Raw genomic sequence first — 144,179 nt, forward strand, 5'->3', positions numbered from 1 at the left:
TAAATGCAAATTGCGGTAAAAACGCACTACATGCTTTTCTGCAGCTTCTCCATTAAAGTCTGTTGAACTAAAAAAAGGACAGTTTTGCATTTAAATACCTGACCCTTTCCAAAAAGCATGAACGCGTCCCATAGGAAACCATGCTAAATTAATTGTACTGCTTTTTCTGCAAAAAGCACCAAAAAACACACAGGTGTGTGAACCAGGACTAAAAGACCGTAGAGGTCTTGCCTGAATGTAATGCAATGCACACCGCACTGCATTACATTTTTTCCCCAGTCTTGATGGCTGGGGAAACGGTCAATGGGGACCTGGAAGTGACATCACACATTGATTTTAAGACATTGGAACTCAACGGATGCCCCTACCGTAAAAAATTGTGGATAACTCAAATGGGGGACACCCTTCGTCTTGAATGGTATATATGGCAACACAGGAGCTGTTAGGGGAAATTTGAAAATTTGATATATTGTGGGCCCTTTGGCTGAATACACCCGGCCTAACCCCGGTTGAATTTGTCTTAAATCGTTTATTGATTGGATAAAATGTAAATTGCCTTTGCTTCTACGTATGCTTGTGTGGGTGGGCAGGGTATTCTTTTTCTTCACCAAAACTCTGACGTGTTAATCTGTGGAGATGGCTTCTGCTGCCTTGCATGTAGTCTGCTGAATTGGCAACATTTATTATCTCTGTATGGTGTACAATCTCTGGAATTTATGCGGTTATATTTCTATGTTCAAACAAGTTTTCTTTCTGAGAAAGAAAAAAAACAAAAATCAGGACAAACGCCCCTGAATTCTGAAGCATCTCAAAAATACATACAGCTGATCCACTCAACACAAATCCATTGCTCTTTGACACAGGCCCTAATAATGGCAGGCTTTGTAAAAGTAGCTGACCACCAGTACTGCGGAAGACCAGTGATGGGGTACCATTCTTACCCCTGACACGGAAGCATTCTCCCAGGGCATTTATCATTCTCTCTGATGTCATGGCATTTTTGAATTTAACGTATACCTGGCCATTTATTAATCCTATATCAATTGCCAGAGGGAGTATATTAATGCCACTAACCACTGCACAGGGATTTATTTTTTTCAATGCCCCCTATACAAGAGCATTTATTACTCCCACTGAACTGCAACACAGGGGCATATATTTACTCCAACTGACCACTGACAAAGCAGGGTCTTTTTTTTTTTTTTTACTCCCAATGACCACTAATATAGGGGTATTTTTAATTTCTACTGACAAACACTCGGATATTAAGGCTCTGGTTCACACCGCATGCCGATTCGGCTCACAGCAGGGGTCCTACACGTCCTGGTTCACCATTTCAGGTCCAAATTTTGGTCTGAATTTGGACCAAAAGATGCACAGGGCTCCTGTGCAAATTCACACAGGAGCCGCATCAGAGATATGTGAGGCAGCTCCATAGAGAGCTGGTCACAATCTCCTGCTATTGCAAATTGGATGTGGGGATCCTGCATCCTATTCGCAATAGTGTGAGCCTGGACTTAAGTAAAGCCAAAGGTCCTTGCAGTTCGTTCTGCTCGCCTATGACCCATTTTCAGCAGTGGGCTATTGGCTGCTATCACAGAGCCAGCCCAAGCTCGGAAGCCCTCTATTTGCTGACATCACAGAGCCGGTCCGGGCTCGGGAAAGACCGTGACCATACGGTCTGGATCTGCCCACATGCCTGGATTGGCACCCGGCTCAGCCTCTCAGTGAGCTGGCCACTCCCACCCCCTCCACAGTCACAGTCCAGAGCTCCGGTGAGCACAAGGGGGCTGAGCAGAGAGCCGGTGACTGACAGACAGAGCGGTAGACAGTGTTTGATCCCTCAGTTCTAAGTGTTCAAGCTGGTGGGGGGCTGATGCTGCATCCAGCTAGATAAGTATGAGTCTGAAAAAAAAACTTAATTCCCATAATTTTCTTTTAAATAATACCATAAACCTCTGACATTGGGGAATATTTTTTAATCCTAGATGCCACAGTTTGCTCCCCAGTATAACAGACTGTAAACTAGCCCTTGACTTAAATAATTGTAGACCCCTGAAAGACACCAATCTAAGTTGTGAAGTCTACCATTTAGACACAGCTTTTTCACAGTCTACTATATGCTCTCTAGTGGAAGAACTCCTTGCTTATGATAAAAAGAGCTATTCCCAAACACATCTACTGCAATCATTGAAAAAACAGGCATTTATAATCTCTGACCAACAAATCAGAATCAAATCTGCTTAGGAAATGTGAATATGATTGGGGATACAGAAAGCTAAAGAGAAAAACAAAGCACAGGTTTCAGGAAGTACACTACCAATGATGTTTCCTGTAATTTGGCTGCAGTTGATCATTCAAAAAACAGATTAAAGCAAACTGACTGAACATTTTGATTTTAGTGCAGTTACAAAGCTGCTGGATAGCCCAATTGGCTCACCAATTGCTTTAGCAGAATCAGTATGCATCTGTTAACTACACAGATGAGAGAATGTCACCAGCACACTAAATATCTCCAAAAATTGATCCAAAGCTTTATTCAGCGATCAAAAGCCTAATGACTAGGTCCTTTGGGACCAACACTGCTTGAATGATGTAATTGCAGAATAAAGCTTTGGACCCATTTTTAGAGATCTGTAGTGTGCTAATGACAACCTTTCGCTCTGATTGTCTTGAGTTCCAGCCGGTGATCATAACAGCACTCCCTTACATACACAGCCATTTTTGCAGGAATTAGTGCATTGGGAATAGATTGTCGTTAAACACACACACAGATATATTACACTACCTGCTAGGCTATTTGTGGCTTCAACATTTTTTGAGCAACCTGACCTGGTACAAGCATGCAAATCACAAACGTCAGTATGCAGTCAGGACTCTGACTTACTCTGCATAATAATTCCAGGTCATCAACTGAGAAAGTATTGGAGGATAGTGAATCAGAATGACAACCAGGGGCCTAATACAGTATATTTAGAAGGAGAGGTCAGCAATGCCAGCCTCCATACATCCGCAAAGCAGGTTTTCTGTAAATAAAATTTGTCACTTTGCCAGTTCATAGCAAAGTGGCAGATCTCTTAAGAGAATACCCTCCTTCGTCACCCACCAATGCTTATCTATCCCACACCTCTTCACTGACATGCTAAATAGTGAAAGCATAGATGGTAAACTGTGTATGCACCTGCTGTTTACAGAGAGAGGAGCAAACAGAAAGGCACAGTGACAGTTGCAGCCAGCAGGCTTGTTTGAAAGCAAACTCCGTGGGATTACTACATGTGGTCACTGATCTCATAACCGAGAACCACACTGAATGGATCCAGCTCACTAGGTAAAAAATGGACAGCAGTCATTGACGGAAGTCGCAGAACTAGCAGTGTGCATGGAACATAGATTGAGGTTGTCTTTGCACATGGCAGTGTACTTTGTTAATCTTCAGACATTGAGGGGGTTTTAAACAAGTTAACTCCAACATTTAAACTATCATTACCAGAAAAAACAAACACAGTGGTCATCACCGCCCTATTATCGAATCTATTTGCTGTGTAAGATAAAGTGCACTTTAAAATGCTAATTTGACCAAAATTCATCTTGAAGGGGGTTTTCTCTCACAAAGTCAAAGGCAAAAGGTAGGGAACGTTTGAAATTCTTTTATTATAGACATATATCATTTGTAACATTAATGATCCTGTCTTATTTTTTACAGTCTTTTGAAGCACTGCTTAAAATCTTGTACAAGAAAAAATAACAATAACCTTTTTCTAACCTACAGAAATTGTAGTTTGTAAACCAAGCACTGGAATGTATAGCAGAATCACTGGAACAAAGTAAAACATTTTAAACTACAAATAAAAAATGCACACACAATATGTTAACAACAGTCCATTAATTACTGGAGTAGGGAAGTTCTGATATTTTTCAGTTCTTTTATTGAGCCCAAACAAATAAATGCATCACAGGAACAGTTGTGTCATTCTTCAAGACTTTCCCAATGTTCTCAAATTAAAACCTTTGAATACGGGACAGGTAAATGGTATATAAGGCCAGTGACAGGAAGGAATTCATGAACATCCTTCAAAAGTGAAATGATGTTCACATGCCAAATTTAAACAAAGAATTAGTTAAAAATCAGTATATAAAGGATATTATGTAAACATCTTCAGCGGCAAACGAGAATGAATGTACCACTACAGTTATTGCCATTTTACTGGCATTTACCTTCTCCTGTTGAGGCAAAGTTCACACAACTGGCGCAAAAGAATAAAAATTAAAACAAGGTCCTGACCACAAAACTAAACTACAGAAATATTGAAAATTAAACTCCAATATAAGAATAAATAAAAGTGGGAAAATTAACAAAGAGCACTTGATATTTGGTGACTACAAACTTTAAAGGCACAACAGAGCTCCTATTGTTTGCAAAATAATTCTTAGTTCAATGGTTAGTCTGTGGTTCAATATACAAACCAGCTAAATGGCATCTGTTGACCAATGAAGTGCACAAGCTCTCCCAGCAGAGCTCAAGCAATCTCATTTCAGCCTCTTCTTTGATGACCCCCCTATAAAATATACATAAACAGTCTGATAATGCAGTGCACATTTTCAAAAAGTGCTTCCAGTGAATTTCATTAAAGTTGAAATCCAAGTACAGTTTGTATTGTATATACAACATATTCCATACCTGCCAGATGCCTGTAGAAGCAGAGAATCACCGTAGTAGCTGTGGTTACAACAGTGATTTTTTGCGGTCTTCTGGTGCCATGCTGCGTGCCTGCCCTGCTGGATGGTGACCAGCATGAGCAACATTCAGGGAACGCACCTTGCATTTTTTTCACAATGAATGCAAAGAGTTCCCTGATTGAATGAGGTGGAGATCATGAAGTCACCACCCCACATCTCCACTTTCTAGAGTTCAGCTTCAACCAACATAATGGCTCAAATTTAGGAGAGATGGGGGTCAGACTGCTGGAAATGAGCAACATATTTTATGTCTCTGGATGAACATGACCAATTGGTGTACCATAGGACCGCATGCATTTTATGACTCGAGCCATTTAAGAGGCTTGTTTACTCATGAATGTTTTCAACAATATAAACTCTTTAGATCTATCACTTCTATTATTAAACAATACCTACCCATAATGTACAACAAAACCCTGAAATATTGGGGGTTGTTTTAAAATGTTTGTAGGACAGCTGGTGTAGTTTATATAGTAAATTAAATGCATAAGATGCAGGAGTAGTGAAGAGCTAGGATATGGACATTGCCATTGACCGAATGGCCATATTAGGTCAATGATGTAACCAGCATCCTCAATTCTTTGTTACATGTGGCTGCAGGGGGTGGGGGAATTACCCAGTTGCAGCTTTTTAGGCCGGCGGTGTTACATGACAGTTTCTCAGGTGCTAAGGAAATGCAAGTAGTGAAAATTAAAAATGTAGGGTACCATTATCAGCCAGTTCAACAATGCTTCAACAAACATTCATGGGATACTGAGGGGCAGAAAGGCACAATAGGGGCAGCAAGACTAAGGGAGTCCTTAGATTATCATTTTTCTTTCTTCATTCAATTAGCGGGTTGAGTAAAAAACTGATTTGCTTCCCCGTTGCACATCTGCTGAGCTATTGTATTCTGACAGGGAGACTTCCCCACCATCGGAATGCACTGTTCAGTGTTGCAGGAAAATCCGACAGGGTGGTTGTACAGAATTTGATCGGTAGATCAACTTCTGTACAACCTCCCTGCCCGTACATGGATTGAAATTCAGCCAGTCCTAGCATGACTGGCAGAATTTCGATCCATCTATGGCCGGCTCAAGTATATCTAAACTACAACATTGTTTGCTTTTTTGTTTTTAAAACTGAATACCAGGCAAAAAGCTAAATAAACAGCAAACATACATATGAGAGCTGTCTATTTGTCATTTAAATGTGTAATTTTGATAAGCCAATTCTGAGATTTACACATCCTTGCAGTCAGCTCAGCAGCCAATCTGATAATGTGACTTTTCCCTACTGTAGTCATGCAGTACAGCTACCTACTCTCATCAGGTAAATGGACAGTGAAGGAACAACAGTGATGAGTTCACCATGTGTCCTCTCCTCCTGTCAGTATGTTCCTTAATAGCAAGTGCTGTTTGCACACCTGATCAGCTCCTAGTGCTTGCCCCTTCGTCTCCCAGTTTGAGTGCTACTGTACAGGAGATTACCAAAGTAAAATTCAGCAATTTAAACATTTAAAATTAAAACTTTTAATGAATACATAACTAGACTAATTGGCTGATTTTTTTTATCGCCCGAAATTCAGCTTTAAAAGCAGCCTTGTTGTTTTATTATACTTTCCTATGCATGTAAACAGAATAACTCAGAAATGTAAACTGCCCTTGTAAAAGCATATGAAGTCAGACCCCAGAGTGGTATTAAATTATGATGAATTTCTGATGACATACTTGGCAGTTCGGGCCATGTTTAGCTGTCCATAGGTACCTTAATGCCATTGCAGATATATGATGTTATTGATTAAAAGTTTTAAAATTTGCGTTTTTTTTACAATTTGCTGAAAAGACAATCACAGGAAAGTAGTTTTTTTTAAATCTTATATAACAGCTCTAACCTAGATAAAATGAACCTAACTTATTTTTTTTATGTTTGAGGCCCTCCAAATAACCATTACACCAGCCACTGAAATACTGTGCTATAAAACACTATGAAGTAAAAGAAAAGTTAACTGAATTCTCATGGGAAACAGAAAGAACTCCATCCATACAATGTCTTAAAAACCCCCAAATGGGGCAATGTTACAAACACAAGAAAGTTTAGCTTTTAGTCATAGCAACCAATTAGGTGTATCTAACATGCACTGGAAATATCATACATGGAATCTGTTATACACCCTCATCTTTGTTCAAACTTTTTAGTATTATTTTTAAATAAATAAGCCACAATGACAAACATACAGTAACTCACATCACTTAGATTGCACATCCATGCCACAATGTAAACACAAATAAAATAGGGTTATACTGTAGTATTAGTCATGGTTAGTGCCGACGCTAGGTGAAAGTATTTTGGGCTTAGAAAATCCCAAGTGGAAAAGAATAGAGTTCAGGTTAATAACAAGAAAGGCATGGTCTGGGTTGGCTGTCCTCTGCATTTCTTGGATCACTTGAGGGATGTTAAAGGTGTCAAAAAACTTTTTATTACTCCTAAAAAAAGAAAGAAATAAAATGTCAGTGGCTTAGTGACTGTGAAACAAAAACATTATCTACTTTCTACAACTGGGGTAGTTTCGTAGTTTCTTTCCTTACATAGAAACTTTATTTCCCCTACTTTTTCTCCCCCCCATCCCATTCCGTTTTACCTTTTATGCTGGGTTGAATTCAAAACAAACTCAGCCCAGTGGACTGTTCAGCTGTGTCCCACATCTTGGTTCTCTTCAGCTGGATGCCTCTTCAATGTTTAGATAGCCCAGGCCCTAAGATGCAGAAGCTCTACCCCTAGTTGCTCTGTGAATGCACTTTCACAGCATCTTGGGATATGTCTTGGGGGCTGCTGGAGCAGGACACATCATTCTGGCCTAGGCCAGAATGGTGCTGGGGTCAAAAGAAAAAAAAAAAAAAAAAAAAACACACAGGAAGGCCCCATAAAAAAAAAAAAAAAAAAAATACCTATTATTGTGGTTTGTGGAGGGTGGAAGGGTTACACATCAATGCTAAGGACCGGCTTCCTGATCGTGACAATGGTAGACCATGCCTGAGCAATGTACTGTATACTAGAAAGGCTGCTGGTAGTCTGTACCAGGTGTGCATGTGATAAAATTACAGCTGTCATCCCATAACAGGAAGTTCCTGGATAAGGACATTTATGGCAGAGCAATAGAAAGTATTTTAATAAGCTTCAGATTTAAAACTATTTTTTAAATTCCATTAATATGCTAAAACGTATATGACATTTAGGTGATTGGGTTTAGGTGTACTATAAATTTATTGTTGTCTTGAGATTGGACTTATGGCTTCCTTCTTGCTGACAGCCAAAAATTACTTCTGCATTTTGCTCTTTATCCTCTAAAAACAGAGGTCTAAGTGCCGGTTCACACATGGGCGACACGACTTGCAGTGTGACTCACAGAGGCTATCTGCACACGACTTCAGTGGCGGCTTGCAAAATGATTTCTGTATAGAAGTCAATGCAAGTCGCCTGAAGTCTCCCCAAAAATAGTACAGGAACCTTTTTCTAAGTCGGAGCGACTTGAGTCGCTCCTATTAGAAGGGTTCCATAGTACAGAATGGAGCGCGACTTGTCAGGCGGCTAAGTCGCCTGACAAGTCGCCCCTGTGTGAACTGGGACTTAGGGGTTTTATTTAAGGACTTGTTCCCTACAAGATATATTGTCATGCACTTGGCTGAACTTTCAAGAGCAGACCAAAATCAGTTATCACAAAGGCTGATTTGCATAAAAACATTTTAGTGTAACGGTAAAAGGACTTTCATATTAAACCTGAATTTTGTCATTCTAGTAAATTAAAATGTAATTAAATTACATTTAAATTTACATTAGATAATGTAATGCATCTGAAAAAAAATCAATGCAGTTTATTACAACAAGCACTAAAGCACTATTCTGGTGTGATTAATCCCAAAGGTAAAATTTTGTGACCTACAACAGTAACGTTTTATGTGGTGTTATCCTTAACTGCTAAAAGGAAAAATCTAATTTATTATAAGCTGCTGAACGCTGATCTACCTGCTTATTAAATAGGCTGAACCATATTGGGTTCATGGTCAAAGATATACTGCACCAAACCATGAAATAACAAAATGTAAATTTGAACAACTAAATTCATTCCAATACATGCCAATCATAGCCAACAATCCTCTATAAAAAGAAAAAATTATCTAGAAAGACAGAGAAGGGTTGTTTATGCCCTGTACTGTACTCCACAAAAAAGATTTTACATATAAATGAAAAATCCTTTATCTCTTGACCATTGAACACACCAAAACAATACAACTAAAGGGAGGGTCCTACAGCAAACAATGCCAACAGGACCAAAACAAGAGAATCAGGTTCCCAACTCAATCAGGGGACTAAAGCACCTTATGGCAGAAGGTAGTGTTACCAGGTGGATGGTCTGGCCTCTGCTAAAACTTTAAAAAAAAAACAGAAGACCAAGTTGCACCATGCATTCCTGAGAAGAAAAAAAAATGTCTGGTGCTGAAAAGTCCCAGAGGCACTGACTGAATAAGGAAAGTGGACCTCAACATGGAAAGATATAGCCCAAGGAGAAGCCTTAGCAATAAGCGGTCTAAACCTAGATATGGTGGAATGAAATGCAGGACAGCACTTGCGAGAACTTGCAGGCAAGGCAAACCGAGGATCCTCTAAACAATGTAAAAATAACTCTTTAGTGTGCTGAGAAGCAGAACAAAGAAGGCAGAACATAAACCCAGATTTGGGTGGATGGAAAAAACCGCCTTCGGGGAAAAAGGCGGCCCAGGGCCACAAACCACCTTCTTTTTATGTGAAGAAAGGAAAGTTCTATACAGGATAAGGGTGCTAGATCTGTGGCACAGCTCGCTAATGTAATAGCCTCAAGTCGCACTGCCTTACAAGTAAAGACAGCCAAGGGATTGTGCCAAACGGGCCAAAAGGAGAGCTTCTGCAGAGACGATAGGACCAATGTAATATCCCAAGGCAAGACGAACAGGGGGAGTGATATGAGCCACTCCTGAATAAAAGGCCTTTACCAGAGAATGAGTGGCCAACCGTTTTTTTTTTTTGCCTTCCTCTGGATCAACTGTGGGTATAGGATACTATATATGGAGGTTTTCTATTCTGTTTTTTTTTCTAGCTAGACTAAGGTCTTTTTTTTTTTTTTAAACCCAACTATGTAACAGTCTCAGAAAAGAATTGCCACTGCTGAGATTTGCCCCTTCACGGTGCTCAAGTAACGCGGATCTCTGAGAACTTGAGTTTCAATAGCCAAGCGGTCAAAGTCAGTGGCCGTGAAGCAGGATGGAAGATAAGTCCTTCAGTAGGGCTGGATGGTCTGGTATTGCCCATGCAGCATCTCCCAGGAGATGGAGAATGTCTGAGTACAAAGTCCATTTGGGCCAGATTGGCGCTACCATGATCAAGGACATGCCCATCTTGAAGGTTGAGAAAGAATCATGATCCTGGCCACAATCCTGTCCAGCTTGTTGTCGAATTGAGATGCAAATATATATACATCAGACATCCCTGAGCAATGACAGTGGTAGTGATGTCCATCAGGGGCGGGCTGGGCCAGGGGGCAGGGATGCAATTGCCCTCCAGGCCTCTCTCATGTCCTGTACAAAGGCCGCTGAGCTGGCCGAGTGAGGCAGCTCGGGTGGCAGGCACGGCTGGATTAAAGCGGTTGTAAACCCGCCAAATTTTTTATCTTTTTACTCACCTGCAAAGGAAAAGGCATAATGAGCTAGTATGCACCTTAGAACAAGGCCCCGACATCTGGAATCAGAATTTCAATCTATCAATGTGCAGACTGCTTATACAAAATCTGATCTATCAACTGACTCCAGTACAACCAGCTTGTCCTTTTTTCTTTTTTTTTTTTTCTTTTTGTCAATCACTGCTGGCTGCTCTAGCTGCCGATGTTCTGCCATATATCGTCCGGCCATCTAGAAGTGTCTGCCTCGTACTGCGCAGGCGCAGCACGGAGCGGAAGGAGATTAGGAAAATCTCCAAAAAAGAACGGCACCTGCGCCGTGAGTCGAGGTGTAAGCCCCACCATCCAAGTGGACATAGAGCGGCACATATTAGAGGGCCCCTCGCGGGCTCACTTCACTCGCCCTGCTTCGGGCACGGCCTCGCTGCGCTCGGCTCTTTTTTACTCTAACTCTGTGTCCACTTGGATGGTGGGGCTAGAACCTGGACTCACGGTGCAGGCGCCGTTCATCTTCGGGTATTTTCGGAATCTGCTTGTCCTGTGTACTACGCATGCGCAGTACACAGCGGACACTATGCGATGGGGCACATTATGTGATAGGAGACCGGCAGTGATCACTGTGTTGTGATGGCTGGGAAACGTTCACCTCAGAGCATGCTAAGGATGGGCTTGGGCGTGTTCCCATAGCCCATGTGCAGAGCCCGCCAGGAAGTTGGGGCAGCGCCTGCGCTAATAGCAGGCAGTGAGACATCTCCTGATGCGCGGCTGCAGAGATCGGAAAACGCCTCACTGCCTGTGATTAGTGCAGCGCAGTGCCGACTTCCTGGCCGGCTCTGCACGTGGGCTGTGCAAACATGCCGCAGCTCATCCTTAGAGCACACATCGACACACGGCTCTTACAGAAGCTTGGTAAATCAAGTGCCAGGCTTCCCTAGCATTACACCCGTGTGGCTGCAATCAAATCTGGGCACAGGCCAGCACAGGCTCCTGGAAACGCAGGAGGGTAGCCAGTAAGAGCAAAGCTGGGATAGGACATTACTTATTTCATATAGCTGCTGCTCCTAAACCTGCTTCACTGCCGCACCAGGCCCACAATGCCCTTAATCTGGTCCTGGGGGCCAGTGCACAGGCCTGTGCCTGCACATGCACAGCACTGCCCACACAGAGAGAGGGACTGCACAACATTGCTTCCAGAGAGAAACTGCAATGTGGAGCGATTTCTCTCTCTGTAGGGGCAATGTGGAACAGTCTCTCTGTCTCTCTGTGTGCAGGCAATGTGGAGCAGCCTCTGTCTCTCTATCACTGTGCGAGCAATGTGGAGCTGCCTCTCGGTCTCTCTCTGTGCGGGCAATGTGTAGCAGTCTCTCTCTCTCTCTGCAGGCATTGTGGAGGAGTCTCTCTCTCTCTCTCTCTATGCAGGCATTGTGGAGGAGTCTCTCTCTCTCTCTCTCTATGCAGGCATTGTGGAGCAGTCTCTCTCTCTCTCTCTATGCAGGCATTGTGGAGCAGTCTCTCTCTCTCTCTCTGCAGGCATTGTGGAGCAGTCTCTCTCTCTCTCTCTGCGTGGGCATTGTGGAGCAGTCTCTCTGTCTCTCTCTGTGTGGGCACTGTGGAGCAGTGTCTCTCTCTGTGTGGGCACTGTGGAGCAGTGTCTCTCTCTGTGTGGGCACTGTGGAGCAGTGTCTCTCTCTGTGTGGGCACTGTGGAGCAGTGTCTCTCTCTGTGTGGGCACTGTGGAGCAGTGTCTCTCTCTGTGTGGGCACTGTGGAGCAGTGTCTCTCTCTGTGTGGGCACTGTGGAGCAGTGTCTCTCTCTGTGTGGGCACTGTGGAGCAGTCTCCCCTCCATCTCTCCCTCTTTGTCTCTCTGTGGGCACTTTGGAGCAGTCTCCCTCTCATTCTCTCTCTGTGGGCACTGTGGAGCAGTCTCCCTCTCTCTCTGTGGGCAATGTGGAGCAGTCTTCCCCCCTCTCTCTGTGGAGCAGTCTCTCTCCATCTGTGGGCACTGTGGAGCAGTCTCCCTCTCTTTCTCTCTCTCTGTGAGCACTCACCCTCTCTCTCTGTGGGCACTGTGGAGCATTTTCCCTCTCTCTCTGTGGGCAATGTGGAGCAGTCTTCCTCTCTCTCACTCTCTCTCTATATATCTGTGGGCAATGTGGAGCAGTCTCCCTCTCTCTCTGGGCAATGTGGAGCAGTCTCTCTCTCTCTCTCTCTGGGCAATGTGGAGCAGTCTCCCTCTCTCTCTGGGCAATGTGGAGCAGTCTCCCTCTCTCTCTGGGCAATGTGGAGCAGTCTCTCTCTCTCTCTCTGGGCAATGTGGAGCAGTCTCTCTCTCTCTCTCTGGGCAATGTGGAGCAGTCTCTCTCTCTCTCTCTCTCTGGGCAATGTGGAGCAGTCTCTCTCTCTCTGGGCAATGTGGAGCAGTCTCTCTCTCTCTGGGCAATGTGGAGCAGTCTCTCTCTCTCTGGGCAATGTGGAGCAGTCTCTCTCTCTCTGTGCGGGCAATGTGGAGCAGTCTCTCTCTCTCTGTGCGGGCAATGTGGAGCAGTCTCTCTCTCTCTCTGTGCTGGCAATGTGGAGCAGTCTCTCTCTCTCTGTGCGGGCAATGTGGAGCAGTCTCTCTCTCTCAGTGCGGGCAACGTGGAGCAGTCTCTCTCTCTCTGTGCGGGCAATGTGGAGCAGTCTGTGTGTGTGTGTCTCGCTCTCTCTCCCCCCCTCTCTCTCTGTGTGGGCAATGTGCAGCAGATGGATGGTATGCCGATTCGGTGGTTCAGTGGGCCACTTGACTAGACTTGCCCCCCAGGCCTAAGGCTGCCAGCCCTCCCCTGACGTCCATGACACATCAGGCCCCATGACTGAAAAGTCTGCCTATTAACTGTCTATTCCGAGAATGAGGACTGCAGACAAGCCTGGAATGTACATGTACCCTTTGACCCAAGCCACTTTGATGGTTTATTCTAGCCAAGACTGACATCTTTAGACAGAAGCCTCATTGGCTGCTCCTAAAACTAGTTGGACCAAAACATACATGGATAGGCAGATAGTCCTTCGTTCAAGAATATTGCTGGGAAATCTGGATTCCCTCGACAAGCATGTCCCTTGGACTTTGCCCAGTACAATAGGCTGGCATATATTAGGAGAACTGTTAAGGTCACCTGGCGACTGAGGCTGCAGGATAATGCAGTGAAGGCTGATTTGGAAACCGGAGTCATAATTTTTGAGCTGAAGCTGCAGTACAGTCTGTATCAGAGCCATGTGCTCAAAATGGCACCCGAAGCTTGAGGAGACCTGAGGTACCTTATACAGAGGGCATTACTGTACCCAGAGAATGGGCTATTTGCATACCCAAATGTGTTGCAGGCCCTGCACCAAAATCTCCATTCAATAAGGAAAGGGGCGTAGAACATCCTTAGGGCTGCATCAAACCATTTAAAGTGGCACATTTTATGCTACAGTTGCAACAAAACTTACGTGTCACAGGAATCCTGAAATACACACTGTTCTTGACCTAAGGAACATCCACTGCCCAGTGTCCAGGGTAGAGGGAACCCCACAGTGGAAGAGGCCAAGCCCTGTACTCACACCAGATTACATGCACAATCCCAGGGAAGAAGAATTATGTATGATTAAGAAAAAAAAAAAAAAAGACTAGAATGTGCAAAAGGTGCCCAAAGAATATATAATTTTATCCATTTATACTCACACAAAAACATAAAATAAGTCAAATACAGTTGATTTAAATAATTAAATATATACAATTTGTAAACTAACCTGACTTTTGAAAGCTTTTGTAGAACAATACTCAGTTTTTCAAGTATTTGCACATCAACTTTAGGATCCTTAAGTAAAACAGCACAGGTCCTAAAAAATGATTCCGTGCTACATGACTCCAGGAATGGCTGCAAAAATCCTGCAACATACACAAAACTACATATCAGTGGTTTATTTATATGCTCAATTACAGTTAATCTATCATGCAGTTATCTCTCTTCTAATTACTCCAGAAAAAGCTAAATGTTCTAAGTAAAGTGCACACATGACACACCAAAGATCAGAATTTGTCAGTCTTTTAAGCACCACAGCCATACAGAAGTAAAAAAAATTGAAAAACTATACTTACTACTGCTATCCTAGTTTAGTAGGTAGTATGCATTCATAAAGTATGCCCACCTTCCATGAAGAGCTGAATTTTTGACAGTTCTAGAAAAGTCACGTTTTGAGAGTTGGTGAAGTTGAGTGCAAACACAAATGGGGTTATTTACTAAAACTGGAATACAAAATCTGGTGCAGCTCTACATAGAAACCAATTAGCTTCCAGGTAATTTTGTCAAAGCTTAATTTAACAAGCTGAAGTTAGAAGGGAAGTTTAACCATTTAAAAACGATTTTTTGCTAGAAAATTACTTGGAATACTTGGAATATATTTTTAGCAGAGACCAGAGAATAAAATGGTGATTGTTGCAATATTTTACGTCACATTGTATTTGCTCAGCGGTCTTTCAAATGCAATTTTTTTGGGGGGAAAAAATACACTTCAACCGTAAAGTAAGCCCAATTTTTTTGTATATTGTGAAAGATGATGTTACGCCACGAGAATCGTGAGAGAATTGTGATCTTTATTCTATGCAAAAAAATAGTGATTCTAACCTTGGTCAGAATCGTGCAGCTCTATTTGGAATCGCACCCCGAAGTCGCCAAAAGTAGTACAGGAACTACTTTTGGGAATCGATGCGGCACCGCAAAGTCGGCATTGCACCCATTTGGGCAGTGCCATTGTGGGCAATAGCCGCCAATTTGGCATGCGATTTGACATGTCAAATCGCCCCAATATGAACGTGGGCTAAATCTGCCCCAAAGATTATACCTGCAGGTGTCAGGTATAGTCAAGAAGCTCAGCTACTCTTCCACTGAAGTGAAAAAGATTTAATGTTGGCAATTAGTGTTATTTTGGATTTTCAATAATGCCCCATTTTAATACAATAGATACATTTTTTACCAGTTTGGAACAGTTTCCATTAAATGGTAAATGTAGCTCCTACAAAGCCACCCATACTGCATATATCCTTTATATAAGGACGAACGTGTGTACAGTCACTAGCAGGTGAACTCTACACAAGTTCTATTATAAAACTATAATTTTCTATACTTCCCCATCCCATATGTTTTCTAAATATAATGTTGAGATTTTACTGGCAGCAGATCACACAGATGACAGGAATACTAAAAGTGTAAAAGAAAAAAACAATTCAGTAAAGTAATGATCTGCAATTACAAAAGTCACGCCGAGTTCATTTTTCACGTAATCTCTAACATACCAGTTTGGAACAGTTTCCATTAAATGGTAAATGTAGCTCCTACAAAGCCACCCATACTGCATATATCCTTTATATAAGGACGAACGTGTGTACAGTCACTAGCAGGTGAACTCTACACAAGTTCTATTATAAAACTATAATTTTCTATACTTCCCCATCCCATATGTTTTCTAAATATAATGTTGAGATTTTACTGGCAGCAGATCACACAGATGACAGGAATACTAAAAGTGTAAAAGAAAAAAACAATTCAGTAAAGTAATGATCTGCAATTACAAAAGTCACGCCGAGTTCATTTTTCACGTAATCTCTAACATAACTATTAATCTCCAGCTGGTGAAAGCTATCAAGGGTAAACTGCAAGATGGCACTGTGCAGGCTTATTGCCCTCCGCACATCAAAAGAGACCAGCTTTATTTCTGAATTTAGGCAAAGACATTCTGCCTTTAGACTAAATTAGAATTTATAAAGCCAAATCTTTATGGCTACATAAACTACATCTACTTTATTAACATTCTGTCAGCCACACAGTGGTGAGGAATTACAATGAAGACAAAGAGATAGAGAACAAAGGCTAAAGAATAAACCCTGGATTTAAAAGGTTCAGTAAACTGTAAAAGTGGATATACTATATTGAACCCGCTAGTAAAAAGAGAGGTTCCTTGTGGGGATATGGGCTTAAGCTCAAAGGTCGGGGACCTGGAAGTTATTTGACAACAGAAAGGCTTATTGTTGAAGTAAAGGTAGAAATTAGTATGTATGCTATATCATTTCTAAGTCTGTACTAATAGTAAACTGGTATAGTAAAATGATAAAGGAATTATATAAAATGTTCTAAAATGTTAAAAGCACTGGATCCGTTTAAAGATATTAGTGACATCAATGCTGCCATCTTGTGTCTGGTTAGAATAAGCAAGCAAATGTTCAAGAGATAAGCCGATACTGTATAACAATGACTAAGAAACGATATTTATATACAGTTGTGCTCATAAGTTTACATACCCTGGCAGAATTTATGATTTTTTTCTGAGAAAATGAATGATAACAAAAACATTTCTTTCACTAATGGTTAGTGTTTGGCTGAAGCCATTTATTATCAATAAACTGTGTTTACTCTTTTTAAATCATAATGACAAGAGAAACAACCCAAATGACCCCGATCAAAAGTTTACATACTCCAGTTCTTAATACCATGTATTGCCCCTTTAACATCAATGACAGCTTTAAGTCCTTTGCTGTGGATGAAGCTCTTTATCTTCTCAGATGGTAAAGCTGCCCATTCCGCTTGTCAAAAAGCCTCCAGCGCCTGTAAATTCTTGGGCTGTCTTACATGAACTGCACATTTGAGATCTTCCCAGAGTGGCTCAATGATATTGAGGTCAGGAGACTGAGATGGCCACTCCAGAACCTTCACTTTATTCTGCTGTAGTCAGTGACAGGTTGACTTGGCCTTGTGTTTTGGATCATTGTCATGTTGGAATGTCCAAGTAAATCCCATGTGCAGCTTCCTGGCTGATGAATGCAAATGTTTCTCCAGTTTTTTTTTATTTTGACCAACCTTTAGTTGATGGACACTGGCACGTCCTAAGACCAGAAGTGCACTCCCTATAACCCCTCCCACTACTTGGAGTACCTCAGTTTTGTAGCCAAGCAATACAAGTGTATACCAAAGAAAATGATTTTGCAGGTAAGCCGTTTTAAAAATCCCTTTCTTTTCATACATCAGGGGACACAGAGCCATAGTAGTTACTATGTGGGATGTTCCATAGCAATGGCATTGGCAACTGAAGGAAGGGAGACAGAAAAAAAAAAAAAGTAGGGCAAAAAGAGGCTAGAGGATTCATACTGCAGCCTACAGTACACTACGCTCAGAGGCAATAGCCTCAGGACCTTTAACATCGATTTGATAGAATCTGGTAAATGTATGAACTGAAGACCAAGTTGTGGCCTTGCAGATCTGAGCCATAGAGGCCTGATGATGCACCGCTCAGGAGGCACTGACCGCCCTGGTAACATGAAAAAGGAGGAATTTTCTTCCTTAGACCATAAGTTTGAACAATCACTTGACAAATTTATTTGTAAATAGTCGATTTTGATGCTGCCTGTCCCCTTTAGACCTTCTGGCAGTACAAACAAAACATCTGTTTTACGAACCTGAGCGGTCGCCTTTAAATAGACTCTGATCGCTCTTACCACATCAAGAGAATGTAGTGCCTTCTCGTCCCTAGATCGAGGCTCTGGAAGAAAGAAGTTAGAATAATATCCTGGTTTAAATTAAAACCTGTGGTAGAATTCAGGATGAGCACGCAAAACAACCTTATCCTTATGAATGATCAAATACAGCTCTTTACAAGACAGAGCCGCCAGTTCCGATGCTCTTCTAGCAGAAGAAATGGCAACCAAAAAGATTATTTTCCTTGTCAAAAGACCCAAGGGAATTTCCCCATAAAGGCTCAAAAGGCTGATTCTGTAAAGCCGATAAGACTAAATTCAAATCCCAAGGATTTAGATGTGCCCTGACAGGGGGATTGATCCGCGTTACCCCCTGAATAAAACAACACACCAAAGAGTGAGAAGCAAGAGGCCATTGAAAAAAACACTGACAGGGCAGAGACCTGGCCCTTGATGGTACTCAAGGCCAGCTTAATTTCTAATCCCATTTGCAGGAATTTAAGGTTTCTACCTATGACATACTTCCTGGGGTGCCAAACCCTTGATCCACACCAGGAAACATAAGCCTTCCAGACTCTGTAGTAAATGATTCTGGAGGCCAGCTTCCTGGCATTAACTAAGTATACACTACTGAAGGGGATAACCCACAGTTCTTTAGACCGTCAAATTTAGCATCTGTAAGGTAGGATGGAAAACCGGACCTTGCGCGAGAAGGTGTGGCCATAATGGCAGAGTCCAAGGGAATCCTACCGCCATCTTTATGATCTCAGCAAACCAAGATCTTCTGGGGCACGCAGGGGCCACCAGAATCACCTCCTTTCGTTTCTGCTTGATCCTGCAGAAAAGACGCGGAAGTAGCAGAACTGGAGGAAACGCATAGATCAGAGAAAACTGATTCCACGTGAAGACTAATGCACCTGTTCCGCATGCTAGCGGATCCCTCGTTCTTGACACAAAGTTGTCAACTTTGTTGTTGAATCTGGACACAAACAGGTCCATGTCCGGAATACTCAATCTCTGAAATATCGCTAGAAAGAGGTCAGGGTGAAGGGACCATTTTCCGAGAAATAACTGTTGGCGACTCAAGTAGTCCGTTTGCCAATTTTCTATTCCTGGAATGAAAATCGGTGATAGGCAAGGAATGTTGTTTTCTGCCCAAGCTAGAACATGCTTCACCTCTTTTTGGGCTGCACAACTTCTTGTGCCCCCTCTGTGATTGATGTAAGCCACAGCCGTGACATTGCTGGATTGAATCCTGACAGGACCATCCCGTAGCCTGAGCGTCCAGGACTCTAGGGCCAGACATTCTGCTTGAATCTCTAGAATGTTGATGGGCAAGGATTTCTCTGACTTGGACCATCTCCCCTGGACAGAAGCTTCTTCCAGGACTGCTCCCCAGCCTCGAAGGCTGGCATCCGTTGTCGCCACTTTCCAGGATACTGGCAGAAAGGATTTCCCCTTTTGGAGGTTGCTGGATATCAATCACCAATTTAAGCTCTGACGTACGTCGGGGGATAAAATCCAAAGCCTGAACCTTCTTGTTTCAGACCGACAGGATGGTGTTTTGTAACAGTCTTGAGTGAAACTGCGCGTAAGGGATGGCCTTTAAGGAGGCCACCATTCTCCCTAACAATCTCATGCACCGCTGAATGGAAGGATTTTTCTTTGCTTTGACAATTTGAATTAGTCCTATAATGGAACTGATTCTTGTCTGGGGTAAGAATACCTTCTTCTGTACGGTATGACCAGCCCCAAGTACTGTAATCTCCTTGATGGTTTTAAGGAGGATTTTTCTAGGTTTAGTATCCAACCCAGAGATTCCAGGTAGTTTACAGCTGTGATTAAACTTTGGTTTAGACCAGAGACTGAATGGTCTATTAAAAGTAGATTGTCTAAATAGGCTAGGACAGTTAGGCCCTGAGCCCTTAATCTGGCTAAAGGAGGTGCCAGAATCTTTGAGAACACCCACTGTGCGGTGGCTAGACCGAATGGCAAGGCTACAAACTGAAAATAATGATTTTCTATCTCGAAGCGAAGAAATTTCTGGTGAGCGGGAAATATCGGCACGCGGAGATATGCATCCTTGATATAGATTGATGCCAAAAAAGCCCCTCCTTGCAGGATGGAAACAACCGATCGGATTGATTCCATGCGAAAGGACCGGATATTTAAGTGCCGGTGTTCTGCCGTATAGTGTCTGGCCATGAAATAGTGTCCGCCCCGTACCGCGCATGCGCAGTAAGGAGCAGACGAAGGTTCGGAAAATTTCCGAAGCTGAACGGCGCCTGCGCCGTGAGTGGAGGTGGTAGCCCCACCATCCAAGCGGACATAGGGTTGGGAGTATTAAAGGGCCCCTCGCAGGCGAGCTTCGCTCACCACGTTTCGGGCTCGGCCTCGCTGCGCTCGGCTCTTTTTTATTCCTACTCTATGTCCACTTGGATAGTGGGGATAGAACCTGGACTCATGGAGCAGGCGCCGTTCATCCTCGGCAATTTTCTGAATCTGTGTTGCTGTGTACTGCGCATGCGCAGTACACAGCGGACACTATCCGATAGAGGACGTTATTAGATAAGACACCGGTTCAGATCTTTGAGATCTAGAATGGGTCTTACTTCCCCGTTTGGTTTTGGAACCGTGAAAAGGTTTGAATAAAAACTTGACCCCTGTTCCTCTAATGCCACATACACACGTAGCGGACTATCCGGCGGACTTAGTCCGGCAGACTTCCCGCCGGACTTTCCGAACGGCTACTTGCCCACACATGGCACTTTTTCAGCGGACTAATACAGCGTACTAAGTCCGCCGGACCATCCGCCGTACTTTTGAAATGAACGGACTCGCCCACACACGCGGAGGAAAGTCCACTCATTTTGAGACTGTCTCCAGGTAGGCAGGGCCCGCGAAGGAGACATTGCTGGCCCCGCCACCTGGTATGGACTTAAAGGGGAACCCCAACGCTGAAAAAAAAAAAAAATCGGTCCCCCCCAGGTCCACATCAGACCCTTGTCTGAGCATGCTACCTAGCTGAGCGAGCGCCCCCCCTCCAAAGCACCTTGTCCCCATGTTGATGAGGACAAGGGCCTCTTCCCGACAACCCTGGCCCTTGGTTGTCGGGGTCTGCGGGCGGGGGGCTTATCGGAATCCGGGAGCCCCCTTTAATAAGGGGGCCCCCGGATACTGGCCCCCCCACCCTATGTGAATGAGTATGGGGTACAAAGTACCCCTACCCATTCACCTGTGGAAAAAAGTAAAAATAAAATACAACACATAAGGGTTAAAATAGTTTATTGCACAGCTCTGGGGGTCTTCCGGCCAGACTCCTTCGCTATCTTCTGCTAGCTCTTTTGCTAGCGGAGGAGCCCGGCTTTCTTCTTCGCCGCCGCCCTCTTCTTCCGACTTCGGGGGTCTTGTCCCCCTCTTCGGTTCTTCTTGCAGGGCCACCACGCCTTCTTCTAGCTCTTTTATAGGCGGTGGCCCGGTCTTCTGTCCCCGCTGTCACCATCTTCTGTTCTTCTCTTCAGATGTTGCCTCGTCGCTCTCTCTGCTCACAATGACGGGGACAAGGTGCGCGGCGACTTATATAGGGACATCACCGGATGATGTCCCCGCCTATTATGATGTCACAGTCCCAGCATCCTCTGGGACTGTGACACCATAATGGGCGGGGACATCATCCGGTGATGTCCCTATATAAGTCGCCGCGCGTCGCGTCCGTGCCATTGTGAGCGGAGGATGCGACAAGGCAACATCTGAAGAGAATAAGAGAAGGACAGAAGACGGCAAAAGAAGACTGGGCCACCGCCTGTAAAAGAGCTAGAAGAAGGCGTGGTGGCCCGGCAAGAAGAACCGAAGAGGGGGACAAGACCCCCGAAGAGGGGGACAAGACCCCCGAAGTCGGAAGAAGAGGGCGGCGGCGAGGAAGAAAGCCAGGCTCCTCCGCTAGCAAAAGAGCTAGAAGATGATAGCTGAGGAGTCCGGCGAGCAGACCCCCGAAGACCTAAGACCCCCGGAGCTGTGCAATAAACTATTTTAACCCTTGTGTGTTGTGTTTTTTTTTTTACAGGTGAATGGGTAGGGGTGCATTGTACCCCATACTCATTCACATAGGGTGGGGGGCCCCCTTATTAAAGGGGGCTCCCGGATTCCGATAAGCCCCCTGCCCGCAGACCCCAACAACCAATGGCCAGGGTTGTGGGGAAGAGGCCCTTGTCCTCATCAACATGGGGACAAGGTGCTTTGGGGTGGGGGGGCGGGCGTGCGGCCCCCCTTCCCCAAGGCACCCCCCCATGTTGAGGGCACGCGGCCTGGTACGGCTCAGGAGGGGGGCGCTCGCTCGTCCCCCCCTTTCCTGGCCGGCCGGGTTGCGTGCTCGGACAAGGGTCTGATGTGGACCTGGGGGGGGACCCCCGTGCCGATTTTTTCAGCGTTGGGGTTCCCCTTTAAGTCCATACCAGGTGACGGGGCCAGCGACGCCTCCTTCGCTGGTTCCCGTCTACCTGGAGACGCGCTCAAAATGAGCGGACTTTTCTCCGTGCGGGAAAAGTCCGCTCATTTCAAAAGTACGGCGGACTGGCATACCAACATACCGGATTGTCCGCCAAAATGCGAGTCCGGCGGGAAGATTGGAGTGCAAAAATACTTTCCAAGTCCGCCATACTTTCGGGTAAAAAAAAAGTCCGCCGGAGGCTACACACGGGGGGACTGTCCGGCGGACCTGAGTTTGCCGGACTTTTCCACCCGATTGTTTGATCGTGTGTACGTGGCATAAGGGAACCTCCGATATCACTAGCTGGGATAAGAAATGATCCAGAGCTAAAAACAGAGACTTCCTTTTCTCTGGATCTCTGGGAATGTTTGATCTTAGAAAACAAGAAGGAAATTCTCAGAACTCTAGTTTGTAACCTAGAGAAACTGAGAAAGCCACCCATCTGTCTTGACATTGTTCCTGCTAGATCTTTGAAAATTGCAGGAGCTTTCCCACCATTCTGTTTTGTGGGCTTTCTGCCCCAAGACCTCTTTTGACCCTGGTGCTGCCCTTGGGGTCTTTCCCTTGAACCTGATGGTGGAGGACGTCGAGACTGATGCTCCTGGCACAGGTGAGGAAGCACGCTTAAAAAGGAGAAATGTTTAAACTTCTTTACTGGTAAGAGAGAGCTTTTCCCATTAGAGATTCTTTTGGTGTATTTATCCACGTCATCCCCAAATAGCTATTCACCATGAAAGGGAAAACTGGCCAAAAGTTTTTTAAACAGTGCTTCGGCAGACCAATTGTTCAGCCACAGAACTCTGCGAGAATGCACTAGTCCTAGCATAAGTCATGAGGCTTGGTGATGGAATCTTTCATAGCATCTACTGTAAAACAGTGCATCTGATACATCAGCCCATTGCTGAGCCTGGTGATCAGGATGAATTTTAAGTATCTCCACAAACTGTTCCTTAATGGACTGAGATACCCCAATTGTCGCAAGGACCGGCTGCGCTACTGAACTTGCTAGAAACATATTGTTTTTAAAAAGAAGTTCCAACTTTTTATCTGTTGGATCCTTTAACATCAGCGCATTATCCACCAGACAAGTGAGATTTTTGTTCACTGAGGCGATTGCAGCATCAATTGCTGGAACCCCCCATTTCTTATAGAAATCCTCCTCCATAGGATATGGTATAGAAAACTTTCTGGGGAGGATAAAACTGTTTATCCAGGTGTTACCATTCAGAATATATAAGCTTTTTTAGTCATGAATGAATAGGAAAGGCATCCGCAGATGTGGAGGTTTTAGTGATCCCAAACCAGAGGTGGGTTCATCAAGAGACTGCGCTGCAGGCAGCAAAAAGGTTGAACGAACCAATTTAGTAAGAGAGTGGACAAGCAAACTGTCTTGTGATACTATTCCCTCTATATTAGGATCCTCAGAAGAGGATATATTAGTATCTTCCAAATATCTTGGAAGATCTTCCTGATCCCCTGCCCTTTGTACCTCAATATGAGGGCCCTGAGCACTGGATGGGGATCTGCTACATTTAGACCCACTATGGAGAGTGATCATAGCATCAATCTTCTTTTCCAAATTAGAAATGGTAGAAGAAAAAACCTCCTGTGTGATATATATAGGGGCTGCAACATCAGTGTCCCCTGATGGCTCAATCTGACCGGCCGTATCACTCTCAGAGGATGACATTCTTTTGAAAATGGATTTAGGTTGTTGTGAAACCATCGAGCCCTAAGAACCCTTTGAGGAGTTCCTGGTCCCTCTTCCACTCATAGCCTGAAGCACAAAGCAGAGGCACTACCAAAAAGAATGTACACTGCTAGGCTATAGTCCAGCACTACAAACTTGCTATTAATGCCTAGCCTGGTAAAGTAATAACGTGTCAAAGGGGAATGATTGTGTCACCAAACCTGAATTAAGCCACATCTGCTCATGTGTCCCATGTGTAGCTGGCATCTGAGGACACCGACGCCGTTAGCCCCGCCCCCTCGCACTGATTACGGGGCCCCCCGTTATTTTAAAAGAAAGAGCTTTCCCACGTGAGCGGCGGACTCTAGGTGCCTAGTAAACAGCTGATATGGCGGCGGGGGGTAAAAAACACTGCTGAGCGCCCGTGCTTTTTTGTTTTTTTCATAAAAAAAAAAAAAAAAAAAAAAAAGTGATTTCGGGCTTACAATTTCCCCCAGGGAATTTCAACATAGGGTGGTCGCAGGAGGAGAGACCAGTCCCCCCTTTTGCTAACCGGAGGATCTGCTGCTTTGGCCGGAGGAGGATGAGGAAGTGATGGCTCCTGACACATCGCTGTTTCCAGCATAAGGCGGTGAGTGCTCAATACAGCCCCCAGTGGTGACTCATAGGCATGAGAACATTATATACTTAAAGGAGATATTCATAAGAAAATCCAAAGATATTTCATACAAAACAACACTTATCTTCCCACCACAGGGTTATCTACGATAAACCCAATCTTTACCCTTCACGGTGGGCTCCGAAATCTTCAGGAGCAGGGGAACCTAGAGGTAACCCCCAATCCTGGACCTGCAACAGCACCCTGCCAGTAAAAAACGTTATGGCCTTACTACCAAAAAGTACTGTATCCCAGGGTCCAGCTCTCTAAAAAGAGAAGCATTTGCAGGCAAAACCTTGTTTCTTCGGACACGAGGTCCAGGTACCATTCCTTAGGCCCATCAAAGGACGCTTTGAACGGATCCAGGCAGCATGGCTAGCCCCAGCAAGGATTGCTCTAGTGGAGCTCAGCCCAGCACATCTTTACTTGTGACCAACACCTTAGACACTGGCGAAAAAACTGAGGTACTCCCAGTAGTGGGAGGGGTTATATAGGGAGTGCACTACTGGTCTTAGGGCGTACCAGTGTTCATCACCTAAAAGTGGCCTATTAACCCACATAGTGACTACTATGGCTCTGTGTCTCCTGATGTATGAAAATAAATAAATATAATTTCTGAACGAAAACATACACTGTCTGAAAAGTTCCTTCGACCTAAAAGTTTTCTATTCTACTCCTTCAAATTTTCTCATCACTGTGGTCTCAAACGAATGTCTATTTGACCACACTAATGATTTGAAAATTAAACAAATGGTTTTTAAAATGAAAATTTTCAAAAGGAAAAAATGGTTTGTGTATGGCCAGCATGAGTGACATCAGGTGCAGGTTGTATCAAGCTACCTGCCTATGACAAGGGAGTCAGTCATGCATAATATTATATTACAGTCCTATCTGAAAATCTGCAGAACAGCGTTTTGTCTTTTTAATTTATTGTATTTTCTTTAAATAAAAATTCTGATGACTTGTACCAGATTCAACCTCAAATAGTGTATATATACACTGTATATCCTGTTATTCTGAGTGGATTGGATATTTTGTTCCCCAACGATATAGCTGGTTATTTCTATTTACCAATGCATAGAGATATTTAAGTATAAAATTCTCTCTTTTTTTTTTTTAGCTAATCATTAGTTGCAGCCCTAATCTATACATATCTATATATCCACTGCTCAAAAAAATGCAAGATACACTTTGAAAACACATAAGATCTCAATGGGGAAAAAGATCATGCTGGATATCTATATGGATAGGGACTGGGTAATGTGTTAGGAACAAAAGGATATGACATTGTTTGATGGAAATGAAAATGATCAACCTGAGGAGGGCACCCCAAAAATTAAAGTGAAAAAATGATGGAGCAGGCTAGTCCATTTTGCTGAAATTTCATTGCAGCAATTCAAAATGGTACTCAGTATTTTGTTTGGCCCCCATGTGCTTGTATGCATGCCTGACAACGTCTGGACATGCTCCTAATATGACGGATGGTGCCCTGGGCTATTTCTTCCCAGATCTGGACCAGGGCATCACTGAGCTCCTGAACAGACTGAGGTGCAATCTAGCAACGTCAGATGGACCAACACATAATGTTCCAGAGGTGTTCTATTGGATTTAGGTCAGGCGAACATGGGGGAAATTCAATGGTATTCAATTCACTGGTATAATTTTCTTCATCCTTCAGGAACTGGCTGCATACTCTCGCCACATGAGGCCAGGCATTGTGCACCAGGAGCAACCCACTGAACCAGCGTATGGTCCGATAATGGAATCAAGGATTTTATCCCGATACCTAATGGCAGTCAGGGTGCCATTGTCTAGCCTGTAGAAGTCTGTGCGTCCCTCCATGGATATGCCTCAAATAATCAAAAATCGCCCAAATAATCCATTATGAAAATAATCATTAATTACAGCCCTATAAAGGATGCTCTGTCTCCTATGCATAAATATATGCACCTATTTGTATACAGAGACTGGTTAACACAAATTTGGTATATCTACTCACACTGGAGCAAGAGAAATAATTCTAAGGTCATTATTTAAAGTCAGCTCTAAACTGATCAGCTGTAAGAGTCCATTCACACCAAGTGTGGTGGGACTACATTGAGCTACTACTTCAGCACAGTCCCACCACACTGACTTGTCTCCTATGTGCCTGGTTCCCACTACCACGTTGCAGTGGTGCACTGAAAAAAAAAAAAAAAAAAAAAAACGGTCATCCATAGTATTTTTTTAGTGCAGTGCAAGGGAACCCACCACCTAGCATTGCATGCGGCCAATAGGGCTTAATGAATGTTACTGTGCATTGTAATGCAGCGCTGGTGTGAATAAATCTATAAAATTTCTAAAGCGTTGCTTGTTTGATTATCATATTTACTCAATACAGTCTTGAGAACCTTTTACACTTTGCAAAATGATGCGGAATATACTGTGCGTGCATTTAAATAAATTTCAGTGTGGTGTATTTTGCATTTTTTTTTTTTTTTTACTGGAAATATCTCTGAAAAACAGTTGTACAAATATCCAGCTACATAAACAATTTCAACTACAATGTTTTTATTCTACATTACATTGAGGGGAAAAGTATTGGATCCCCTGCTGATTGTGTACATTTGCCCGCTGACATAGAAATGATCAGTCTATAAATTTTAATAGTAGGTTTATTTTAACAATGAGAGACAGAACAAAAAAAATCCAGAAAATCCCATTTCAAAAAGTTCTAAATTGATTTGCATTTTAATGTGTAAAATAAGTATTGGACCCCTTCTCAAAACATGACTTAGTACTTGGAGGCAAAACCCTTGTTGGCAATCGCAGAGGTCAGACAACTGTAGTTGGCCACCAGATTTGCACACATCTCAGGAGGGATTTTGTCCCACTCCTTTTTTGCAGATCCTCTCCAAGTCATTAAGGTTTTGAGGCCGAAGTTTAGTAACGTGAACCTTCAGCTCCCGCCACATATTTTCTATGGAATTAAAGGTCTGAAACTGTCAACGCCACTCCAGGACCTTAATGTGCTTCTTCTTAACCCACTCCTTTGTTGCTTTGGTTGTGTGTTTTGGATCATTGTCATGCTGGAATAGCTATCCATGACCCATTTTCAATGCCCTAGCTGAGGGAAGGAGGTTCTCACCCAAGATTTGACGGTACATGGCCCCATCCAACGTTCCCTTGATTTGGTAAAGTTGTCCTGTCCCCTTAGCAGAAAAAAAAAAACCCCAGACCTAATTTTTCCACTTCCATGTTTGATGGTGGAGATGGTGTTCTTGGGGTCATAGGCAGCATTCCTCCTCCTTCAAACACGGCAAGTTGAGTTGATGCCAAAGAGCTTGACTTTGGTTTCATCAGACCACAACACTTTCATCCAGTTCTCCTCTGAATCATTCAGATGTTTAATAGCAAACTTCAGAGAGACCTGTACATGTGCTTTCTTGAGCAGGGGGACCTTGTGGGTGCTGTAGGATTTCAGTCCTTTATGGCATGGTGTGTTCCCAATTGTTTTCTTGGCGACTATAATCCCAGCTTCCTTGAGATCATTGACAAGATTTTTCCATGTAGTTCTGAGCGGATTCCTCACCGTTCTCATGATCATTGAAACTCCACAAGGCCTTCCCCAGACCAGAGGGAGATTGACAGTTATTTTGTGTTTCTTCCATTTGCGAATAATTGCAATCAACTGTTGTCGTCCTCTCACCAAGCAGCTTGGTGATGGTCTTTTAGCCGATTCCAGCCTTGTGTAGGTCTACAATCTTGTCTGACATCCTTGGACAGCTCTTTGGTCTTGGCCATGGTAGAGAGATTAAAATCAGTTTGATTGCTTCTGTGGAGAGGGGTCTTCTATACAGGTAACAAGCTGAGATTAGGAGCAGGGAGCATTTCTGGGAGCCAGAAATCTTGCTGAGCGATAGGGGATCAAATACTTATTTCACTCATTAAAATGCAAATCAATTTAAACTTTTCTTACTTTACACAAATGATTATACACAAGATTAGAGATCAACTGAAAATGGGCATAATTAGGAGAGAAAGTGAATACTAACCTTTCCCCCCCCCCACACCCCCCCCCCCAAAAAAAAACAAAAAAAAAACAAAAATGGTTGGAGTCCTGCATTAACTCAAATTACTTAGTAATTGTAGTACTTACTGGTCTCCATTGAAAGTTGAAGTAAAATATCAAGGACGCTGGAAATAAGTCCTCTATTGGTGAGATGTAGGAGATGTACAACCATTGGCACAGCCTGATACTCCAAGAACAATATTCTTCCCTCATCACATTTCAGGTCCATGCAAAGGGAATCCAAGGCCTGAGCTAGGTAGTCCACTGAAAGTAATAAAATAAGCATTTGACATACCAGACAAAAAATATATATGTCTGCATAGTACAGTATGAAAATATAGATTAAACTATATAGGAGTACTTAAAGTGGTTCTAAAGCCAGAAGGTTTTTTTTTTATCTTAGATAATATGCCAAAATTTTGGCTGAAAATGTTGTTGAAAATGTAACACGGGGTGCGTTGATGCTTTCTTGCTGCTTTCAACGCATTTGAACTGGGAGGCGAGTTTTTTTTAACTGACCAAAAATGAAGCAAGCAGGATTTTTAACATCGCAATGGAAGCCCAACGGACCAGTGTGTAGACATACATAGAATTTAAAGGGATACATTTTTCTTGTGCTAAAAGGAGCCAATAATGTCCGACGATAAAGTCATATTCATTTAAATTGATATTTATTAAAAAAAAGTCGAACATAATACAATTATATATAAAAATATAAATATTTTTTAAAACTGTAATTTTTGGTTTTGGTTTCTGCCCAAGTGCATCCTGTATTTTCGGTACCAAAATTTCCATTCGGTGCACCTCTAATCTTACTGCATTTTATGCATTAAGGTAAAACCTTCTGTGTGCTGCAGCCTCCTTAATACCTGAGCCCCATCTAGATCCAGCGATGCTGCATGTGAGCCAATGTGGATAGAGAGGGGGTGGGGTCGGGGCACAGGTCTGTGTCTGAATGGACACAGGGAACTGTGGCTTGAGTGGCCCTATAGCAAGCTGCTTGCTGTGGGAGCACACAACAGGAAGGAGGGGCCAGGAGCACTGAAGAGGGACACGAGAAGAGGAGGATCTGGGCTGGTTTGTGCAAAACCAATGCACAGAGCAGGTAATTATAAAAAATTTTATTAATTTTTTGTTTAAAAATAACAAACAAGATTTTAGTATCACTTAATGCTGGATATACACTATACGACTTTTGTTGTTTGAGTTCCTTTAGATTTACCCTTAAATATGTAGTACAGAGGCCTACCTGATTGCATACAAAATTGAAAGTGTTTAGGTTTAACCTCATGTGATATGGTTTTGGTAAATCTAAAGGAAAAATTATAAAGGAAATTGTATAGTGTATATCCAGCTTAAGTCTTCTAAACGACAGGATAGATTATGTAGATAAGGTTGTTTGTGTTTGAGGCTGGGTTCACATTGGTGCGATGTCAGACATTGAATGTGATTCGCACCACACTACTGTGCCAATCGCATGTGATGACTGTGCGATGCAAACTCAGCCATACAGTTTGTATGGCTGAATTTGCATTGCATTTGGACCAAAGTCATGCAGGACCCTTTTTTTTGGTCCGCACCAGAATCGGATTGCATCAGATTCCTGTCTGAATTGACAGTTCACACTGTGATATGCAAACCGATCTGGGGGCGTTATTACCTTTGTATTGACACTCCCAGCGGTTTGCATAGGGCAGTGTGAACTGCCTGCGAGTCAGGTGCGATGCGAAAACCCGAAGTGGATTTGCAGGGTTCCCACATCGTACCGAGCCTCGAACCTTACTTTGAGATAAAGATTATACTGCTACAAGCTGTCAGGAAGGATCCATTAGCCATGACTCTTTTTAACCACAAAAAGTCCCACAAAAGTTAGGAGTTTTCTGTAAAAGAGTTATTGTCTCACAATAGAGCTAATTTATGACAGCATTGCCTAATTATTTTGTATGACATTTTTTCTAACCATACTGTCACTTGACAGTATGGTTAAAGGTTACTTGCCTTCAGTCATGAAGGGCATCTGCTCTCTCCTCTTTAAAATCTTTCTTGGCACAATGGGGAAAAGAGGAATCATTAAAATAAATCCTCTTGCTCAAATGGACTGCTGCATATATCTGGCTGTGTAAGGCCCAGCATCACACAGCCTCTTCCATTGCAGCCTACATGTCATTTACATACCAATATTTTGCTTTCTAACACAGAAGGCTGCCATAGTAATACCTTCTTGGCCACCACAACACTGCAGTGCACAGCGTAGCAATGTAATGTATAGTAGGTAAAAAAGAAAAGAATCTAACTAAAATTGTATGCCCTCTTATTTAAAAAACAGATTAATAAGCATGCCTAATGTTTTATATTCTATATTGTAAGTTCAGAATTACACCTTTGTGATGTGGTACAGTAACGCACATGTTACCATAATGTGCGTTAATGCAAGTTACATGTGTTATCGCATTGTGGTGCCATTTATTGTGAATGACGAGGCATCTCTGATGCATAAAACAAAGCACGGTAATGCACTAACATGCCTTTTCATGCATCAGAAAATATTTTTGTCCATTCTTGTGCATTATGTTCATATTAAACAGCTTGTATAATCATGTACAGTCCTTGGCGATAGCCATTTATTACATGCTACAAGGAGAAAGTATATGCAAAAGAGTTGAAACTTGATATTGGATCACCACTTTAATATCAATTTTCAGCTCTTTTGCATATACTTTCTCCTTGTAGTATGTAATAAATGAAAAAGATATTTGTATTATAAGTATACCTTGGTGGGCTGAGTCTAGCCTTTTCTTCTTCAATAGGCTGCTTTAACTCAATGCATGTACATTGCTGGGCATGTTATCCAATAAAGCCCCTGTTACGCCTGAGCATGTCAACGTCCAAAACCTCACATTATACCACTGAGACTGTTCACATATGTGCACTCAGAAACATGTAGGCCAAAGTCTGAAGCTGCAAAAAATACATGGGCCGATTCCGAGGCATATTTTGGGTTTTTTGTTTCCATATACTTCACTGAGAATGCCTGAAAATGCTTAAATCAAGTGTTTTAAATCCTTTTTTTTTTTTTTTTTTTTAGGAGTATTTCAAGCATTTTTAAAACTGTAAGAACTTGTCTCCTCCCCCTAGTGGTTTTTACTGTCTAAAAGAAATATGTCTAAAGCTTGAGAACACCTGTAAAATGCTTGAAATATGCTTGCAGGTGCATGTAAAAACACGCAGATAAAACCACAAGAAAGAGCCTGAAAAAAAACGTAAGACTTAACTAGGGGCATTTTTTTTCCATGCAGTGGGATGTCCCCGCACTGCATGGGTTAACTGCTCGTTGGGATTGGAGAGCTGAGATATACTCACCTAATCCAATGATCCTCCCAGTGCAATACCGGTCCCCTGCAGTGCCTACCCCTCCCGTGGTCTTAGATAGTGGAATGTTCCTGACATCACCACGCCCATAGACAGGCTCTGGATGTGCAGATATCAGGAACAGTCCACCGCTGGGGGAGCGCTGGTTTCCAGAGGATCGAATAATGGGGTGAGAATAGGCTCTGTGTTCAACCCTACAGGAAACGAGCAGTTAACCATTGCAAGTGAGAGCACAGCCACACTGTGTAGCGAGAAAATTTTATTTTTTTACTGGAGTTGGGCTTTAAGCAGAGCCATACACTAAAACTGGCCACATATGTGGCAACTTTCAGGCAACTTCAATCACTTTTTATCCAAAAATGTAACAATCAAAAGTGGTTGCCTGAAAACAAGCCATCTATAACCGCTGATCACCTGTGTTTGAACAAACTAGACTATAAACAACTTCAATAGAGATTATTAGGGAAAAAGTATTCAGATTTTTGTCACAAAGTTCAATCCAGTAAATTTCAGTCACATCTACAGTGGGGCAAAAAAGTATTTAGTCAGCCACCAATTGTGCAAGTTCTCTCACTTAAAAAGATGAGGGGCCTGTAATTGTCATCATAGGTATACACTATGAGAGACAAAATGTGGAAACAAATCCAGACAATCACATTGTCTGATTTTTTAAAGAATTTATTTGCAAATTATGGTGGAAAATTAGTATTTTGTCAATATCAAAAAGAAAGTTAATTTCAATACTTTGTTATATATCCTTTGTTGGCAAGGACAGAGGTCAAACGTTTTCTGTAAGTCTTCACAAGGTTGTCACACACTGTTGCTGGTATATTGACCCATTCCTCCATGCAGATCTCTAGAGCAGTGATTTTTTGGGGTTGTCGCTGGGCAAGACGGACTTTCAACTCCCTCCAAAGGTTTTCTATGGGGTTGAGATCTGAAGACTGGCAAGGCCACTACAGGACCTTGAAATGCTTCTTATGAAGCCACTCCTTTGTTGCCCGGGCGGTGTGTTTGGGATCATTGTCATGTTGAAAGACCCAGCCACATTTCATCTTCAATGCCTTTGCTGATAGGAGGTTTGCACTCAAAATATCACGATACATGGCCCCACTAATTCTTTCATGTACACGGATCAGTCGTCCTGTTCCCTTTGCAGAGAAACAGCCTCAAAGCATGATGTTGCCACACCCATGCTTCACAGTAGGTATGGTGTTCTTTGGTTGCAACTCAGCATTCTCTCTCCTCCAAACACGACGAGTTGTGTTTCTACCAAACAGTTCTACTTTGGGTTCATCTGACCATATGACATTCTCCCAATCCTTTTCTGGATCATCCAAATGCTCTCTAGCAAACCTCAGACGGGCCCAGACATGTATTGGCTTAAGCAGAGGGACACATCTGGCACTGCAGGATCTGAGTCATTGGCGGCGTAGTGTGTTACTGATGGTAGCCTTTTTTTACATTGGTCCCACCGGAGATCTTGCGTGGAGCCCCAGATAGAGAGAGATTATCAGTGGTCTTGCATGTCTTCCATTTTCTAATTTTTGCTCCCACAGTTGATTTCTTCACACCAAGCTGCTTGCCTATTGCAGATTCAGTCTTCCCAGTCTGGTGCAGGTCTACAATTTTGTTTCTGGTGTCCTTCGACAGCTCTTTGGTCTTCACCATAGTGGAGTTTTTTTTTTTTTTTACGTGATGACGTATGACGGGACTAGAAAAGGAAGTTCAATAGCCAGTAGCCAATAGCCGCCCTTGCGTTGTATTTGATCCGTCGGACCAGCATACAGACGAATGGTTTTCCCAATAGAAATTGAGTCCATCGGACAGATTTGAAACATGTTCTATTTCTAGGTCCGTCTGAATTTTTGAAGAAAAAAGTCAGATGAAGCCCACACATGATCATAATATCCGACGGAATGATTCCGTTGGACCTTTTCTGCTGGAAAGTCCAGTCGTGCATACGCGGCATTAGAGTTATTATGAGGAAAAAGGTGTCTCCACTGATGCTTTATCACCAAGGCTTGCTTCCACAACAACCCAACATTTTAAAAATTCAATTGTCATTGGGATAGAAAGTGATGTGAAATCTTCTGAACAGGTGCATAAACAGCAAAACAAACATTACAGGGGTGTTAACCCTTCGATATGCTATCCAAAAAGCTTAAAAATATTTTTTTTTTTGCTGGAGCTACACTTCAAAAATGGACCTGTTCCGACTTGCAAACAGATTTAAATTAAGAGCAAACCTACAGACCATAGCTTATTTGTAACCCAGGGACTTATAAAAAGTCAATGTAATGCAGTTATTAATTTTGCTAATATTAGAGATCTAAGATCAGCATGAAGCTTAATGCAGTGGAATATATCCCGTTTTTTGTATCTATTGAGCTCTAATTCAAAGAAAAGATTTAGTCATTCCCATATTTTATTTCACAAAACACCAAAATGCTTACCTTGTGTTACAGTTTTGAGAACAACCAGTGTTGAAATAAATCGGAGTGGTAAATTATTACTCTTAAAAAAAGCTACAGATTTCGGCTTGCGTTCCATGCCATTATCTTCTGTGGAATTACACAGAACTCCTTTATAAGTTTCATCGCCAATTCGCCTTAGAGTTGAGGTCATGGTGGACTGTGGCCATAAGAAAGGGAAAAACGTAGTGTAAAACAATGAATGGAGATCATAGCATAAGGAGCCAACATATAAAAGAACAGACAGCTACGACGTGGATATAAAATACTGCTGCGTGAGGTCAATCCAGAAAAAGATTTGTATTCTTAAATCTACAGAAACTGCATTACAGAAGTCCAGCTAGAAGTATAATTAGCTTTACCTGTGTCGCAGAATCAAGCTGAACCACAGTCCAATATGTAAACCTCATGAATGATAAATGCATCTTGGCATTGACATATGGCATCCATTCAAACTGCTCCACAATAATAGGCAGGGCCTGAAAAACGAAAAAAAAAAAAATATATATATATATATATTTATTTTAAATGTAGTTCCTTTTTTTTTGCAAAAAAAAGGCCAAATGGCAAAAAGTTATTCCCACCAAAACAAACTTTTTTCTTGAAAGGCATCTTTTGTGCATCCCTAATCCAGCCTTTTATAACCAAGCCTATAAGGGGGAAAAAAGGCTTTTTTTTTTTTTTTTCTTTATATAACAAAACATATTATACATACCTGCTCACGGTAATGGTATTACAAAGAGCAGCCCTGATCCTCCTCTTCTAGGGTCCCCTGCCGGCGCTCCTGGCCCCTCCCTCCTGTCAAGTGCCCAAGCAGGCTCGCTCTTGAGCCGCTGCTCTGTGTGTCCATAGACACACACAGACTGCGGCTCGGCCCTGCTCCTCACTGGCTGCGACTGAAAGCCTGTCTCTGAACCTGAGGTGTAAAAGAGCCGAGAGAGCTGTTGTCCAGGTTACCTCTATATTTTACAATACACCTTCCCCTAAGTTGTGCAGATGAGGAGCGTGGGAGGTGTTATATAGTCCCAATAAACTTCCTGTCTTAGGGCGACAATGTTGTTTCTCAATACATTACAGGTGTCATCCTAGGAGAGGAAATGTATCACTGGCAACAAAAATGAATGCATTCATCACATCTAACGACTTGTAAGCAATACGTTACATTTTTATTGATGGGCTTCGATAGAGCTTAAAGTGATATTAAAAAGGCAGGTTTAAAAAAATAAAAAAAATAGGATTTTTGTTCTCACCGTAAAATCCTTTTCTCTGAAGTTCATTGTCGGACACAGCTCCAGTAATCTTGACTGTAGGGTTATTACGCCACCTTCAGGAGAGGACTAGGCAGAACATGTAATACATGTGAAAACAACAGAACATTACAGTTCCGCCCAGGGGGCGGTCCCTCTGGTAATAACCCCTCAGCCTGTTTCCTGCAGCTCAGTACATCAACAAGCAGTATAACTTAAACCAATAGGAGGGGAGGGTGCTGTGTCCGCCAATGAACTTCAGACGGACACAGCTCTAGTAATCTTGACCGTAGGGACGTCCCCAAGCAGTGTCATAACGAGGGGTGGGAACAGCAACATAAGTTCACGCACAACCAGAGGTGCTCCCCAACGGGGGAGTCACTATCTGAACCAACTGCATCAGAACTTGTGGTCAACATATGCAGCAGAGTGCATTAACATTTAAAAAGGTAACTTTCTCTTAACAGAAGAAAGAGAGTGTAAAATTGCAACATTACATGGCCGCCTGCAAAACTTTGCGGCCAAAGCTTACATCCACTTGGTAGAACTTTGTAAAAGTGTGAATGGACGACCAAGTCGCCGCCTCACACACTTGAGCGACTGACGCTTGATGTGGGAAAGCCCAAGAGGTCCCAACTACCCTGGTGGAATGGGCCGTGGCAGGAAAGGGGGGGCACCTTCCCCTTCAAGGCATAAGCCTGGACCACAATCTGTCTGATCCACCTGGAAATGGTGGCCGACGAGACTGCCATCCCTTTTTCCGGACCAGCTACCAAAATGAACAGAGAGTCTGACTTCCGGAAGGGAGCCGTGGCAGACAGATATACCCTTAGAGCCCAGACCATGTCCAGGGAATGGAGGGGCACCGCCTTAGGATGTGTCGGTTTATGACACAGAGATTGTAACACAATGTCTTCATTGAAGTGAAAAGCCAAAACCACCTTCGGTAGAAAGGGTTTCAGACGCAACACCACCTTATCCTTGTGGATAACCCTCCTGGCCGATGTGATGGCCACTAGGAAGACCACTTTCTGGGAATCAACAGCCGATAGTACCAGGTTCAGATCCCACGGAGGCAAGGGTGGACATACCGGAGGGACTACATTCTGGACCCCTTGTACAAAGGTGCTCACTAGAGTGAGATGCCAGGGTTCATTGGAAAAAGACAGCCAAGGCTGATATCTGTCCCTTGATATAGTGCTTAAAGCCAGTTTCTCGTATACTCCTCGCTGTAGGAACAGCGGGACCCTTGAAACGGAATAGGTGCCACCCCATCTCCTCACACATGGAGATATAAGCCTAATACGTACTGCTCTTGGGAGGAGATCGTCTAGATAACCCAGGATTGCAATCTAGGTAACCCAGGTGCTGAAGCCAAGCCAAAGGGGAGAGCCACAAATTGGTAGTGGTCTTCAAATGGCAGAAACCTCTGATGCCTGAGGCATATGGGTATGTGCAGGTACGCATCTTGGATGTCCAAAGATGCCAGGGAGTCCCCCTGATGGAGTGCAGCGACTACTGAGCAATCTGATTCCATTCTGAACCTCTGTACTTTTACAAAGCAATTAAGGGCTTTCAGGTCAAAGAATGGACGTACCCCTTCCTTTTTGGGGACTACAAACATATTGGAGTAGAACCCCTGAAACCTTTCCATTTCTGGAACAGGCTCTATCAGCCTGTGGCTTAGCGGGTCCCTTACTGTCCCCAACAGAGCTTCCCGGCTAGCCGGGAGTAAGGGTATGCTCGAGGGGAAGAATATGTTTCGTGGCCAAAAGAGGAACTCTATCTTGTAGTCTGATGAAATCAGTTCGCAGACCCATTGGTCGGACAGCCGAGAGGCCCGACGGGCTGCAAACTCCTGAAGGAAACCCCCCACCTGGGTGGGGGAAAACCTTCATGCAGTAGCACTCTTGCTCGCTGGCTTGCTAGGCTTGTGAGCCCAGGGACTCTTCTGTCCCTCAGTAGTGGCCCTGTCGGACTGGGAGCGTTTTGCTGAAGTCCTGGGCGGACGAAAAAGCCTCTTTTGAGCGGAAAAGAGGGCCCTTGCCTGCGGCGTGGCTCCTTACCTTTCCTGGACTGTGGGAGCAAGGTGCTCTTCCCACCTGTGACATTCTTAACAATGTCACCCAACGAGGCTCCAAAAAGCCACTCACCAAGGAAGGGTAAATCCGTCAAGGCTTTTTTAGATGCCTGGTCCGCAGACAAGCAGATCAGCTAAATCAGGTGCCGCAGCACCACTGCTGACACTGATGCCCTGGAGAGCAGGGGAAGCATATCCAGGGCCATGTCACAGACATACTTAAGGCCATGCACCAACTGAACTGCCAGCTCCACTCAGTGACACTAATGCTGTGGCCACTACTGGTCGTATCGTTGACCCCACTACCGTAAACAAGGAACAAGCCACCGCCTTGGCCTTTCTGTCGGCAGGTGTCCCCTCTACCGGAATCGTGGTTATTTTATTTAACCTGGATAATGGGGGGTCCACGACTGGAGGAGCCGACCATTTTTTTTAAGAAGGTTCTCCTCAAAGGGGTAACGCACCACCATTCTTTTTTGAGATCGAGAAGGTCCATTGCAGGCTTCTCCATTCTTTGTATATGAACTTATCAAAATAAGTTAGATACGGAAGTACCTTAGGTGTACGGGCTGGCTTACAGGACTCAAAAGGGACCTCTACTTCAGCAGAGGAACCTGCTGTATCCTGAATTTTTAGGGTATCACGCACAAGTGCTCCAACTAGCACTTGTCTTGCACGGACCTGGACACATCAGAGCAGGGGCCGCCAGTCACTGCGGGGCCCAAGTCTGAGTCAGAACTCAAGGGGGGGGCAGGGGCTGCTTTTTACCACATTTGCGCCCTCACACCGCCTCCACCCTGGCAACGAACGTTTCAAGGACCGCCGACAAAGCGTCCAAAGGCACTGCACTGTTTGCAGACAAGCCGGTTGCAATTGAAGGAGGTTCTGGGGAAGAAACACCAGTTTCTGAAGCCATGCTGACCCACCCTTTCTGCCACCCTTGGGGACTTAGGACAGGTGCTCAATTCCACCCTCCTAGCTGCTGCAGACCGAGGGGCCCCCACCGCAGGACTCACCACCCTGACCGAGTGCTGCGCCATGCTGTTACAGGTGCCTGTGTCCAGTGTCAGCTCCCAGGAGACCAGAACAAAAAACCGCACTGTTCTGAGTTACAGATGCCAGCGCAGAGGATAAAAACTGTGCTGAGGATACAACAAAATGGCTGTTGGCTGCCCTGTATAAGGGACAATCACAGGGAAAATGGCCGTCGAACTTCGGGAAAATGGCCACCGACCATGCTTTCCACAGAGACTCACAGAAAATGGCCGACAAGTAACTATACACAGTGAATGAACAGAGATAATGGCGGCAGACATCGCTATGGCGGCAGCACATGCAGAGCCCACAGACACCAGCAGAGAGACCACAGACAACCCAGGGACACAGACAACCAGTGCAGCCCCCAAACCAGGATCAGAGCCCCCCTGGCTCAGGTACACACACAGCTCACTAGCCCAGTCATGCAGCATCCCCCACAGAGGGGGGGGGGGGATAGGGGCAGGGAGAGAAGAGAGGGAGGAGAGGGACCCCCTAATTGACCTCCCAGGGAATGCCTAGCTGCTCAATCAGGAAGAGCTGTACTTACCATCCAGACGAGCTTGGGACATCCCATCACAGACCCACACCCGAGCAGTATGGGGTGGCTGCTGGCCACGGCACACTGTGACAAAGACATCGGTAGTCCGGTCATATGTGTGCCCTGGAGCGTTGCGCTCACCGGCTGCCCCTGGAGCCTGAGGGGCATGTCGTGCCCGACCCAGAGCGCAACTAGGGTCTGCACACGCTCGATGGTCAGGCTGGGGAGACTACAAGGATCTATATTATCCAGCCTGTCACCCAGCCGGCTGTTGATAGCAGATCACAGGATCTTAAAATCTTGCGCAAAAGACAAAAATCCAGAAAAAAATCCCAGGACCAATGGTCCGGCAGGGAGCCTAGGTCCTTCTCCTTTACTAGGCAGAATAAAACTGAGCTTCAGGAAACAGGCTGAGGGGTTATTACCTGGGCGTAACTGTAAAGTTCTGTTTTTCACATGTATTACATGTTCTGCCTAGTTCTCTCCTGAAGGTGGCGTAAAAAACCTATGGTCAAGATTACTGGAGCTGTGTCTGTCAATGAATGAAAGAGAAAAACAGTTTGGCGTGGTATTATACTTTATATCACTTTTTCATATATTGTATGGATTTATTCCACGGAACTTTAAAAAAGAAAAGAAAAAAAGAAACAAATTACCACATGACTTTGCAACCTTTTCAACCAGGAGGAAACCTTAAAATAACTTTCTGATCTGAAGGAAGCTAATAATTACTACGGTATATCTACAACTCACTGTAAATAGTGCGATGGTCAGTGGGGAGAAGGAATCCCCATGAGGACAGGACTTGCCACTGTCAGAAAACTGATTAGTGGCAGTAGTTGCTGATTGATAAATGTGACAAACATTTTTCAGCATGTCCCTTGATCAATCATCTTCTGTAAAGCGGGGACAGACATTGGCAGTCCCTGCTGAACCGGAAAAAATGTTGATCAGTGTACAGCCAGTTGAGTATATAAAAACTAGAAATTGAATGTATAAATGCAATATATAGTTGCTGTATCCTGTGGAAACTGTAAAAACAAAATGAGAGGCTTATCTCTTCATTCAAAGCAGGTGATCTGACATAATGTCCATCTCAGCTCATTCATTTTTGTCCAATTTTGATATCATAAAACACAAAGTCCATTTCTGCATCAGCAGCTAATTTGTATTGTACTTTTTCAGAGCTCTGTGCAACAAGACATAGACAAAACTTAAAAGAGAAGTGCAGGAAATGAAAATAAACAATCATACTCGCCTAGCTGGATGCAGTATTGATCTGATGCTGCAGCCGTCGACTGCAACCTTTACACAGATAACAATCATAGACCAATTATCATTCAGTTCTTGGCTCTGCTGAGCACAAAGTGGTAATTGTCAGTCACCGGCTCTGTGCTCTGCCCCTCCAGGTCTCATTGGAGCACTGGACTGTGGAGAGAGTGGGAGCAGCTGGCTGAGGCTCTCAGCAGTGCGCTGAGAAGCTAAGCCAGCTGCTAGTCATAAATCTGGGCGGATCCCAATATTATTGTTTGGATTCCTGTAGAGCCTGGATTGACGCTGTGACGTCAGCTGACAGCAGGGTTTGGGTTGGGGTGGTTGCCATCTGCTTGTATAGACAGCGGGCTTTAGCCCGCTGTTGGCCCCCTGACGGCTGATTCTGGGTCACAGGAGTGCAGAAATAAGTGCACTCCTGTGATCTATAGGAGAAATATGGGCAAAAGAGCTTTGGCCATAGTTCTCCTTTAATTAACACGCATTTGTGCTCAAGCACAGTGAACAATTCTGGCAGGATAAGCGACAGTGTTCTGTTGAAACCTGCAACTCCAGAAGAGCACCATAAAATGTTGTAATAAGCTTACCTTGGCACACTTTTCCTGCACACAGTTTACAGGCAATTTGTCTGTGCATAATGGCTTGTCTCCGCTTCTACTTTCTTCTGATGCATACATCCAGTCCATAAGAAAGGTTAAGAGTTTGTATACTTGCATATTGGTAGGAATCTGCAAAATGGCCAACATGTTATCATTTTCATCTGTGTACTGTGCACATTAAAATAATAAATTGAGCCAATTTATGCTGATGATCTGCATTGCTTTTTCACAAAGAGAATAAAGACAGTTTGACCTTGCCTGACTTAACTTGAATTAAGGTGTGAAATGCTGCCAAGATCTGATGGATCTGCCTGTGCATGGTAGGAGACACCATCAGGTGCCGAAACCTCTGTCAAAGAAAAAACTAAAATGTTTGCGAATAGCTTTAAAGAGAACCAGTCACAATATGGCTTATGCAAGGATCAGAATACTCCCCATTAAATAATTATTACCACACAGACTAACTTATGAAAGGCTCGCCCCATATTTAACTGCATCTACTTTGTCATTGTCCAAACTGAGTCAGGGGATTTAAGATCACCAGCGGTCTGGAAACTGATGACCTGTCAAAACCTGACAGCTTCTAGATGTATGAATTATACTTTATAAAAAGGTACCAACTATTTAAATAGCATCGGACTCCCTTATCTGTGCTAACCACTAAGGCAGTAAAAAAACGAAAAACAAAAAAAATCTTAAAAAAAAAAAAAAAAGTATGCACCAAAAATTTAAAGGAGTTGTACAGGCAGAAGTTTTTTTTTATCTTAATGCATTCTATGCATTAAGATTAAAAAACCTTCTGTATGTAGCAGCCTCCCCAGCACCCCCCTCCCCAATTACTTGCCTGAGCCCAATCTCTCTCCAGCGATGTCCTCGAGTGTCTTAGCCATCCAGGACCCCTGATTGGCTGAGACTCAGCAGCGACATCATTGGCTCTCTCCTGTCAAAGTCAGTGAGCCAATTAGAGAAGAGGGGGCGGGGCTCAGTGTGTGAATGGACACACGGAGCTGTGAGTCGGCTCGGGTGCCCCCATAGCAAGCTGCTTGCTGTGGGGGCACTTGACAGAAAGGAGGGGCCAGGAGCAGCGAAGAGGGACCCCGAGAAGAGGAGGATCTGGGATGCTCTGTGCAAAACCAACTGCACAGAGGAGGCAAGTATAACAAGTTTTTTTTTTTTTTTTTTTTTTAAACGAGACTTTACAATCACTTTAAGATGGAAAAGCCAACTGTGCTTGGTTCTTTTTAAATACATTACACTCTAGTTTTAAGAAACATTTTTTGTTTAATGTGAAGAGAAAACAAAATCAGGCCTCATTCACACGGACATACAGGACATTTCTAAAACACACATAAATGGATGTAATGGCTTTTAAATGGTGACACACACACACACACACACACACGATTAGGTGCAGTCAGTTTAATTTCTTTGAGGGAAAATAGAATTAAGTGAGCCAGAATCCAACTAGAAATTCTAAAATGTGGCTAAACCTGCTTTAAAAGAAAAAAAAAAGTGTTCTGTGATGCATAAAAGGTTATGTATACTTCCCAGATCACTTCTGCTTTTATAATAGCTATACATAGGAGTACAAGGACGAAGGAGGTTTTTAAGCGCTTCTCGACCAGCCGCCGCAGGTATGCTGCGGCAGGCTGGACCCCCTGTGCAAGCTGTCGTAGCTAAACGTCGGCTTGTGGGGTCGGGATAGCAGGCGCGTGCGTGCCTGCTGCACGGCGGGGGTGCCAATGCTTTTGGCCAACAGTCTTGACCATCGGCCACGAGCGATCGTGAGCAGGAGAGACAGTAAACACACACTTCCCTGTTCTGTTCTGACAGGAGTGACAGATCATGTGTTCCTATTAGCTAGGAACCACAATCCATCACTTCCTCTAGTCAGCCCCCTCCCCCTTCAGTTATAATCACCTCCCAATGAACACAGTTAACCCCTCGATCGCCCCCTAGTGTTAACTCCTTCACTGCCAGTGCCATTTTTACAGTAATACATGCATTTTTATAGCATTGATCGCTGTATTAATGGCAATGGTCCCAAAAATGTGTCAAAATTGTCCGAAGTGTCCGCCATAATGTTGCAATCACGATAAAAAAAAAAAAAAAACTGCAGAGGCAATCAAATACCACCAAAAGAAGGCTCTATTTGTGAGGAAAAAAGGACATCAATTTTGTTTGGGTACAACATTGCGCAACTGTCAGTTAAATCGAAAGGTGCCGAATCGCAAAAAATGCTCTGGTCAGGAAGCCCCCGGGGCTTTAGTGGTTAATAAAGCTTTCTACCACTGCAGAAAAGGGAGAAGCTTTTTTTAAACACTTGAAGGTTGACCAATATTCCACATTTTGAAAGTTAGCACAGATCTAGTGAGTACTTGTCAGCAGTCTTCTTTTCAGGAAATACCAACAAATAATGGCTACCCCAAAAAAATGTTTGCCAATAAGCCATATTAGAGGATGAGCGCTATAGCGATATGCTGCATAATGCATCACATTACAGTGTTATTTAGCAACACATAAACCTAACCCTCCAACCATTAATATTATTAATGGAATACTGACATATCTGGTAAACACATAGGTTGGACTTGATGGACTTATGTCTTTTTTCAACCTCACCTACTATGTTACTCTTCTTTAGTTACACAGCACTAACATATTTCACAGCTACCTACAGAAAGTCTCATGTTACAAATTATAACACAAAATATATAACTTGAACAAAGTGGCAGTGGAAGTGTGGACGTATAAGAAAATTTCAACTTACCTTAGCTTTTTGGGGAACAGGAGCTTTTTCAGTCTTATAAAATTTTGGCTCACGTATGACCTGAGAAACATCTTTGCATTTTTGCACTGTAAGAAACGCTTGCTTTTTCTGAAAAACATACAGCTTACATCAGCAACATGTCTCAGCTGGCATCAAAAATTCTATCACACAAATTGTTTTAAAATCGTATTTTTTATGGTGAGTGTGTGTGTGTATAATATATTATATATATATATACATACATACATACATACATACATACATACATACACACAGACACACACACACATATATACATCAAATTAGATCATCAAAAAGTTACTTTATTTCAGTAATTCAATTCCAAAAGTGAAAATCGTATTATATAGATTACACACAGAGTGATATATTTCAAGCATTTGAGCAGCTAGTGAAAACCCCAAACTCTCAGAATATTACATAAGGCCAATAAAAAAAAAAAAGGATTTTTAATACAGAAATGTTGGCTTAATGAAAGTATGTCCATGTACAGTATAGTACGCACTCAATACTTGGTTGGGGCTTGTTTTGCATGAACTACTGCATCAATGTGGTGTGGTATGGAGGCGATCAGTCTGCGACACTGTTGAGGTGTTATGGAAGCCCAGGTTTCTTTCATAGTGTCTTTCAGCTCACCTGCATTGTAGGGTAGCACTGCCCTACTTCAAATGGCGACTGCGCGGTCATGCAACACTTTACCCAAAAGAAAGTTGTGTGATTTCACACAAATAGAGAGCTTTCTTTTGGTGGTATTCAATTACCACAGCGTTTTTTATTATTTGCGATATAAAACGGAAAAAGACAAAAAAAGTCTTTAACCACCTTCAGACCGGACCATTTTGCTGGTCAATGACCAGAGGACTTTTTACAATTTGGCACTGCGCTGCTTTAACTGGTAATTGCGCGGTCATGCAATGTTGTACCCAAACAAAATTTGCGTCCTTTTCTTCCCACAAATAGAGCTTTCTTTTGATGGTATTTGATTGCCTCTGCGATTTTTATTTTTTGCGATATAAACGTAAAAAGACCGCAAATTTTGAAAAGAAATGATATTTTCTACTTTTTGTTATTAGAAAAATCCAATAAACTCAATTTTAGTCATACATTTAGGCCAAAATGTATTCAGCCACATGTCTTTGGTAAAAAAAAAGTCAATAATTGTATATTTATTGGTTTGCGCAAAAGTTGTCACATCTACAAACTAAGGTACGTTTTCTGGAATTTACGCAGCTTTTAGTTTACGACTGCCTATCTCATTTCTTGAGGTGCTAAAATGGCAGGGCAGTACAAAACCCCCCCAAATGACCCCATTTTGGAAAGTAGACACCCTAAGGAAATTGATAAGTGGCATGTTGAGCCCATTGAATATTTTATTTTTTTTGCCTCAAGCGATTGAATAATGACAAAAAAAAAATATTTTTTTTTTTTTTTTACACAAAGTTGTCACTAAATGATATATTGCTCACACATGCTATGGGCATATGTGAAATGACACCCCAAAATAAATTCTGCTGCTTCTCCTGAGTATGGGGATACCACATATGTGGGACTTTTTGGGAGCCTAGCCGCGTACGGGGCCCCGAAAACCAAGCACCGCCTTCAGGCTTTCTAAGGGCGTAAATTTTTGATTTCACTTCTCACTACCTATTACAGTTTTGAAGGCCATAAAATGCCAAGATGGCACAAAACCCCCACAAATGACCCCATTTTAGAAAGTAGACACCCCAAGCTATTTGCTGAGAGGCATTTTGAGTCCATGGAATATTTTATATTTTGCCACAAGTTGCGGGAAAATTACAAACTTTAATTTTTTTTTATTTTTTTTTCACAAAGTTGTCACTAAATGATATATTGCTCACACATGCTATGGGCATATGTGAAATGACACCCCAAAATAAATTCTGCTGCTTCTCCTGAGTACGGGGATACCACATATGTGGGACTTTTTGGGAGCCTAGCCACGTACGGGGCCCCGAAAACCAAGAACCGCCTTCAGGTTTTCTAAGGGCGTAAATATTTGACTTCACTCCTCACTACCTATTACAGTTTTGAAGGCCATAAAATGCCAAGATGGCACAAAACCCCCACAAATGACCCCATTTTAGAAAGTAGACACCCCAAGCTATTTGCTGAGAGGCATGTTGAGTCCATGGAATATTTTATATTTTGCCACAAGTTGCGGGAAAATTACAAACTTTTTTTTTTTTTTTTTTCACAAAGTTGTCACTAAATGATATATTGCTCACGCATGCCATGGGCATATGTGAAATGACACCCCAAAATAAATTCTGCTGCTTCTCCTGAGTACGGGGATACCACATATGTGGGACTTTTTGGGAGCCTAGCCGCGTACGGGGCCCCGAAAACCAAGGACCGCCTTCAGGCTTTCTAAGGGCGTTACAGTTTTGAAGGCAATAAAATGCCAAGATGGCACAAACCCCCCCCAAATGACCCCATTTTGGAAAGTAGACACCCCTAAATTTAGGGGTACACTAGTGAGACTAGGTAATAAATGGCGGGTGCCCTGAAACTATAAAAAAAAACTAACCAACCAGCGTCACCTGTAACAGTTATATGGTGATCACTGGTGAAAGGGTTAACTAGGGGGCAATCAGGGGGCTTTATGCGGTAGTATATGGGGGTCCCTGGCGCTATAAAAAGCTGCGGCGAACCTAAATACCTACCTGCCTAACTAGCGTCACCTGTGACACTAATACAGTGATCAGAAAAACGATCGCTTATTAGGCTGGGTTCACACTGGAGCGATGTGGGAACGCCACGAATGCGCGGCGGGTTCCCGCATCACATGCCTCCCGGCGGCAGTTCACACTGCCCTATGCGAACTGCTGGGAGTGTCAGTGAAATGTTAATGACACCCCCAGATCAGTTCGCATATCGCAGTGCGATCTACAAACTCGGATCGCATGGTGTGAACACCCATGCGATCCGATTCTGCTGCGGACCAAAAAAAGGGTCCCGTGCGAGTTTGCGGCGGGTGCGGCGGGTGCGACACGAATTCAGCCATACTATCTGTATGGCTGAACTCGAATCGCACAGAGATCGGATGTCATTTGCACTGCAGTGCGGTGCGAATCACATCCGTTCTCATAAACCGCTGCAATGTGAACCCAGCCTTAGTGACACTGGCGACGGGGGGTGATCACGGGGTTAAACCTTTATTGGGGGGTTAGGGGGGTACCTTAGAACTAAAGGGGGCTAACCCTAACTGCCCTAACAGTTATTACAGTCACAAATGACACCCGCCGGGTGATCAGGGGGTTAAACCTTTATTAGGTAATAAATGGCGGGTGCCCTGAAACTATAAAAAATAACTAACCAACCAGCGTCACCTGTAACAGTTATATGGTGATCACTGGTGAAAGGTTTAACTAGGGGGCAATCAGGGGGCTTTATGCGGTAGTATATGGGGGTCCCTGGCGCTATAAAAAGCTGCGGCGAACCTAAATACCTACCTGCCTAACTAGCGTCACCTGTGACACTAATACAGCGATCAGAAAAATGATCGCTTATTAGGCTGGGTTCACACTGGAGCGATGCCGGAACGCCATGAATCCGCGGCGGGTTCCCGCATCGCATGCCTCCCGGCGGCAGTTCACACTGCCCTATGCGAACTGCTGGGAGTGTCAGTGAAATGTTAATGACACCCCCAGATCAGTTCGCATATCGCAGTGCGATCTGCAAACTCGGATCGCATGGTGTGAACACCCATGCGATCCGATTCTGCTGCGGGCCAAAAAAAGGGTCCCGTGCGAATTTGCGGCGGGTGCGACACGAATTCAGCCATACTATCTGTATGGCTGAACTCGAATCGCACAGAGATCGGATGTGATTTGCACTGCAGTGCGGTGCGAATCACATTCGTTCTCATAAACCGCTGCAATGTGAACCCAGCCTTAGTGACACTGGCGAGGGGGGGTGATCACGGGGTTAAACCTTTATTGGGGGGGTTAGGGGGGCACATTAGAACTAAAGGGGGCTAACCCTAACTGCCCTAACAGTTATTACAGTCACAAATGACACCAATGCAAAAAAAAAAAAAATGCAATTGGTGTCACTGTGACTGGGGGGGGGGGCAGGGGTAATTGGGGGGTGATCGGGGGGTAAAGGGGGGGTGTGAGTGTGCCTGGCATGTTCTACTGTGTAGTGTAGTGCTTGTGCAACTCACCGATGCTCTCTCCTCGGTGCCGGAACGAAAAATACAGACACGGAGGAGAGAATACATCACTTCCTCTCCTGTGTTTACATTACAGAAGAGGAAGTGATGTCATGGGACATTTTCATTCGTCGGGAGCGATCGCGAGGGGGTGGCCATGAATGAATGGCCGTCCCCTCGTCCGGGATCGCTCCCGAACGAATACCGACCGCCGCAGGCACCGGGCGGGGGCCCGATCGGGCCCCCGACCCGCGGGCAGGCAAGGACGTACATGTAAGCCCTTATGCCTGCCCGTGCCATTCTGTCGACGTACATCGTCGTGCGGCGGTCGGCAAGTGGTTAAAAACCCCAGTATTTTTTACTTTATGCTATAAACATATCTAATATATTTTATATATTTTTTTTAAATCAAATTTCTTCATAAATTTTGGCCAAAATGTATTCTGCTACATGTTTTTGATAAAAATAAAATCCCAATAAGTGGTCACTGTACTAACACTGGCTGGGAATGGGTTAACATCTAGGGCAATCAAGGGCTGCTTAACTATGTGTAAAGTGTGCTACTTTTACTAACTGATCTCTAAATTTCAAAGCAGGGATTAGCGTTGGGTTCAGGCGTGTTCAGATCTGTAGTCCCAACCCATGTGAGTAATCCGGGCCAGGAAGCCGACAGCAAAGAGCCAATCATAGGCAGTGAGGCATTTCCCGGTCTGCAGCTTCAAAGATCAGGAAACGCCTCACTGCCTATGAGTGGCGGTGTGCTGTTGGTTTCCTGGCGGGATTGCTCAGGTGGGTTGGGATTACGATCCCGAACACGCTTGAGCCCAACACGGGCAGGGATGAGAAACACAGAGATCATTCCCTGTGTACAGAGCTCTGTGTTGAATGCCAACACAGAGCTGTGGGCTGTGAACGCACACAGCCCTTCAGCGGGTCCCAGGCGTGAATCATTGGTCGGGACATGCTGACATGCGTATGGGTGCCCTAAACCCAGAATTAGGCAGCGACGTAAGGGTACATTGCTTTGTCTACAGTAGCTGCTTGTCCAAGTAAACTGTGGGTGGTCACTAAGTAGCTATTTAGTTCTTATGTGCACCAGTGCTAAGAGACCCAGGGATTGTGGGATATGTAGTTTATTCATAGGAAGTGTCAGTGCTATAATTAGCAGTAATAAAACTTACTTGCAAATTTTCCAGACGCGACTGCACTTTTCTAGCTTGAATTTCCAATTTCTTGTTTTGTTCACTTACTTCATTCAGCTGCAAAGATACAGAGAACACATTACAGAATGCAAGATTTTATTCTGGAGAGGGAAGCAACATGGTGCCTAAAATGCACTCTCTCAATAAACAATACCAAATGGTGCGGGACCTTTCCTACATCTCAACATAACTTACAACAAGAACAAGTTTAGTCACTTAATTGTAAGTACAGTCACACACTACTCTACAGTTTTCTGCAAAGTAGAAAAAGTATGGAAATTCCCTATTAGTCTCCCCCAACAAAAGATTTCCTTTTACCTCCTGTTTTGGCGAGAACCAAAATCCATCAGGTTCAAGTTCTGGTACAATGATTACCAATAGAAATATAGAGGGTGGACCACCCAAGGGGAAATAATCTTTAAAAGGTAGCAGCATTAATCATGGAAATTGAAATGCAATGACAGCTTTTTTTTTTTTTTTAAACTGCACACTGATATTGGAGGTTAAAATGGTGCAGCATTCATACTTTCAAAACGGTGCCTTGCGGCTGCATTTAGTGAAACAAGTGACAAACACCTGAAAAGGAACAGGAAAGAGGGAGGATTAGAGTGTGGACAGAACCCCACACAGATCAACTTCTTGTAAGGGAATGACGACATCACATCCCTCAAATAGTAGCATTCCTTCACCACCTCTCACTAGTGCTGTGGAACAAATTACAGAAGGATTACATATAGATATTATGAAATATGGATAATGCAAAAGAGAACACCATTTTCAACTTTCAATTTCAGAGTGTTTAACCATCTCAATACAGGGCACTTTCACTCCCCTCCTGCCCAATCAATTTTTCAGCTTTCAGCGCTGTCACACCTTGAATGACAATTGCGCAGCCATGCAACGCTAATGTGCAATTTTTACCATTTTCTTCACACAAAAAGATTTCTTTTGGTGATATTTAATCACTGCTGGATTTTTTAGCACCAATATGCCGCACTTACGGTCACCATGTGGGGGCTGCGCTGGGCGTTTGTGGTCTCCCTGCTGGGTGTCTGGAGGTCTGTATGTGCTGATCGCCATAGCGCTGTTCTGCCGCCATTTTATCTGTCCTTTCACTGTGTACAGTTGTTTGTCTGCCATTTTTGATGTGCCTCAGTGGAAAGCATGGCCAGGGGCCATTTTTCTGTAGCACAGCGGGCATTTTCTTTGTGATTATTTCCATTATACAGGGCAGTCGGGGTCATTTTGTTGTAGCCCAGTGCGGTTTTTAGCCTCAGCGCTGGTCCCTGCTGCTCAGAATGGCACGGTTTTGTACTCAGGACACCTGGGAGCTGATACTGGAGGCAGACACCTGTAAACTGAACGGCGCAGTACTCGGTCGGGGAGGCGAGTCCTGCGGTGGGGGTCCCTCAGTCTGCAGCAGCTAGGAGGGTGGAACTGTGCACCTGTCCTAAGTCCCCAAGGGTGGCAGACAGGGTGGGTCAGCATGGCTTCATAAACTGGTGTTTCTTCAGCAGAACTCCCTGTAATTGCAATAGGCTCATCTGCAAACAGTGCAGTGCCTTTGGACACTTTGTTGGCGGTCCTTGAAATGTTCGTTGCCAGGATGGAGGCATTGTGCGGGCACAAAGATGGTAAAAAGTAGCCCCTGTCCCCTGTCCTCCGGAGAGAGCTCTGACGCAGACTCGGGTCCCACTGAGACTGACGGCCCCTGAGCTGTTTCAGACGACGCTGACCAGGACCGATCAGACAGTGAGGATGAGTCCCCGTCCGAGTCCACACAAGGCAAAGCGCTAGTTGGAGCACTTATCACAGCTGTGCGTGATACCCTGAAAATTCAGGATAAAGCAGGTTCCTCTGCTGAAGTAGCGTCCCCTTTTGGGTCCCGTAAGCCAGCCCGTACACCTAAGGTGTTTCCGTATCTGACTTATTTCGATAAGTTCATATACAAGGAATGGGGAAGCCCGCAACGGACCTTCTCGCCCCCTAAAAGAGTGGCGGTACACTACCCCTTTGAGGAGAACTTCCTTAAAAAATGGTCAGCTCCTCCGGTCGTGGTCCCCTCAGTATCCAGGTTAAACAAAGTAACCACGATCCCGGTAGAGGGGACTTCTGACTTTAAGGACCCTACCTACAGGAAGGCCGAGGCAGTGGCCCGTTCCTTGTTTACGGTTGTGAGGTCAGCAATACGACCAGTACTGGCCACAGCACTTGTGTCACAGACACTGAATGGGTCAAACGTTTGCACCACGAATTGGAGAAGCAGCAGGCCTCTCCTTTCTGAGTGGAACTAGCAGACCTGTTAGTGCACGGCCTTAAGTTCGTTTGTGACGCGGCCCTGGATACGCTTCTTTGCTCTCCAGGGCTTCAGTTTCAGCAGTGGTGCTGCGGCGCCTGATTTGGCTAAAATGCTGGTCTGCAGACCAGGCATCTCAAAAAACCTTGACGGATCTACCCGTCAAGGCTTTTTTCATTTTCTGTCTCAGTAAGCATGGCCAGCAAGAGAGGGTGAATACAATTTGTGAAGACAAAGGCAGTAATTAAAACATAACAGGAGTTTTAATCCTTCCCTACTCTATTCAAAACAACAACAAAAAATACAGGTTTGTAAAAATATAGGTAGTTCACATATAACTGCTTTTTAGGCCAGCCATAGACAGTTCGATTCATGTATGGTCAGGCTGAAAGTACCCAAGTTGATTGATCAACTTGGGTACAGCCACCCTGTCAGATTTAACATGAGATTAACCACTGTTCTCCCAGTGGGGATGGCTTCTCCCTCCCCTCCTCGGCGGGAGAACTCAATGTCTCTGCGGGAGGGATTTTCCCACCAAACTGACTGTGTTGGTGGGGGAATCAAGCGATTTTCTTTCCTACATAATGGGACTCATGTCATGAGATAACAATGGGGCTGACACTACTGGATTTGTTTTGAAAAAAAAAAAAAAAAAAAAAAAACCTTATCTTTATATTTGTGTCATTTTAGTTACTCAGAGAGCATTGAAGAAAAAATGCATCAACATGCCAGCCTGTCAACTAGCATTTTCAAAAGTAGACCAGCAACGGCAGCTCTTTAAATGATGAACTTTTTGTTAAACAGCAGAAATAGTTTTTAAACCAGAGGTCATTTGAATGTCTAAATTAGCTATTGTACCTCCTCTGCAATAAACTGGATAGGGCTTTTTATATCCTTGTGCCTGTGTCCAGGCCCTTCAACTACATGACAGCACATCAAGATAAAAGTACGCTCCTATTTCACAATGGGAATCAAGCTCTATAATTTTTCAGACTACTAGTCAATAACATGGTGAGAAGGATAGGCTACACATTGATCTTTTTTTACCAAATAACCCCCCCCCCCCCCCCAAAAAAAACAGCAGTTTCCCTAAAGAAAGGGCATTTTTTCTAGGGTTATAGGATTTACAGAGTTATCCTATGTGCACCAATGACGACAACTAAAGCACAGCATATCCAGAGCGTGAAACACCAACAAAGAGGACCAGGTTTTTAGTTCAGTTTGTAAACCATACTCGGAAAGGTTTCTGATCATCTTATCTTGTTCTGACCTGTAATGTAATAAGTGGGTCAGAGTTAATTCATTGGATAAGTATTACAAAAAGAGGCGGTTTCTTGCCTGTTTTTTTAATGCGTCGTTCATTTCCTTCAAGGTGTCAAAAGAGGATTTTAGCCTTTTGTTTTCTTTAATCTTCTCTTTAAGAGCTTCTGACAGATGCTTTACCTCTGCATCATGCTGCTATAAAGCAAAGAATAACATGTGTGAGAGATGGCTTTAACTGAAAAAAGAAGATTTAATTCAGAATATTTGCAAAGAATTTCAACTTGACTTTTTACACACTTCCTTTTTACAGATCTTTTTATTTGTTCAGTTATGTATCCAATAACATCCTTTTTTTTTTTCTTTTTTTTGTTTTTTTTTACAAGCACGATAAAAAATAAACCAAATCAAAATTTAGAACACAGTTTACAAAGGAATAAATTATATAAAACCCATATCAGTGTTTTGTAATAAAAAGCCTGGAACGTTAAAAAACAAAAAAAAACACCACGCTAACATATAAACGTGGAATGAAAGTTAGAAAATGATAAACTGGGAACAGGCACAGTATTTATTACGGAGATAAATGCAATCTCTTTGTTAATGTACACTGAATTGCACATGAGCAGTTCACACCGACTGTGTGCTAGGATGACTCCACTCCTGCACATGCGTGCTAGTGATGTCATCTTGCGCTGGCCAAGCAAAACGGTCGAAGACTGGCACCTAGAAAAAGCCAGAGAGAAGATGCTGGCGTGGGACTTTGCAGGCGTTGGATTTTTGGAACAGAGGTATTTTTTACCTTTAGATCCGCTTAAAGAGATCTTAAAGAAAAGATCAGTACCATATGTAATCTATCCGCATGATACTTGATAGGATCAAAAAAACGGTATTGTCATGCTAAGCAGAACCATTGTGATACCAGTCTCTAAATCCTAATTCTTGTCATGGGGTCGTCACCCTCATACTTCCCCAGCCACCTGTGAGAGTCTTGGTAAATATCCAGTACATTTAGGTATAAAATGTGACTTTCTTCCCTTCCATTTAGGATATAGTGCTCTTGTTTGAGAGGTTAAAAGAAGATCTTCAGTCCAGCCAAAAAAAAAAAATATATATATATATATATATATATATATATATATATATAAGGGCAAGTTCACACCATACGTGCATGAAAACTGATGGGAAAACCATGCAATTTTCATTTGCAGAATCGTCAGTTTCACATCAATTTTCATGGGCATTTCAGTGAGACCTTATGCATGTTGATGTCAGTTTTCATGCACGTCAGTTATGTGCCCTATTCAAAGCACAGTGTGGATATCACTTCAGTTTTTCAATGCAGAAAACTGCATACACGTTGCAGATTCCTACGCCAAAAAAAATCCACACATGATACCAGTGTGGTGGTTTGAACAGGGCACATAGAGAACATTTTTATTTTATTTTTTCTGTGCCCTTGCAGAATGCATGCAGAGAAACTAACGTGTCTGCACATGGTGTGAACAAGGTCTAATAGCTACAATATTTGTAGCTGCTGACTTTAACCACTTCACCTACAGAATGTTTACCCCCCTTCCTGACCAGGCCATTCCTGCTGCAATTACAGCAGGAGGGGAGCTTGAGGAAGGCATGTATCATGAGGCGTGGGCCTATCAGGAAAACCTGTCACTTTGCCCTGAATGAAAAAAAAAAACAAAGCATTAAAGCATATGAGATGTTATCTAAAGCATCAATATAAACCAACTTATGGCAGATATGACCTAAAACAATCAGTCCACCCCCATGCCACACCATTGGAGCTAAAAAAAATGGTGAATAGTAAATATAATAAATATATACAGTATAAACACACACACTTGAAATGTAATATAACCGTGAATAAAATTGAAGAATAAGAATTCATCTTGCATCATATGGGGAAGAGGGGGGGGGGGTTCTTCCTTCCATAACTATGTGAAACAATATTAATTGGTTTTACATTTAGTACCCAATAAAAGCTGTATGAGTCAATATTAAAGCGGAGGTCCACCCACTGCTACAAAAATTAAAAGCCAGCAGCTACACATACTGCAGCTGCTGGCTTTTAATAGGAAATGCACCTTTCCTGGAGTCCATCAGTTGTCGGCACCACAGCTGATGTTTCCATCAGTTGTCGGGTGCTGCTACTGCCATTGCAGGTAGGGGAACCAGGCAGTGTAGCCTTACAGCTTCACGCTGGGAACCCTACTGCGCATGCGCGAGGCTCCGTTCCTCTCTCCTACTAGCCCGACAAGGGAAGGAGGACTGACCCAAACAGTGACATTAACAGCTGCAGCTGTGGCTCCCACAGAAGTGGGAACATGATATCCGATCCCCCTCCCAAAAGGTACCAAATGTGGAGGGGGGGGGGGGGGGGAATGAGCGGAAGCTACACTTTGCTTTAACATTTTGATCCTTGGGATGACTATGAAATCCATTGCTTTTCTCTATTCATTCAATTGCTTTTTCAGTTATGGAATGTGGCACCCTTTACCATTTTTACAGTATTGAGTTTCTATGATACCACCCAGTAGATTTCAAGCTCACAGAGCATTGATTAAGCACTTGTTTGGATTCATTTATTCACAAGAGGACATTTAATAATGCAATTTTATTTTGGGACTACACAAGGTTTATAAACTTTCACTACGTATTTCATACACATTTTTTTTTTTTAAATTGGTCATTATGAAACGGGACATTCACAGAACATTTTATTTAAATAATTATTTCATATTTATTCAGGACATACAGCTCTGCATTAATGTATAATTTTATTCACGGCTATATTATAAAAATGACCAATGACAATGAACGCCCCACTTTCAGACCGGACCATTTTGCTGGTCAAAGACCAGACCACTTTTTGCGATTCGGCACTGCGTCGCTTTAACTGACAATTGCGCGGTCGTGCGACATGGCTCCCAAACAAAATTGACGTCCTTTTTTTCCCACAAATAGAGCTTTCTTTTGGTGGTATTTGATCACCCCTGCGGTTTTTATTTTTTGCGCTATAAACAAAAATAGAGCGACAATTTTGAAAAAAAAACGCATTATTTTTTACTTTTTGTTATAATAAATATCCCCCAAAAATATATAAAAAAAAAAATTTTCCCTCAGTTTAGGCCGATACATATTCTTCTACATATTTTTGGTAAAAAAAAAAAAAAATCGCAATAAGCGATTATTGATTGGTTTGCGCAAACGTTATAGCGTTTACAAAATAGGGATAGTTTTATAGCATTTTTATTAATAATTTTTTATTTTTTTACTAGTAATGGCGGCGATCAGTGATTTTTATTGTGACTGCGACATTGTGGGGAACCCATCAGACATTTTTGACACATTTTTGGGACCATTGTCATTTATACAGTAATCACTGCTATATAAATGCAGTGATTCCTGTGTAAATGACACTGGCAGTGAAAGGGTTAACCAGTGGGTGGCAGTGTAAGGGTTAAGTGTTCCTAGGGGTGTGTTACTAACTGTGGGGGGGTTGGGCTTTCATTTAGTGAACGCTGATCTCTGCTCCAATCACATGGAGCAGAGATCAGCGTCACTAGTTGCTAGGCAGAATGGAGAAATGCTGTTTACACGGCATTTCCTCCATTCAGCCGTCCCGTGAGACGATCGCGGGGATGATCGAGTCCGCGGGTCCCGCGACCGGACTCACGGGGGTCCCGACCAGCGCGGGAGCGCGCCGCCGGCGGCACGCTCCCGATGGCAGGGCGGCATTGAAGATTGGACGTACATGTACGCCAATATGCCTGCCCGTGCCATTCGGTCAACGTACATCGTCGTGCGCTGGTCGGGAAGTGGTTAAAAAAGAGCTGCTCCATTAAAAAGAAATAATTGAATGAAATCCCAGCTCAAGTTTAACGTGTATGCCAAGTATCAAGCAAGTATAAATAGACACGGCTATTATTCAAAAGGCTATCATGTGCAATCCCTCCCTATGGTCTGGGCATACATGGCTCAATTTCAGCAATTCCTGCTTTTGAGTTAACCATTTCTGTAAACCAAGCACAAGTTCTAATTTTCATCACATCACTTTCATATCCCTGGCAGGAAAAGGCAGTGTGCCGACTTTCAAGCCAAAACCCACCACTGTCTACAGGACGTCATGATTTGCACTACATAAACAGATAATAGAGCACATGTTCTTTGCAAGACATACCAATGTGGAAATATTTAGAGGCGCTGTGCAATTTGATTTATTTCTGGAAGTGTTTCAAGATCTTTGCACTGGAAAATTACATAACTTTTATTTTGGGACATATGGTACAAAACTCTTTTTGATGTGCTTTATTTAAGAATTGTTACCAAGCTGGGAGTCACACCATGGAAACAGGGCCTTGCTCAAAGAAATATTAAGACCCAGTAAGAGATAAAATGCGAAAAATGATTGAATGAACCAAAGTTCAGGTGATGGATAACATAGACGACGTCAAGATTTTTCTTAGGATATCAGCAAGCAGGTCAAAACATAAAACTTAAATAAGCTGACTTTCATATAACCACACCTTATAAATGAACAAAAAAAAAACATTATTATGATTAATAGCTTGGACACAGTCGTGCTGGGTGTTTTTTTTTTTCTCATGTACATGAAAAGAGAAGATCGAATCTGAATGTATATGTGCTGTATTTTATTAAAAACACTGAACACACAAAAATAATACATAACAGCCCTATCAAAAAGTAAACATAAGTATATGAGAGCACGATGAGAGAAACATCTATCTATCTATACACACACACACACACACACACACACAAACATACATATTCACACACATATACATACACAAACACACAGTGTGTAAGCTTACCATACACAAGACTTTGTGCACTGACACTTACTGCCTTAGGGCCAGTACACACCACATGCAGTCCAGTGCATTTTTTCTGCATCAAAAATGCATGGAAAAGTAGGTTATATGGTTTTCAATAGCACAGTTCACAAAAGTGCTTGAAGTTCCAGTGCGTTTCAGTTATGCCGCGTACACACGATCAGACTTTCCGGCAGACTAGGTGCGACAGTCTTTCCGACGGACTTTGCAGCAGAGATCCGCCGGACTTTCAAAAGAATGGACTTGCCCACACACGCCAAAAGTCTGCCGGTTTCGAACGCGGTGGCGTACAACGGGACTAGAAAAAGGAAGTTCAAGCCCCAGTACGCCTTGGGCTCCTTCTGCTAATCTCGTGTTTATATTGTGTTAGTAGAAGTTTGGTTAGAGACGATTTGCGCTTTTCTTCAGCTTATTTCATTTGTTTTCTGCGGTTCAGTTTGTATCTGGTTTTCAGTGCATTGGTCAGTTCGTACCTGTATATCAAGGCGTTCTGGTCCGCTCGTTCCTGTTCTTCAGGTCGCTCTTTACAGGTCTTGCTGTTCTTCAGTGCGTTCGTTTAAGTTTGTTTGTTTGACCAGCCGACCGTTTTGAAGCCATGGTGCGTGGATGTACTCGTTCGAGTTTGTGCTGTGTGGGGGCTTGGTGTTGGGGTTAATACTTTGACCCGAACCCAGTCCATGAACAGGGCGAGGAGTTCATGGAAGAAGAATTGGCTGCGCCAGCGTGACCAATTCTCGCATATGCCTTTGCTTCATGAGATCCGTGAGAATAATCCTGAGGATTTCAGGAATTATCTCAGGATGCCGGCCCCCGTTTTTCCCCATCTGCTGGCTTTGCTGACCCCTTATATCAGCAGGCAGCATACCTGCATGCGGCAATCCATCACTCCGGAGCAGAGGCTAGTTGTCACATTGCGGTACTTGGCGACTGGGAGAATCCTTCAGGACCTCAAGTTCACGACAGGCATCTCCCCCCAGGCTCTGGGGATCATTATCCCAGAGACCTGTTCTGCCATTATTCAGGTCCTGCAGAAGGACTATAGTAAGATAGGTTTCATCCTTTAACCACTTCCCGACCGCCGCACATGGATGTACATAGGCAGAATGTCACAGGCAGGCATATTGGCGTACAGGTACGTCCAATTTTAAATGCCGCCGGCGGCGCGTTCGCGTGCCGGTCAGGACCCCCGTGAGTCCGGTCGCGGGTCCCACAGATATGATCCCCGCGGGCATACCCGCGATCTTCTCGTGGGGCGGCTGAACGAGGAGATGCCGTTGTAAACAGCATCTCCTCGTTCTGCCTAGCAACAAGTGACACTGATCTCTGCTCCATGTGATTTGAGCAAAGATCAGTGTTCACTAAAACAAAGCCCAGCCCCCCACAGTTAGTAACACGCCCCCAGGAACACTTAACCCCTTCACTGCCAGTGTCATTTACACAGGAATCACTGCATTTGTATAGTAGTAATTGCTGTATAAATGACAATGGTCCCAAAAATGTCCGATCTGTCCGCCCTAATGTCGCAGTCACAATAAAAATCATTGATCGCCGCCATTACTAGTAAAAAAAATAAAATAAATAATATTATTAATAAAAATGCCATAAAACTATCCCCTATTTTGTAAAAGCTATAACTTTTGCGCAAACCAATCAATAATCGCTTATTGCGATTTTTTTTTACCAAAAATATGTAGAAGAATATGTATCGGCCTAAATTGAGGGAAAAAAATTGTTTTTTTTATATTTTTTTGGGGGGATATTTATTATAACAAAAAGTAAAAAATGTGTTTTTTTCAAAATTGTCGCTCTATTTTTGTTTATAGCGCAAAAAATAAAAACCGCAGGGGTGATCAAATACCACGAAAAGAAAGCTCTATTTGTGGGGAAAAAAAGGACGTCAATTTTGTTTGGCAGCCACGTCGCACAACCACGCAATTATCAGTTAAAGCGACGCAGTGCCGAATCGCAAAAAGTGGTCTGGTCTTAAGCCAGCAATATGGTCCGGTCTGTAAGTGGTTAACATTACATTATATGTATTTAATGTTTACTAATGTCTTGTATTAATTTCATCATTACCTAATTACTATGATTGGAATATGCTGTGAATGTCCCCTTTATCTTCATGCATGCAGGATTTTATTTTTTAAACTCCTTTTTTGGCCTACATGCATATTTGCCTTCACTAACCTCCCCAGCATGCAATCCTGGGCCCATATACACCTATAGCTTAGTCCCTTTAACAATGCATATGGTCAGCTCCATTGTACTGTTTTCCCCGAAAGACCCGCTCAAGTGTCTCCAAATGTAATATGTGGTCTTAAATTAATTAGAACCCTCCCCCACCCTCTCAAATGTCTCCAAATGTAATGTGCGGTCTTAAATTTAGAACCCCACCCCCATACAATTTTATCAATGGGCTATCAGAGAGGGTGAGGAATCTGATAAGTGGGCCTTATATTTTTTACTTTTTAAAATACTACTTTTAAAAATTTTTATACTGCTGTTATGCAAGAATGTTTAGTGTAGTTTTGATGACAGTGGTGTCGGCACAATATGAATTTATGTACGTGGACCTGGGGAAGAACGTCGGATGGAGGAGTCTTCACCCAGGCGGAGTTCTGTCAGCGTCTCCAGACTGGTGGCCTAGGATTGCCACCTGATACCGAGAACGTTGAGGGACTCCCCTTTGTATTCATCGCAGATGAAGCCTTCGGTCTGGGCAAGCACTTGATGAGGCCGTTTCCCCCAATGGACCCTCACCCCCGAGAGGAGGGTTTTTAACTACCGGCTGGCCAAAGCTAGAAGTGTTGTGGAGAAGACCTTCAGGATAATGGCCAGCTAGTTCCATTTATTTCTCTCAGCAATCAATCATATAATCCTGTGCTGTTGCATACGTCATTTTTTAAGAAGCATTCCCAACATATATCACGTCAGTTGGGCCTGAGGCTGGACTTGCAGAATCTGTACTCACAGGCCTGGATACAGGCAGTACTGGCTTGGCCCCCCCAAACCGGCCATCAAGTGCGGGACAGGTATGTCAGTTATTTTAATGGTAGGGGGGCCATTGCAATGCCAGAACATATTTAACCTTTCAATTAATAAAAAATTTTATATTATAAAAAATGTTCTTGTTTGCTTTTGTTTTTGGCTGTCTCCTAGGTTCTCCTAGTGGCAGGTGGCTTTCCCTTTAGTAAATAAGCCCCTTTGTCACTGTAAACACAAAATGAATTCCAAAGCTGGTATTGAGTATTGAAAGAAGAAGCCACACACATTGTTGTGTTTTTACATTTTTACTGTGTGCACAAACATGTGCGTTTTTCTTAAAAACGTGATTCAACTTTTTTTTTTTTTTTTTTGGCGTTTTATATTTTTTACTCAATATAAAAAAAAAAATATTAGTTTTTTTGACCGATCAGCAGTCTGCCTTGTTTACATAAGCAGACCGCTGCTCCATCTCTTCTCTGAATAGACGGTGGGTCGCGGCGGCCATCACGGCTACCGGACCCACTGATTGGCCCCCCAGCTATGTCCAATCACAGCGGGAGAGGCGAACACACCACCTGCACCGCGTGTATAAAAAAAAAAAAAAAAAATCACGTACAGGTACATGATTTTGGGCAGCTGGGATGCCCTGGCACAGCATATATGCAGTGGGTGGTCCGGAATTGTTAAAGTGTGATAAATATGCAAAAAAAAAAAAATTTAAAAATGTAATCAGAAAGGGGGCAAATACTTTTTCACAGCACTGTACACAGAATGTGGAGGCCAGATTTTTTATTTCTGATAATCCCTTTTTCTGAAGCAGACAGGAAATCTGGTTGTCTGCCTCCTTGTTCTTTTCTTTAATAACAAAAAGTAGCAGACTCCCTCTTGTTCCTCCTCACAAACATCCAGTATTTTACCCTCTACACCTTTTCCATAACCCTAACCTGAACAAAAGGCCTCTGTCTAATTTGCATAGAGACTAGGATTCAAAGCAAAACTAGCTAACCAAAAAGGGACGTATTAAAGCCCAACTCAAGGCAAACCGTTTTCTTTCTTTTTTTTGGGATGGAGTGGAGAAACATTTGAATCTACATGAAGTTTTCACTGTTGCCTTTGAACCCATTGCATAAATCTCCCATTGCTTTCCTTTTTTTTTTTTTTCGTTGTCACCAGGGCAGGAAGAGAGAGGATTCTCTCCAACAGGGCCTCAGTAAAAGCACGTTTGGTTTGATATAATGAGTGTGAAAAGATTACTTTTTGTTTGCACCCCTGTTGGGCAGATATCCCACACTTCCTGTGTGGTCACCACGGCTCGTACACGTGTGTCGATTATGAAGAAATTTTCATCAACGCTGCTCCTATAGCATTTATGTGGGTTTTTTTTTTTGCTTTCTTGGCGCTTTAAAAAAGCTTTGAGAATGCTTGATAAAAGCTTGTGGAAGCGTTGCTTTTCTAGTGTTTAAAGTGGAGGTGATGTGGAGGAAATGATCTACTCTGAGGTGCGCTTAGGTTGTGATGTGATAGCAGAAATTTCTGTGATTTTTCTGTAAGGTGGATTTGTATACTTTGATCTCTCTGACATTTGGCTGGGTGCAGCTCAACTTTGCAGACACAAAGCTTTTGCCGCTGACAATAATGCACAATGCCTCTGCTCCCACAGAAGTGCTTGCTGGTTGATGCTTTTGTCTGAACACACAAGCAAATAGTGTTACCACACAGCTGTGCTGTATAAGTAGGAAGTGGCTGGAGCTGCTCTGTCCTAGTTCTCCATTATTTCCCAGTGCATTCTGGGATAGCAAAGCCTCCACTGTCTCTCTGCCAATGCCCAGCTAACACTTTATAAAATGTTTCACCAACATGTCAAAAATGGTCTTGGTTCTGTTAAGGTGTGGCTACAGAGCCATTACCACTGAAATCAATGGAGGAGGCTGGCAAGCATCGATGCCTCATGAAAGCGTCATGCTGCTTAATTTTTAGCATGACACAACACAATGCTACCGCTGTGTGAACAGCAGTGTGTAGTGCCCATTGTAATATTCATGTGAGGCAATGAAGGGCAGTAATGAGGCTTTAAAATCTCTGAATAGATGTTGCTTAAATGCAGGGTATTGATGCACGTGTTAACAAGCGCTAGAGAGAGCAAGTGAGGGTAAATTAAAAAAAAACAAAAAACTTCTAGCTGAAATTAGGCATTAAACTGCTGGTATTAAGGTCTTTGTAGATCCAGATATTTTAAATACAAGATCCACCAGAGCTTTGTATTTAATAAACAAACATCAATATTATAATCTGAAACCTCACCACAGAAAGAGAGCCAGCTAGATTATTGCCCATTAAACTACTCTATTTAAAGCTTTGCATCTCACATTAATAAAAGCATTAACTAAAAACTCAAAAGAGAATCCAGAACGCGCCAGTAGTCCTATATTTATTACAGTATAAAACTAAAAAAAAAAAATTGTAAAAGTATCCAAATAACTACGGGTCATCCACTCTGTCCATATTGATTCCATTTGGCTGAGCTGCAAATTCCAGAGAACACCGATTGTGGTCAGTGGGTGTTAACCTAAAACATAGTGCAGATGAGTCCGCGAGAGTGGTGGGAGATGATATTAAATCTATCGCATGGCAAGGAAGAAGTGGTGCTCTTTTATCAGCACCTGTAGTTTGTGACTACAATCCACCTTGACTTTCTGGGACTTCAACCACAAACTATTGGCACACAGTATGAATGATTTTTTTGGCTACTTCTGTGAGAAGCTTTTTTTTTTTAAATCAAAAAATGACTACATACTTAACTATGCTAATGCGCTCTTGTGTCTCTTGCTTTGGGGATAAACATCTAAAAAATATCACAACAAAAAGCTAATATCACACGAGTGCCGAAAGATGCTCTGGTATAAGGTAGAAGTCAGCATCTTTTTTTTTTATATAGCAAAGACACTGGGATACATAACGTTATTTAACAGAGGGGATGGCATGATCATAATACTTTACAGTATATAGTAATACTTTAACCACTTTCAGACCGGACCAATTTGCTGGTCAAAGACCAGACCACTTTTTGCGATTCGGCACTGCGTCGCTTTAACTGACAATTGCGCGGTCGTGCGACGTGGCTCCCAAACAAAATTAACGTCCTTTTTTTCCCACAAATAGAGCTTTCTTTTGGTGGTATTTGATCACCCCTGCGGTTTTTATTTTTTGCGCTATAAACAAAAATAGAGCGATAATTTTGAAAAAAAACGCATTATTTTTTACTTTTTGTAATAATAAATATCCCCCAAAAATATATAAAAAAACATTTTTTTCCCTCAGTTTAGGCCGATACGTATTCTTCTACATATTTTTGGTAAAAAAAAAAATCGCAATAAGCGATTATTGATTGGTTTGCGCAAAAGTTATAGCGTTTACAAAATAGGGATAGTTTTATAGCATTTTTATTAATAATTTTTTATTATTTTTTTTTTACTAGTAATGGCGGCGATCTGCGATTTTTATTGTGACTGCGACATTGTGGGGGACCCATCGGACATTTTTGACACATTTTTGGGACCATTGTCATTTATACAGTAATCACTGCTATATAAATGCAGTGATTCCTGTGTAAATGACACTGGCAGTGAAAGGGTTAACCAGTGGGTGGCAGTGTAGGGGTTAAGTGTTCCTAGGGGTGTGTTACTAACTGTGGGGGGGTTGGGCTTTCATTTAGTGTACACTGATCTCTGCTCCAATCACATGGAGCAGAGATCAGCGTCACTAGTTGCTAGGCAGAATGGAAAAATGTTGTTTATACAGCATTTCCTCCATTCGGCCACTCCGTGAGACAATCGCGGGGATGCCCGCGGCGATCGAGTCCGCAGGTCCCGCGACCGGACTCACGGGGGTCCCGACCACCGCGGGAGCGCGCCGCCGGCGGCGCGCTCCCGATGGCACGGCGGCAACGAATATTGGACGTACATGTACGCCAATATGCCTGCCCGTGCCATTCTGTCGACGTACATCGTCGTGCGCTGGTCGGGAAGTGGTTAAGTGGCTTTACAACCACTTTAAGTAAAAATTCAATTGGACTTTGGCCACGGGTCTGTGGCTCAGGACAGTAAATGTTGTACATGGAGAAGACCGAGGCCTCGTTCACACCATGGTGCAAGAGCTAAAGAAATAAAAAAAAAAAAAAAAAAAAACAATGGTTCTTTATGTGCCCTGTTCACACCACAATGTGCAGATTTTTTTCTGAGCAGGAATCTGCAACGTGTATGCAGTTTTTTTTCACATAAAAAAAAAAAAAAAAAAAAAAAAACAGGGCACATAACCGACGTGCATGAAAACTGATGTAAACTGATGTAAACTGATGTGAGACTGATGCAAGTGAAACCTGCGCAGTTTTGCCCTTCGGTCCCCATCAGTATACATGCACCTATGGTGTGAACAAGCCCCGTTAAAGTTGTTTGCCTTGATGGCTTCAAAAATCTAAATTTACAAGGGAGTAAAATATGGTGTTTAAGTTGAACAAACAGAAACTCTAAAATAAATGAATGAATTTGTAACACTTTTTCATATTTACTACAAAGACAATGTGAGGAAATATTTGTAATCATGAGATAGAGACAGAGTATGTGTGTGTCATTTGAGAGTATATATATATATATATATATATACATACATACATACATATACATATACATACATATATACATATACATATATACACACACACACACACACACACACACAAGATTTGTGGTCTCACTATGTGTTCCCTGAAACTGGTTTGATGGTTAACCCCACCTGTTGGACAAAAATGGTAATTTAAAGTAAAACAATTTTTATCCAAACTTGTCCTCTAATCACACCAAGAGTTCATATTTTGCGAAGACCCAAATGTAGCTTACAGCGTTACAGTGGAGCTCCCGGCAAACAGCTACATCAATTACTAACATTTTAGCTGCCAAGTAATTCGCAATTCTGCTCAGATCCAGCACTGCTCCTTCTATAGAACCTCTCTGTCCCCAGCCTGCATACCGAACAATAAAAAAAAAAAACATAAAATAAGCAGGTTTCTGACCGAGGAAGCAGTATAGATATCCAGGAAGTAGCAGAGGTATGTGCATCATAACAATGGCTAAGCAAAATTACAAATCCATGGGCAGGAAAACAACAATACAACAATACAGTACAAAAGTTTTAGCCACTTGTGAAGCAATGATATAAAGTGAGGATGCTTTCAAGAATAATTAATGAATATTTTTTATTTTTTTTTATCAATTAACAACTTAAACAGTTAAACAAACCAAGACGACAAATACCTTAAATGGAATCAATATTTGGGGTGTCTACCCTCTGCCTTTAAAAACCTTGAATTACCTACACTTACAACCCACAGTTAATTGGTAGTTTTAGCAATCTCACTCACTTTGGTCTGTTCGTGTAATTCCAGGCAGCCTCTGTGATGTTGAGATGAGGGCTCTGTAGGGGCCATGCCATCTTTTCTAGGACTCCTAGTTCTTTTCATTGAAGATTGTTCTTTATGAGACATCGGCTGTATGTTTGGGGTCATCGTCCTGCTGCAGAATGAATATGGGTCCGATCAGATGACTCTCTGATGGTACTGGATGATGGAGAAGTATCTGCTCGTAATTTTTTTTAGCGCTGAGTAGTTCATTCATTCTGACCAAATCCCCAACTCCCATTTGCAGAATGCAGGCCCAAAGATGCAAAGGAACCTCCACCATGTTTCACTGTTGCCTGCAGACACTCATCCTTGCACATCTCTCTCCAGGATTTTGGCAAACAAACCTTCTAATACAGCCAAATATTTTACATTTGGATTTATGAGTCCAGAGCACACGTTGCCATTTTTCTTGAATTTTATGAGGTTTCCCACAGTTGATGCACTGAGTTTCCTTGGCTGACTACTTTTTTTTTGGTTCTGAATGTTGCCCGTTTCTTTGTGCATCTCCATGGAAGAGCTTGGACAGCACATCTGGAAACAGCGGTCTCTCTTGTAATATATGCCTGTGAGAAACCTTGTCAGTGCAGGAAGACTAACCTATATCCTGCTGATGTACTCAGCCTTGCCATTGTGTAATTCTTTTTTTTTTTTTTTTTTACATTGAACAGTCTTAAAGTGGAAGTAAACCCACAGATTTAACAGTTTCAAAAAACAGTTACATTCCTGGCACGTGCAGAAAATGTAACGGTCACATTGGTTGTGCTCTCAACCAAACTCTCAAACCATCCAATGGCTGGTGTCTTAACTGATCACATGTGCAGCTTCATGGCAGTTTAAAACATAGGCCAATGTGGCAGCTTCCTTATCTTAAAAAGATTGGAGGGTTTAGCTCCACTTTAAGTAACCTCAGTGTGTTAGTAGAGCAAGGTTTTTTCTCACACAATGGCTTATTTTTTTATTTATTTAAAAACCTATGCTGACCGTCTTTATTTCCACCTTATTTTATAAAGCCAGCAATACACACCGCAATCTCCCATCCTGGTCCCTCACCTCTTCCAGTACTGGAGACTTCTAATAACAGCATTGAGATGGTGCCCCGAGACCACCATTCCACTGCAGGCAGTGAAGTGGATGCCCGAAGAAGGACCTCGAGCATGAAGTGAAAAGAAGAGGCGAAAGCTTGGGGCTGAAGTGTCATGTGACCGTGGCTAAGTAAAAAGGGGCAATTTAAATAGGGTTTTTTTATTTTTCCAATAACACAGCGGTAAGTTAGAGGAAGGTGGTGTGGCATGGGGGTCATCTTTATCAGAGAGGGCCTTTAAATGGATTGTATTTTTTATCTGTTATCTTGTTAATCATTAGCACCTCTTTGGTAAGATGAACTATGAACTGGATCATATACTGTACCTACAAAATGCTTAACTGTGTGCAAGTGTACCTGGGAGAATTGACTTTGTTTTGCAAAGGTTGGCAAAAGGGTGGACACACTATTATGTTTTTGTTCCTTTTTATGCATTTTATACACGGTTAATTGGTAAATAATTTCATTTTTGAAAGCATTCTCATTTACAGTTTTTTTCATAAGTGCCTAAAACTCTTGCACAATACTGTATGTGTACATGTATCTGAACTGGGCATTTTGAAGATTCACCTTAAAGTGGAGGGCCACCCTAAAAAACAAAATTCCATTAAAATGTTAAAAAAAAAAAAAAAAAAAAAGAGAACGAACATTATTTTTTTTTAACTTACCAGAAATGCCTGTTGCTAGGCAGATTGTCCTAATCTGCCTCTCCCTACTCCTCTGTGATCTTCAGTCTTCTCCTCCTCACGTTGTCTTCTGGGGAATGGGGCATGGTGTGTTCTGGGAACTGTGTGTCCCAGAACACAGCGCTCCCCAGTCATAAAGCACTACGCGACTCGTGCATGCGCAGTAGGAAACAGGCAGGGAAGCCGCAAGGCTCCACTGCCTGTTTCCCTTATAAAGAATGACGGCGCCGGGACCCAAGAGCCGAGGGATGGGTCGGCTGACATCGCGGGCACCCTGGACAGGTAAGTGTGCTTATTAAAAGTCATCGTTTGTAGCTGCTGACTTTTTTAAAAACAAAATTTCAGCTGGCCCTCCCCTTTAAAGCTTACTTGATGCAGGAGTTGCCATCACTGACCTCCTGCAACCACTGGCTGCCTTGCTTTTATGATTTGCACCTGCATTTATTTTTTTAAATCATTTAAATCCTCAGAACCAAGCGCTACTTTGTTTGGCTACTAGAACATATCTGAAATTTTGAGTTAATGTGAGCACCTCACACCTGGCGGCCAGGTATAGTGGCAGGGGCAAGGAAAGGCAAGTATGCACTGCTGGGGAGACACAAAGCTAAGATTGTTATCCTGGGCTAGGTTACATATGCTACAAGTCTGATGTCACAACTCCATCCAAATTGCAACAAAATAAGGAGCTGTAAGAATAGGGAATCACATTTTGTCAGGGAAAATTTTAAGACTGTTTACATGGATACAATTGCCCAAATGACTATAGTAATATTTTGCACTGTCTTTCTGTGACCTCACTTTATCATCAAATGCTTCCCAGTATGTCAAAAGAACAGAAATTTTTGAAAGCAAGAAGTTTCCTGTCCGAATCGCATGTAGTTTCTCCAACGCTCCTGCGTGAACCCAGGTTTGTCAGAGATTTCAGCCTGGGTTCACACAGGAGCAGTGCGGGAAACCGCATGTGATTTGGAAAGGAATCGCACCGCAAACGTTCCAATTTCACGTGACTCTTTGCAGTGGGATTTGAGCCCGTCCATTTTGTATTGACGCACTTCATGCCACAAAGTATTGGTTTGGGGTATTGGGAGCATTTTTACAAGTACGAGTACTCGTGAAAATATTCGCTGTCGGCACAAAAATCAGTGCATTCTTAATTAATGTCATATACCAGAACTAAACCTCACCAGTGAATAAAGAAAGGATCAGTCATTGCATCTCATTGCATCTCCTAGTCCTGGTAATGCTCCGAAATGTCAATATGGTCCGTTTCCACTAAAAAATGTGTCACAATCTGGAGTGAATCAAAAGGGCAAAAATAAATAAATGTAAAATTACCTCTTTCATTATCCCAAATTTGTCATGCACAATCTCTTCAACGCTTTTAATTTTGCTGAGAGTAGCTTGATGCTTGAATAACATGTCTTCCCTGTCTCGTAAACTCTGCTCGCGTTTTTTCAACTGAAGTGAATACTCATGCTGCGACATCCTTTCTTTCTATAGAAATACAAGTGCATTGTCATATGGCATTTGCAAAGCAAAGAAAACAGGATTTTTAAAACAGCTTACCTGTAAAATCCTTTTCTTTGATGTACATCAGGGGACACAGAGCCATAATACTTAGTATGCGGGTTATAGGGCCACTGATAGGTGATGGAAACTGGCACACCCTAAGGCAAGAAAGATTCTCTTTCTTGTCAAAAAGAACCAAGGGAATTTCCAATAAAGTCTCAAAAAAGGTCGATTCTGCAAAGCCGATAAGACCAAAATTAAATCCCAAGGATTTAGGAGGTGCCTTGATAGGGGGATTAATCCACGTTACCCCCTGAATAAGGCTACGCACCAGAGAGTGGTAAGCAAGAGGCTGTTGAAAAAACACTGGCAAGGCCGAGATCTGGCCATTGATAGTACTCAGGGCCAGCTTCATTTCAGATCCCATTTGCAGGAAATCAAGAATCCTGCCTAGGACGTACTTCCTGGGGTGCCAACCCCTGGATCCACACCAAGAAACATATGCCTTCCAGACTCTATAGTAAATGACTCTGGAATCTGGCTTCCTGGCATTATTCAAAGTAGACACTACTGAAGGAGATCACCCACAATCCTTTATAAAAGTGGGTTTCAACAGTAAAAACCTGTTAAAATTTTTCGTCCGTAAGGTAGGATGGAATACCGGACCTTATGCGAGAAGGTCTGGCCATAATGGCAGAGTCCGAGGGACTCCTACTGCCATCTTTATGATCTCAGTAAATCAAGATCTGCTGGGGCCACCAGAATCATCTCTCTTCGTTCCTGCTTGATCCTACGGAGAAGGCGTGGAAGTAGCAGAACTGGAGGAAATGCATAGATCAGTAAAAACTGATCACATGGGAAGACTAATGCGTCTGTTCCTCATGCTGGCGGATCCCCTGTTTGACACCAAGTTGTTGATTTTTTTGTTGAAGCTGGATGCAAATAGGTTCATGTCCGGCATACCCCATCTCTAACATATCACTAGGAAGATGTCGGGGTGAAGAGACCATTTTCCCGGAAATTATTTTTGGCGACTCAAGTAGTCCACCTGCCAATTCTCTATTCCTGGAATGAAAATTGCCGATAGGCAAGGAATGTTGTTCTGCCCAAGCTAGAACAGGAGTCACCTCTTTTTGGGCTGCACGACTTCTTGTGCCCCCCTGGTGATTGATGTAAGCCACAGCCGTGGCATTGTCAGACTGAATTCTGACAGGACAATCCCATAGTCTGACCGTCCAAGATTCTAGGGCCAGACGTACTGCCCGAATCGCCAAAATGTTGATAGGCAAGGTCCTCTCTAACCTGGACCATCTCCCCTTCTTCCAAGACTGCTCCTCAGCCTAGAAGGCTGGCATCTGTCGTCACCACTTTCCAGGATACATATGCATCCTTGATATCGATTGAAGCCAAAAACTTCCCTCCTTGCAGGATGGAAACCACCGATTTACTCCATGCGAAAGGATCGGATGTTTAAGTGCCGATTCAGATCTTTGAGATCTAGAATGGTCTTACCTCTCCATTTGGTTTTGAAACTGTGAAAAGGTTTGAATAAAAAAAAAAAACTGTGCCCTGTTCCTCTAAGGGAACCTCTGATATCACCAACTGAGATAATAGATGATCCAGAGCTAGAAAGAGAGACTTCTTTTCCTCTGGATCCCTGGGAACATTTGACCTTAGAAAACAGAAGACGGAAACTGAAGGAGACATCCATCTTAACATTGTTCCTGCCAGATCTTTGAGAATTGCAGGAGTCTTCCCCCCACCCAAGCGAGCGAAGGCACCCCTTCATAAGAAGGCTTTAGCATTCTGCTTTGTGGGCTTTCTGCCCCAAGATCTTTTTTGACCCTGGTGCTGCCCTTGGGGTTTTCTCCTTGAACCTGACGGTTGAGGCCATCGAGACTGCCTAGAGGCTGATGCCCCTGGCACAAGTGAGGCAGCACACTTAAAAGGAGAAATGTCTGAACGTCTTCTTCACTGGTAAAAGGAGAACTTTTCCCATTAGAGATCCTTTGGAGGTATTTATCCAGATCATCTCCAAATAGCCATTCCCCCTGAAAGGGGAAACTGGCTAAAAGCTTTTTACATGGTGCTTCGCCTGACCAATTTTTCAGCCACAGAACTCTGCGAGAATGCACTAGTCCAAGCATAAGCCGTGAGGCTTGAATGATAGAATCTTTCATAGCATCTACTGTGAAACATAGTGCGTCTGATACACCAGACCATTGCTGGGCCTGCTGATCAGGCAGAATTTTAAGTATCTCCACAAACTGTTCCTTAATGGACTGAGATACACCAATTGCCACAAGAACCGGCTGCGCTACTGAACTTGCTAAAGACATATTGCTTTTGGAAAGAAGTTCCAACTTTTTTTCTGTTGGATCCTTTAACATTAGCGCATTATCCACCGGACATGTGAGACTTTTGTTCACTAAGGAAATTGCAGGACCCATTGCTGGAACTCCCAGTTCTTATAGAAAATCCTTTTCCATAGGATAAACTGTGGAAAATTTCTTAGGAGGATAATATTGTTCATCCGGATGTTACCATTCAGAATACATAAGCTTTTTTTTTTTCAGACATGAATGAATGGGAAAGGCATCCCCAGATGGGGAAGGTTTAAATGATCACAAAATGATCCCAAACTCCCTCTATATTAGGATCCACAGAAGAGGATATAATAGTATCTTAAAAATCTTTTGGAAGATCTTCCTGATCCCCTGCCCCTTGCACCTCAATAAGAGGGTCCTGAGCACTGGATGGGGAGCTGCTATGTTTAGACCCACTATGGACAGAGATCATAGGATTAATCTTCTTTTCCAAATTACAAATGGTAGAAGAGAAAAACCTCCTGGGTGATATATACAGGGACTGAAGTGTTTAGTGCACCTGCAACAACAGCCCTGATGGCTCAATCTGACCAGCAGAATCACTCTCAGAGGAGGATGACATTCTTTTGGAAATGGATTTAGGTTTATTGTGAAAACCATTGACTCCTTTAGAACCCTTTAGAGGAGTTCCTGGTCCCTTTTCCATTCATAGCCTGAAGCTCAAAAGCAGAGGCACTACCAAAACAATGTACAGTGCTAGGTTATAGTTCAGCGCTATAAGCTGCTATTAATACCTAGCCTGGTAAATGTGTCAAAGGAAAAAATGCCTGTGTCACCAGCCAACCTCCTGCTCATGTGTTCCTCCATGGCCAGCATCAGCTACACACAGTGCTTTAAAAATTTCCTCTACGTGTGGCCGGCGTCTGACGCCGTTAGTCTGTTGGGTTTTTTTTTTCCCAAAAAAGTAAATGCTTTTGGCACATAAGTCCCTCGAAGGGGGAAAAAAAAAAAAAACAACATTGGGGGCGCAGGAGGAGAACCAGACCCCCCCCCCCCTTTCTTATAGGATCTACTTGTGGCCAGAGGAGAGGAGAAATGAAGGCTTCTGACAGCGCTGTTTCCAGCATCAGGTGGCGAGTGCTCAATACAGCCCCCAGTGGTGACACATAGGGCATGACAACATTATAACTTAAAAAGGAGAAAATCTTCACTTACCTTTCCTCGCTGCAAGGTTATTTGAGATAAACCCAATCTTCACCCTTCACGGTATGCTCCGAAACCTTCAGGAACAGGGAAACCTAGAGGATACCCACAATCCTGGACCTGCAACAGCACCCTGCCAGTAAAAAACGTTATGGCCTTACTACCAAAAAGTACTGGATCCCAGGGTCCAGCTCTTTAAAAAGAGAAGCATTCGCAAGCAAAACCTCGTTTCTTCGGACACGAGGCCCCCGTACCATTCCTTTAGCCCATGAAAGAACACTCTGAACGGATTCGGTCAGCATGGCTAGCCCCAGCAAGGACTGCTTCCAGTGGAGCTCAGCACAGCTTTACTCGTGACCAACACCTTAGACACTGGCGAAAAAAAACTGAGCACTCCCAGTAGTGGGAGGGGTTATATAGGGAGTACACTTCTTGCCTTAGGGCGTGCCAGTGTCCATCACCTATCAGTGGCCCTATAACCCACATAGTAAGTACTATGGCTCTGTGTCCTTCTCCAACGCTCCTCTCTTGACAAACAGAAGACACAAAATTAAGTTTAAAAAAATAAATAAAAAATTGTGATAAAAGTCTTTAAAAGCTGTAACGCAATATACCAAGATGGCCTTTAACACACATAAATTATATACAATTATACAATATATCACTATCCATTTAACAATCACTTTGCTATGAGCTTGAATCATTCTAGTTTGTTGCACATAAATCCCGATGTACAACAGAAGCTGGCATGCCTTCTACATAAACAGACCTGATGTACTAAATCAGACAGATTCGTATATAGTGGCGGGTCCATAACACCAACACATATACATCCGAAATGTTGTACTTTGTCAAAAAAAAAAAAAAAAAAAAAAAAAAGGGAGGCCCACACTTAAATCACTACTACCTATAATCCAAAAATATAGCATTAGATTAGCCACCTATGCCCTACAAATGGAACATTTGGAATATTCATAAGTAATGTTTTATTTTTACCAGATTACGACTTAATTTAAACCTGCTTTCCATCCAACCCTTTTTACATTTTGCAGGAAACAGATTTAAAGGAGAACAAGTATCATCACATTTTAAAAATACGTGTTGAATCCCCCAAGTGACCAAGTACATGTTGCACTTAATCCTGTTTTGATACATGCTGCAGTTCCAGAGCTAGCGTAGTTAACAGCATGCCATTCCTCCCACCACCTCTGTTTGACCATGCTGCTCACATGGAGACAAATATTTAATGAGGTCTGACAAACCCTGATGGACTCTGCTGTAGATTGAGCATTGTCATACAGCACAGCAGGGGTCAGCTGGAATCATAACACAAGCACCTCACAGATGATATACAAACTATTCTGCCACAGTCATTGCAGCTTATGCTTACTAGCAGCTGGCTAGTGCACTAGGTTTTTGATATACGATTTCATATGTATACACCATCTGTTTTTTTTAAACTGACCGAGTAGGTGCGACTTTAACATAAACCCTTATTGTATTACTTCCAAAAGCAAATAAGATGGGGTGGGAGGGGATTACTAAAACTAGAGCCGGCAGAATCTGGAGCAGCTGTGAATAGTAACCAGCATTTAGCTTCTAACTTCAGCCTTTTCACTTAAAGAGGAAGTAAACCCTGGTGTGTTTTTCTTCCTTTCTTCTTCCCTGCAAAGTAAAGGCATAATTTGCTAGAATGCATCGCATACCCTTAGTGGCATGGGGCCCTCAGGCAGTACCCAAGAGCCCGAATGGTCAGTCTGCCCCCGCTCAGAGACTCTCCGAGTGGCTCCAAGTGTCACCGGCACCCCTGCACCTCAGACCAAATGTCGAACTGCACACTCAATTGGCTTGACACTTACTTGCAAATAAAGCCTGCATTTCACAATTGCAGGCTGCATCCATCTTTGCCCATCTTCCTTCCGGGGGCCCACGGACTCCGGCTCTGTGACTGGGCGGAGCCGCGTGACATCACTCCCATGGAGCACGTTTAGGAGATATTTACAGTACCTATAGGTAAGCCTTATTATAGGCTTACTCTTTAGGTACAACTTACAAAAGGAGGTTTACCACCTCTTAAAGCTTTGAAAATAAAAACTAGAAGCTCATTGGTTGCACAGCGTATGTGAAGTCTCAAAGGCCCTTCCACCTTAAAACTGAACTCCATCCCTAAGAGCCACAAATGATATAGATTCATCTTATGAGCACCAAATGCTTTTGTTATTTCAGCTTTTACCTTGTAAAAGTAGCACGTGGCGTGTATTTAAATTCTAACGACGAACATCTCTTATGCCGCGTACACATGAGCGGAATTTCCGTCCGAAAAATCTTGGATGGTTTTTCTGGCAGAATTCCACTCAAGCTTGTCTTGCATACACATGGTCACATAAAAGTTCTCTGAACTTTCCACCGTCAAACACGAGGTGATGTACAACACTACAATGAGCCAAGAAATGCTTCCGAGCATGCGTCAAATTGTTTTCGAGCATGCATGATTTTTTGCATGTCTGAATTGCATACAGGCAATCACATTTTTGGATAGGAACTTTTCCCGACCGCAAAATACAGAGCATGCTCTCAATCTTTTGCTGGCTAGAATTCCACCAGTAAAAGACTGATGGAGCATACACACGGTCACATTTTCCAACAAAAAGCTCTCATCTGAGTTTTGCTGGCGGCATTTCCGATTGTGTGTACGCAGCATTATTTGCTCTCTTTTGGTTTGCTAAAGCTCAATGTAATTTTTTAATTTTGGAGAGATACAATAACACGTAAGTTATGTGTAATAGTGTGCATCACATTACCTCCAGATACTGCTGTTAAAAAAACTTCCATTCAGTACCCCCTTCAGAGCTGCTGGATACTGATCTGAGTGGCTGTGAATAGAAGCTGCTGGTACTAAGAAAAGTTAATCCATTCCCCCCCTGCCTTGATGAACTGAGATGGAGGAGATTCTCCTAGTCAACTGCTCCTCCTCCATTTACAGAATGTGATGCATTGTGGAAGAATAGTAATATGCACAAACGTCATTGATGTTAACCTTTAAACAATTCTAAAGGAGACAATGAACAGGAGATTTTTACCAGAAGCAGCCATTGACAGGTAATAGGATGCACATTCATTATAGATAACAAATTCGTTTGATGCTCTATTCCAAAAAATAAATAAACAAATATCAGCTATAAATATACCAAAACCATTATATGAAAGCATGGTGTTACATCTGTTTGATACGTGCCCAAAATACCTGTTGATCATGTCAGAAATTCAGAGTTGTCCTTTGTTCAGTACTTACTTCCTGTACTATTTCAAAGACCATCCTCGCAGTCCTTATCTTAGGCCTATAGAATGATTAGCCTTTAATGTTATGTAAAGATGGGAGAGTGGTTGGGTCTGATTACTTTGGCAAAAGGAAACTTGGCAGGGCTGAAAACACTCAAGTAAAAAAAAAAAAAAAAATACTGGGTTGTCAGCCTACAACAGGACTCAGCAGTGGAGTGCATTCCAACAGGTAAATTTCTGTATTTGTTAGTCTTTAAAGGGATAAACATAAGAAAATGGAAAACGGGTGTTTCCTACATGTTGGTTTTGCGTATAGTGATATAAATTAAAAAACGACTATAGCTTACCTGCAATTTCTGGTAGATTTCTGACAACTCTTCATAAATATCACGAACCTCCGAAGATAAAATACTTGGGACCTTTAAGGAACTGTTGCGTGGTCTTCTCAGATTGAGTTTATTAGCAAGAGGGCTGTTAGTATCCAGAGATGGCTCAATACATGTGTTGGCTACCAGATGAGAAGGCAATGTCACATCTGTAAAATAAACATCATAAAGGCTCTCAAAGACAAATCGCTATAAGAAAAAAAAAAAAAAAAAAAAAAAAAAGAAGGGGAAGACGAATATTACAAAGCATTTACCGTATATACTCGAGTATAGGCCGACCCGAATATAAGCCGAGGCCCCCAATTTACCCCCAAAAAAACTGGCAAACTTATTGACTCGTGTATAAGCCGAGGGTGAGACATGCCTGTCCATCCCTGTGTGTGTGTCCGTCCATCCCTGTGTGTCCGTCCATCCCTGTGTGTCCGTCCATCCCTGTGTGTCCGTCCATCCATCCCTGTGTGTGTGTGTGTCCATCCATCCATCCATCCCTGTGTGTGTGTGTGTCTCCATCCATCCATCCATCCCTGTGTGTGTGTGTCTCCATCCATCCATCCATCCATCCATCCATCCCTGTGTGTGTGTGTCTCCATCCATCCATCCATCCATCCCTGTGTGTGTGTGTATCCATCCATCCCTGTGTGTGTGTGTGTCTCCATCCATCCATCCATCCATCCGTGTGTGTGTGTCTCCATCCGTGTGTGTGTGTGTGTGTGTGTGTGTGTGTGTGTGTGTGTGTGTGTGTGTGTGTGTGTGTGTGTGTGTGTGTGTGTGTGTGTGTCCAGCCTACCTGTGTCCCGAGCCTTTGTCCCGAGCCTCCGTCCCGTGTCGTGCCTTGCCTTCGTCCCGTCCCGTCCCGTCCCGTCCCGTGCCGTGCCTTGCCTTGCCTCCGTCCCGTGCCCTCTTCGTCGGCGGCCATTGTAAAATTCAAAAGCCGCGCCTCCTCCTTCGCCTGTGATAGGCGGAACACTGAATTTCCCAGCAGCCTGTGTTCCGCCTATCACGGACGTCGTATCATCCTCGTCCGTAGTACGAGGATGAGAAGATGCCCGTGATAGGCGGAACACAGGCTGCTGGGAAATTCAGTGTTCCGCCTATCACAGGCGAAGGCGGAGCCGGAGGCGCGGCTTTTGAATCAGAATGGCCGCTGTCTGTCTGCTCGACACGCTGATCGAGCGGGCAGACAGCGATGACTCGAGTATAAGCCGAGGGGGGCACTTTCAGCCTCAAAAAAGAGGCTGAAAATCTCGGCTTATACTCGAGTATATACGGTAAACCCCTTTTCCCTGTAAACAGCAAATCGTGTACAGAGGAATAGGAAAAAAATGTAATTTTCTCTTAATTTACTAACTTTACTTTACTGTAATTTACTCTTTTAGTAAATTGGTGCTACAATAGACATATAATGCATATATGTAGGTTTTTGATTTACTGTGTATTTGCCTTTTCTTAAAGCGGAGTTCCACCCTGACATTTTTTAAATTTTCCCAGTCCTTGATCAATAATGACAAACATTTGGACTTAAACTTTTTTTTACTTACCCGAAGTGCCCTGTTGCTAGGTGGTGGCTTCTAATCTGCCACCTCCGGCTCTGCAGCCCCTCTGATCACTTCCTCCCTTGTCTGTGCATCTGGGAAATGTGAGTCATCATTTCTCAGGAGTCAGTGGACGGGAGTGTGTCAAAAATTGCGTTATTTCCCGACAGGAAATGACACGATTTAAGGCGGATCTATCTAGGTTGCCATAACGGGGTGGGACTTTCCTCCGTTGCCACCCGTTGTTATGGCAACTTGATAAACAATTGGCGCTACAGCCGTTAGAGCATCGCGCATGCGCGATATTGAGAAGTGCATGCTGGTTACCCAGCATGCACCTCTCGATATGTTATCCAGGAAGAGGTTGAGAGTGGGCTTCATATGCCCACACTCATCACGGTAAAGGCCAGAAGAGGATCAGATAAATCATAAGTAAAAAAAAAAATACTATCCACTAGCATATACACATATACATATATGTGTATTATTAATGCAGTGGGAGGGGATGCCTGTAAAAAAGAAAAAAATTATGGTGGCCGGAACTCTGCTTTGAGAAAAATGCAATGAATATGATATCAATTTTCTGCTGTGTACAGAAAAAAGATGTTTTAAGTTATATCACTCTGCAAATCGCAAACCAGAAAACCCCCTTAAAAAGCTTTATTTATATTATTACAGTATATAAAGTGAATATTGCTGTTTACCATCTGCTATACCCTGCAATTATTGCGCACACACAATGGCCGACATCCCTATTGATTATGTAGTATGTCACAGAGTTTCTTTGCCTAATGCAACAGAGAGTTGTGTTTGGAGGAGAGGCAACCAATGCAAGGCGGCATCTCTGCCAAGGCCTGCCTTACCTGTACTCCCTTAGGCCGCGTACACACGCGGGGACTGTTCGCTGAAACTGTCCACTGAAACCAAGTTTCAGCGGACAGTCCGCTCGTGTGTGGGCTTTCAGCGGACAGTTTCAGCGAACAGTCCGCTGAACAAGGTTTTTCGGAAATTCCGAAAAACTGTCCGCTGAAACCTTGTTTCAGCGGACAGTCCCCGCGTGTGTAGGCTTGTTCGTCAAACAAAGTTGCGCGCATGCTCAGAAAGGATTTTCACGCCGAAAGTTATAATGCAGTGTATAGGACGTCGTATTTTTCGTCCCGTCGTACGTGCCGTTCACGTCATCGCGCACGGTTTCAGCAAACTGTTCGTCCGTCGTGTGTGGCCATGTCCGTCCATGCTAATTTTGAGCGGACTGTTTGCCGAAACTGTTTGACGGACAAAGTTGGGCGAACAGTCCCCGCGTGTGTACGCGGCCTTACAGATGTTTGCTCTTTTTCAGCCAATGATACATTTGGCTATTTTGACAACTGATAGGTTGCTAGGTTCAGGTACTGTCAAAGGGAAGAAGTTCACATGCTCTCCCATACCCAGAAGTGCACATGAACAATAAACTGCAAAGAACTGCAAAGAAATGCAGGTAAGTTGAGCATATAGTGATTGAGGGATGCCTATAGCAGCGCCACTTTCACCTGTATAGGCAAAATGACAGTGTTTACTTATTAACCACTTGCCGCCCGCCCTATTACAAATTGACGGCGGCAAAGTGGTTTCATTATCCTAACCTCACGTCATATGACGTGATTAGGATAATGAGCCGCTGCGCGCCCCCGGGGGCGCGCATCGCGGCGATCGTTGTTGCGGGGTGTCAGTCTGACACCCGGCAACTACGATCTCGGTAAAGAGTCTCCAACGGAGACTCTTTACCATGTGATCAGCCGTGTCCAATCACGGCTGATCACAGTGTAAATGGGAAGAGCCGGTGATCGGCTTTCCCTCACTCGCGTCTGTCAGACGCGAGTAGAGGAGAGCCGATCGGCTGCTCCTCTGACAGGGGGGGGTCTGTGCTGATCGATTATCAGCACAGCCCCCCCGAGGATGCCCACACTGGACCACCAGGGACACCACTAGACCACCAGGGAAAAGGTAATAAAAATCCATAATCCTCCCTAGACCACCAGGGTGCCAGTCAGCACAATGGGTGCCAATCAGTGCCCATAATGGATGCCAATCAGTGGCCACAATGGGCATCACTGATTGGCATGCATTATTGTTTGGCACTGATTGGCATCCATTACTATAACACCGATGCCGCCTATGAGTGCCCACCTGTGCTGCCTATGAGTGCCCACCTGTGCCGCCTGAGTGCCCACCTGTGCCGCCTATGAGTGCCCACCTGTGCCGCCTATGAGTGCCCACCTGTGCCGCCTATGAGTGCCCACCTGTGCCGCCTATCTATGCCCACCTGTGCCGCCTATCTATGCCCACCTGTGCCGCCTATCCATGCCCACCTGTGCCGCCTATCCATGCCCATCCGTGCCGCCCATCCGTGCCAGCTATCAGTGCCAATTTGTGCCACCTATCAGTGTCCGTCCGTGTCGCCCATGCGTGTCGCCCATCCGTGTCGCTCATCCGTGTCGCTCATCAGTGCCGCCTATCAGTGCCACTTCATTGGTGCCACATTGGTGCCCATCAGTGCCACCTTATCAGTGCCCATCAGTGTAGCCCCATCAGTGCCCATCAGTGAAGGAGAAAACGTACTTATTTAAAAAGTTTTGAAACTGAAACAAAAAAAAACATTTTTTTTTTCAAAATTTTCGGTATTTTTTTATTTGTAGCGCAAAAAATAAAAACCGTAGAGGTGATCAAATACCACCAAAAGAAAGCTCTATTTGTGGGAAAAAAATGATAAAAATTTCATTTGGGTACAGTGTAGCATGACCGCGCAATTGTCATTCAAAGTGCGACAGCGCTGAAGGCTCAAAATTGGTCTGGGCAGGAAGGTGTTTAAGTGCCCTGTATTGAAGTGGTTAATAATAATAATAATAATAAAAATAATAATAATAATAATAATAATTGTAATGATACTCATCAAATCTATTTTTAAATTAATTGATTTATAGTATTAGTCATTCCACAGCTAATCACATTTACTGTAAAGAATCCTTTCTTGTATGGGTGTAGACATTTTCTTTCCTATACAACCTACTTATGTCCCTTTTCCTAGTACAGCCTTTGGGTTAAAAAGCAAAAGTTATTTTCTGTTTATTGGCCTTTAACTACTATTTATATCTTTTAATTAGATCTCCAGTTCATCTTTTTCTAAATTAAACAAGTTTAGGTTGTTTGATCTACTTTTTATCAGTGGGACCTGTCATCCTTTTTATTAATTTAGCTGAACAGGTTAAATCATATTCTGATGCTTTTCATTGCATTTGACAATAGGCACAAACGCTGCTCTACACTTCAAGAGAGCTGCTGATAGGGTTCAATGAACCCAAAGGGTAACAGGTGGAAGGGTAAATTTGTCTCACTTGTGGGCTACTCTGGACAAAGCCAGAGAAAAGGATGGCTTTGGTGTTTGTTTAAGCCTACCCTTGCATTTAATGTCACCAGTGCTAAGCATGCTACTCTTGCCAGAATCTACTCTTTACATATGCCACATGACATATTTATGCATAATTCCTTTATTATTGCATATGGCTTAACAGATTTGACTTCATATATAATTTGCCATGTTATAAGTAATTTAAATGTGGCTTATCATGGAAAGCTTTGAAACAAATACAGTGCTGTTTAACTATGAGGCAATTTTGATGTTAAAATCGGCATGTTTAGCTATAAATTACTATGGCCCCCTCTCCCTCACAATAGTATGCCCACATTTTTTTAGTTACCGTATATACTCGAGTATAGGCCGACCCGAATATAAGCCGAGGCCCCCAATTTACCCCCAAAAAAACTGGCAAACTTATTGACTCGTGTATAAGCCGAGGGTGAGACATGGCTGTCCATCCCTGTGTGTGTGTCCGTCCATCCCTGTGTGTCCGTCCATCCCTGTGTGTCCGTCCATCCCTGTGTGTCCGTCCATCCCTGTGTGTCCGTCCATCCATCCCTGTGTGTGTGTGTGTGTCCATCCATCCATCCATCCCTGTGTGTGTGTGTCTCCATCCATCCATCCATCCATCCCTGTGTGTGTGTGTCTCCATCCATCCATCCCTGTGTGTGTGTGTCTCCATCCATCCATCCATCCCTGTGTGTGTCTCCATCCATGTGTGTGTGTGTGTGTGTGTGTGTGTGTGTGTGTGTGTGTGTGTGTGTGTGTGTGTGTGTGTGTGTGTGTGTGTGTGTGTGTGTGTGTGTGTGTGTGTGTGTGTGTGTCCAGCCTACCTTTTTCCCGAGCCTCCGTCCCGTGCCTTGCCTCCTTGCCTCCGTCCCGTGCCGTGCCTTGCCTCCTTGCATCCGTCCCGTGTCGTGCCTTGCCCCCGTCCCGTCCCGTGCCGTGCCGTCCCGTGCCCTCTTCGTCGGCGGCCATTGTAAAGTTCAAAAGCTGCGCCGCCGCCTTCGCCTGTGATAGGCGGAACACTGAATTTCCCAGCAGCCTGTGTTCCGCCTATCACAGACGTCGTATCATCCTCGTCCGTAGTACGAGGATGATACGACGTCCGTGATAGGCGGAACACAGGCTGCTGGGAAATTCAGTGTTCCGCCTATCACAGGCGAAGGCGGAGCCGGAGGCGCGGCTTTTGAATAGAATGGCCGCTGTCTGTCTGCTCGACACGCTGATCGAGCGGGCAGACAGCGATGACTCGAGTATAAGCCGAGGGGGGCACTTTCAGCCTCAAAAAAGAGGCTGAAAATCTCGGCTTATACTCGAGTATATACGGTATATAGCTGCAACAATTGCATGGCATTTCACCAGTTTTAAAAATACTTTCACACATTAAACAGATAAACCAGATTTAAAAATGTGAGTGCACTTTACAGGGGAAAACCACTGGAAAGAAATGGCAGATTTTACTTTGAAGCAGAACTCCAGATAAAGCTTATTTTGGCTAGTTCTGGATAAATTTGGAAAAGGTTACAAATCACAACTGGCTGAAGAGAATCACATATCTTTGGCAATTAATTAACGTGGTTAACATTTCGATGTTTAGCTGTAGAAAGCCATGTTAGTGTTAAAAGCTGAACCAGTACTGTATTTACCTGTCTCTGTGTACAGATGTGTATTATAATCCTGAATAGGACAAACGTCGTCATCACTCTGGTCTGGTATATCCATCTGACTGAAATCATATTCGTAATCGATCCTATCAGAACCAAAAGAATTAGTATACAGTGGAGCCCAGGCTATTTCTAGCCATAAGAATAGATCCTACACAGACTTTCTGTGGATACAAAAGACACGAAGGCCTTGTTTACATCTGCCCTGCAGTTTGAAGCACTATCTGCATACAGATTGCTCTCCAGGGAACAACAGCCAGGCAGTGAGGAGGTATTGTATCACCTCCCCACAGCCTGTTTTATCCCCCTAAATACCGGACAACCATGCCGCAACCCCAAGCATTGTGTGTGTTTGTGAGGCAGTTGGTATGCCCGCCGAGTGCAATGGGGTATAATTACTGCAGCGATCACCGCATGTGTACACCCCAGTTGCTGTCTCAGCTGAAAAAGGGGGCGGTGTTGAGTGGCAATAACATGGCTCAACCACAGGGTTTTACCCCCAGATCAGAAATGTAAACAAGCCCTAAGAAAGTTCAAAAGCAAATTTATAGATGTTTCCACATAAAAGCTCCATGGGAAAACTCACGAAAAAAAAAATATGCTGACATATAATTAAAGCTGAACTCTAGGCAGAAATTTCATGAGATATGTATACAGGTGCTTCCATGCCTTTAAAGAATTTCTTTTTAAGAGAGCACAATCCTCCTGCAGCACAGAAAGGCCCTCTGTCCTTCAAATTCTTATCCCCCTGGCCACCAGTCTTGGATATTCCCCACTGTACATCTTTGCAAAGCAAGCGGTAACATAACTATATTGCCACTTGCTGTATTGGGCCGACCCAGGAGCCTGAACTGCTTACTGCATGGTGTAGCTTGATAGACAATATGGGTGGCCGGTCAGAAGCACACTTCTGGTCTTCCACACAAACATTCACAGTCCGGCCAATATGGCCTCCCATTCAGTAATGAAATCCCAGGGAATGATGGGATTTGTAGTCTTAGTGAGCTGCGATGAACATTAATAGGATGTGACATTGCCACTTCTGAGATACCTCCTTCTGGAGCACAGGCATTGATCAATATTCCATATAAATGAGATGACATCACAAGGCCAGCTTTTAAAAAAGATAAAAAAAAAAAAAAAGGTGTAACATTTTACTCAAAAGAACAAAAGTGTAACTTAACCCTCCTTTCTTTTACAGCCAAGGAAGCTGCCATCTTAGTGATCACATGTGATCAGCTATGACACCAGACATTTGATAGTTTGACAGTTCAGTTGAGAAGACAAGCAAATGTGATTGTAAAGATTTAGTCACCATCCTGGAGTTCAGCCAATGTAACTACTTTCAACTATATTCCATTACCTCTTATTCACACCGGTCTGACTTGTCATGCAATTTGACAGTTCCAAATCGCATGACACAAACCATTGCTGACAATGGAACAGTTTATATCGCCACGAATCATGTCGCAGCGATTATGAAAAAGGTTCCTGCACTACTTTTTATAGATTTAATTGTGGCTTTGCATAGACTTCTGTTAAATAAAGTCACAAGCCAGAATGATAATAGGCAGTGCATATTGCACTGATGTGCAGCTTTGAAATCGCGCTGAAGTAGTGCAATTTCAAAGCCGCACCACTGTAAACCAGGGCTGAGACTGCACAGAAAAGAAGGTCACATGATCAGGCCAGATTCACACTTTGGTTTTTCAATAAACCACATAAATTAGAAATAGATTGCAAAAAAGCTTAACTACCTACTAGTGTTGTACCACATGGGCGCTATGTAAGAAAAATAGTGCAGGCGAAATTTTTTGTGCATTCTGGTGCATTGCCAGTCTATTCAAGTGAATTGGCTGTATTAAAAGGCACGTTAACATATCCAAACAGTAAGGTGTGAAGGAGGCCTTAATGGTTTAAGATTTTACTTCTTTTTTTTTTTTTTTGCAACAATATACTAAGTAGTAGATTTACGCTTAAATTTTTTTTTTACCATTTAGAATTCTGTATTATTCCCAGCAACTCCTTGAGGGCTTTGTTGTAATGCTTCTTGTCACTGACAGTCGCAGCTGAAGGTGTTGTTGGTGATGCAAGCATCCTTGACTCTGCCATCTAAAAATCCAGAAAACCTGTAAAAGGTCAGAACAAATCACAATAGGATCATTATAATATGGCATACTTTGTATAAATCAGACTGAAAGACTAGAATAAAGACCACCGACAGAAAGTAATAATTGCAATGGTACCCCACCCTTCTTCTGTGTCCGTTTTATCCTAGTCCAATCCGAGGAATCAAAAAATCATCTTTGATGCTAAAGCTAGCTATATCCGTGCCAACCTATACATCTGCTAACCTAAATTAAATTTTTTATTTTCTTGTTCCTGCCTGAAATGGTTCTTTCATGTGTGCTCCTACCTGTGCAATTCTTTTTATTAGAAGTTTTTCAAATAAAAGTTAGGAAAAAAAAAAAAAAAAAACACGTATTAAACATTCAGCACTACCAATTCAACAGCACCAGCGTACAATATAGTCGAGAGAAATGAAAGCAGCAATCTTCCTAGAGCAAATAATAAAGAAAGAAGAATTAAAGAGATATCAAAGCGCCCATCAAGACCCACATAGACCCAGCATCTTGCTACAAAGGAGCTGTGGAGCTATTTTCTATCCAACCACCTCATAATTATTTTTAAACATATCAGGTACCCCTCTGTTTAGATATGTGGCTTCATACAATGGCAAAGCCTTATTTATCAATGCCTTCCAGGCCATTATGGTGGGGTCGTCAGCTTCTTCCAGGACATAATAATAAAAATTAAAAATAATAAAATAACTGCCGGATGTGTGGACAATGCCAAAAAATGTGCAGAAAATCTGCACCAGGGGCATCGCACCTCCAACAGTTTGAAAGGATGAGCAGGGAAAATCCTCGCTAGTTTAGCAGGAGTGTAGTATATCCTATGATGAAACTTGAACTGCATCAAGTGATCATGTGCTGACACCAATCTAGCAAACAAGAGGCGCTTCATACATCGTCCCAATCATCAATGTCCAGCTGTGGGAAATCCGTCAACCATGCAGCACGACAGGAGGCCAAAACCATGGTAGCATCTTTCAATACTTCCTTATAAATAATAGACAGGGCTTTAGGTAGATCTTTAGCTCTGAACAGCAACTCCAGGTCCCCAACCCGCACCTCCAGATTGTAAGACCCAAACTGGGCAGAAAAAAAACCATGCCTAAACTGGAGAAAACGGAACAAAGTGTGAGTTGGGGAAGCGATATCTACTTTTAAGCTCATCGAATGTCAACAACATGCCATTTCCGACCACTGTGCCTACTGTTTTTACCCCATATCTGGTCCGTGACTGGATCCGAATATGAGAAAAAAAATGAGACAGCCGAGGATTATGCTAGAGGGTAGTATGTGGCGACACCACCCCGCTCCGAAGTGCAGAACCTCCAGCCAAATCCCACACTCAGGATACTGACCGCATTGACCCCGTAGGGGGATAGGGAGCCCGCATATAGCAAAGAAGATAATCCCTCATAAGATCCTACCACTCCAACTTCTAGAGTTACTGCAGCATCTTCACCTGGTTGAGGCAACCACCTATGTGCAAATACCAACTGCACCACTAAGAAATATATGGCAAAATTGGGTACCTCCAACCCCCCTTCCTTCCAGGGCTGTTGCAATACATGTAATCTAACACGCGGTGTCCCCCCACATCAGAGGAAAATATGCTTGGGTATCCAAACTGGAGAATTTCTAAAAATATACAGAAATAAGGGGAGAAATTTCATTTTGAGCAGATTAATTCTACCAATCAGAGATAATGATAAGCATCGCACACAAGCCTGGCGTAACCTAAGAGTTTGTATAAACGGAGTAACATTAAGAGGGATAAAATCCAAAATTTACTGAGATAATTAAGCCCAAATATTTTACCTTATCAACCCACTGCAGTGGGCAGCTCATCGGGGGCCCTCAGGGTCGGAGAAGGGACCAGCAACGGTAACATTTGTGACTTACCTCAGTTTACCTTAAAACCCGAAAACTGAGAGAAGGTACCTAAACTGAGGCTAACGAGTGGTCCGGATCTCCCAGGAATAGTATCATATGATCAGAATACATAGCGCTATTTTTTCCTCCAACACTTCCACCTGGATCTCATTCATCCTGGAGGACACACATAAGGCTACAGCCAGGGGTTCTATAAGTAGGACAAATAAACCAGGGGACAGAGGACATCCCTAGCATGTCCCCCTAGCTAATGGGAAGAAATCCCAAATTATCCCACTAAATTTGACCGCCACAACTGGAGAATGGTATAATAGTGTAATCCATTCACGAAATGTGGGACCAAAGCCAAAACACCATAGTACTTCCTGCATGTAATTTCAGTCTATGGAATCAAAGGCTTTTTCAAAATCCAAAAAGAATAAGATTCCACCTTAGTAATCTCAGAGCCCAAATGTAGATGAGTGTAAACACTTCTCAAATTAATATCAGTGGCCTTACCGGGCATAAACCCGTCTGGTCTTCAAATACTAAATGTGATATAACCGACATGTCGGGGATGTGATATGACCGACATGATATAACCGAGTCTGTTGGCCAGCATTTCAGTGAGGCTTTAGAAATCCCTATTTAATAGTTAAACTGGACGATATGAAGCGCAGTGCAAGGGGTCCTTATCAGGCTTGGCTATGAGAACAATATGTGCTTCATATAGTGAGGGAGGCAGTTGACCTGTCTTCAAACACTCCTGATAAAAGGGTTAACAAACGTGGTGAGAGTAAATCTAAATGTGGTTTGTACCACTTAGCCGGCAGCCCATCTGGTCCCAGTGCCTTACGGTTGGGAAAAGAGCCTACCTCTGCAGAAAGTTCCTCCGCCTTGAAAGAGGCATCCAGTAGCTCAGATACCTCCAAAAAGGTAAAGTAGGAAGATGGAGTGGTTCCAAGAGTGCCACCAAATCCTCCCCCAAGTAAGATGGGATAGGGGACTATAGTGTTGCAAAAAAAGAGACAAGAGCAGTAAGAATTTCCTTCCGAGAAATCACCAGTATTCCAGAAGGCGAATAAACACAAGGGACAACAGTGGAGGCATAGCTCTCAGCCACAATCACTACCAACAGGCGTCCATTCTTACCCCCTTGTTCAAATACCTGTTCGACAGTACGGGTCCTCACTTTTTTTGTCATGTCTTTATAGTATAAATAGAGATCCCTTCTAGCCGGACATAGGTCTGCCAGTGAGGTCAGCGCATATCTGAGCGCAAGCCTGTTTTTCCTGCAAAAATCTCTGTCGTGGCTATGCTGGGTTCTAGAAGCATTAATGGCTGAAATATACTCCACTCTAACAGTCGCCTTGAAGGCATCCCAGATCAATTGTGTAGTGGATGAACTCTCATTAATTTGCCAATAAGATTGTAGTGACAGCTGTATTACACCATCTACCAACAGGTCACATACCCACTCGAGATAACCACCAAGAACCTGAGAAGCGGGAATCTGCCAAGCGCAGCACAACCTGGAGTGGGGAGTGATCTGATAAGCCCCCTGTAAGATAGGAGGCCTCCATTATCACTGGCAGCAAATCTGAGGAAGAGAATGCAAGATCAATTCTGGGGGAGGAAGCATGTACCAGAGACCAGTGAGAATAACTCCTAAAGCCGCGGATTCTTCCACCCCCATACTTCCGTCAGTCCAGCAGAAGCAACCAGCTCCAGATTATGTGCACGCTGCGGGTTAGAAGTATATAATGTGTAATCAAGAATATTATTGAAATCCCCAGCCATAGAATTTTCACAGGGGCAGATGAGGCCAGTTTATCCAGCAGTTCGTATAGAAGTCAACTAGTAAAAGGGGGCGGGATATACATATTCACGAACGCTGTGCAGTATGCATGAATTTCCAATATCACTATAACGTATCTCCCCCCTGGATCCGTGAAGACCCCCTAAATAGAATAAGGCAAAGATTTGTGCAGGAGAATTATCACTCTCCTGGCATATGATGAGTAAGTGGCATGTATGGCTTGCTGAAACCAATGGCACTTGAGGGCCAAGATTTTAGTTCCCAAGAGGTGGGTCTCTTGAAGAAAAACAATATGGGGACAATGGGTGCATAGATATTGAAGTACTAAGGCCCTTTTAAAAATTTGGTTTTCAAACTGCTGGCATTCCAGGAGACAAGCGTGTACCCATGGGTGCAGTACCAAAAATAGTCACAAGATGGGGGCCTGACCACAGTAAACAAGTCAGGAGTCATACATTGCCACTTAAAGTGCCGTGCTATAGATAACCATTCAATTTCAACCCATATACAAAGATAGAGAAGAACTTTCCCCCTGGCTTCTCTATGTAGTGCATAAAAAAGAAACAGTAAAAAAGGGAAAAACCAAGCCAAAAAAAAATAAAAAATAAAGTCCTAGTGTAATAAACATAGTACCTTGTCCCTACAGCTTAAACAAGCCAAAAACAGCACCAAGGGACTTTATATCCAAAAAAAAAACAAACCCAAAACAGTCAGGTCAAAGGCTACAAAACAAGAGGCGCCCTGACCAGAAAGGGAGGGAGAGAAAAATAAATCCTCCATACAAAACAGAGAGGCTCAGCTAATAAAGTGTCCTCCGGCTCCTAAACTGAGCTTACGCAGAATACTATCCAAGTCCCAAAAGGTAATTTGCAGTCTCATAATCATCAACAGATTATGACCACTAAGACACGGATACTAAGTGGAAAGAGGGCAACAAGCCCCCATAAGCTGATCAACAGTTAGGAACAATTATACTTGCATGTGAAGCGATCACCCTATGGAGTCCAGCCAGTCAGTAGCATCCGATGAGGTAGTAAAGAATTTGACAGAGCCTTGATGCACGACTCGCAGCCTGCTTGGATACAGCATACTGTAGGAATACCCCCATTCTCTGAGGCACTTACAGACATCGTCGAATGAGTGCCTGCGACGTTGGATCTCCGGGGAAAAAAATTATCTGGAAACAGGTGCAGGATGGCATTTTTATACTTGAGCTGTGGATTCTTCCCAGCAGCCACGAGGATGAGATCCCGGTCTCAGTAATTAATTTTATCAGGAATGGCCATGCAGGAGCTCCCGATGGGCAAGGCCCAGTTGGCACCCTGTGCACACATTCCACGATATATGCAGGAGAGACTTAGGTGAGGTGCAGAATTTGCTTGAAGAAATCCTCCGCAAAGGTGGCCGGATGAGCCCCTTCAGGCAGGCCGACCACCCGAATGTTGTTCCGGGAGCCTGTTCTCAGCGTCCTCCGATCGTTCCACGAGCATCCTCACCGTGCGTTGCAGGTCAGCAACACTATGGGAAGTGGTAATCGAGGAATCCTCCAACACAGAAATTCTGGATTCTGCCTCGGACATCCGCCCCCTAAATTTTTCCAGATCACTGTGGATTAGTCCACATTCCAGTGTCAGGGAATCTCTGCACCCCAGAGAGGATCTGCTGGCCACAATAGCTGCCAGGATGGTGGCCGTAGAGGACTCATCATCAGGTGTAGTGGGCAGATCCATCCTGAGGGCCTGGCCGTGTGTACCCGAAGGGGAATAGGTACTCCAGGGCTGTGATCCATCAAAAGGATCAGCTGCAGCTCTGTGAGGCAGTCAGAGGACACAGCCCACCACGTGGAAGAAGGCAAGATGGACGTGGCATGAAGTCCAACTAGCGAGTTAATGAGCTTGGGAGGAGACTGTTTCTTACTCGATCTCCGTTTAGATGACATGCCTGAATCGGGGAGAGGTCCCTGATGCAGTGGCAGCAACTTGCCGAGTAAGAGGACTAGGATATCCGCAAGATTTTTTTTAAAAAAGCCTGTGGCGTGCAAAACACCCCCAAAAACTTCCACCGGGTGGCAAAAAAAGTGCACACACATAAAGAGTGAACACAAAAACGTGCAACAGGTGTACCACTGTCCTCCACGAGGAAGGACCTTACCCTGATCCCCCGGGGCTTTAGGCTCCAGACGGGGACTGAGGTATCGTACTAGGTCCATCTGGCCGAAACCAGACGACCACGTTTCTCTGGAAGATGTGTCGAAACAGACCCACCCAAATACTCGGTTGTGGCTCCCCCGAAGGGAGACCCCCTGAGAGGGCGAACCAAGCCAGAAGGCCTATGTCCACCCCCTTTCAGGGTTGGCCCGAGGACCGACACCCTACTCATCACACGTGACAAAATGTGACACACCAAAACAAAAAAAATACAAAAAAGTGACAAACAAGGGATAAATAAAAAGAAAGTGAGGAGAAGGAAGTGGGAGAGTGAGTGAAAGTGACCATTGTGAGATACAATAGCCGGCCCTCCGGCCAGGAATATAAATTTCCCCTGGTCCTAGCCAAAAGGCCGGGCCCAAGAGGCAGGTGTGAAAAACGTGTGTTGTGGTAAAGTGACCATGGTGCCAAACGTCAAAGTGATTTCTCACAGCGAGTCTAAGGCACCCCTGAACTGGCACTTCAGGGGCACATCACCACAGGCTTTTCAAAAGCATCCCTGTCCCACAGCCCAGGCCACAGCAGCCCCCACCCCAGGCAGAAAGGCATGGAGATCTGAGAGCTTAGTGAGAGCCCTTTGCCATCAGGCCTCACCCTCACTCCCATCACTCCCATCACTCCTACCTAATTACATTTGGGAAGTACTGGCCGTTCCCCCGGTGAGAGAAAGGGGAACCAGCGTTCCCTTCCGAAAAACTGACCAGAGCTAGAGCTGCCCCAATCCAGGCCAGAAGGCCAGGGTCCCGACACTTCAGCGCAGACCAGTGGTTCTCCATCCCCATCAGAAGGCTTCCCTTTCGGCTACGAACCGCTCCAGGTTACCTTCACGCCAGTAGGTTTTGCATAGCAGCCGCCACCCCTGCTCCACTTCGCCGTAGAGCAGGGACAGAAGCAAGCGCCACCTCCTGGCAACTGAAAAGAACAGATACTACACTTGATCTTAGCCAAAATGTCGAGAAGCGATCCGCAAGATTAAGCAGCCTAGGATGAAGAGCCTAGGAAGCCAGAGCTCTCAGCCGAAGAGTCCTCTCACACAGACATCTGGCCCTGCTCCCTAATCTGTACGTTTACGAAGAGTCACCAAATCACACTGCAAAAGGGATTGCTGCACTGCTTTGTACTTGTATAGCAGGCGCACAAGATCAATGTGGATTAACCACTTGACCTTCAGAATATTTACCAGGCCATTTTTTGCGACGCAGCACTGCGTTATTTTAACTGGCAATTGTGTGGTCATTCGACGCTGTACCCAAATGAACCACTTACCCAGCGTCAAATGTCAGCTGGGCGGTGTGGCTCTCATTCTGGCTGGACGTCACACGATGGCTTCCCAAAACAACCGATCTCGCGTGGCCGCAGCTCTTTAACAATGTAATTGGCTGTAGCCAATCACAGCAGGTCATATGTAAACATGGAGATGCCTGTGATCGGCGCTCCTCGCTTCACACTGACAGAGCCGGAGTAGAGGAGAGCCGATCAGCAGCATCTTGCAGAGGACATCTAGGAATGTAATCAGGACACTGATAATCAGTGCCCTGATTACAATAAGTGCCCACCAGTGCCAGCAATGAGTGCCCACCACTGCCAGCAATCAGTGCTCACCAGTGTCCACAAGTGCCAGCAACCAGTGCCCACAAGTGGCAGCAATTAGTGGCCATTAGTGATGCCAGTCAGTGCTGGCTATCAGTGCTGCCGAACAATGCAACCCACCAGTGCCACCCTATCTGTGCCCACAAGTTCGGCATATTGTGCCTCCTCATCATTGCTACCTAATCAGTGCCCATAAGTGCCACCTCATCAGCACCCATCAGTGAAGGAGAAAAATTACTTATTTACTTCATTTACTAACAGAAACTAAGAAAAACTTTTTTTTTTCAAAAACTGCATTTTTTTTTTGTTTTTTAGGAAGAAATAAACCCAGAAGTGATTAGATACCACCAATAGAAAGATCTATTTGAATGAAGAAAATGATGTATATGTATGTATTGTGAGGGGGTTCGCTCGGTAGCGGGTGTGTGTGACCCCCTGGATGGGTTCACAACACAAAGTCAGGCACAGCAGACAGCGGTGTAGGTGCAAAAAACAAAAAGGTCCGGTTTATTTAGGCTACATGCAGTGATACATATAACAGCCAAACAAAATAAAACAAGAAAATAAATCCTGGTCAGCTTGACCTCTAACTACACACGTAGACTCCCTGTCTAACAACTGGGTGCAGCCTTGTGCTGCCCCAGTCCCTGTCTCTATTGTAGGGGTTTGCCACACAGGCGTTAACTCACCGCACAGAACAGATCTCAGACTCCCCAGTCTATACACACAAAACTGGTTCCAGGATGGAGCATCTCCCTATGCATGCTGGGGTTTTTTGTAGAGGTCTTAATGAGCCCACTTACTACAGCTGGGCTCATTAACTCTTCCCCTCTAATTGTAAAAGTCTGCATACAGCCTGAATCTAGGACACACATATTTCCCATCCTGAATACAACCAGGTGATTTTACCTGTGTGCTGCCACAGTATATATATATATATATATATATATATATATATCCTGAAAATGGCTTCAGTAGAACACTGCGTAACTTTAATGCATGTGAAAAGAGAACCAAGGTACATACATTAAACAGAAATAGAAACATATCAGATCAGACCTGATATGTAAATGTAAGGAAGCATATAGCAACATTGGACAAGTACTACATTTATTTTACCCCATAGGGAACAGAACAGGAAAAAAAAATAGGATAATTCTCCTTTAAGTCTTTCTGGTTGGCCCTTCCACATCCCACTGTGACATCAATCAGGCATGAAGAGCTACATTGTAGAATGGAAACCAATGCAAAGAATACAATTTAGAAACATGTAGCTTACCACTAAAAGTGATTGCAATTTCTTCTGTAAAAGAAAAGGAGCCTTTGTTCTGTAAGGACAACACAAAACTTTACCAACTATCTGCTCAGCATAATTGCAACACGAGAAGTGTCAGATATTTTTCATTAAGAAAAAAAATAAAAAAGGTGTGAAATGGCTGAGATCTCAGTGATCACTAAACAGCTCAGATCACAATCACGATGTACAGAGCCAGAGTGCCTCTGTACCTTGTGATTAATGCGAACCAATCTCAGCCATCACAACTGTTCATATTCAGCCCATTCCTCCATTGTGAATGGGCTGAATGTTGGAAAACACAGCAGGTAGGAGGATCAGCATATCAAAAGGTGACTGTAAGGGGTTAGAGGAGTCCGAAAGTGCCACTGAAAACCAATTGTGATGAGATCTCACCAAAATTGATCATTTTGTTGCAGAGGATGCACAAAGTCTGACTTAGTGTAGACTTCTGGGAAAATCAATGAGCAAATCACACAAGCAGGAAATTACATTAAAGTGGAACTATATTCACCTCGACTCCAGCGATGTTGTGTCCCGGAGCTCCCTGCCGCTGACATCTTCAGGTGGTCAGCTTCTGGGTCTCGAGCACCGGATGCCGAATTTGTACAGTGAGCTGCATGTGTGCGGCTCACTATACAAGGGCGGACAGGCAGGTAAGTAATTTTAAGGCTGGGTTGACATATATGTGGTGCAGGGCACTGCATGTGATTTGGATAGGAATTGCACCATATTTCTATTCAAATCAAATGTGAGGTCTGTGTGATGCGGTTTGATCTATTCTTTTTTTATGGCTCAAACCGCACCAAATCTGCAAATTCAGGTGTTCAAACCTGTGTGGTCTGATTAATCGCACTGCGTACCTATACACAATTTCGTGCAATAGCAACTGGGGGGGGGGGGTGCGATCTCACACAGATTGGACACAGGGGATGCAGGAACACTGATCTCTGTCTCCTCATTGAGTCACACGGTTAGCAAGCACCAGCTAGGCACACAGTTAAAACCCTTTGATCGCCCCCTGTTAACTCCTTCCCTGCCAGTGTCATTAGTACAGTAGGAGTGCATATTTTTAGCACTGATCACTGTATTCATGTCACTGGTACCCATAAAAAAAAAAAAACTGTCAAAAGTGTCAGGTGTCCAATTTGTCTGCCACAATCCCGCTAAAAATCACCGATTGCTGCCATTGCTAGTAAAAAAAAAAATGTAACTCCATAAAAATATCCCATAGTTGTAAACGCGATAACTTTTGCGCAAACCAATCAATATACGTTGATTGGGATTTTTTTTTTTACAAAAATATGTAGCTGAATACATATTGGTCTAAATTGATGAATAAATTTGATTTTTTTTAATTGGATATGTTTTATAGCAGAAAGTAAAAAATATTGTTTTTTTTTCAAAATTGACTTTTTTTTGTTTATAGCGCAAAAAATAAAAACCGCAGGAGGTGATCAAATACCACCAAAAGAAAGCTCTATTTGTGAGGGGGGACGTGAATTTTATTTTGGTGAAGCGTTGCACAACCAAGCAATTGTCAGTTAACACAACGCAGTGCCATATTGCAAAATTTGGCCTGGTTGTGAAAGGGTGGGGGGGGGTAAAACTTTCCCCACTAAAGTGAAATTCCCCATTAAGCTGATGACAGGGTCCTTTTTTTAAGGAAATGAATTAAAACAATGGCTGCTTCTTGTAGATGAGCCAACATAGTGATATAGATGTAATGTCACATACCCTGACCATGTAAAGGAATGTAAACAATGTTCGCTCCCCGTATGAGGGAACCACACTGACTGAACACCATAGTAAATAATAGGCAGCCCAGCTGCTACAGCTCTCTGGTCACACAGCAGCATCACTCACCCGTCTTTCCCTCAATACACACACATTGGTTTTTACCATGGAAATAGATGCCGTTACTTCACTGACATCAGCAAAGTGCGACCGGAGAGAAGCGCTCACACGAGTGACGTCACCACACCCAGCTGACAGGAGGCCGCCCTAGCTGGCTAGGTGAGGCGATCACGTGGGTGATAGATCACGCGTCCATTCCACCTATAAGAGGAGGGGCGGAGTTATAGGAGGTAGTCGGTGGAATGTGGCTGGCATGTAGTGCATGGCGATCCATTTAGGTCACAAATGTGTCTGCCATCAAGGACTCAGGTTGCCATCTTGTGGGAGCCTAACTAGACAGAGCTGTGTATAGAGTTCCTGGCAGCAGCTGTTTTCAGTTACAGGTGTCAGAGTGATTGAAAGAGAAGAATAGCCAAAACCTTTTTTTTGGCAATACTTCCGCTGTGGGTCGGGGTGCACTTACTTTTGCTCTCCTGTGACTCAGAGTCAGCGTATAGCAGGCTACATTCCACTGTCGGCTGACATGGCAGAGCCACTCTTGGCTTTAGAAGGTTTCCGACTATAGTGTCGGGATCCACCCAGCTTGCTCCACTCTCAGCTTATCACTGAGTGTCAAAGTTAGTTGCATCTGCCCCTTCTGCAGGCTTGAGCTCCAGCAATGAGTGCTGGAGGTGCAGAGCACCTGACAGTCACTGTTCTCTGCTTAGAGGTATTTGAGAACTGACAGATCAGAGGTCATGCCATTGCTTAATTCTCACGTTAACGTGGAACTTTACCTAAAACAACTTAAAAAAATAAAATAATGTTGTATAGCAAGGAACATACATTCCACATTAATAATTATGATACCAAAATTAGTGTATGCTGTAAAAGGACTCCTGTCTCTTCTTGCTGGAGGCTGCCATTTTGCCAAAGTCCAGAGCCCCTGAGCAGCAATAAATCATAAATTGGAACTAAACCCATTGGTTTAACAGTTTTAACCACTTGCTGACCAGCTGCCATCATTATATGACGACAGGTTGGCTCGTTCCTGTGAATCATCGTAGCTGTACTCCCGTTCCTTAACAGCTACATTGGGTGCGCGCCCACAGCAGGGGAAGCTATGCACGAGGCCACCTGCGATCGCTCCACAGAGAGCCAGAACGGGGTTCTGTCAATGTAAGAAAATAGATCCCCATTCTGACAGGGGTTCAGAGTGATTGTCTGTTCATTAGGAACAGCAATCTCTCTCTACTCCCAGTCAGTCCACTAACCCCTTCCCTGCCAGTGACATTTATACAGTAATCAGTGCATTTTTATAACACTGATCACTGTATAAATGTCACTGGTCCCATAAAAGTGTCCAATCTGTCCGCTGCAATGTCGCAGTCCCGCTAAAAATCACTGAACACCTCCATTACTAGTAAGAAAAAAGATAAATATATCCCCTATCTTGTAGACGCTATAATTTTTACGTAGACCAATCAATATACACTTATTAAGTTTTTTTTTTACCAATATGTATATATAGATAGATAGATATTAAATATAAATATGTAGAAGAATATATATCAGCCTAAACTGAGGAAGATTTTTTTTGGGGGATATTGTAGCAAAAATTCAAAAATATTGTTTTTTTTTTTCAAAATTGTCGGCCTTTTTTTGTTTATAGTGCAAAAATAAAAAAACAACAGAGGTGATCAAATACCACCTCTATTTGTGAAGAAAAAAGGTTGTGCAATTGTCAGTTAAAGTGACACATGGCCTGGTCATTAAGGGGGCAAAAGTTACATTCCTGGAATGCCAGTGTTGTCGAACTAGCCAACTCCTCAAAATCTCCAATATACGTCACTTCCAGTGAATCTCCAGCAGCAGATTTCGAGGGGTTGGCTCTACTGCCCATGCACGCGCGTGTGAATAACAGAAATACCATCAGATCTTCCAATCACCGATGTGCGCATGCGCAAGACATGTCACTAAAATTTTTGAAAACTGTTTCAAACTCGGTTTCTGTTATTCTGTCGGGTGCACACGCATGCATGGGCAGTAGAGCCAACTCGTCTAAATCTGCTGCTGGAGAGTCACCGGAAGTGACATAATTGGAGATTTCGGCGAGTTGGTTATTTCGACAGAACACCGGGATTGCTAACTGTCACATTTGCTTGTTTCCTCAAGCAAACTTTCAAACCATCAAATGGCTGGTGTCATACTGATCACACACGTGCAGCACCATGGCAGTTGCAGATTAAACAGAAGCAGCTTCCTTGGGTGTAACAGAAAAGTTTAATTCCACCGTAAGGCTGAAGGCAGATCGTCCACTACAAATTCTTAAGTCCCTAAAAAATGGAGAGCAACTGAGCATGTGCAGAGCAGGGTGAGACTGTGTAATACTTGATTTTAAATAATATAGACACTTAATTTTAATGTTGTTGTGAATGGGCCTTTGTATTATCCTCTTAATCCTCTTGTATTTTATTGTATTGCAACTGTATTGTCTCCTTCTTATATTGTAAAGCGCTGCGTAAATTGCTGGAGCTATTTAAAGTGGTTGTAAACCCTTACAAAGCACTTTGACCTACAGGTAAGCCTAGATTAACCACTTCAGCTCCGGACCAATAAACACCTTAAGGACCAGAGGTCTTTTTGCAATTTCGCACTGCGCTGCTTTAACTGGTAATTGCGCGGTCATGCAATATTGCACCCAAACGAAATTTGCGTCCTTTTCTTCCCACAAATAGAGCTTTCTTTTGATGGTATTTGATTGCCACTGCGATTTTTTTTTTTTGCGATATAAATGGAAAAAGAGCGAAAATTTTGAAAAAAAAAGATATTTTCTTCTTTTTGTTATAAGAAAAATGGAATAAACTAAATTTTAGTCATACATTGAGGGCAAAATTTATTCAGCCACATGTCTTTAGTAAAAAAAATGTCAATAAGCGTATATTTTTTGGTTTGCGCAAAAGTTATAGCGTCTACAAACTATAGTACATTTTCTGGAATTTACACAGCTTTTAATTTATGACTTCATTTCTTGAGGTGCTAAAATGGCAGGGCAGTACAAATCCCCCCCAAATGACCCCATTTTGGAAAGTAGACACCCCAAGGAAATTGCTGATGGGTATGTTGAGCCCATTGAATATTTATTTTTTTTGTCCTAAGGGATTGAATAATGACAAAAAAAAAAAAAAAAAAATTTTTTATAAAAAGTTGTCACTAAATGATATATTGCTCACACATGCCATGGTTATATGTGGAATTGCACCCCAAAATATATTCCGCTACTTCTCCCAAGTATGGGGATACCACATGTGTGGGACTTTTTGGGAGTCTAGTCGCGCACGGCACCCCGAAACCAATCACCACCTTCAGGATTTCTAAGGGTGCAAATTTTTGATTTAACTCCTCACTACCTATCACAGTTTCGAAGGCCATAAAATGCCAAAATAGCACAAAACTCCCCCAAATGACCCCATTTTGGAAAGTAGACACCCCAAGCTATTTACTGAGAGGCATGTTGAGTCCATGGAATATTTTATATTTTGCCAAAAGTTGTGGGAATATTACAAACTTTTTTTTTTTTTTTGCACAAAGTTGTCACTAAATGATATATTGCTCACACATGCTATGGGCAGAAGTCAAATTACACCCCAAAATAAATTCTGCTGCTTCTCCCGAGTACGGGGATACCACATGTGGGGGACTTTTTGGGAGCCTAGCCACGTACGGGACCCCGAAAACCAAGCACTGCCTTCCGGATTTAAATATAAAATGCTACCAAAAAACCTGTTAGCGATGGCCGGGATCAGGCCTTACTCTGCGATCGCTGCAGTTATGTGTTTAGTGTTTTGTAAGTGACAGTGATCGATCGATACTGCACTTGGGTGGGCTGGGCAGAGGGGAAAAACGCAGGTGCTAGCAGGTATCTGGGCTGATCCCGCTAACAATGCGTTTTTTTGGAACCCTAAACTGCTGGGGACGCTAGTATAGATCTGATCAGATCAGATATTGATCTGTTCAGATTCTATAGCACTACGGGAGGTGTATGCTTTGCGTGTGGGTGTTAGCGGTACTGGCACTAACCTAGCGCTGCCTGGGGCGATGCAGACCCTGACCCTAAAACCTTATTGATATCACCCGCCGGGTGATCAGGGGGTTAAACCTTTATTGGGTAATAAATGGTGGGTGCCCTGATGCTATAAAAAACAAACTAACCAGAGTCACCCGTAACACTTATACGGTGATCAGTGGTGAAAGGGTTAACTAGGGGCAATCAGGGGGTTCAAATTTTTATTAGGTAGTATATGGGGGTCCCTGGCGCTATATAAAAACCTGACGGGGGACCTAAATAACTAACTGGCTAACCAGCGTCACCAGTGACACTTATACTGTGATTGCTGGTGAAAGGGGGTGAAAGGGTTAACTGGCAGCAATCAGGGGGTTAAAACCATTATTGGGTAGTATATCGGGGTACCTAGCACTATAAAAACCTGGCGGTGAACCTAAAAAAATAACTAGCTACCTAGCGACACTAGCGACACTGATGCAGCGATCAGAAAAATTATCGCTTAGTGACACTTGCAAAAGGGGGTGAAAGGGTTAACTAGCGGCAATCAGGGGGTTAAAACCATTATTGGGTAGTATATCGGGGTACCTAGCGCTATAAAAACCTGGCGGTGAACCTAAAAAAATAACTAGCTACCTAGCGACTGTAGCGACACTAATGCAGCGATCAGAAAAACGATCGCTTAGTGACACTGGCAAAAGGGCTGAAAGGGTTAACTAGCAGCAATCAGGGGGTTAAAACCATTATTGGGTAGTATATCGGGGTACCTAGCACTATAAAAACCTGGCGGTGAACCTAAAAAAATAACTAGCTACCTAGCGACACTAGCGACACTGATGCAGCGATCAGACAAATTATCGCTTAGTGACACTTGCAAAAGGGGGTGAAAGGGTTAACTAGCGGCAATCAGGGGGTTAAAACCATTATTGGGTAGTATATCGGGGTACCTAGCGCTATAAAAACCTGGCGGTGAACCTAAAAAAATAACTAGCTACCTAGCGACTGTAGCGACACTAATGCAGCGATCAGAAAAACGATCGCTTAGTGACACTGGCAAAAGGGGTGAAAGGGTTAACTAGCGGAAATCAGGGGGTTAAAACCATTATTGGGTAGTATATCGGGGTACCTAGCGATATAAAAACCTGGCGGTGAACCTAAAAAAATAACTAGCTACCTAGCGACACTGATGCAGCGATCAGAAAAATGATCGCTTAGTGACACTGGCAAAAGGGGGTGAAAGGGTTAACTAGCGGCAATCAGGGGGTTAAAACCATTATTGGGTAGTATATCGGGGTACCTAGCGCTATAAAAACCTGGCGGTGAACCTAAAAAAATAACTAGCTACCTAGCGACTGTAGCGACACTAATGCAGCGATCAGAAAAACGATCGCTTAGTGACACTGGCAAAAGGGGGTGAAAGGGTTAACTAGCGGCAATCAGGGGGTTAAAACCATTATTGGGTAGTATATCGGGGTACCTAGCGATATAAAAACCTGGCGGTGAACCTAAAAAAATAACTAGCTACCTAGCGACACATGCAGCGATCAGAAAAATGATCGCTTAGTGACACTGGCAAAAGGGGGTGAAAGGGTTAACTCTAGGGGCAATCAGGGGGTTCAATCTTTATTGGGGGGTGATAGGGGGCTACCCTGGACCTAACACTAACTGTCCTGACAGTTTTTACTGTCACAACTGACACTGAATGCATTGATCAGTAAAGAAATGATCAATGCAATCAGTGACACTGTGACTGGGGGGGGAGGGGGGGCGGGGGGGGGTTTGTGTGCCTGTGTGTACCTACATGTCAGTGTAGTGTTGGTGCACACTTACTATTAGTCTTCTCCTTGTAGTCCGGTCAAAAAGACCGCCCCGAGGAGAATGACATCACTTCCTCCTTCCTGTGTAAACAATACAGAGTGGGAGGAAGCTTCTCATTGGCCAGGAGCGATCCAGAGGGGGTGGCCGAAAACCAACGGCCATCCCCTCATCACGGAGCGCTCCTGGAGCGAACCGGACCGTCGTATCCAACGGGAGGGGGTCCGATCGGACCCCCCACCCGCTGGAAGGCAGGCACGTACATCTACGTGATTGTGCCTGCCTGTGCCATTGTGTTGACGTACATTGGCAATACGGCGGTCCTGAAGTGGTTAAGGCTTACCTGTAGGTCCAAGCAATATCTCCTAAACCTATATGGTTTAGGAGATATTTGCCCGAAAACGGGCACCGCTGTCTACGGCGCAAATGAGCATTCTAAGCGACTGAGCTGCCGCGCGTGTCGGCTCCCGTGCGCATGCGCGGGAGTGACGTCATCGCGGCTTCGCCGAATGACAGCGGCGGAGCTGCGAGACCCCACCAACAAGATGGATGCGGCGGACTACAGGGGACAGCGGCGACTTCGCTGGCTCCTGTGTCAGGTAAGTGACACATAATGGGCTACTATGCGATGCATAGTAGTCCATTATGCGTTGCCTTTGCAGGGAATGAAAGAGGAAGTAAACCCATCAGGGTTTACTTCCTCTTTAAATCCTGAATAATAATAATAATAATAATAATCCTAAGGGGCAGAGACTCGCTCACATCTAAAGGTAATTCAGGATGCCTCCTTTCATGGCCATAACTCATATGACCACCAGAGGGAAGTAAAGGGGCCGCATGTATAAAGGGATGTGGGGGATGCTCGTGTTGGTGTATCAGACAACATATGGCCACAGCCCAGCTGCTCCCGTCACACAGGCTGTATACGGCCTTCTGCTATGTGTGTCCTAATAAGGATATGGTGATGGGGCGGAAGTAGTGTCTGGTGTGACCAGAAATTACTTCCCCCCATACTCACGCAGTGTGTTGGAGCTGCTGGTGCATAGAAGGTACCGTGATTGTATAGAACATAGGTTAACCAATCTAATGCTGAAAAGAAAGATCATTGACCTATAGGAATATTGGATTTTCACAGGGAGGAGCAGCGCCGTGATTGTGTTCGGAATTAAACAAGATGCAGGTGAGTCAGGAAAATCGCAACCATTTGATGTTCGACCCTCCCCATAGGTACACAGTATTCCTCCGCTTCTCTGTCCCTGTCCAATGAAATCAGGGAACTCGGGCTTGTCCTATAATGCCCAGGGAATATTGAGAGTAGTATGGGCCTTCTAGAAAGGTCTGCGTTTGCAGAAGTTGCTGTAAATCAGGGTTAGGCAACCGGGGGCCATCCAGCTTCTTGCAGAACTACAAGTCCCATCATGCCTCTGAGAGTCATTTTAACTGCCAGCCTTACAATGTCTCGTGGGAAATGTAGTTCCACAACAGCTGGAGGGCACCAGGTTGCCTATCCCTGCTGTAAACCTTCTGCTTGGTGACTTATTTTCTTAATAAGCTCTACCTATTTAAAAAACACATATTATGTACATTAACCACTTAAGGACCAGGCCTCTTTTTCGGACTTGGTGTTTCCATGTTTAAAACAGTTTTTTTTGCTAGAAAATTACTTAGAACCCCCAAACATTTTATATTGTTTTTTTTCTAACACCCTAGACAATAAAATAGCGGTCATTGAAATACTTTTTTTCACACCGTATTTGCGCAGCGGTCTTAGAAGCGCACTTTTTTTGGAAAAAATTCACTTTTTTGAATAAAAAAATAAGACAACAGTAAAATTAGCCCAATTTTTTTTTATACTGTGAAAGATAATGGTATGCCGATTAAATTGATACCCAACATGTCACGCTTCAAAATTGCGCCCGCTCGTGGAATGGCGTCAAACTTTTAGCCTCAAAAATCTCCATAAGCGACATTTAAAAAATTCTACAGGTTGCATTTTTTGCGTTACAGAGGAGGTCTAGGGCTAGAATTATTGCTCTCGCTCTACCGATCGCGGCGATACCTCACATATGTGGTTTGACCACCGTTTTCATATGCGGGCGCTACTCCACGTATGCGCTCGCTTCTGTGCGCAAGCTCGTCGTAACGGGGTGTTTTAAAAAAAAATTTTTTTTTTTTTCTTATTTATTTTATTTATTTTTACACTTTTTAAAAAAATAAAATAAAATGGATCACTTTTATTCCTATTACAAGGAATGTAAACATCCCTTGTAATAGAAAAAAGCATGACAGGTCCTCTTAAATATGAGATCTGGGGTCAAAAGGTCCTCAGATCTCATATTTGGGCTAAAATGCAAAAAAAAAAAAAAAAAAATCTGACATTTAAAAAAAATATATACCTTTAAGAGGTATGGGCGGAAGTGACGTTTTGACGTCGCTTCCACCCTCCTATGGTATAGAGACGAGTGGGGGCCATCTTAGCCTCACTTGTCTCTATGCCCAGCAGACGGAAGGACCCGATCGCCTCCGCCGCTACCAACGGCTCCGGTAAGCGGCGGAAGGTGCGGGAGGGCGGCGGGAGGGGGGGTGGCACCTCTCCCGCCGCCGACAGCGGTGATCTCGCGGGGGAATCCGCCGCGGAGACCACCGTTATCGTACAGCCGACCGCCGCCTGAAGAGATGGATATCTCGGTTGTGGCAGCAGCTGCTGCCGTTACCGAGATATCCCTCTTCAAAAATAGGACGTACATCGTCGTGCGGCGGTCGGCAAGTGGTTAAAGTACGTTATGAGAAATCAGAGCGGAAAATTCTGTATGAGGCACGCTCATTTGATTTTCGTATAATGTGTACACTAAAGATGGGCTCCAGCGTGTTCGCACACGCCACATGCAGAGCCCGCCAGGAAGTCGGCACTACGCTAATCACAGGCAGTGATACCTTTCCCATTCTCTGCAGCCACGCATCCGGGCAATGCCTCACTGCCTGTGATTAGCGCAGTGCCGACTCCCCGGCGGGCTCTGCCTGTGGAGCGTGCGAACACGCTGGAGTTCATCCATAGTGTACACCGCTTTCAACATTCCTGATTCCGACTTTGCAGATGAAAATTTCCGAAGGGACAAACCCCCAAATTTTCCTATTTTTACGTGAACAGAACGAATGATTTTTGTTTAGTGTTTACTGTTTCTGAACGACTGTCGTAACAAGAAATAGCAGATACGAAACACTGCACATAATCAGCCACCATAGATCACAAAAAGTCTTTGTTGTACAAGAATTTTCGTACATTATTTATATCCTCGGTTCCAAATTGCTGTGACACATCAAGGAAAACCAGCCGATCGTTCGCCCAATATATATATATATATATATATATATATATATATATATCATTTTTTTTTTTTTGTTTAAATCGTCTTTATTGAGGTTTTACAAAATAAATGGTGCATTAACATATTTGCTCCAGGCGGTAAAGGAAAATGAGGCACATGGTAGAGGAGGGGGGTGCCCAATATTCTCATACTGTGTACCTCAGCTTTATTTACAGTATTCGTGTTGGCAACCCTAAGGGTTTGTTTGCTGTTGGGGGTCAGGTAAAATGCGGGTGTTGAGGCACGTTTTTTTTTACTGCCCCCTTTTCCTCCATAAGCTGCAAAGGCAACCAGATGGGGGGTGTACACATACTGCAATGTGTTGTGGCTGCAGCAAAAATTCTCCCCCTGTCACCTTCAACCAGTACCACTCACGGAATGTGACCTATGAATGGGGCTGCACCGCAACTGCGTGCAGTGCATGTGGTTGCCGGGCAGTGGCAGGGGCTTTTAGGGGTTAAAAAGGATGAGGAGGCTGCCGATCAAACATAATCTGTAAAGTGATTCTCTGCAAAACACTCTTCAGGAGGGCAATGCTAATGTAAACAAGCTTTGACTCCTTTTATTCATCTGCGTTTTGTCTGATTTCAGGATCCAAACGCAGACACCGAGTGGAATGACATTCTGCGTAAAAAAGGTATCCTACCTCCTAAAGAGGCACCGAAGGAGGATGAAGTGGAGGAAGAAGGGATTCTGACCCAGCAGTCCATTGGTGAGAACAATTACACTTTACTAATAAAAGGATAGTTTTCTGAGAAAAAGGGGTGCAGACCTCACCAGATTTCATCATTTCACTTCAAGTGTTTATTACCCCAGCATTTCATATCCCTGATATGTGCCTGCTGTACCATGTAGTAGCTCTTTGTATTGCTCCGTGTGAAGTTCCTGCCAGTTCTGTGCTTTCCTAATAAATACTGACCACACTAAGCAGGAAAGCACAGCATGGTCAGTTCTCTATCTCTGCTGGGGAATTCAGCCTGCTTTCCTCCAATGATCAGACTTGTCCTGACACTCCCTCTGCATAGCCTTTCACTAGGAAGCTCATTGTGCTTCTGCTTCTCCTCCCCCCAGCTCTTATGCAGCTGGGAACAGAGAGAATGCTTTCACTTATAAAAGAAAATGATAAATATATATATTATTATACACAAATGTTTTGCCTTTCATTTCAGTTTTAAGCTAATAGGTTGTTTTACAAGGTGATCGTTTACAACCACTTTAAGGGTTTTCCAACAGCTACGTTTTTCGCTTGTTTTATGCCTGTATGTATTTTTGTATTTCAGTGAAAACATATGAGGATATGACGCTGGAAGAGCTAGAAGAGAATGAGGATGAGTTTAGTGAGGAAGATGAGAGAGCTATAGAAATGTATAGGTGAGTAGTTGTTGGTAAACACCATGGAGTTAAATTCTAAAGGCCCATACACACAATTGGATTTTTTTGCCAACAAACATGCAAATTGGCTGTTTCAAAGCAACATCAGAGCGTGTGTACGCTCCATCGGACAAACTTTTTCTGTTTTCATCAGACTTTTGTTGGCTGTGCAAACGGAGCAAAGTCCGATCGTGTGTACAGAAAACCATAGGAATTTTGTACAAAGTACAAACATGCAATGCAAAAGATCAGACAACAATACAGACCAGTTGACCAAAGGTAAAGAGCAGAAAAACCACGTGATTTGGTGAAAGTTGGCTGAAAAAGTCCTGCTGTGTGTATGCACTACAAGTTCTCGGCCGACGCCCTTTGTACAAAAATCCACAGGAAAGTTTGTACAAAATCCGATCGTGTGTATGAGGCTTTATTGGTAGTATTGTTGCCCAATCAGGATTTTTTTATTTATTTTTTCTTAAAGCAGTTGTAAACCCTGCTTGGTCATTTTTACCTATAGGTAAGCATATAATAAGGCTTACCTGTAGGTAAAATTTATATCTCCTAAACCTTCACTTTTAGGAGATAGTCACTCTGCATCCAGCCAGTGACATCACTGGCACATGCACTCTGAAGATCCGGCATACCTAGCCAATCACAAAATCGGGGAGAACATGTCAGCCCTCTCAGCAGTGGCATTAGAGCACGGGAGGGCTTCGTTCTAAGGTGAGTAATTCATAATGTGCTAGTATGCAATGCATACTGGCACATTGTGCCATTGCCTTGCAGTTTTTTTTTTTTTTTTGCAACATCTGCAGTTTAAAACCAATTTAAATGAAACTTGATAACTTGTTTTTGACAGTGACTGAAATATGCTGTTCTTTTTCTTTTCGCCAGTTTTTGTGAAATAACCAGAATACTTAATATTTATGTTTTAATTAAGTAGGTGGTTTTTGGTGAATTTGGGATTTGCTTTGTACAGAGTGACATCCTTTTCACATGGGTCTCATCGATTCAGTCATGGTTTTTACCTAAAAAAACAAGCATATACAGTGAGAGGAAAAAAGTATTTGATCCCCTGCTGATTTTATACATGTACCCACTGACAAAGAAATGATCAGTCTATAATTTTAATGGTAGTTTTATTTTAACAGTGAGACAGAATAACAACATAAATATCCAGAAAAACGTTTACCACCTTAATGACCAGGCCATTTTTTTGCGATACAGCAGCGCATCGCTTTAACTGACAATTGCGTGGTCGTGCGACATAGCACCCAAACAAAATTTATGTCCTTTTTTTTTTCCACCAAAATAGAGCTTTCTTTTGGTGGTATTTGAAAGCCTTTGCAGTTTTTTGCACTAGAACCAAAAAAAAAAAATCGACTTTAAAAAAAAAAAATTTTTTTTTTTACTTTTTTTGCTATAATAAATTTCCCCCCCTAAAAATGTAAAAAATTAATTTCTTCATCAGTTTAGATCAACATATATTCTACATATATTTGGTAAAAAAAAAAAAAAAAAAATCGCAATAAGCATATACTGATTGGTTTGCGCAAAAGTTATAGTGTCTACAAAATGGGAGAAAGATTTATTGCATTTTTATAATATTATTATTCTACTAGTAATGGTGATCAGCAATTTTTAGCGGGAATGTGACATTGCGGCGGACAGATCGGACACTTTTTGGGACCGGTGACATTAATACAGTGATCAGAGCTAAAAATAGCCACTGATCACTGTATAGATGATTAGGGGGATATCAAGGAGTTAAGTGTGTCGTAGGGAGGTGTTTCCAAATGTAGGGGGAGTGGACTGACTGGGAGTACAGAGAGATTCATGTTCCTGATCACTAGGAACAGACAATCTCACTGACCTCTCCTGTCAGAATAGGATCTGCTTTGTTTACACTGGCAGATCCCCGTTTTTCGTCTCTGAGGAGCGATCGCGGGTGGCCGGTGGACATCGTGGCTGCTGGACCCACACATCGGCTCCCCCGCTGTACAGAGGTGCGCATGTGCCCATAGGAACTTTTGCATGACACGTCGTACAGGTTCGTAGTTTCACATAATAGGGCCACCCTGTCGCAGTATATATGCGGTGGGCGGTCCTTAAGTGGTTAATGAGTGAAATAAGTATTTGACCCCATCTCAAATCATGACCTAGTAGTTGGTGGCAAAGCGCTTGTTGGCAATTGAAACAATTCTTGTAGTTGGCCACCAGGTTTGCACACATCTCAGGAGAGATTTTGTCCCACACTTATATTCAGATCCTCTCCAAGTTAAGATTTTCGAGGCTGATGTTTTTTAACTCGAACCTTCAGCTCCCTCCACATATTTTCTATGGGATTAAGGTCTGGAGACTGGCTTGGCATTCTCTAATCTCAGCTTGTTACCTGTATAGAATACACCTGTGATCCAGAAATCTTGCTGGTTAATAGGGGATCAAATACTTATTTCACTCAATAAAATGCAAATCAATTAGTATTTTTTTTTTAAATGCGTTTTTTTTTTTTTTTTTTTTGTTATCCTGTCTCTCACTGTTAAACTAACCTACTATTAAAATGATAGACTGATCATTTCTTTGTCAGTGGGTAAACGTACAAGATCAAATGCTTTTCCCCCTTATTGTACTGATACAGGTTACACCGGTTTACACATCTGTCTTCAGTTACGTTTTACATTTGTTTTTTTTTGCATCCATTTTTTTACATGTCCGTTTTTCCATCAGAAGTATAAACAAAAAATGTTTCTTGCCTAAAACAAACATAGACATAATGTTTATTTCTGTTTACATGTATTTGATATCAAGAAAAATAGGAAAGAATGCACACCATTCCCATTTTTTTTTTTTTTTTTTCTCTAAGACATAAACTGACTTGGATGTAAGCAGATGTACACACGGGGTGGCTCCTGTCGAGCGGGCATGCTTGAGATGCCTGGTACACACTATCACTTGCTTGAATCCCTTTTGTGGAGCTATTGTATTCTCCCAGCGGGTGGGTGTGGGGAGCTGTCCTTGCCAGAAGAGCACAATGATTACTGTTAGCGGCTCTAACCGCTGGCAAGAATCGCATGCTTAAAAACCTGATGCGCTGGTTGTACCCAAGTCGATCAATCGAACGACTTTGGTACAATCAGCCTGCCTATAGATGAATCGAGCCATCAAACTGTCTAAGATTCGATCCATCTATGGCTGGGTGAAGTGTGAATGGGGACTGCTGAAGTAAATGGACAGAACAGCAAGAAGTGACACTCTGCAGCTGTATTTGTATCATAAGACCAACGTATGCCCCATACACATGATCGGATCTTCCGACGGAAAATGTGCGATCGGATCATGTTGTCGGAAAATCCGACCGTGTGTGGGCTCCATCTGACTTTTTCCGATGCACAAAGTTTGAGGGCATGATCTAAAATTTTCCGACAACAAAATCCGATCGTTTAAACTCCGATCGTGTGTAGACAATTCCGACGGACAAAGTGCCACGCATGCTCAGAATAGACTAAGACGAAAGCTATTAGCTACTGGCCCGTTTATAGTCCCATCGCACGTGTTATACGTCACCGCATTCTGAATGATCGGATTTTCTGTCAACTTTGTGCGACTGTGTATGCAAGACAAGTTTAGGCCAACATCCGTCGGAAAAAATCAGATGGATTTTGTTGTTGGAATGTCCGACTGTCTGTATGGGGCATTACTCTTTGTCTCTGTTGCTAATATTTATGCATATAGAATTCTTCTGTATATAGAATATTCTTTTACAACCACTGAAAACATTTCATGCATTCAGGGAAGCTATTTTAAGATTTTTAAAACCATACATTTTTACTTTCACTGGTAGTGTTTGTGTGTTTTGTCTTTTGTAGACAACAGAGACTGGCTCAGTGGCAAGCAACACAAATAAAGAATAAATTTGGGGAAGTGATGGAGATTTCCGGGCAGGACTATGTGCAAGAAATCACAAACGCAGGAAAAGATCTTTGGGTGCTCTTGCACCTTTACAAACAGGGGTATGTATTACTCAGTGGTGATCCTTGTGGGGGTTTTATTGTATATTTATGTAAAAGCTATAGAGACACTTTGAAGCATGTTGTACAGGAATTTTGTATGTCATTGAAAATGTGTGTGTTGTGTTTATTTTTTTATTTTTTGCTCTGTTGTACCAGTAATCCTTTTATATCAGTGTTCTCCAAACCGTAGCCCTTTGCTTGCTTTTATCCGGCCCTTGGAGCATTATTCATTGGTCTGATATAAAATACTTTGGCCCACTGACACTAAGAATGGGGCATATTTCCGGCCACTGACATCAACAATTTGGTGCTATTTCTCCCACTGGCCCTAACCTGGGGGGGAGGGTGACTATCCCACTAATACCAAAGATAGGTCACTGTTTACTCCCACTGATGCCAGAAACCATTTCTATTCCCACTGATCAGTCCGGCCCCCCTAAAGTTTGAAACACAGTAAACTTGTTTGTAGACCCCTGCTTTATATCCTCATGATCCCTTCCGTTTTTGACTGAATGTATAATTTGGACACTCTTGCTCTACTTTTACAACTGTTAGATAATTCTCATGTCAAACACTTATTTTTAATTTTTTGCTTTATTTTTAGAATCCCGCTTTGCAGTTTAATAAACCAGCACCTAGCAGTGCTTGCAAGAAAGTTTAAAGATACAAAGTTTGTGAAAGCAATTTCAACAACGTGTATACCAAACTATCCTGATAAGAACCTACCCACCATCTTTGTTTATCGAGGTGGTGAAATTCGTGCTCAATTCATAGGACCTTTAGTGTTTGGTGGAATGAATCTCACACAGGATGGTAAGTAAATAGCCGATAGCCGTTAAAGACAATGGTGATATAAAATGCAACAATTTCTGTGAACTACTTTTTATGTACACCAGGTCTCATTTTGCTAGGTACATGTGCACAAATTTTAATGTCTTTTCACATGTAGCCAAAACATTATAGCAGATTCAGTGGCTTTTGAACAAATGTGACCTTCGGAGGTTGAGTATTTATCTGCATGCTGGTAGTAGGGACACAAGATTTGCAAATTTCTGACAAGAAATATGAACAAAGCATATCCCTCTATAGCAGGGATATGCAATTAGTGGACCTCCAGCTGTTGCAAAACTACAAGTGTCATGCTTGTGGCTGTCAGTTTTGCTATGCCTCATGAGAATTGTAGTTCTGCAACAGCTGAAGGTCCGCTAATTGCACATCCCTGCTCTATAGTGTGTACTTGTCTCAATCAAGTGTGATTTCTGCCTGCTGCCTCCTTTATCTGCTATCAGCTGACAAATGTTTCTGACACCAAGAGGTAAAAAAGGTGACAGGAGGGAGCTCAGCACACAACCTGTGATTGAAAGACTCAGATTTGTTCCTCCTGTGTGCTGTGTGAAGGGATGGGTGGCTGGGTGTGTGTGTTTTTTTTTTTTTCCCCTCCAATCAGCTCTCGGAGCTCTTCTCACTGACATCTGCAGAGTGTAACTTCAGCTCCCCACCCCTGCTTTCTGCAAGCTCAAATAAGCTTTTAAAATTCTTCACTTTGAACAGCTGTAGAGAAGAGAGGACTGCAGTTAGACAGGTACAACTTATGTAGGAGGATTTGTTTAATCTCTGTGTATCACCTGAGACCAGTCACTTCACTGGGTATACGTAAGGGTTTACAACCACTTAAAGGAACAGGCTAAACCCGGGTACACACTACAAGTTTTTTTCAGTGTTGCATGAAAAAAAAAACTGACCACTCCGGTTGGAGCCGCTATACTAACTATGTGAAGTTAGTCCAATGATCTCCCCCACTGAGCTGTTGTGTTCTGACAGGGGGATGATCAGGAGTCGGTCGGCTGTTGGTTTTCCAATTTGCACATCCGACAGAAGCCGGCTGGACAGACCGACATACACAACGGCAGAGTGTTGCCCGTTTAAAAAAAAAAAAAAAAAATTTAACCGACATTCCGCCCGTGTGTACGGGGCATAAGGTTTGATTCTATGAAGAGTGTGCAATCTATGTGTGCTTTAACACCTGAATAAAAAATATAAGGACTAAAATGATTTGTGTGTAGTACATTGGGAGAACGTATTCTTAAAGTGTATATCTGGCCGAAAAACTATATAAATAAATGTATTCTCTGGAATACATTTCTCCATGACAGATGCCTCTAAAAATTTTGTAAATTATAGCTGTTGATCTTCCAGAAATCTGGTGCGCTCATAAATTCCTGTGTGAGCTGACAACATGGTACCTATATTGCAGTATTGTCAGCCTAGCCTCTCTTCTGATGTACTAAAGAACACTTTTGTTTCTCATTTCCATAACATAAGAGGGAGATGTTCTATAGTTTAGCGACGACTTGGACAGTAGTAATAGCTGCCTGGTATTTCAGTGCAGTGCACAAGAGTTGTACACTCAAACAGGAAGTTTGTTTACAGCAGGGATCCTCAAACTACGGCCCTCCAGCTGTTGTGAAACTACACATCCCATGAGGCATTGTAAAACTCTGACATTCACAGACATGACTAGGCATGATGGGAATTGTAGTTCCTGAACAACTGGAGGGCCGTAGTTTGAAGACCCATGGTTTACAGGATTGTTTGGAGGTGTAACTGGTATTCTACTGTACTTTAAGCCCTCATTCACAACAGTGCAACTTATCATGCGATTTGGAACTGTCAAATCGCATGACAAGTTGCACCCCATTGCCAGCAGTGGAACCATTCATATTGCCGCAACTCATGTCACAGCAATTATGAAAGGTTCCTGCACTACTTTTTACTAATTTCTTTGCGGCTTGAATAGATTTCTATTAAATGAAATCGCAAGCCGCAATGAAATCGGCAACACAAATCGTACTGAAGTAGCGTGATTTCAAAGCCGCACCAGTTTGAACCAGGACGTAACGAGCGAAAACATGGGAAAATGTATACTGTATGTACTGCATATTTGTTTCTGTAGTGTAGAATCAGTATTTGGATATTTTCAGTTCTAAATGTGGGGATACTAATGGTGTGACTTCTGATTCCATAGAATTAGAATGGAAACTTTCAGAATCTGGTGCCATCAAGACAGACCTTGAGGAAAATCCCCGACAACAAATTCAGGATCAGCTCATGACTTCAATTAGGAGCGCCGTATCCACAAACAAAAACAATGACTCAGATGAGGACTAAATTTGGGGTTCTTTTTTTTTTTTTTTATATTTTTCTTTTATTTTTTTGTACATTTGTTGTAATATATAACATCAAACATACTGAAGATGGTTACTTGTTGGCTTTGATTCTAAAAATAAAAGGGCCTAATGTGGAAACTCACAGGGTTTGTTAAAGTGGAAGTCTGTGTGCATATAATTCATTCTTTGGTCCCCTTTTCCTCCAGTTCAACAGGTAAATCGTTTTTGTTTGTTTGGTTTTTTTTTTGTGTTTTTTTTTTTTTTCAATCAAATCTGTCAATTTAGGGCAGTAATCAAGGTGCCACACCCTAGTTCAATTACACATAACAAACCAGAAGACACGCATGGGTTTCGCCGGCACCAATTACTTTTTCATAGAAAGGGCTTAAAGAGGAAGTTATAAGATTTGATTGTCTAAGTTCCCCGCCTCCCCCTCTAGGATTCTCATGCACATGGACCATAAATTAAATGGCTCTGACATTATTATTAGGTTTTAAACCCACCTGTCTACCTAGACATACCACAGTCAATATTCAGGGATACACCACCAAAACTGATGTTTAGTTTTCCCCTATATAAAATGCTCCACATATACTTTAAATTAGGTAGACCACCCCTGTGATCTGACAGTCCACATGATGTTTAGGAAGGAATCCACTTCCATCAGGAAGAATGTATTTCAGAATCAGTTTTTGTGTTTAACCACCTCAATACAGTGCAGTTACACTCCCTTCCTGACCAGACCAATTTTCAGCTTTCAGCGCTCTCACAGTTTGAATGACAATTACTCAGTCATCCAACACTGTATCCATATGAAACTTGCGTCCTTTTTTCCACACAAATAGAGCTTTCTTTTAGTGGTATTTAATCACTAGTGGGTTTTTTATTTTTTGTGCGATAAATAAAATAAAACGTAAATTTTGTGAAAAAAAATGCCTTTTTCTTAGTTTCTGTCATAAATTATTGCTAATTAGTAATTTTTCTTCATAAATTTTGGCCAAAATTTATACTGCTACATATCTTTGGTAAAAATAACCCACATTAGTATATATTATTTGGTCTTTGTGAAAGTTATAGAGTCTACAAACTATGGTGCCAATCACTGAAAATTGATCACTTCTGATCAGGCCTTCAGTACATCAGGTGTATCTCATTTCTTGAGACACTAACAAGTCAGGAAAGTACAAATACCCCCCAAATGACCCCTTTTTACAAAGTAGACATCCCAAGGTATTAAGTAAGTAGCATGGTGAGTTTTTTTTAAGTTGTCATTTTTTCCCACAATTCTTTGCAAAATGAAGATTTTTTATTTTTTTTTTACTAAATTGTCATATTATCAGGTTATTTCTCACACACAGCATATGCATACAACAAATTACACCCCAAAATACATTCCGCTACTCTTCCCGAGTACGGCGATACCACATGTGTGAGACTTTTACACAGCCTGGCCACATACAGAGGCCCAACATTGATGTAGTACCTTCAGACGTTCTACGAGCAAAAATGACGCATCTCATTTCTCAACCACCTATTACACTTTTGAAGTCCCTGGAGTACCAGGACAATGGAATTTCCCATAAAATGACCCCATTTTGGAAAGCAAACATCCCAACGTATAATCTGTGAGGCATAATGAGTCTTTTGAATGGTTAATTTTTTTCCAGAAGTTTTTGGAATATGTGGAAAAAAATTAAAACGCATTTTTTTTTACACAAAATTGTCAATTTATAAGATATTTCTAACACATAGCATGTATATAGCAAAAATTACATCCCAAAATACATTCTGCTACTCTTCCCGAGTACGGCAATACCACATGTGTAGGACTTTTACACAGCCTGGCCACATAGAGAGGCCGAACATTGATGTAGTACCTTCAGACGTTCTACGAGCAAAAATTACGCATCTCGTTTCTCAACCACCTATTACACTTTTGAAGTCCCTGGAGTACCAGGACAATGGAATTTCCCATAAAATGACCCCATTTTGGAAAGCAAACACCCCAACGTATAATCTGTGAGGCATAATGAGTCTTTTGAATGGTTATTTATTTTCCAGAAGTTTTTGGAATATGTGGAAAAAAATTAAAACGCATTTTTTTTTTTACACAAAATTGTCAATTTATAAGATATTTCTAACACATAGCATGTATATAGCAAAAATTACACCCCAAAATATATTCTGCTACTCCTCCCGAGTATGGCGATACCACATGTGTGTGACTTTTACACAGCCTGGCCACATAGAGAGGCCGAACATTGAAGTAGTACGTTCAGGCGTTCTAGGAGCATAAATGACACATCTTATTTCATTCCTACCCATCACACTTTTGAAGGTCCTGGACCACCAGGACAGTGCAATTACCCACAAAATGACCCCATTTTGGAAAGCAAACACCCCAACGTATATTCTATGAGACATGGGCTGCAAATAGGTCTGATGGCCTGGTGACAGGTACTCGGGTACTCTGATGGCCTGGTGACAGGTACTCGGGTACTCTGATGGCCTGGTGACAGGTACTCGGGTACTCTGATGGCCTGGTGACAGGTACTCGGGTACTCCGATGGCCTGGTGACAGGTACTCGGGTACTCCGATGGCCTGGTGACAGGTACTCGGGTACTCCGATGGCCTGGTGACAGGTACTCGCGTACTCCGATGGCCTGGTGACAGGTACTCGGGTACTCCGATGGCCTGGTGACAGGTACTCGGGTACTCCGATGGCCTGGTGACAGGTACTCGGGTACTCCGATGGCCTGGTGACAGGTACTCGGGTACTCCGATGGCCTGGTGACAGGTACTCGGGTACTCCGATGGGCCGGGACAGGTACTCGGGTACTCTGATGGGCCGGGACAGGTACTCGGGTACTCTGATGGGCCGGGACAGGTACTCGGGTACTCTGATGGGCCGGGACAGGTACTCCGGTACTCTGATGAGCCGTGACAGGTACTCGGGTACCCTGATGTGCCGTGACAGGTACTCGGGTACCCTGATGTGCCGTGACAGGTACTCGGGTACCCTGATGTGCAGTGACAGGTACTCGGGTACTCTGATGTGCCGTGACAGGTACTCGGGTACTCTGATGTGCCGTGACAGGTACTCGGGTACCCTGATGTGCCGTGACAGGTACTCGGGTACCCTGATGTGCCGTGACAGGTACTCGGGTACTCTGATGGGCCGGGACAGGTACTCGGGTACTCTGATGGGCCGGGACAGGTACTCGGGTACTCTGATGGGCCGGGACAGGTACTCGGGTACTCTGATGGGCCGTGACAGGTACTCGGGTACTCTGATGGGCCGGGACAGGTACTCGGGTACTCTGATGGGCCGTGACAGGTACTCGGGTACTCTGATGGGCCGGGACAGGTACTCGGGTACTCTGATGGGCCGGGACAGGTACTCGGGTACTCTGATGGGCCGGGACAGGTACTCGGGTACTCTGATGGGCCGGGACAGGTACTCGGGTACTCTGATGGGCCGGGACAGGTACTCGGGTACTCTGATGGGACAGGTACTCGGGTACTCTGATGGGCCGGGACAGGTACTCGGGTACTCTGATGGGCCGGGACAGGTACTCGGGTACTCTGATGGGCCGGGACAGGTACTCGGGTACTCTGATGGGCTGTGACAGGTACTCTGATGGACTGTGATTGACAGGTACTATGAGGGGTAGTGACAGGTCCTCTTTATTGGGGGGGGGGGGGGGCAATCAGTATGTTTGGTGTACACTGTATGCGGTAACGAGATGTTACCGCAATCTCCTCCTCACACACGATCGGTGTGTGAGGAGGAGAACCCGGTAACATCCCGTTACCGCGGTTTGTTTACATTTGAGTGAAAGGATCACAGCCAATCACGTGGGTAAACAGCCGGCCAATGGCTGTTTACCAGCGTCGGTGACTAGCAGTGTTCCCGGGGAACACGCCGCCACCGACGTGCGCGCATGCACGTTCGGGGTGTTACCATCTGTGATCGGCCGTGACTTCATCACGGCCGATCACGTGGTAAACAGCCATAACGAATGGCTGTTCACCCCCTTCGGTGGCGAGCGGTGTCTCCGTGACACGCCGCCACCGAAGAAACAGGGATGCGCGCGCACGATCGCGCGCATTCCCTGTTTAAACGGGAGGCCGTCATATGACGGCCTCCCGCCACAATAGGTGCGCCGCCTGGCCGTCATTTGACGGCCGGCGGTCAGCAACTAGTTAAACGAAAACGTTTTTTTTTTAATTTTACTAAATGTTAACCACTTGCCGCCCGCCCTATAGCAAATGGACGGCGGCAAAGTGGTTTCATAATCCTGACCGGACGTCATATGACGTGATCAGGATTATGAGCCGCTGCGCGCCCCCGGGGGCGCGAATCGCGGCGATCGTTGTTGCGGGGTGTCAGTCTGACACCCGGCAACTACGATCTCGGTAAAGAGTCTCAGACGGAGACTCTTTACCACGTGATCAGCCGTGTCCAATCACGTCTGATCACAGTGTAAATAGGAAAAGCCGGTTATCGGCTTTTCCTCACTCGCGTCTGTCAGACGCGAGTAGAGGAGAGCCAATCGGCTGCTCCTCTGACAGGGGGGGGGGTCTGTGCTGATTGATTATCAGCACAGCCCCCCCGAGGATGCCCACACTGGACCACCAGGGACGCCACCAGACCACCAGGGATGCCAAGGACAAGGTATGCCACCCTAGACCACCAGGGATTCTAGTCAGTGCCCATAATGGATGCCAATCAGTGCCCACAATGGGCATCACTGATTGGCATGCATTATTGATTGGCACTGATTGGCATCCATTAGTGCAATATATTATAATACAATGCCGCCTATCAGTTCCCATCTGTGCCGCCTATCAGTGCCTACCCATGCCCACCTGTGCCGCCTACCCATGCCCACCTGTGCCGCCTACCCATGCCCACCTGTGCCACTTTGTGCCACCTATCAGTGCCCATCCGTGTCGCCCATCAGTGCCACATATCGGTGTCCATCAATGCCACCTCATTGGTGCCACCTCATCGGTGCCCATCAGTGCCGCCTTATCATTGCCCATCAGTGTAACCCCATCAGTGAAGGAGAAAACTTACTTATTTGCAAAGTTTTGAAACTGAAACAAAAAAAAAACATTTTTTTTTCAAAATTTTCGGTATTTTTTTATTTGTTTAGCAAAAAATAAAAACCGTAGAGGTGATCAAATACCACCAAAAGAAAGCTCTATTTGTGGGAAAAAAATGATACAAATTTCATTTGGGTACAGTGTAGCATGACCGCGCAATTGTCATTCAAAGTGCGACAGCGCTGAAAGCTCAAAATTGGTCTGGGCAGGAAGGTGTTTAAGTGCCCGGTATTGAAGTGGTTAAGGAATATAAATATTTTTTTAGAAATGGATGTTTTTGTTTTCACAAAATACCTCAGATTTGTCCCAATGACTTCATCGCTTTGTTTGTCTGCTGGTCTTTACTCTGAATTTAGTGTGAGGGGTCAGCACCCTGCCATTATATGAAATAACATAACACCATCCCAGGTATCCCTCTAATTGTGCATAATCGTCTCTGCTGGCCACTGTGCTGATCAGCAGATTGCAAAGTTTGTCTGCATAAGTATACACACATTTAACCAGTTCCTGCCCACGCTATAGCCAATAGATGGCTACAGCATGGGCTTACATTGCCGGGAGGGCATCCATGGACATCCTCCCGTGGTCACGCTGCCCGCACGCCTCCTGTGGCTTGCAGGTAGTGTGCTCTGTTGCTACATCCTTAGGACACAGCTGATTACAGATCAGCATAAAGGGACAATCACAGCAGCACTTTATTACGTGATCTGCGCTGTCCCGTGAAAAAAAAGTTGCTGGCACTACCCCATCTAACAGTTAGCCTTAGCTTTAGAAGATCTTACTTTACTGTACTCCAGGAAACCGATTTTACTGGTAAGGCTATAATCGTATATTCCTGATAGTACTGCTTGGCAGACCCTGATAGCAGCTGTATGCCCCTTACACCCAGAACTGGCATCAGAACATTCCCTGTGGTAAGATTTAAACGGCTCAGATGGAGGCTCTGCAAATCTGATAAACAGGCCTAGTGCTGAAAAGCCCATGAAGCACTAACAGATCTAGTTTAACGTGCCTTTACAGGAAAGTTATCCTTATCCTTCAGAAAGCACCTGCACAGCGTGCACTACATCCAGACAGTGCAGAGAAATGTCATTTGAATGCTTCAGAACAGGACATAATGAAGGGAGAACAATATCCTGATTAAGGTGGACCCTTATTAAACTGTGATGTTTTCTGCCTTTACAAATTGCGACCCTTCACTGTGTATAAGACTCTCAGAGGAGAGCTGGTTTATTAAGGGCATGTAGTGAGCTGACAGGTGTTTTACTGCTGTGTAAAACGCCGGTCGTCGCAAGAACACTGCAACGCAGCCTGAGGCTATGCTGCATTTTATTGCAGTGCATAGGACCGCATGGCACTTTACAGCAGCGCAGCTTATTGTGCTGCTGTACAGCAACATGCATGAAGTGTACTTTAGAAGCAAGGAGTGATAACATACCTGGGCATTCAACTAACCTCCAAACTATCTGACTTTTTGGCACATATCTGCCGACTGTACAAAAATGAACGCGAGACTTACAATCCTGGTTTGGGCGAGCAGTCACCATTAAAATGACCATTCTTCCCAAGATACTCTACTTAATGCAAACTTTGCCAATTAAACTCCCATCCACCTTTTTCTCTTTGTGTAAAAAAATAAATAAAAAATAAATAAAAAAGCGTGCACCAATTTCCTATGGGGTAAGAACTGACTTAGAATAAGCTATGATCAACTAACTATACCAAACTTATAAGGAGGCATAGGCCTCCCTGACATCTTTAAATACCATTGAGCATGCATCCTTGCGAGGATAATAGACTGGAATATCTACTCAGAAGTCAAAGACTGGGTCCAGCTGGAACAGTTCAGGAACATATACCGCTTCAATGCAAATCCCATCCCCTATTAGGGACCACCTTACACATCTTTAAAGAAGCATATCTAAAACAAGAGCTTTCCTCAGTACCATGTCCTCTGACCGCCATACGCCACAATCCTCACTTCTCCCCTGGTTTGTCCAATACCTTTCTAATGGAGATCTGGCCACATGACAAAATTCATGCTGGACAATTCTTCGAAAAGGGGAAAATTGTAACTCTTCATTCACTATCCTCGCGCATGACAGCTAAACCTGATATTATTCCACTCTGGTCTCGCCAAAAAACACCATTTGAAGTGATCTGTTGCAAACAGGACCCACAAAGACATCTAATATCCAACATATTCCATGCTGTTCTCCAATCACAACCCTAACTCCAATAAAGTGAACTGCATATGGGAACAAGAACTTTCCCTAGACCTAACCGTGGCGGAATGGGAAAACATTTACACGTGCATACACAAAGGAACAGTTAATGTCTCAACTCAAAAAAATGGTTTTAAAAGGTGGTGGTACAGGACTCCCCAGAAATTACACAAAATCTACCCCTCAGTCACCCAATTGTTAGCGATGCAGTGCTGGCGAAGGCTCAATGTTACACATCTGGTGCATGTGCCCACAAATTCAACCATTTTGGAAGGAAGTCCACCGCCTAATCAACCAGATAACGACAATTTTACCTAGACTTCTCCCCGGCACAATTTCTGCCACACATGATAAGTGTGACAAAAATGTGCATACCACACCGCTGGCATAACCCCCAAACCACCCACGATAAGAGTGGCTTTGACGCATACAGAAAACTGCAGGGATGGAGGAGCTTGTCCACATAGCATCACTACTGGCATCACTTTATAACCTCGGACAAATTTACTAGCTTTCGGCCTAATTAGTGAAATCGGACCCCAAAAACCCCCTTGGCAGAGGAGAATAGAGTCCCTATTCCTAGTCCCCTTCCCCTCTATATTTCTCTCTCCCTTTCCCTAGATAGGAAATAACATAGCTGCTTATACCAGTTGATGTCAAACATACCCTTGCATCGATGTATACGCATTCAACAACTCCAGCAGCCTCATTCTTTATCCATAAGATATTCAGTTACCTTTTTTACATGATGTATATCTGTATTCATTGTATACCTTCTTTATATTCAATAAAAAAATATTTTTGAAAATAAAAAAATGCATTAGGTGTGAATCAGGCCTAAAAGTGGACAGAATAGGAGATAGTCTCACAGATTGAGGTAGGGAGATCCAGAGGATGGTAGAGGCTCTGGAGAAGTAATGGAGGTGAGCAATGGAGGAGGTGACAAGGGACCTAGAGTTTAGGAGGTCTTGGGATGAATGAAGAGAAGAGAACGATTTAGTTGGTATTTTGAGACTAGGTTAGTGATGTAGCTGGGGGGGGGAGTTGTGGATGGCTTTGTAAGTTTTTCGTATTTTGAAATTTAATTTGTTGGGCGAGTGGGAGCCAATGAAGGGATTGGCAGAGCAGGTAGCAGACACTGAGTGGGTTAGTAAAGTGCATGTATCTGGCAACAGCAGAATTTATCATGGCAGCTGTCTGTTCTAGTGTGAATTTGCCCTAACATTTACACTTCTCTGACTGAGAAGTTAATAAAATACACAGTGAACACACACTGCTGTAAAGTGTGAGATTTAAGCCCATTATCTTGTGATATCAAGCGCTCCAATACTCCTGAATGGAAATTTAAAAATATAAAAGATGACAAAATATTGGCCAAGGGAAGTTTGGATTAGTGAGCTGGTAAGGCTACTTGCAGACAACACTATGGGTTCTTTAGGACTGACCACAGATCTACTGTCTCTAGGACTGATCTGCCACTGTACTGGCTGCAATGGCATGGATATTAAAGCCAACGGTGTGAGACAGGAAAATTGTGGAATTTGTTATCCCTATGCTGCTGAAGGCACGCAAGTCCATTTCCCGCAAAGTGCATCATTGGACTTGGAAGGTACACTTTAGTTCCTATGAGCCCAAGGGCTTTCACCCAGGAGATTCTGCAGGGAACATTTTTTTTTTAATAGCTGGGTCTGGACCAGCATTTAGCCCTTAGTTCCATCAAGGGTCAGGTCTTTGTCTTAGCTATATCAATCCAGAGAGCAGTGGCAAGTCACTCTATTAAGACCTCTGTTTAAGAGGCTTACCCTATCACACGTGAGTGTCTGAACTGGTGGCCTTGTCTTGAAGATCAATTTCTGTTTCCTCAATTCAATCACATTCTAGTGCTTTTTATAGCATAGATATAAGAGATGTATTTCGGTTGTGTGTGTTGTTTTTAGAAGCTTAAGCCTCATACACATGATCGGACTTTGTACAAATTTTCCCGTGGATTTTTGTACAAAGGGAGTCGGCTGTGACCTTGTATTGCATACACATGGCAAGACTTTTTCAGCCAACTTTCACCAAATCACGTGGTTTTTCTGCTCTTTACCTCCACCTTTGGTCAACGTCTATATTGTTGTCTGACCTTTTGCATTGGTTCTGAGCATGCGTGTTTGTACTTTGTACAAAAGTCCTTTGGTTTTCTGTACACACGATCAGACTTTGCTCCATCGAACATTTGTTGCCAGAAAGTTTTTCAGCCAACAAAAGTCTGATGAAAACCGAAAAAGTTTGTCCGATGGAGCATACACACGGTCAGATGTTGCCTTAAAACAGCTAATTTTCTTGTTTGTTGTCAAACAGTCCGATCGTGTGTATGGGCCTTAAGATTCCCTAAGATTTGAACGCTATTGAACGTGTTGGGCTGGTTCATGAGCTTAGGACAGGAAGTGATGCTATAGGAAGTAGTGTGGGGGGGGGATTGACTTGGCCAGCCATGTGTTATAGACAGAGAAGCTTTGCAGGATTCTGCCCTTTTGCTGCTGCCCAAGATGAGTGATAAATTCAAAGTGCATACACCTTGGGGAGGATGCTACAGCTTATGGTCTGGTGAGTGTGCATTTGATTAAGGTGGTTGCACTCGTGTTTTCATTAGACTAAAAGGATCTGCTGGAAGATTGATTTTTTTTTTTTTTTTTTTTTTTATCTGAGTATACAGACTTTGATTTGCAAGAGACTTTACAATTGCCACATGGAACGTTATTTTATTTTTTTGTATGGTTTTGTTATATTCACTGGCGCTGCATCATTTCACGATATTGTATTTAGGTTTACGTGGATCAAACTTTGTTTGCCAGCAGCCATAAGTGTTCTCAAAGCACAGATTCATTATGTTTATTAAAGTGTATTTGTTCCTGAAAATTTGCACTTCATAAGCTGTGCAAATATTATGCGACAAAAAAGTGCACCACCATTTTGGTCTCCGTGGCCTTTGCTTTCAGAAAATATGTAATGTTAGGGTGTTTTAAGTAATTATCTGGCAAAAACAATGCACATTTTTACATATATGTGAGAAGTGTCAAAGTTGGTATGGGCAGCAAGTGGTTAAAACCCCAAACATATTTTCTGAAGGCAGACAGCCTGTAGAATGAAATGATGGTATTTCCAATTTTTTGTCAGAAAATATTTCACAATGGTTTATCAAGTGCAAATATTAATTTTAGGCCACACAAACACAGCCCAATGTTTTGGTAAAATATGATTGATAAGGTCGCGCAGAGTAAACAGATACCCAAAACTTGTGCACACAAAAAAACCTTTGCGTGCAGATCTCATTACTAGATGCAGAGTGAGGGGGAAGTACTCCTCTCTGCTGTGTCGTGTGACCAGAGCCTCCCCTAGGCTCTGAATTTCTGCAGTCTGACAGAAGCAGTGATGCTGAATTATGGAACCAGCACCACAACAAACAAAAAAAAAAGTGTCAGGCAGCCAGCACCTGCTTAAGTACATAATAAATGTAATACTAAAGCGCTGGTATGGTAACTTTCCAAACAATTAAATAGTAAGTAAAAGCTGCAAACCAATGATGGCGATCTCTCACAGGTGCAATGCAAATAAACAAAATTGGTGCTCTAATAACTATATAATAGACACAGTACCTCTTATGTGCATAAAACAACAATATTAAATGTGAACTACCATTCACAGAATATGCCGTGAGTCCTAACATATCTTATAAATAGTGTAGCGTAGTGAATTGCTGCAGGAACCTCTGTAATATCAATACATAAAGTTGCATAAACCTTCTATATTAAACATAGATCGGCCAACTAGTGAAGGCAGTATGCCTATTATGGTAGACAGGCCCTTCTCATGCTATTACGTCTAACAACATGTGGCTCTACGCAAAGTAAGAATAAAAACGCATGGCAGTATACATGTCCACATGACTGATTTTGCTATACGAGTTTGTTTTTGTGATATAAGAGGTTCCTGCAGCAGTTCACTACACTATTTATAAGGAATATTAGGACTCACGGCTTATTCTGTGAATGGTAATATTGTTGTTTTATGCACATAAGAGGTACTGTATCTATTATATAGTTATTAGCGCACTAATTTTGTTTATTTGCACCTGCTTAAGTACGCCACTGAAGGGGTATACTTGAATCTAGCTCCACCATCTTCAGGTGGATCCATCAGACCATTCAAGCTGTAAAGTCTTTGGTTGTTTGTGCCAATAAACATGGACTAATAATACTTTATCGGTCTTCAGCTGCTTGTGGGGGTTTTTTTTTTCCTTCTTCAAGTGTTTTAGGAGCACGGATGGCTCGGTTTGCCACCAACATTTCAAGCAGAGTGGATGATTTTGCTTAGGAACAGATGAGGAAATCCTTATACATTATACAGAATTTACATAGTGCTAACAATTTGCACAGCACTTCACAATATAAAGAGGGACAATACAATTTCAATACAGGATTAGGAAGGCAGAGCTCCTAAAATAACTCATTAAGCTAAGAGTGCCCTCTCTATAAGGAAGAAGGGGTCCATTACCTTAGGACACTAGCAAAAAAAAACTGATTACAAAACATGGAAATGGGGTTTAGGGGGATGCCCATGGGGTGCATCCTCAAAAGCTTAGCTAGTGTCCAACCACCCAATGGTATCAGCCTAAAACCCAAGGTCTGTGATATTCAAGCCTGTATCCGGTACTGTACAATTAAGATAATCAATTTCTCATGGTCCATTGAGGACCACAGGTGCCCTCCCCTGTGTGCTTATATTTGTTGCTCATGATGCTGCTTGCAACAAAACTGGAACATGTTGGTGATAGAAGGGATCATTGTATAGGCCTAACAAAGTTTTTAAAGTGTCCAATCCTTCTGTTGGAGGCAGTATAACCAACTTGTCAAACACCTATCTCCCAACAGATTCCAAAAGAAGAATTTAGACTTGCATGTAAATTCCCTATCTATAGAACAGGATACATGTTCAGCATTCATGGACCATGGGTTATAGGCCTAAGGTTGCACATGAGTGGAAAATGGCAAACATCTTTAGGATGTGACCCTCTCACGCCATGAGCTTTGTAACAAGGAATAGAGGGCAAGGGTGGTCTGTGCCCTGCCCTCCAAGATATATATTCATAGACCATGGGATAAACTTGAGCGGAGAAACCCAGGCAATACAAATGTGCAACAGATCACCACCTCCATGGGTTGACCAACTAAAAAGAATGCTAAGTGTACAGTGTAACTAATGAGTCCATCATTGCCTGGAATCAACATATCCTCTGGGATAGGAGAAGATAAAGGTCAGATAGAAATAAATCACTTTAATACCACACACTTTCACCCCCCTGCCCAAGCCATTTTTTTTATCAGGATGTCAGCACTGTCACATGGAGGAGTTTTACGTTTCACACCATAGGCCTGAATGATCAATTGGTGGACCCAATTGGCAATGGAAGCTGCCTGCCCCTTCTTGTGTCCTGGTAAAACAAAAAAGGAGTCTAATCCTCAGATCTAGACAAATAGACTCTGACTGCCTGTACTACATCCAAGGAATGCAGTCTCTCTTCCACCAAACAAGGCTGAGGGGAGGGGGGACAGGATTTTTAAAACAGCTTACCTGTTAAATCCTTTTCTTTGATGTACATCAGGGGACACAGAGAGAGCCATAGTAGATACTATGTGGGTTAATAGGCTACCTTTAGGTGATGGACACTGGCACACCATAAGACCAGAAGTGCACTCCCTATATAACCCCTCCCACTACTGGGAGTACCTCAGTTTTGTAGCCAAGCAATACAAGTGTATACCAAGAAGGGAGGGACCTCTGTGTCCCCTGATGTACATTAAAGAAAAGGATTTTACAGGTAATCTGTTTTAAAAATCCTGTTTTCTTTTCATACATCAGGGGACACAGCCATAGTAGTTACTATGTGAGATGTCCCATAGCAATGGCAACTGAAGGGAGGGAGACACAACCAACAAAATTAGGGAAACAACAAAGAGGCTAGACTAGAGGATTCACACTGCAGCTTGCAGTACAGTACACTACACCCAAAGGCAATATCTGCATGACCTTTAACATCGATTTGATAAAATCTGGTAAATGTATGAACTGAAGACCAAGTTGCAGCCTTACAGAGCTGAGCCATAGAGGCCTGATGATGCACCTCCGAAGAGGCACTAACCGCCCTGGTAGAGTATGCTTTAACATGAAAAGGAGGAATTTCCTTTCTTCTTTCTTCTCATAAGCTTGAACAATCACGTGACGAATCCATTTGGAAATAGTAGATTTTGATGCTGCCTGTCCCCTTTTTGGACCTTCTGGCAGTACAAACAAAACATCCGTTTTGCGAACCTGATCGATCTTACTACATCAAGAGACTGTAGTGCATTCTCTTCCCTAGATCAAGGCTCTGGGAAGAAAGAAGGTAGAATAATATCCTGGTTTAAATGAAAACCTGTCACCACCTTTGGTAGGAATTCAGGATGAGGACACAGCACAACCTTAGTCGTATTTGATCATTCATAAGTTCTTGCTTGATCCCGCGGAAGTAGCAGAACTGGAGGAAATGCATAGATCAGTGAAAACTGATCCCATGGGAAGACTAATGCGTCTGTTCCGCATGCTAGCAGATTCCTCATTCTTGACACAAAGTTGTCGACTTTGTTGTTGAATCTGGATGCAAACAGGTCCACGTCCGGAATGCCCCATCTCTGACATATCGCTAGGAAGCTGTCGGGGTGAAGGGACCATTCCCCTGGAAATAACTGTTGGTAACTCAAGTAGTCCGCCTGACAATTTTCTATTCCTGGAATGAAAATCGTTGATGGGCAAGGAATGTTGTTCCTGCCCAAGCTAGAACACGATTCACCTCTTTTTGAGCTGCACAACTTCTTGTGCCCCCTAGGTGATTGCTGTAGGCCACAGCCATGGCATTGTCGGATTGAATCCTGACAGGACAATCCCATAGCCTGAGCGTCCAGCACTCTAGGGTCAGACGTACTTCCCGAATCTCTAGAATGTTGATGGGCAAGGTTTTCTCTGACCTGGATCATCTCCCCCTGGACAGAAGCTTCTTCCAGGACTGCTCCCCAGCCTAGAAGGCTGGCATCCATTGTCACCACTTTCCAGGATACTAGTAGAAAGGATTTCCCCTTTTTGGAAGTTGCTGGCTATCAACCATCAATTTAAGCTCTAACTTACGTCGGGGGATAAGCGTATTGGAAAATCCAAAGCCTGAACCTTCTTGTTCCATACCGACAGGATGGTGTTTTGTAGCAGTCTTGAGTGAAACACCACGTAAGGAACGGCCTCGAAGGAGGCCACCATTTTCCCTAACAATCTCATGCACAGCCAAATGGAAGGATTTTTCTTTGCTTTGACAAGTTGAATTAGTCCTATAATGGAACCGATTCTTGCCTGGGGTAAGAATACCTTCTTCTGTGCGGTATCTATGACCAGCTCCAAGTACTGTAATCTACTTGATGGTTTCAAGGAGGATTTTTCGAGGTTTAGTATCCAAACCAGAGATTCCAGGTAGTTTACAGCTGTGATTAACCTTTGGTTTAGAACAGAGACTGAATGATCTATTAAAAGTAGATTGTCTAAATAGGCTAGGACAGTTATGCCCTGAGCCCTTAATCTGGCTAAAGGAGGTGCCAGAATCATTGAGAACACCAGCGGTGCGGTAGCTAGACCAAATGGCAGGGCTACAAACTGAAAATGATGATTTTCTATCTCGAATTTCTGGTGAGCGGGAAATATTGGCACGTGGAGATATGCATCCTTCATATCGATCGATGCCAAAAACTCCCCTCCTTGCAAGATGGAAACAACCAATCGATTTGATTCCATTCGAAAGGACGAATATTTAAGTGCCGGTTCAGCTCTTTGAGATCTAGAATGGGTCTTACCTCAACGTTTGGTTTTGCAACTGTGAAAAAGGTTTGAATAAAAACATGTGCCCTGTTCCTCTAAGGGAACCGCTGATCTCACCGGCTGGGATAAGAGATGATCCAGAGCTTGAAATACTTTTTCTCTGGATCCCTGGGAACAGTTGATCTTAGAAAACGAGGAGACGGAAACTCTCGGAACTGTAGTTTGTAACCTAGAGAAACTGAGGAAGCCACCCATCTGTATTGACATTGTTCCTGCCAAATCTTTGAAAATTGCAGGAGCCTCCCCCCCACCCGAGCGAGGGCGCCCCTTAATAAGGAGGCTTTAGCATTCTGTTTTGCAGGCTTTCTGCCCCAAGACCTCTTTTGACCCTCGCGCTGCCCTTGGGGTCTTTCCCTTGAACCTGACAGTGGAGGCCGTTGAGACTGCCTAGAGGTTGATGCCCCTGGTATAGGTGAGGAAGCACGCTTAAAGGAGAAATGTTTAAACTTCTTCTTTACTGGTAAAAGTGAGCTCTTCATCTTAGAGATCATTTGGATGTATTTATCCAGATTGTCCCCAAATAGCCATTCACCACGAAAGGGGAAACTGGCTAAGAGTTTCTTATACGGTGCTTCGGCTGACCAGTTTTTCAGCCACAGAACTCTGCGAGAATGCACTAGTCCTAGCATAAGCCGTGAGGCTTGTTTAATAGACACTTTCATAGCATCTACTGTGAAGCATAGTGCTTCTGATACGCCAGCCCATTGCTGGGCCTGCTGATCAGGCAGAATCCTAAGTATGTCCACAAACTGTTCCTTAATGGACTGAGATACACCAATTGCCACAAGAACCGGCTGTGCTACTGAACTTGCTAAAGACATATTACTTTTAGAAAGAAGTTCCAATTTTTTTATCTGTTGGATCTTTTTAACATCAGCGCATTATCCACCGGACACGTGAGACTTGTTCACTGAGGCGATTGCAGCATCAATTGCTGGAACCCCTCCCCCATTTCTTATAGAAATCCTCCTCCATAGGGTATAGTGTAGAAAACTTTCTGGGAGGATAATACTGTTGATCTGGATGTTCCCATTCAGAATATATAAGCTTTTTTAGCCATGACTGAATAGGAAATGCATCCCCAGATGGGAGAGGTTTAAATGATCCCAAACCAGAGGTGGGTTCATCAAGAGCCTGCTACGTTTAGACCCACTATGGAGAGTGATCATAGCATCAATCTTCTTTTCCGAATTAGAAATGGTAGAAGAAAAAAACCTCCTGTGTGATAGAGATTAGAGAATATATATATATATATATATATATATATATATATATATATATATAGGCTGAAGTGTCCAGCGCTGCTGCAACATCAGTCTCCCCTGATGGCTCAATCTGACCGTCTGCATCACTCAGAGGAGGATGACATTCTTTTGGAGATGGATTTAGGTTGTTGTGAAACCATTGAGCCCTTAGAACCCTTTGAGGAGTTCCTGGTCCCCTCTTCCACTTATATCTTGATGCACCAAGCAGAGGCACTACCAAAAAGAATGTACACTTCTAGGCTATAGTCCAGCGCTACAAAGCTGCTATTATTGCCTAGCCTGGTAAAGTAATAATGTGTCAAAGGGGAATGCCTGTGTCACCAAACCTGAAGTATGCCACCTCTGCTCATGTGTCCCTCCACAGCCAGCAGCAACAAACACAGCGCTCTTTAAATAAAAAAAAAAAAAAACTTCCTCCATGTGTAGCCTGCGTCTGACGCCGTTAGCGTGCACCCCCCCGTTTTCAAAAGAAAGCTTTCCCGCAGGGGCGGCGGACTCTAGGTGTCCAGTAAACAGCTGACATGGCGGGGGGGAGCACTGCTGAGCGCCCGCCGTTTTTTTTTTTTTTTTTTAGAAACAAAAAAGAGTGGGGTAATTTCAACATAGGGGGGTGCAGGAGGAGACCAGTCCAGCTTTGCTTACCGGAAGATCTGCTGCTTTGGCTGGAGGAGGAGGAAGTGATGGCTCCTGACAGCGCTGTTTCCAGCATAAGGCAGATGAGTGCTCAAGACAGCCCCCAGTGGTGACACATAGGCATGAAAACATTATATACTTAAAGGAGAAATTCATAAGAAAATCCAAAGATATTACTTAGAAAACCCACTTACCTCCCCGCCGCAGGGTTATCTGAGATTAACCCAATCTTCACGGTGGGCTCCAAAACCTTCAGGAACAGGGGAACCTAGAGGTTACCCACAATCCTGGACCTGCAACAGCACCCTGCCAGTAAAAATGTTATGGCCTTACTACCAAAAAGTACTGGATCCCAGGGTCCAGCTCTCTAAAAAGAGAAGCATTCGAAAGCAAAACCTTGTTTCTTCGGGCACGAGGCCCGGGTACCATTCCTTAGGCCCATTAAAAGGACACTCTGAATGGATCTGGTCAGCATGGCTAGCCCCAGCAAGGATTGCTCCAGTGGAGCTCAGCACAGCACTTCTTTACTCGTGACCAACACCTTAGACACTGGTGAAAAAACTGAGGTACTCCCAGTAGTCGGAGGGGTTATATTTCCTTGATAGGCTCAAATGGTAGCTTCTGTAACACAGATGGCACGAGATTGAAGTCCCAAGGACAGACAGGTGCCCTAATGGGGAAGGGAAGCAAACTAGTTGCCCCCTGCATAAAGGTTTGGACCAGAAAATGGGAGGCTAAAGGCCTATGGAGGAAAACTGACGGGTGAAATCTGACCCCTGATTGTACTCAAAGCCAATCCGATTGGAAGAATTATTTTCTACAATCAAGTATTTCAGAGGATGCCATTTTCTGGTTTCATACCAAACAATATAAGTCTTCCAGACCTTGTACTAGAACCTTCTACTGCCGCTTTCCTGGCATTCATTGGGTAGACACCACCGGTCTCAAGAGGCCACGATCCTTCAAAACCCTGGCTTCAATAGCCATGCTGTCAAATTTAGAGACTACAAATTGGGGTGGAAAATAGCATCTTGAGACAGATTGGGGCGGTGCAGAAGCATCCAAGGCCTGTCTAATGTCAATCTCACAATCTCTGGGAAACAGGGTCTTCTGGGCCAGGCTGGTGCCACCAGGATGACTGTAACCCCCCCTCTCTCCAAATCCTCCAAATGTGTAAGAAGAGGGATTGAGGTGGGAAAGCATAAACCAGGGAGAAATGGCTCCATGGAACTACCAGAGCATCCGCATTACTGCAGCTGGTACACATTTCTTATAATCTTTGGCGCTTTGTATACATATTTTTTTCATCCACTGTAAATGCCAGGGGATCCCTTCTTCAAGACACAAACTGATGTAGCTTGCTGAACCTGGATGCCAACGGATCGACATTCAGCCATCCCAATCACTGGCATATTTCCTGAAACACTCAGGTGTAGGGACCATTCCGCCGGACAGATCTGCTGGCGGCTGAGATAATATGCCTTCCAGTTCTCTACCCCCGGGATGTGGACCGCCCACAGAACCGGCACATGTCCCTCTGCCAAACTAACGTGTGGTTCACCTCCTCCTGAGTTAAACGGCTCCTGGTACTGCCCTGGTGGTGGATATAGGCCACCGCAGTGGCATTGTCGGACTGAACCCCGATAGGGCAGTCCTGAAGCTCCACTGTCCAGAAACGTAGGGGCAGATGTACTGCCCATAAAGCCAGGATGTTGATGGTCACCCTCTGCTCTTGACTATCTTCCCCTGAGCTGTGAACCCCTCTATGGTTGCTCCCCAGCACTCTCCAGTACACCGGGAGGAACGATCTTCCCCTTTGTAGGTTCTGATCCTGCAACCACCAGCTTAGGCTTAAGCGCGCCTGGGGAGATAAGGACATGGAGTAATCCAGGGCTTGTGTTTTCCTGTTCCACACCAATAAGATGTCTTGTATAAGCCTGGAATGGAACTTGGCATAGGGCACTGCGTCAAAAAGAGGACACCATCCTTCCCAGAAGACCCATACAGAGCCGAATGGAGGGTTGCCAGGTGCCCCTTTTGCTAGAAACATTAGTTTTTTTTTCTACCACCCTAGAGAATAAAATGGCGGGCGTAGCAATAATTTGTCACGCCGTATTTGCGCAACGGTCTTACAAGCGCACATTTTTTAGCCCAATTTTTTGTTACGCCGAGTAAATCGATACCCAACATGTTATGCTTCACAATTGCGCCTGCTCATGGAATAGCGACAAACTTTTACCCTTAAAAATCTACATAGGCGACGTTTAAAAAAAATTCTACAGGTTGCATGTTTTGAGTTACAGAGGAGGTCCAGGGCTAGAATTATTGCTCTACCGATCGCAGCAATACCTCACGTGTGGTTTGAAAACCAGTTTCATATGCGGCGCTACTCACGTATGCGTTCGCCTCTGCACGCAAGCTCCGCGGGACGAGGCGCGATTAAAAATTTTTTTTAACTTTTTTTATTCTTACACAGTTTAAAAAAAAATTAAAAAAAATGGCACTTTTATTCCAATTACAAGGAATGTAAACATCCCTTGTAATAGGAAAAAAAAGCATGACAGGACCTCTTAAATATGAGATCTTGAGTCAAAAAGACCTCAGATCTCATATTTAAAAAACAAGTTTTAAAAAATGGCCCTTTAAGAGCTATGGGTGAAGTGACGGTTTGATGTTGCTTCCGCCCTGCAATTTTATGGGTGGGGGCCATCTTCCCCTCGTCTCCATACCCAGCAAGGGGTAACATCTGATTGCCTCCGCCACTGCCAACGGCTCCAGTAAACGGCGGAGGGCACTGGAGTGCGGTGGGAGACCCTCTCCCACCAAGTGATTTTGCGGCGAATCTGCCACAGTGACACACTCATCGGAAAGCGGACCACCGGCCGAAGAGGAGGATACAGGAGTTATGGCAGCTAGCTGCTGCCATAACAACGATATTCCTTTTCAAACTTAGGATGTATATTGGCGTGCGGAGGACCGTAAGTGGTTAAGCCACAGAAGTCTGCGCATATGTACAGACAGGAGAGCCAAATGACAATCTTGCTGTATTGAATCCGTCAAGGCATCTACAGCAAAACACGGTGCTCAAGATACATCTGTCAGCAGGATTATCCTTCTGGTTAGGCCTGTCAGGCCGTATAACCTGATCCTTTAAAGGGGTTGTAAAGGTAAATGTTTTTTCACCTTAAAGAATTCTATGCATTAAGGTGAAAAAACATCTGACAGTCTCGGCGCCCCCAGCCCCCCCCCTCGTTTTACTTACCTCACCCCTCGAAAGTCCCGCGCTCGTCCCCCGACGTCCTTTCCACCGTTCAGCCTGGCCGCTGATTGGCTTGAGTGGATGGAAAGCAGCGCAGCCATTGGCTCGCGCTGCTGTCAATCACATCCACTGACGCGGAGCGCCGGGGTGGGGCCGTGAGATACAGCGAATGGCTATAGCCGCCGGCTGTATCACGGGAGCGCGCCCGTAGACGCTTCTCATCGTGTGAGGGAGCTCGCATGAACGTGAGAAGCACCTGCAGGAGGAAGCAGAGACAGCCGCCGAGGGACCCCAGAAGAGCAGGTTCGGGGCCACTCTGTGCAAAACGAGCTGCACAGTGGAGGTAAGTATAACATGTTTGTTATTTAAAAAAAAAAAAATTCACTTTAGAATCCCTTTAAGGACTGGCAGACTCAAATTGCTGGGACAGCTGAACTGGCCAAAGAAAAGGAAGCCCTTAGTAGTGACTCCAGTTTGCCAACAGGGTCCTTCAAGCCCTGGGCGTTCTCCACCGACAAGTCAAGTTGTTGTTTACGGAAGAGACTGCTTCATCTACGGCTGGCATGCTCCATTTCTTAAACTTTTCCTTCAAGGGATATAAAACAAGCTATTAGGAAAAACAAAAAAATACTGTCAGGATGTTCCCAATCAGCATACACCACTTGCTCCAGCAGAGGGTGCAAGGGGAAAGCCTGTGCAGCCTGAGGAGGCTTCAGGGATGCCAAAGAGGACCAGGGTGGCTCAGAAACCTCAGCAGGAGGCAATTTCAAGGCAGAACAAACGCCTCTGCGACAGAGGCTGATACCAGCTGGACATCTTCTGGCCCAGATTCCTCAGAAGCAGACTTATCTGCCTGGCATTCCACAGAATCCTTAGCATTTAGCTCTTCTCCCTCATCGACCCATTCCTGCTTCAAGTTAGGAGGATCAGGGAAGTGGGATCTGTCACGCTTCCTGCCACCCTGAGAGATGGAGGCAATCATGCCAGCAACCCTGTTTTTAACTCACTATATTTCTTGTTACCACGCTAGGAGTTTTTCATGATTTTTATATGGTGTTACTGGATTGATAATTTTGCATTTTTATTAACGGACCTCTTTTTTACAATCTGATTCATGCACTATGTGGAAGCCTTTTTTTTCTCCCCCCCCCCCCCCCCTCTTTTTTTATGATTTGAAATCTGCCATCACATACTACTGAGTTCTGTAATGGAAATTTGTAGGTTCTGTATATAATTGTATTCCATTTTATATGTATTGCACAATGCCCTCACTTTCAGTACATGTTTTGCATTCTTTCAAGTCCTGATTAGAATTAGCCTGCCTATGTAACGCCCCTTGTTACTATAAACGTACAATTGTAATATTAATGTGATACCTACGTAATCATGTGTATAAAAGCCTTCAAATGCGTCATAATAAAGGACAACGGTTATTTGGAAAGATGCTGAGCGCATCTTTTGTGTCTGTTCCCTACTGCAGTAGTTATTAATTTGGAACCACTAATCAATATGATAGGAGTTGTCTATCATCAAAATATCCATTTCAGTTCCATGCATCCACTGATTCAGAGATTGACCTGCCTCATGGGTTCGATTACCTTTCGAAAGTGTCTACAGTACCGGCCATCCACCTTTTGACTTTTGGGATGTGGTCAGAGCAGGTTTCCATATAGTCAGCACCTCAGTTGAAAGATCTGCTGAATTAGACATTCCAAATGTTAGTTTGACTCACCGCTTTATAGTTAGAGTGTGTGTCCATCTTTTGGGGTAAGCGTACCTTACCTGTTTATTACCTTCATATGGATTTTCATTGGTGACATGTGGATGGATACAGGCTTTATGGTGTAGCAGAACTCTGAATAGTCAGTACTCCTTACCTTTCTAAAATAGGACTACACCCCTCCTAAAGGAGCAAGTTCACTTTTTACTCACGGACTATATCTTTAATTGTTTGAAGTCAGCTTTAACCAGTTCCAGACCGGCGCATGATGACGTACGTCAGCAGAATGGCACGGGCAGGCAAACTGGCGTACAGGTACGTCCAGTTGAATTTGCCACCCTGCCATCGCGTGTGTGTCGGGACCCCCGTGAGTCCGGTCGCAGGTCACGCAGACTATTAATAACAATTTTATTAATAAAAATGCCATAAAACTATCCCCTATTTTGTAAACGCTATAAATTTTGTGCAAACCAATCAATAATCGCTTATTGCGATTCTTTTTACCAAAAAATATGTAGAATATGTATCGGCCTAAACTGAGGAAAAAAAATATTTTTTGATATAATTTTTGGGGGAGATTATACCAAAAAGTAAAAAAATTGGATTTTTTTTGTATTCACCGTAAAATCCTTTTCTCTGTAACTCACTGACCAACACAGCTCCTCTCTGTAACTAAAGGAGTTGTATAGCCTGCCATTAGGAGAACTAGCCAAAATTGTTACACAATACATAGAACTTTAATCCCTCCCAGGGGGGCAGACCCTGTGCTAGCAACCCTCCTCACTGCTCCCAGCAGCTTCAGTATATCAACAAGCAGTATAACGTACAAAAAAAAAAAAAGGAGGGGTGGGTGCTGTGTCGGTCGGTGAAATACAAAGAAAAGGATTTTACGGTGAGTACAAAAAAAATCCTATTTTCTCTTATATTCACCAACCGACACAGCTCCTCTAACTAAATGGGACGTCCCCAAGCAGTGCCAAACGAGGTGTGGGGAAAAACAGCATAAAAACCTCATCGACCATGGCAAGTGGGAACTAGTGAAACTAAATTCACAAAAAAACAGCAGTGTGTGGAAAACCACTATATAACCGGGTATCCTTAACAGGAGTGATCCCCAAGACCGCAACATTGCGGAAGTAATGCAACAGTGCATTAACAAAACAGTACTGCGTTGTTATCGAAAAAAACAGGGAAAAAACTCAATTGCAACTACACGGCCGCCTGCAAGACTTTGCGGCCAAAACAGGCATCAGCCGATGCACTGACATCTATCTTGTAGAACTTGGTAAACGTATGGACAGACGACCAGGTCGTCGCCTTACACACCTGAGTGACAGGCACTTGGTGTCGGAAGGCCCAAGACGTTCCGATTTCTCTTGTAGAGTGGGCCGTGACTGGAAAGGGGGGCACCTGCCCCCTTCAAGGCATAGGCTTGGACTACAATCTGTCTAATCCACCTGGAAATTGTGGCCAACGAGACCACAATGCCTGTCTTAGGATCAGCCACCGAAACAAACAGCGAGTCTGACTTCCAAAAGGGAGGTGTAGCAGACAAGTACACCTTCAGGGCCCTAACCCAATCGAGAGTGTGAAGGGCCACCTCCTTTGGGTGCTTCGGCTTAGGACACAACGATGGTAATACAATGTCCTCATTGATATGAAAAGCCGAAACCACCTTTGGTAGAAAGGACGGTTGCGGACGCAACACCACCTTATCCCTGTGGATGACCAGATAAGGCGACTTGCAGGACAAGGCCACCAATTCCGAAACCCTCCTGGCTGATGTGATGGCCACTAGAAAAACCACCTTCTGTGAAAGGGTCAACTGAGAATATCAGGGAGATTCCCCTAACGGTGACTTCTGAAGCGCCGACAACACCAGGTTCAAATCCTACGGAGGTACCGGACGACGCACCGGAAGAAACAGCAGGATCCTGGTTATAGAAAAGGAGTGCGGATTCCACCCTTTCTCCTCACACATGGAGATGCAGGCGTTCCAGGTACGATGGTATATCTTCCGTGAAGATTTACGCTCAGCATAGTTGGAATCACTGAGTCCGACAGACCCCGGTTCCTCAGCACCTGGCTCTCAATAGCCATGCCGTTAAAGCCAGCGATAGTAAAGCAGGGTGAAAGATTGGACCTTGAGATAGGAATAGGGATAGGGAATGCCCAGCTGCTCCACCCTGCCAGGCAGGGAGAGCTGTACTTACCAGTCCTGAGCTGGGAGACATGCCACAGTAGTCAGCTCCAGATCAGTACAGGGAAGACTACTGGCCTCGGCATACTGTGACGCAGACATCAGTAGTCCGGTCATATGTACACCCCGAAGCATAAAGTTCACCAACCACCTCTGGAGTTGAGATAGGTTGTGGCCTGCCGAGCCTTAGCTGCGACCTGCACACGCTCGATGGCCAGACTGGGGAGACTACAAGGATAAGTGAACCTGTCACCCAGCCGGCTGTTGATAAAAGATCACAGGATCATTCATCTTGCGCAAAAAGCCAAGCTTCTGCATGAAAAAAAAAAAAAAAAAACACGGACCTATGGGCCCACAGGGTGCCTAGGTCTCATCTCCTCACTAGGCAAGAAAAAACTGAGTTCTGCGTGAGCAGGCTGTGGGGTTGTAGCCTAGGGACCGCCCCATGGGCCGAACTAAAAGTTCTGAAGTGTTGTATTACAACTCGCCTAGTATCTCAAGTGATAGGGCTGACAACCCATTTTGTTACAGAGAGGAGCTGTGTCGGCCGGTGAATATAAGAGAAATAATGTATTTTTTCAAAATTGTCGCTCTTGTTTATAGCGCAAAAATAAAAACCACAGGGGTGATCAAATACCACCAAAAGAAAGCTCTATTTGTGGGGGGAAAAAAAAAAAAAGGACGTCAATTTTGTTTGGGAGCCACGTCGCACAATTGTCAGTTAAAACGACGCAGTGCCGAGTCGCAAAAAGTGGTCTGGTCATTGGCCTGCAAAATGGCCCGGCCTGAAAGTGGTTAAATATTTTAATTATTATTTGGACATATGCATACACTTTTTTGCACTTTTGAGAGGCATTTTGCTATTATATGCTCTTAAAAGTCAGGTTAGAGTTCCGTCTCTTCCTTCCTACTATAACCAGTCATATTGTGTCACTGTACATTTATTCACTATTATAATATATATATATATATATATATATATATATATATATATATATATATATATATATATATAATTTTCCAAAAGTTTCAACATTTTGGGGATTATTTTAATATACATCACTGTGATATGGTTTTTGAGATCACATTTTTTCATTAGCGCTGCATTTTATTTTTTAAATCCTGTCCTCTAACCCAACTAAAGCCGAGGACAAATCATCCCTGGTGATATGCAGCATTGACAGGCACAATATCAGACAGGCGCAGCAGCTCAGATTGCAAAAGCCTCTGGTATTTCAGGGGATACAACACTAGGGTTTTGAATACGGCTCCTCAGGAGCTACTGATGACACAGATGTGCCCTTCCCAGTAGTGTTAGCCCTGCTCCTTTTTTGAAGACATTTCAAGCCACAAAAAGGGGAGTACCTGGGTTTAGTATTTACACCACCCCAGAAGGGAGATCCTTTATTAGGGCTCACCAAGCCCCTATGCAACAATCCTGCAAAGCACCTTTAGCCTGCCAACCAACATCTGGAGGATTTACATGACCCGGATAAGGAGGAATGAACTGCTGAAGTGAATGGATTCAGAGCCTGCTCTGTGTCCCACAGCTGTCCCTTGGAAGCGCCACACGTCAGCCACTCTGTTTAGATAAGATAATTGTGCGCTTGGACGCTCTTCACATGCATGGTCACAGTGGACGTGCGCAGCTGTGTACGCGCACAAAGTGAATCTTCCTTTGCCATCCTTAGAGCTACAGCGCATTCGCGGCTCTGTGTACGCACATTGTTCTGTGTGGTCATGGCAGCCAACACAGCTGTGAACCCGCGTGCGCCATGGCAATCCAACATGTGCAATTGCAAATCCGTGTCCAGACTCATCCTAGTCCAAACTCCACCCTGCGGTGTCCGGCCTTTTGCTGGTTTGACAGCGTGTTACACTCATGGGGCACCCCACAATACGGGGGGCTCATTTACCCACCGGGCAACCTTAGAAACCAAGAGTCCAATCTTCACCCATCACGGGGGGTTCTGTCACTTGGGGACCTTCAAGAACTGGGAACCCTTTTCATGTTTTAGGGTCCACTTCCTTGGACCTGCACAGCTTCCTGCAGGAATGCCTTAGCTCTGTAGTGTCCATGATTCCACTACGCAGAGTCCAGTGCCCTAAGGTTGCGTTACAGGCAAAACTTTGCAGGATCCTTGTGTCTGCTTTGCTTGGGTACAATCTATTTAAGCTTTTCTTCAAATGGATGTAATTGGTCAATCCCTTGATTTTTTTTTTTTTTTTTTTTTTTTTAAGAACCGTTCTTGGGACTCAGGACCTGGAGCTCAACGTGCCCATCCACCTTGCAGACATTGGTAAAAAATTGAAGTACTTCCTATATGGGAGGGGTTATATAGGGGCGGACTTCCATCTAAGACTTTGGTCTACCAGTGTCCATTTACCTAGAGATGGCGTATAACCCCAGTAAGTAATGAATAATAGCCCAACTATGTGTCCTGTGACGTATGATAAAGAAATGCTATTTTCAGGTTAGTTACCGTATATACTCGAGTATAAGCCGAGATTTTCAGCCTCTTTGAGGCTGAAAGTGCCCCCTCGGCTTATACTCGAGTCACCGCTGTCTGACTGCTCGATCAGCGTATCGAGCAGACAGACGGCGGACATTAAAATTCAAAAGCCGCGCCTCCTTCTCCGCCTCCGCCTGTGATAGGCGGAACACTGAATTTCCCAGCAGTCAGTGTTCCGCCTATCACGGACATTCGCTCATTCTCATACTACGGACGAGTATGAGAGGATGTCCGTGATAGGCGGAACACAGGCTGCTGGGAAATTGAGTGTTCCGCCTATCACAGGCGGAGGCGCGGCTTTTGAATTGTAGAATGGCCGCCGAGAAGAGCGGCGATCCTGGAGCGGCGATCCATCGGCACGACACGGGACGGAGGAGGCACGGGACGGAGGAGGCACGGGACGGAGGAGGCACGGGACGGAGGAGGCTCGGGACGACGGCGGCTCGGGACGGAGGCTTGGGACACAGGTAGGCTGGACACACACACAAGGCTGCACGGACACACACACACACACACACACACACACAGGGATGGATGGATGGATACACACACACACACAGGGATGGATGGATGAATATACACACACACACACACACACACACACACACACACACACACACACACACACAGGGATGGATGGATGGATGGATACACACACAGGGATGGATGGACGGACACACACACAGGGATGGATGGATGGATGGATGGACACACACACAGGGATGGATGGACGGACACACACACAGGGATGGACGGACACACAGGGATGGACAGCCATGTCTCACCCTCGGCTTATACACGAGTCAATACGTTTTCCAGTTTTTTGGGGGTAAATTGGGGGCCTCGGCTTATATTCGGGTCGGCCTATACTCGAGTATATACGGTACTGGAAATGCTCACCAAGATATTTCCAGCATAGATGGCTAATCAATATCTTGTGAAGATCAATCAATACCAAAGCAATTTTCACGCAACTTTATTTACAATACCAACATTTAAAAAATAAGTATGTTCTTACAAGTGCACAAAGAATTTGTTTACACAAATGTAGCTCTATGTACGGTCAAATATTTTATTCTGTTTAGATAGAAACAGAACTAGAAGGTAACCCTGGAGGAAAAATTGCCTCTTATTTTAACAGAAATTTAGAGAATTAGTGAAAGAAAAGCCCACTCAAACATGGACAAGCTATATACTGAATCACCGATACTGTACGGATTTGAATTTCCAGGTTAATAGGAAATGTTTTATCTGATTTGGACTGAGAAAGAGGTCCCCCTTCCTTGTAACATTGTATCCATCACCTCATCGCTTCAAATGCTTAACAGATTGAAGTATATCGCAATACAATGGATCCAGTAGTGTAAGGTTATCTGAATGCTGGCACTGTAATAACATTAGACCTGCAGACAGCAACAGTAAAACCATGAAGCTGTAAGGAAGGGAGACCAATCTGCATTAATAAATGAGAAGGTTAAAAACAGATGGGAGAGATTTCCGTTTGATCTAGAAACTCCATAACAATGGTTAATAACCATCACATTTAGGTTTCAGTTTCGGATAACTGTAGATTCTTTTGGCATTCTTCAAACTTTCTCTGAAAAGAATCTGCCAGCTCCTGATTTTTGAATCTTGCTGCAAATTGCTCAACATTGGGCCCTCCATCTGCAAGGGAAAAGCAATTGTGTTTAGTCATTAACCTGAAGATCATATTTACACTGACAAAAGTTATAATCTGAGCCTACATATACTTGAGTGTTGATCAGGTTCAGTAACTTACAACATACATAAAACAATCCTGAGAGAAAGTATTTAAAACTTCTGTATACCAAGCACCACAAGCGTGTACCTGCATCAATACTGCAAATGTCCCCAAAGAGGCAATGGGAACCCGTTGAAATCCCATTTTAGGGTATGGGAAGAGTAGACAATTTCCACCTGCATCTCAATGCAGCACGAGATTCCTAAATAACCTCTATTGCCAGGGCTAGACGTTGACACATTTGGATGAGCTGAGCCTGAGCTTTACTGAATGTAGGGCTATAGGTCTACTCAATAAGGGACAGACCACTGCTTCCACGGAGACCAAGGGTCCCACTCTACAGCTGCTGATGGACATTTTTCTACTCAAGCTGTGGCTGTCCTAGAAAGAAAACAGTAAGACACTAAAATGAGGCTGGATTCACACTATAGCATGCGGCTCACAGGAGGGGTCCAGTGCGTCACCGTTCACCGTTTCAGGTCCGATCTCAGCATTTTTGGCTGAATTCGGACCTGAAATGGACCAAAAAACACACAGGGCCCCTGTGCAAATTCGCACCGCAGTGGAGATATGTGAACCGGCTTCATAGAGAGCCGGTCAAAATCACCTGCTATTCCCTGCATCCAATTTGCAATAGTGTGAACCCTGCTTGAAATGTATTCAGTGAGTTTAAACTGAATGCAGCATGAAGGCTTTAATGAAAGAATTGGGCTCCATATCATGTAAAGCCATCAATAACTTTGCTTGGAAAAAAAAGGTGTGGTCTGACCTATACTAATATGATGGGTGCAGCAATTAGCAGGCACTGTTCATATAAATCTGGGATATGCAATTAGCGGACCTCCAGCTGTCGCTGAAATACAAGTCATATGAGGCATAGCAAGACTGAAAGCCACAAGCATGACACGCAGAGGCATGATGGGACTTTTAGTTTTGCAACAGCTGGAGGTCCGCTAATTGCATATTCCTGCTATAAATAAATAGAAGATATATTCATGTAAACATACTTTGTAGATATATTAAAACTAGTGCGACAGTCCTCAGTTTTAATTAAAAGTGAATTTTTTATTTTTTGGGATAAAACGAAAAAGCACGTATTGCAAGTTGGTCATTAGAATATTGTACAGACCAATTAAGGAAATCCTGGGGTACACTGCACCACTGTTAGGTGCCAATATTTGAGAAATGTGTAAACCCAACATTTCATAATTTCATATTTCTCATATGTGCCTGCTGTACTATGTACTTATATGAAAACTTAGTCCCTCTGCTTTGAAACTAGTAAAGACGGACCACGCTAAGCAGAACACACCCTAATCCTTTCTCTAGCTATGCTGGGAAGCTGGGGCACCCCATCAGCTCTGCAGCTCTCATTGGCCCTCTCAAAGTAGAGCAATCACAATAATTTTGGACTCTAAAAGGCTAACATATCAGACATTAATATTTTATCATGCTGCAGTACAGTATTTATCTACTAGAGAAGAATTTATAAAACAAGCAGACAGCGAAGGG

General features: G+C 43.5%; 3 protein-coding genes across 6 annotated transcripts in view; 1 reads left to right on the plus strand and 2 right to left on the minus strand.

Moving 5' to 3' along the window:
* Positions 1 to 3,631: 3,631 nt before the first annotated feature.
* CCDC138 (coiled-coil domain containing 138) lies at positions 3,632 to 96,452 on the minus strand. Of its 3 annotated transcripts, none has more exons than XM_077482608.1 (14): positions 96,321 to 96,452; positions 85,498 to 85,633; positions 83,487 to 83,590; positions 76,873 to 77,060; positions 69,543 to 69,701; positions 53,208 to 53,327; positions 49,553 to 49,630; positions 44,180 to 44,287; positions 41,398 to 41,538; positions 34,998 to 35,114; positions 34,618 to 34,795; positions 28,880 to 29,056; positions 14,193 to 14,331; positions 3,632 to 7,202 (listed from the first exon to the last, which is right to left on the minus strand). In XM_077482608.1, exons 2-14 carry the CDS (start codon positions 85,614 to 85,616, stop codon positions 7,028 to 7,030), a joined length of 1,803 nt encoding a protein of 600 aa, XP_077338734.1. In that variant the 5' UTR covers positions 85,617 to 85,633; positions 96,321 to 96,452; the 3' UTR covers positions 3,632 to 7,027. The 3 variants fall into 3 exon arrangements, with proteins under 3 accessions (XP_077338734.1, XP_077338733.1, XP_077338735.1); XM_077482607.1 differs by having other exon boundaries at positions 96,285 to 96,430; XM_077482609.1 differs by lacking the exon at positions 96,321 to 96,452 and adding an exon at positions 94,404 to 94,430.
* A 6,608-nt stretch (positions 96,453 to 103,060) lies between these two features.
* PDCL3 (phosducin like 3) lies at positions 103,061 to 114,204 on the plus strand. 2 transcript variants are annotated; one of them, XM_077482611.1, is made up of 7 exons: positions 103,061 to 103,181; positions 103,268 to 103,312; positions 106,089 to 106,209; positions 106,778 to 106,868; positions 110,732 to 110,875; positions 111,480 to 111,688; positions 113,901 to 114,204. In XM_077482611.1, the coding sequence occupies exons 2-7, from the start codon at positions 103,307 to 103,309 to the stop codon at positions 114,041 to 114,043; spliced, it is 714 nt and encodes a 237-aa protein (XP_077338737.1). In that variant the 5' UTR covers positions 103,061 to 103,181; positions 103,268 to 103,306; the 3' UTR covers positions 114,044 to 114,204. The 2 variants fall into 2 exon arrangements, with proteins under 2 accessions (XP_077338737.1, XP_077338736.1); XM_077482610.1 differs by having other exon boundaries at positions 103,079 to 103,312.
* A 27,661-nt stretch (positions 114,205 to 141,865) lies between these two features.
* Positions 141,866 to 144,179, minus strand: part of LOC143983192 (E3 SUMO-protein ligase RanBP2-like) — a 183,796-nt gene continuing 181,482 nt past the window's right edge. Inside the window, exon 28 of the mRNA XM_077482612.1 lies at positions 141,866 to 142,570. Within this exon, the coding sequence (XP_077338738.1) occupies positions 142,449 to 142,570 (122 nt within the window). The 3' untranslated portion in view covers positions 141,866 to 142,448. The remainder of the gene's footprint in view (positions 142,571 to 144,179) is intronic.

This window comes from Lithobates pipiens, unplaced genomic scaffold (genome assembly GCF_037356315.1).
Source record: "Lithobates pipiens isolate NorthernLeopardFrog02 unplaced genomic scaffold, aLitPip1_a1.2 Scaffold_16, whole genome shotgun sequence".
NCBI classification, from domain to species: domain Eukaryota; kingdom Metazoa; phylum Chordata; class Amphibia; order Anura; family Ranidae; genus Lithobates; species Lithobates pipiens.

Excerpts from the sequence above, each read along its gene's own strand:
- PDCL3 (XM_077482611.1), top strand. Across the intron at positions 106,210-106,777 it reads TCTGACCCAGCAGTCCATTG|TGAAAACATATGAGGATATG; the intron begins GTGAGAACAATT and ends TTTGTATTTCAG. Across the intron at positions 111,689-113,900 it reads AATGAATCTCACACAGGATG|AATTAGAATGGAAACTTTCA; the intron begins GTAAGTAAATAG and ends CTGATTCCATAG.
- CCDC138 (XM_077482608.1), bottom strand. The coding sequence starts at position 85,616 with ATGGCAGAGTCAAGGATGCTTGCATCACCAACAACACCTTCAGCTGCG. Across the intron at positions 83,591-85,497 it reads ATAATACAGAATTCTAAATG|GATCGATTACGAATATGATT; the intron begins GTAAAAAAAAAA and ends TGGTTCTGATAG. Across the intron at positions 49,631-53,207 it reads ACGACGCATTAAAAAAACAG|CTGAATGAAGTAAGTGAACA; the intron begins GCAAGAAACCGC and ends GTATCTTTGCAG.